This window comes from Phyllobates terribilis, unplaced genomic scaffold (assembly GCF_046119375.1).
Source record: "Phyllobates terribilis strain yellow unplaced genomic scaffold, ASM4611937v1 Scaffold_11__3_contigs__length_659146591, whole genome shotgun sequence".
Taxonomy (NCBI): Eukaryota; Metazoa; Chordata; class Amphibia; order Anura; family Dendrobatidae; genus Phyllobates; species Phyllobates terribilis.
In genome coordinates, this window is record NW_027362771.1 from 253,513,230 (window position 1) to 253,657,408 (window position 144,179).

The 144,179-nt window shown below is 43.3% G+C and overlaps 1 protein-coding gene across 1 annotated transcript; it reads right to left on the bottom strand.

The window, feature by feature from the left end:
- Nucleotides 1-27,268: 27,268 nt before the first annotated feature.
- ABCD2 (ATP binding cassette subfamily D member 2) lies at nucleotides 27,269-81,566 on the bottom strand. Its single transcript, XM_073652170.1, has 10 exons — nucleotides 80,393-81,566; nucleotides 64,770-64,950; nucleotides 62,540-62,661; nucleotides 60,916-61,072; nucleotides 59,715-59,809; nucleotides 54,300-54,445; nucleotides 41,178-41,323; nucleotides 36,173-36,257; nucleotides 34,559-34,684; nucleotides 27,269-29,382 (listed from the first exon to the last, which is right to left on the bottom strand). Exons 1-10 carry the CDS (start codon nucleotides 81,299-81,301, stop codon nucleotides 29,184-29,186), a joined length of 2,166 nt encoding a protein of 721 aa, XP_073508271.1. The 5' UTR covers nucleotides 81,302-81,566; the 3' UTR covers nucleotides 27,269-29,183.
- Nucleotides 81,567-144,179: the final 62,613 nt, after the last annotated feature.

Below are 144,179 nucleotides of genomic sequence, written 5' to 3' on the forward strand. Positions count from 1 at the left end.
GGCTGAGATCTAGGCAGAATGAGGTAAAAACTCCTGTAATGCCAGGTCCTAGTCCCCAGAAAATCTGCTCAGACGGCGGAGAACCGATGGAGGTTGGAGCGATGTCGCTCCGCTCTCAGGAAAGAGACCGGAGGTTCGCCGAGGGATTGTGTCTTTATTGTGGTAAAGCTGACTATTTGATTAAGTATTGTGAGCTTCGTGTAAGTAAAGAAAAAAAAGGTCAGGTATGCCCGTATAGCTTGTTTACGCTCTGCAGGAGTATTTCTTTCAGGGAGTATTACTTTGCAGGAAAATTTGATTGAATTTCAGGTATTTGTGGATTGTGGTTCAACCCTTAATGTGATTGATAAGGGGTTTTTGGAAAACTTAAATTGAAATCCAAACCTTTGTCATCACCTATTTCTGTGATTACAATTGATAACACTCCCTTGAAATGTATTACTCACAAGGTTGCTGCATTTCCCCTCACTATCAATGGTCTTCACCAAGAAATTTTGGACTTGGTAGTATTAGATAATTTACCCTCTCCGGTTGTTCTAGGATTGCCTTGGTTAAAACTGCACAATCCTTTGCTGGACTGGTGTACTAATATGATTAAGTCTTGGAGTCCGAAATGTTATGATAAATGTTGCAATGGTCGCATTGCGGCTGTGGGAAAAGGGGAATTACCTGTACCTATTCAAGATTTTTGGAGGTTTTTTTCGGAGGAGTTGCAAGTTTTACCTCCTCATAGGGATTATGATTGCGCCATTGAGTTTATTCCGGGAGCTACTCTTCCCAAGAGTCGCTTGTTTAATCTAACTATCCCTGAAAGAAAGGCCTTGGAGGAGTACATACAGACTAGCCTGACTGCTGGTCACATTAGACCTTCTAAGTCGCCTGTGGCAGTTGGATTTTTCTTTGTTAAAAAAAAGGACGGGGGTTTGCGTCCGTGTCTGGATTTTCGTGAAATTAATAAGATTACCATACGCAATTCCTACCCATTGCCGTTAATTCCTGACTTGTTTAACCAGTTAGTGGGGGCCAAGTGGTTCTCTAAGATTGATCTCCGGGGGGCATACAATTTGTTACTTTTACGAGTGAAGGAGGGTGATGAGTGGAAAGCTGCTTTTAACACTCCGGTAGGTCATTTTGAGAATCTGGTGATGCCTTTTGGTCTTACCAATGCACCTGCACTTTTTCAGAACCTTATTAATGACATCTTGAGACCTTTGATTGATAAGAATGTGGTTGTGTACTTGGATGACATTTTGATTTATTCGCCAGATCTGGAGTCCCATTGGCAGAGTGTACATGAAGTTTTGCAGTTATTGAGTGATAATTCACTCTTTGCTAAGTTGGAGAAATGTGAGTTCGCTGTGCAGAAAATTAGTTTTTTGGGCTATATTATCTCCAGCGAGGGCTTTGAGATGGACCCGGTGAAGGTTCAGGCTGTGCAGGAATGACCTAGGCCTATTGGTTTGAAATCTATACAGAGATTTTTGGGTTTTGACAATTATTACAGGAAATTCATTAATATTTTTTCTGAAATTGTTAAGCCTCTAACCGATCTCACCAGGAAAGGTACGAATACGGTCCAATGGACTACTGAGGCCATTGAAGCGTTTAAGTATCTCAAAGAGAGGTTCAGTTCAGCCCCTATCGTTATGCAGCCTGATGAGACCAAGCCTTTTTTGGTCGAGGTCGATGCTTCATCGGTGGGGGTCGGAGCAGTTTTGTCTCAGGAGAACAGGGATGGAGTACATCCTTGTTGCTTCTTTTCGAAAAAATTTTTGGAAACCGAATTGAATTATGATGTTGGAAATCAGGAGTTGCTGGCTATTAAACTCGCGTTTGAACATTGGCGTCATTTTTGGAAGGCGCTAGATTTCCTATTCAGGTTTTCACAGATCATAATAATTTGATCTATCTGGATGCTGCCAAGCGCTTGAATGCCCGTCAAGCTAGGTGGGCACATTTTTTATCTCAGTTTCATTTTTATGTTACCTATATCCCTGGCACTAAGAATGTTAAAGCCGATGCTTTATCTCGCAGCTTCTCTCCTGCGATCAGTACAAAGGAGGAGAAGAATATTTTGCCGAAACGAGTTGTGGTGGCAGCATTGGACTCTGTTTTAGAGAATGGGATTCTAAAAGCTCAAGACGATGCTCCATCTAACACTCCCCATGGGAGGTTGTTCGTGCCTAGAACCTTTAGGAGAGACTTGTTTGTGGAGAGTCATGAGTCTCGGTTGGCAGGTCATCCAGGAATTTCTGAGACTAAGAGACTTATCAGTCGCCGTTTTTGGTGGCCTGGATGGCAGAAAGAAGTCATCAAGTGGGTCCGTCAATGTACGGTGTGTGCTAGGTCAAAGGCTTCACATACTACTGCTGCAGGGTTGCTTTGCCGTCTGGAGGTTCCTAGTGCATTTTGGACGCATCTCACAATGGATTTTATTACTGATCTGCCTGTGTCCGAGGGTTTTACTGTCATCTGAGTGGTCGTGGACCGTTTTACTAAGATGTGTCATTTGGTTCCATTCATTAAGTTGCCCTGCGCCAAGACACTTGCTAAGGCGTTTGTTAAGGAGATTGTCAAGCTTCACTGCGTTCCCACAGATATTGTTTCTGATAGAGGACCTCAGTTTGTGTCTCGCTTTTGGCATGCTTTTTGTGACAGGTTGGAAGTCCATTTGTCATTTTCGTCTGGGTATCATCCTGAGTCTAATGGACAGACTGAAAGAAAGAACCAGGATGTAGAACAGTTTTTGCGATGCTTTGTGGCGGACAATCAAGAGGTGTGGTCTGAGTTTCTGCCTCTCACAGAATTTGCTCTTAACAATCATACATCCTCCTCAGCTGGGTGTTCTCCTTTTTTTTGTTGTACTGGGAGACATCCGTATTTTGTTTCGTTTTCCAAATTGGGGTCAGCGGTGCCGGAGGAGGAGAATTTTTCTGGTGATTTGGAGAGAGTTTGGACTAATGTGCATTGCAACCTTCAAGAGGCTAACAAGAGGTCCAAGAAATATTTTGACAGGAAACGAAAGGAGGTTTTGTTTACTGTGGGTTACATGGTTTGGATGTCCTCAAGGAACCTGTGGTTGAGGATTCCCTCTAAAAAACTGGGTCCTAAGTTTGTGGGTCCCTTTAAAGTGCTTCAGGTTGTTAACCCATCTGCGGTTAGGTTGGAAGTTCCTACTTCCTGGAAGATTAATCCTGTGTTTCATGTTTCCTTGTTGAAAAAGGCGGATGTATCTGATAGGGATGCCATTGTCTCAGTTCCTCCTGTGGTGGAAGACGGCGAATATGAAATTTCACGTATCTTGAATTCTAGATGGTATAGAGGGAGAGTACAGTATCTCATCTCCTGGAAGGGTTTCGGTCCCGAAGATAACTCCTCGGTAAGGGCGGATGATGTCTCTGCTCCTAGGCTTGTTAGAGCTTTCCACAAGAGGTTTCCGGATAGGCCTGGGCCTGGAGGATCTGGAGGATCCTCTTAAAAGAGGGGGTACTGTTAGAACCCTCCTGTTTGTTTTTTCCATCTTGTGTTTTGCGGTCACGTGACCATCTGCCTTTACATTCCAGCTCTGCCTCTTTGGCTGTGCTGAACTTCAGTGTTGTTTGACTGTTTTGCTAGCCAGGTGCCTCGGGGTCTATATCTCTCAGTTCGCTTGGTCCTTTGGGACCTCTAGTGCCTTTTTTGTCAGTTTATCTTTTGTTTTCTCCAACAACTTTCTCTGTTCAGGAGGTGTCCCATTTTTGTTCCAGTCCTTAGTTCTTTTAGGGACCCCTTCCCTTTATTCTATAGGTCTTCATTCAGACTAGCCTAGGACTAAGCCAGGTCTGTTCACTAGGAACAGGCAGCCCGCTACATCGTAGGTTTTCAGCTTAGTCTTACTGTAGGGAAAGCTTTCCCCTTCTTTACTTAGTTCTTGTTTGCAGATCATAACAAATATAAACTCCTTCCGGGCACCTTGTACATTGTATCATGTCCACCACATTGGAGGATGTACATGAAAAGACATCCATGATTTTGTAGTCCTGATTTGTGTTTGGTATGCAGACTGTATTTGATGGTAATATGTGGGTACAAGTTTTCCATTTCTTGTTTTTACATGGGAATGTGCCCGTCACTGATGGTGATGAGAGGACACTTCTGACAAGGAGATTCCTTAAGTTAAGGGGTTGTTTGTAGGAGAAAAGTGGTAGTTCTGGGAATATTTCTTTCAGTTTGTGGTCTCTGTGGACTATGGGTTGGAGATCAGCACCAATTTTCCTTAGGATGTTCATGTGGGGGTTATATGTGACCACAAGAGGTACCTTGTTGTGGTCTTCCCTCTGTCTGTAATCCAGGAGGCTGCTTCTTGGTATCCTTACATACAGTTCATGGAAGTAGCAGTAGTTCATGTCCCATATGGGAGTCATCAATATTATGCTCAATAAGTATTTTCATATCCAGGACTACTAGAATGTGGACATATAGTAGGCTAAATCGTAAGCAGAACATATGTTAGAAACAAGGAAAGGAATAAACGATCAGAAAGCCATAATTATATAAATATATCAAAGATTTATTTAACACATAGTAGCAAAAAGGGGTAAAATACAGATACCATGGACAAAAACCACAATCCACGTGTTGAGTATATCATTATATAGTTACAAAATTGCAAAATAAGTAGTCATACCATAGCCCCATATTCAAGAGTACAATCATTAGGTGTCTATCAGAAAGTCATAATGTGCCCTTAGACATAACATATAGTAATCTCATATACAACCATAAAGGTCTCACTATACGTACCAATGGAAAATAAAGGGAGATCTATGAGCAGACTGTCAGGGCACAGGGGCAGAGGACAAGCTACACACGTGGAGCAGGAGCCCCGACGCGCGTTTCGGATGTCCCTTCGTCAGGGGGCTTGAAGACATGTGTGGAGGATCCACTTTATATCGGCATTTCGCGATGCCGAAAACCGGAAGTGACTGGAAGTGACGCATGCGTCACCATGGAGATCGCGACGCCAAGCGGCGTCCGCGTCACATGACAACCGGCGGCAGGCCACACGTGACCCGACGTCGGAAGGCACCCGAGACGCGGAGAGCCGGTCAGCGTCTAGAGTCCATAGTGCGCATGCGTGCAAGGTCAGTTCGCAGAATACATACAAGAACATAGCAACACATATACACACCATGATTTGGGACAATATGAAAACAAGTATCTATCAGAACATATGAAATACATAAACCCGCACATCCACAGCATGACCATAGAGAGATATACATAATATGGTATGGCAACAGAAAGTCAATGCAGTGGCCCCAAGGATTTAGAACGCAGTATAATATTACCAATTACACATAGAAGGAGGCAATCAACCTAATAAATCTATATCAATTTATATATATATTTTCCTTAGTAATGGCCACATATCATCCATAAATTACAGAGTATTACATACCACAAATATACACCTATATAATGATCATGCAGGATCCATATTTTATATCATGGAATAATACAAGACAAATAGATTTAATTAAAGCAACAAAGTAGACAGTATTATCCCAAGTGAGCGGTCAGCATCACATAGCCGTAGATTTTCCACTCTCTGTATTGTGTAGTTAATTCGGTCCACTGAGACTGTCCCAAATCATAGTGTGAAAAAGCATACAAGGAAAAGCAAAATCCTAAACAACACAAAAAGACATAAATTAAAACCATATAAAAGAATAATAGTAAACAAAGAATATCCATAGAACCTGTATAGACAGTATAATCATAGTCATATGTAACAAAGTAATGTGATAGGCAGGTGCAGAAGGCAGATGATCAGAGAAAAGGTGCATAACTAATACTTTCATTCAGTCCTACTGGGTGGAGGGTATTCAAGGTCCAGATCCAACGAGACTCAAGTTGGGCCAGCTTCTGTCCGATTTTTCCCCCTCGTATATGGGGTATAATTGAGTCAATCCCCCTAATCCTAAAAACCGAGGCGTCACAATTGTGGTAGATTTTAAAATGGCGCGGTATAGTCTTAAGGGTGGATGCATCCGTGTGGTCGGCAGCAGCAATAATCCCCAACACATGTTCGCGAACCCGAATCTTGAATTGCCGGGTAGTCATCCCTACATATAGTAATCCACATGGGCATGTAGCCAAATATATCACATATTTGGTGGTACATGTGATAAATTTCTTGATCTTGTAGGTTTTGGACCCATCTGATCCCAAGAACGTATCGCAACGTACAACGTTTGGGCATGCCACACACCGACCACACGGAGTACACCCAGATCTCCCGGGCTGTCCGTCCAAAAATGTGCCACCCCCAGAGCCCTCATAATGTGACCGTACTAGATAATCACGAAGATTCCTAGACCGTCTAGTGGTGATTGATGGTCTGTCCGAGATAAACCTCGAGATAATCGGATCGGCCTTCAAGATATGCCATGATTTAGATAGTATTCCTCTGAGACGAGGGAATTGGGAGTTAAAGCTCGTGACAAATCTAACTTGCCCAGAGTTACATCTCCTATTTTTATTATCATATAATAAACTATTCCGGGAAGTGTACTTAGCCCTATTATACGCCCTTTTGATCATACGTCGGCTGTATCCTCGAGCAAAAAACCTATCACTCAACTCCAACGCCTGTCTTTCGAAGTCAGCGTCTGTGGAGCAGATCCTCTGGATTCGGAGAAACTGACCCACAGGTACCGACCGAATAACATGTCCAGGGTGTGAGGAAGAGGCATGCAATAGCATATTAGTAGATGTAGGTTTACGATATACAGAAGTTTGTATGCAGTTATTATCATCTCTCTTTAAGGACACATCTAGGAATTCAATCTGATGATAATCAAATTGATATGTTAAATGGATATTACGATTATTATCATTTAGATGTTTCATGAATACATCCAATGAAGCTATACTTCCCTGCCAGATCAAAAGGACATCATCGATGTACCGCGTCCATAAAAGGACGCCGCCCATCGATTCACCATGATCTGACAGGCAGAGGTCCCTTTCCCACAGCCCCAGGAACAGGCAGGCGTAGGCCGGAGCAAAGGCCGCGCCCATGGCTGTCCCCTGGAGCTGCAGAAAGAAGGACCCCTTAAAAACAAAAAAATTATGATGAAGGGCAAATTGAAGAAGTTCGAGGATAAGATCCCTAAGAGGGCTGGGTAAAGTGGATGTACCCAAAAAGAATCTTACGGCTTCAAGTCCGTCCACGTGTCTAATGTTAGTGTACAGTGACTCAACATCCGCAGCCACCAGTACAGTGTCATTCTCAATATGCCGATATAAAGTGGATCCTCCACACATGTCTTCAAGCCCCCTGACGAAGGGACATCCGAAACGCGCGTCGGGGCTCCTGCTCCACGTGTGTAGCTTGTCCTCTGCCCCTGTGCCCTGACAGTCTGCTCATAGATCTCCCTTTATTTTCCATTGGTACGTATAGTGAGACCTTTATGGTTGTATATGAGATTACTATATGTTATGTCTAAGGGCACATTATGACTTTCTGATAGACACCTAATGATTGTACTCTTGAATATGGGGCTATGGTATGACTACTTATTTTGCAATTTTGTAACTATATAATGATATACTCAACACGTGGATTGTGGTTTTTGTCCATGGTATCTGTATTTTACCCCTTTTTGCTACTATGTGTTAAATAAATCTTTGATATATTTATATAATTATGGCTTTCTGATCGTTTATTCCTTTCCTTGTTTCTAACATATGTTCTTGGTATCCTTGTAGCTCTGTGAATCTGTTCATCTATTACCAGTGGATGGTATCCTTGTTGTAGGAATGTATTCCTCAGTGATAGCAGCTGCAGTTTTCTGTCCTTACTGTCTGAACAGATTCGAATGTACCTCAGAGTTTGACTGTAGATTATGGATTTTTTTTGTGTGTCTTGGATGAAAGCTGTTCCATCTAAGATATGCCGGACGTCCTGTGTGCTTATGGTAAATTGAGGTTTGTATGGTGTTGTCTTTGATGTATATGGTCGTGTCCAGAAAATTTGGGATTTTGAGAAGTTGAGGGTTAGCTTGATGGTTGGGTGAAACCTGTTGAAGTTATCGTGGAAGGTCAGCAGATCATCTTTTGAGCCAGTCCAGATTATTAGCAGATCATCAATGTTGCGGAAGTATGCTAGAGGTTTAATAGAGCAAGATGACCAAAACTCCACCTCTAGTTTAGCCATAAATAGGTTAGCATATTATGGGGACATTTTGCTTGCCATGGCGCTGCCCATACATTGTTGGTATAAATTATTCCCAAAGGAGAAATAATTGTGATGGAGCACAAACCTGATGAATTGCAGAGTTGGTTTGAGCCTCTGTGCTCTGAAAGCTTGTAAATATAAATATATATATATATATATATATATATATATATATATATATATATATAATTTTTTTTTTTCTGGTTAGCCAATAAAAGTATCACTCCGAGAATACTTTTGTCATTTTTGGGCATAAAAGTATTTCCATGCCAATAATTTGTCTAAAACCAAGTAGGTTAGAGAGCTCTTGATACTAGAAAAGTATATTGTTTAAATAAAGAAATTAATAATACTTGTTCTTCAAGTGGCACTGATGCCAGCGGCCTTTAAGAAACAAGTTAGGAAGACTGCAGTGAGCTTAAAGGTGAGTTATATATAGCAGTGAGCAGGCAATGCATTTAGAAACAGAGCGGTAATTGATATGATCACTCTGTACTTAGGGCAAATGTAACCCAAGTTATCACAAGTTATGTTCCTCTTAAGAAATAGGATAAACGCTGTACAGTCAGAAGAACACATCTGTGTAATAACAAAGAGATTACTTGATTTATCTCTTCACTTACTACTAACAGGGGGTGCAGACATTGCAGTTCTGGTGTATACGAGGAACTAGCAGAGCTAGATAGAGCTTACAACTGATAACCCTAATACGGAAAAATACTATTCTGCCTAGCAAATAAGAAGCTGAAACAATACAAACACTAATCAAGTTTGTATAATATATGTGAACCTATAGTTAAGAAAATATAAATATATGTAAGTAATATGTAGCTAAAGATTTGCTTTTACACTAAAGGGGCAGCACAAAAGATATGCCAGTACTGAATATTAACCTAGGAAGTAGAATTCATTCATCTATCCTTCATAGTGCCTCAGTGTTTAGCACTGTAACCTTGCAGCGCTGGGGTCCTGGGTTCAAACTACCAAGGACAACATCTGCAAGGAGTTTATATGTTCTTCCTGTGTTTGTGTGGGTTTTCACCAGGTACTCTTGTTTCCACCCACACTGCAAGACATAATGATAGGGAATCTAGATTTTGAGCTTCAATGGGGACAGCGATGATGTCTGTAAAGCGCTATATACAGTTGGGTCCAGAAATATCTGGACAGTGACACAAGTTTTGGTATTTTAGCTGTTTACTAAAAACATATTCAAGATTTAGTTATATGATCAATATGGGCTTAGAGTGCAGACTCTCAACTTTAGGTCACGGCCCCACTATCAGTATCTGGTCAGTTTTCGGTCAGTATTTTTTCTCAGGAGTGGAAGCCAAAACCAGGTGAGGAACAATCAGATAAAAGGCATAATAGAAACAAGTGCACCAATTCTGCATTTATCACCCACTCCTGGTTTTGGCTCTGACTCCTGAGAAAAAATACTGACCGAATACTGACCAAATACTGATAGTGGTGCCGTGTCCTTAATTTGAGGGTAAATGTTTAGGAATTACAGCTTTAATATGTAACTGACTCTACATGAAGGGATCAAAAGTAATTGGACAATTATTTCAAAAGCTCTTTAATGAGCTGCATGGGATATTTCTTAATTAATCCATCATCAATTAAGCAGGTAAAAGGTTTGGAGCTGATTCCAAGTATAGCATTTGCATTTGGAGCCTGTTGATGTCAACCCACAACATGGGGTCAAAGGGTTCACCACAAGGTGCAAACCATTAATCAGCCTTAAAAATATAAAGGCAAGATTACACTTTGCCCAAAAAAAACACATCTAGAAGCCAGCCCAGTTCTGGAAAAGCATTCTTATGAGAGATGAAACTGAGATCAACCTGTACCAGAATAATGGGGAGAAGAAAGCATGAAGAAGGATTGGAACAGCTAATGATCCAAAGCACACCACATCCTCTGTAAAACATGGTGGAGGCAGTGTGATGGCATGGGCATGCATGGCTTCCAATGGCGCTGAGTCACTAGTATTAATTGATGATGTGACTATACTTTCTTCTCAGATTCAACCAAATTTAGCAAGGTTGATTGGGCAGCACTTCACAGTAAAGATGCTCAATGACCCAAAACATACTGCAAAACCAACCCAGGCATTTTTAAAGGCAAAGTGGAATATTCTGCAGTGGCTGAGTCAATCACCAGACCTCAACCCCATCTAGCAGCATTTCACATGCTTAAGACAAAACTTAAGGCAGAAAGACCCACAAACAAGCAACAACTGAAGTCAGCGCAGTAAAGACTTGGCAAAGAATCACAAAGGAGGAAACCCAGCGTTTGGTGATGTCCATGGCTTCCAGACTTCAGGCAGTCATTCACTGCAAAGGATTCTCTACAAAGTATTAAAAATGAACATTTTATTGATGGTGAAGTTAATTTGTCCATTTACTTTTGAGCCCCTAAAATGAGGAGGCTTTGTAGAAAAATGACTACAGTCCCTAAACATTTCACAGGATATTTTTGTTCAACCCCTTTAATTAAACCTGAAAGTCTGCACTTCATTTGCATCTCAGTTTAATTTAAAACAAAAAATACTGTCATGCAGAGCCCAAATCACAAATATTCGATCACTGTCCAAATATTTCTGGACCTTACTGTACTACAGGAGGCTGCACATCGTGATGAAATCATACAGAATTTACTTATGGAGTTTATTAAAGAATTGCTACAAATTGCTACAACAGGTAAATTGTGCTTAGTATTAATTTTTCTCCTAGGCTACAGCTTAATAAAGTCACAACAGTGTCTGTGAGTCATATAAAAGTCATTATAGCAGTGTCACAGGTTTACTGCGACAGATAGGGGCCAGAAGATCGCAGCGTCTGATTTCATACTCCTGCACTGATCATAAGCATTTCTCCTTCACATTCATATTCTGTTAGCAGTGCAGGGATTAAACTGTTCAGTTTATAGTCTCTAAAGCTTTGCTGCTTGGATGATCTCAGCTGTTCAGTATTGGCCACTCCTCTCTCCTATATATACTCTCCTCTGGCAATCTGGATTGCCAGTGTTAGTTTTTCATACTGCTTGGTGTGGAGTGGAGGTGTCAGTTGTTGGTAGAGGCATTTGGAGTGTTGATCGGGTGACTGTTGCTTATGTTTGCTGATGCAAATCCTTATCCTCTCCAATGTTTCCTTCTTTTTCTCCATGGTGTTCCTCTCTATTGTCTGTGAGTGCATATTTGTATGATTGGTATTTTCAGTTATACCTTGTGACAGAGTCACTGGTGATATACAGTACAGACCAAAAGTTTGGACACACCTTCTCATTTAAAGATTTTTCTGTATTTTCATGACTATGAAAATTGTACATTCACACTGAAGGCATCAAAACTATCAATTAACACATGTGGAATTATATACTTAACAAAAAAGTGTGAAACAACTGAAAATATGTCTTATATTCTAGGTTCTTCAAAGTAGCCACCTTTTGCTTTGATGACTGCTTTGCACACTCTTGGCATTCTCTTGACGAGCTTCAAGAGGTAGTCACCGGAAATGGTTTTCAATTCAAAGGTGTGCCCTGTCAGGTTTAATAAGTGGGATTTCTTGCCTTATAAATGGGGTTGGGACCATCAGTTGTGTTGTGCAGAAGTCTGGTGGATACACAGCTGATAGTCCTACAGAATAGACTGTTAGAATTTGTATTATGGCAAGAAAAAAGCAGCTAAGTAAAGAAAAACGAGTGGCCATCACTACTTTAAGAAATGAAGGTCAGTCAGTGCGAAAAATTGGGAAAACTTTGAAAGTGTCCCCAAGTGCGGTTGCAAAAACCATGAAGCGCTACAAAGAAACTGGCTCACATGAGGACTGTCCCAGGAAAGGAAGACCAAGAGTCACCTCTGCTTCTGAGGATAAGTTTATCCGAGTCAACAGCCTCAGAAATCGCAGGTTAACAGCAGCTCAGATTAGAGACCAGGTCAAAGCCACACAGAGTTTTAGCAGCAGACACATCTCTTCAACAACTGTTAAGAGGAGACTTTGTGCAGCAGGCCTTCATGGTAAAATAGCTGCTAGGAAACCACTGCTAAGGACAGGTAACAAGCAGAAGAGACTTGTTTTGGCTAAAGAACACAAGGAATGGACATTAGACCAGTGGAAATCTGTGCTTTGGTCTGATGAGTCCAAATTTGAGATCTTTGGTTCCAACCACTGTGTCTTTGTGCGACGCAGAAAAGGTAAACGGATGGACTCTACATGTCTGGTTCCCACCGTGAAGCATGGAGGAGGAGGTGTGATGGTGTGGGGGTGCTTTGCTGGTGACACTCTTGGGGATTTATTCAAAATTTAAGGCATACTGAACCAGCATGGCTACCACAGCATCTTGCAGCGGCATGCTATTCCATCCGGTTTGCGTTTAGTTGGACCATCATTTATTTTTCAACAGGACAATGACCCCAAACACACCTCCAGGCTGTGTAAGGGCTATTTAACCAAGAAGGAGAGTGATGGGGTGCTACGCCAGATGACCTGGCCTCCACAGTCACCAGATCTGAACCCAATCGAGATGGTTTGGGGTGAGCTGGACCGCAGAGTGAAGGCAAAAGGGCCAACAAGTGCTAAGCATCTCTGGGAACTCCTTCAATATTGTTGGAAGACCATTTCCGGTGACTACCTCTTGAAGCTCATCAAGAGAATGCCAAGAGTGTGCAAAGCAGTCATCAAAGCAAAAGGTGGTTACTTTGCAGAACCTAGAATATTAGACATATTTTCCATTGTTTCACACTTTTTTGTTAAGTATATAATTCCACATGTGTTAATTCATAGTTTTGATGCCTTCAGTGTGAATGTACAATTTTCATCGTCATGAAAATACAGAAAAATCTTTAAATGAGAAGGTGTGTCCAAACTTTTGGTCTGTACTGTATGTGAGGGGAGATATGTTTCACTGCAACTACGAGCACAGTGAACTAAACCTATCAATTTCCTATGTGTTGGGGGGTTAAACCACTATTGTCAAAGAGAGTGTTTTTTTGTGAATGACCATTGTGAAGGGCAGGAGGTCATTCCACATATCTCCACCTCAGGGTGTGGCTGAGCAAGGTTAAATGCTCAGTCACTGTTTTTTTCTTGCCACTCTCTGAGTTTGGAGTGGCAAGTCTCCAGACTGTGGCACTGCAGCTCAGGAGGAGCTGGAGTGTGCTGCAACTGGTGCGGGTGAACCCCGCACACATATGGACTGTACTATCAGTTATCTTTTGTTTTCCTGTTATGCCAGCAAGGCTGTGTTTATTTTGCTAAACCTGCAGTGTTTTATGCCGTTTTAATAAACCTGCAGATGAAACGGTTCCTAAATCTACTTCTGAAAGCAGCCGAGTGAGTTGACCTGCCACACCCTGTACGTCCTCCCTTGTTAGTCTGGTTTGTGCATATTCATACACTATTTCTTCCCACTTCCCTGGGTGGTGGAGGGGGACAGATATAGGGCTGATTCAGGAGTTCAGAAAGGTACGTGGCCCCAGCGTCTCCACCATCAGAAGTAATCTGGGGAGAAGGGATAGCAAGGGCACCCCTAGCGTTAGGGACAGGGAAGGTGCCCCTTGCTGCGGGAGATCAGAGAACAGAGTTGTGACATTAACACTGGTCCATACTATTTTTTGATCCATCATGGATCCTATTATGGCTCTGCCTGGGCAACTGCAGAAACTCAGCCTTGAGGTGGCAGATCTTCGCTCTGTTGTTTTACAACACCCAAACATGACTGGTTTGGGGACCGCTACTCCCAGGCAACCCCAGGTGGAGATGAAGATCGCTATGTCAGACAGGTTCTCTGGGAGGCGAGACAAGTTTGTTGTGTTCAGGGAGGGCTGAAAGCTATACTTTAAGTTACGTCCTCACTCCTCTGGAACCAAGGAGCAATGGGTGGGGATCGTGATTTCGCTCTTCAAGGGTGACCCTTAAACCCGGGCATTTTCTCTTCCGGCCGACTCTCAGTTGCTTCGGATGGTTGAGGAATTTTTTCAGGCACTGGGTCGTATAGACAACCCTGACCGTGTCTCCCTGGCTGAGTCTATGCTACGTCAGTGTCACAGGTTTACCGCAACAGAGAGGAGCCAGAAGACTGCAGCATCTGATTCCTCCTACTCCTGCACTCATTAGAAGTCTTTCCCCTTCATATTAAACAGTGCAGGTTTCTATTAGCAGTGCAGGGGTTAATTTGCTTAGTTGTGAGCTCCTGCCTTGAAGCTCACAGCAGTTCACTGTTAGCCACTCCCTTCTATATATTCTGGGCTCTGGCAAGCAGTCATTGCCACAGGTAGCTTCATTGCATGGTTAGGAGTTTGGTGGTTTGGTGTTGTTTGAGAAGGCGTTTGGTGGATTTAGCTATGACTGTTGTGTGGTTTTGGTTGTTTGTTTATCCCCTTCTTCTCCTAGTTTTTATCCATCCTCCACTTCTCGGTGTTATCCTCTGTTGTTTGTGTGCATATGTCATAGAAAATATTAAGAATCTCTCTCTTCCTCCAAATCACTCATCCCCCCTCCCCTATACTATTTGTCAAAGGAGCAAGAGCTAACAATCTAACCAGTTGCTTCTATGCAAATAGCAGGAGCCAAGTGCCCATTCTAATTAACATATGAATTTAGCTTGTAGTAGCTTAGACCTGTGATAAATAGAAATCTCAGCATATGGGCCAGAGATTAAAAAAAAGAGGAAACGGCTCATTAAGCTGCAAAGAAATTCTATCAGACTCCGTACAATAGCCGGGTCATCGACATTTGCAAACTCCTTTGGCTCACCAGTCTTGCAGGCACCGACACGAAATATGGAATATCGGAAGTTCTATAATTCCGATAATGATGGGACCCACATTTTTAGCGGCAGGGTGAGCTAAGGAACGATACGCATATTTTTCCTTACCTGAGAGCCCTACAGGTGAGCGGTAACACCAAAGGGCAGATATAACCAACAGCAGTTAAGTCATGTCTAGTCTCTAAAGAAAGGTAAATTCGTAATAAAAAAATATGGCGTCACTTGCAAACTTCTTCGATCAACCAGCGAGAAGTTGGGGATTTTGATAAAAACATTAAGGGTGGATCCCACCCCATGTGAGGTCATCACAGGGGAGAGTTTGGGCAGGTCCCCCCTTCGGCATAAAAGATCCAGCTGAAGATGGGTCCATTCTCATGCCGAGAGGTACATATTCTATAAGCAAGGCTAGCACTGCAGCCTTGCAGCGCTGGGGTCCTGGGTTCAAATCCCACCAAGGACAACATCTGCAAGGAGTTTGTATGTTCTCCTCATGTTAGCGTGGGTTTTCTCCAGGTTCTCCGGTTTCCACCCACACTCCAAAGACATACTGATAGAGAATCTAGATTGTGAGTCCCATTGGGGACTGTGGCGATAATGTCTGTAAAGCGCTGTGGAATAAATAGCGCTATATAAGTGAGTAAAATAAATAAGCAGGGGTCACGTTCGATAACGGCCAAATCAATTGGAGCGCCTCCCCTCCAGCTAAACAGAATCATCTCTGCAATCTGTATAGTAAGTCTTTTATTAATCCCTTTTATTTTGTGCAACTGTATACTCTGTATTGTATTGTCCCCCTTTGTAAAACCTTTTGTATATTTTTTCATAAAAACTGCCTCCCTTTAGGATTAAATATAAAATTTAATAGTTCTGTTTCTTCTGTTTTGTAATCGTTTCCCCCCCGAAGCCATATACACTACCAGAAAGCAGGCATCCTATCAGGACTGCATTATATTTTAAAACTGATCGGTGGTGACAGTGAATAATCTTAATTGGGCTATCATGAAGCTGGCAGTGATCGTACGGGGGATATACACATATTCCATCCACTGGAATTCGGAGGTGTGTACGCCATATGCTCACTGCTCGCTTGCCGATAGCTACATAGTGAGTAATCGGGATCATGTGTGTGCGAAACCCTGACAAAGTGACGGCAGCATTGGGATATTGTATGGTCCCCCGATGTCGTTCCTGACAGCATATATTTGTATGGTTGGTATTTTCCTTTATTCCTGTTGATATTACCTTGTTAGTCTAGTTAGTGTATTGCCATACACTACTTCTCTGCTCTTCCCTGGGTGGGGGGAGGAAACAGACTGAGGGCGGATTCAAGGGCTCAGACAAGGTACGTGACCCCGGCGTCTTCACCTTCAGAAGTAATCCGGGGAACAGGGCCCCTAGCGTTAGGGACAGGGAAGGAGCCCCTGGTCCCAGGATACCCGACAACAGAGTCATGACATTATTCCCTGAGTGTGGTGAGGGAACCCTACCGATATTGTTTCGGATCGGGGGGTGCATTTTATTTCCAAATTTTGGAGGGCGTTTTGCACTCGTCTGGAGAACCATCTGTCGTTCTCTTCAGCATTTTACCCACAATCTAATGGGCAAACTGAACGTGTTAACCAGAATCTTGAGACTTATTTTAGGTATTTTATGTCTGAGAAACAGGAGGATTGGGTTACTTACTTACCTCTAGTTGAATTTGCGGTGAATAATCGTCATGAATCTACTGGTAAGTCCCCATTCTTCGGGGCATATGGGTTTCATTCTCAGTTCAACTCATTTAATAGAAACTGTTTTTCAGGAATACCTGAAGAATGGTTTTCCTCTTCAATTACATCTGTGTGGCAAGGGGTGCTTGATAGCTTGAGGAAGATAGGGTCCAAATATAAGAGTGTGGCTGATTGGAGACATGTAGTGGGTCTGGACCTGTGTGTTGATGATTTGGTGTGGTAATCCTCAAGGAACATTAAGTTGAAGGTTCCCTACTGGAAACTGGGTCTCAGGTTCATCGGTCCTTATAAGATTGTGGCCATAGTCAATCCTATAGCATTTTACCTTGCTTTGCCACCCACCTTTAGGATTCATGTGTTTCATCGGTCTCTACTCAAAAAATATGTTGTGTCCTCTGTACCATCACTGCTACCGCCATCTCCAGTCATTATGGATGGAAATTTGGAATTCCAAATAGCTATGATCATTGATTCTCGCTTAGTTCGTTGATCGCTTCAATATCTGATACACTGGAAGGGTTACAGTCCTGAGGAGAGGATCTGGGTGCCAGCATCTGACGTCCATGCAGCCAGGTTGATCCGGTCTTTTTACGCGGCACACCCTGATAAACCCGGTTCTGAAGTTTCGGAGGTCCCTTGGAGAAGGGGGGGTACTGTCATGGGTTTTGCCATGACAGAGAGGAGCCAAGAGACCACAGCATCTGATTACTCCTACTCCTGCACTGATTAGAAGCCTTTCACCTTCATATCACATGGTGCAGGTTTCTTTTAGCAATGCAGGTGTTAATCTGCTTAGCTGTGAGATCCTGCCTTGACTCTCACCGCTGTTCACTGTTAGCCACTCCCCTCTCCTATACTTTCTGGGCTCTGGCAAACAGTCATTGCCATAGCTAGCTTCATTGCTGCATGGTTAGGCGTTTGGAAGTTTGTTATTTGAGTAGGTGTTTGGTGGATTTAGATAAGACTGTTGCGTGGTTTTGGTTGTGAGTTTATCCCCTTCTTCTCCTACTTTGGTTTTTCCCCATCCTCCACTCCCCGGTGTTATCCTCTGTTATTTGTGTGCATATATTTGTATGAGTGGTATTTTCCTTTATCCCTGTTCTTATTACCTTGTTAGTCTGGTTAGTGTATTGCTATACACTACTACTCCTCTCTTTCCTGGGTGGGGTGAGGGAACAGACTGAGGGTGGATTCAGAAGCTCAGACAAGGTACGTGGGCCCGGCGTCTTCACCTTCCGAAGTAATCAGGGGAACAGGGCCAGCTAGGGCGCCCCTAGTGTTAGAGACTGGGAAGGAGTCCTTGGTCCCGGGACACCTGACTACAGAGTTGTGACAGTCAGCTTCGGCAGGGAGACCGGCTGGCAGAGGAATATTGTTCCAAGTTTTGGAGGTGATCCACCGATACTAAGTGGAATGACCCCACACTACGTAGCCAGTTCTATCAAAGGTTATCTGTAAGGTTAAAGGATGTCCTTTCCCAGCATGAGGCTTCAGTCTCCGTTGAGCTTGCCATATCTCTGGCCATCCGTGTGGACCGCCGTCTTCGTCAGAGACATAAGGAGACACTCCAATTTGCGGGAGTCCTGGAGTTAAGCGAACCTGGGTCTGAGTCAACCAAGGAACCCAAGCAGTTGGTGGGGCGGCACGTTCTGTTGTTCCAACGGTTGTTCGGCGTAAGGTGGGAGTGATTTTTCTGTGGTGGAGAGGGGCATTTCGTGGGTGCTTGTCCTTCTATATCCCACCGTAAACAGCCGCCAGAAAACTGAGGTTGCAGGGAGGAAACCTGGGTGTACTTATTTCCTCCGTTGGTAGATCTCAATTTTTTCTACCAGCCGAGATCCATCTTGGCAAAGATAAGATAGTCATTTCTGCCTTTCTGAACAGTGGGACAGGGTTTAATTTGATTGACGCTAGGTTCATCAAGGCTCATGGCCTCAAAACACAAAAATTATCTAGATCAATACCCATTATCGCTATAGATTCTGCACCCTTGAGCCTGGGGTATTTTACTCAGGTCGTTTGTATGTTGCATTTACAGGTAGGGGCCTTGCACTCTGAATTGATAATCTGTATGTGCTTGTACTCTGAATTTATAGACTGTTATGTGCTAGAGGGCTTGCCCGCTCCTGTGGTTCTTGGACTACCTGGGCTTACATTGCACAACCCTGTGGTAAACTGGCAGACTTGCGAGGTGGTAAAATGGAGCAAGTATTGCCAAGAACATTGTTTGTGCACCCAGCTAGCCAGGGTGGGTACCCAATCTTTGCCTGAATATCTGTCTGACTTTGGAGATTTGTTTTCGGAGCAGGGGTCTCAAGAACTTCGTCCACATCGTCCTTATGATTGTGCAGTTATTCTTATTCCTGGGGCCAACTTGCCCAACAGCAGGTTATACAATATCTCAGGTCCAAAGAGGCAGGCCATGAAGGACTATATCGCTGAAAGTCTGCAAAGGGCCATATCAGACCTTCTTCATCTCCCGTTGCTCCAGGGTTTTCCTTTGTTATGAAAAAAGAAGGGGGGTTACGCCCTTGCCTAGACGGTCGCAAACTCAATCGGATAACTGTCCGGGTTCCATACCCGCTCCCTCTAATCCTGGACCACTTTAATCCGATCGTGGGAGCTAAATGGTTTTCTAAACTGTATCTCAGGGGGGCTTATAATCTCATTCACATTAAAAGGGGGGATGAGTGGAAGACAGCCTTCAATACGCCTGAGGGACACTATGAAAACCTTGTGATGCCATTTGGGTTGACTAATGCTCCTGCCATTTTTCAAACACTTTTGTTAATTACATTTTTAGTCACCTGGCAGGTAGGTTTGTTGTGATCTACCTTGATGACATTTTGATTTATTCGCCTAACCTCGAGTCACATCAGGTACATGTCAGGCAGGTCTTACAAATACTCAGAGACAATAAATTATTTGTCAAACCAGAAAAATGCATGTTCTTGGTTCAGGAGATCCCTTTTCTGGGTTATTTTTTATTGTCCACCGGTTTTCGCATGGATCCGGTGAAAGTCCGGGTGGTACATGATTGGATTCGTCCTGAGGACCTAAAGGCTTTACAAAGGTTTTCGGGTTTCGCCAACTACTGCTGTAAGGTTTTTTCAAAAACTTTTCGGTAGTGGCCCAACCTCTGACGCATATGACCAGGAAAGGGACGGACTTTTTTTAAATGGGCCAGTCTGGCCCGGGAGGCTTTTGATACCTTGAAAAAATGTTTTGCAACTGTGCCAATCCTTATACAGCCTGACGTCATTCAGCCATTTATTGTAGAAGTTGATGTGTCCGAAGTGGGGGTGTGGGGCTGTATTATCGCAGGGTGCATCTCGTGGTAAATGGCATCCGTGTGCATATTTTTCTAAGAAACTATCGTCCGCTAAGAAAAATTATGACATTGGTAACAGGGAACTCTTGGCTATTAAGTGAGCTTTTGAAGAGTGGCATCATTTTCTGGAAGGGGCAGTGTAGTGCTGGCATCTCTGCCTCCTGCCTCCCATCCCTAGCAGAGACGCCGACTCACTCACCGCCGTGGCCCCCGTCCTGCTTGTTCCTCTACTCCATCCTCTTCCTGCTCCACAGCTGCCCAGAGTGCGTGCAGATCCCCTGACACCGTGCATGCGCAGTCCAGTCCTCTTAAAGGGACATTGCGCACCGTCCTAAAATGTCAACAGCCAATGGCTGGGAGACACTTATTATTTAAGGCACCTCCACCTGAGTGGAGGTGCCTGTGCAGTGTTGTTAGTCTGGTTTCTCTAACACACTTGCTAGTTCTCAGGTCCCAGTGCTTGCATCCCATATACCTGCCTGTCCATCTGCCTGTCAACTGTGCCAGCCTGCTTGCCCATCTGTCGTGCCAGCCTGCCTGTCTATCAGCCGTGCCTGCCTATCATCTGTGCCAGCCTGCCTGTCCATCTGCCGTGCCCCCTGACTGTCAGTTATGCCTGCCAGCATACCAGCCGTGCCCGCCTGTTTGCCTGTATACCAGCCGTGCCAGCCTGCCTTATCTGCCATGCCCGCCTGCACCAGCCTGTCTGTGTCATGCCATACTACCATACCTGGCCGTGCCTGCCATCCACCCGAGTAGCACCTAGTCCGCCTCCCTCGTCTCTCCTCGGATCACGGAATTGTCAAGCTGCTGTACATCCGAGGTCGGACTTGATGAGGTCCCTAGTCACGCCGCTCCTGGCTCTCCACCGTCCTTGGCACAGTGGTTCAACCACCCAGCCCGTAACAGGCAGTTCATCCGGTCATGGTAATCGCTGATCATAAAAATATTTTATATTTAGAATCTGCTAAGCGTCTGATGCCTATACAGGCAAAGTGGTCATTGTTCTTCACCAGATTCAATTTTTTTGTGACGTACAGGCTGGGGAATAAGAATGTCATGCCAACACAGAGTCATTCACTTCATTAAGATCAATGCGAAGCGGAGACGGCAAAAAAAGCTTGCCAGGCGGCAGGCCCTCTGGTGCACCAACTTGAGCTTCCACAATGCGCTGTCTAAGATCAATCCCCAGAGCACCCACCACTACCCCTTCACTAAGAATTTTGGCTAGATGTTCGTCCCTCAACTCTGTAACAAAACTACGTCATAAAGCATCAGCCTTAACATTCTTAGCACCAGGGAGATATGTCACAGAGAAATCAAACAGAGCCTGTCTAGTATTCAAGCGGCGTCAAACTACAGTAAATTTTTGTGATCAGCAAAGACCATTACCCTATGTCTAGCCCCCACCAACGAATGCCTCCGTTCCTGGAAAGCTCGCTTAACAGCCAAGAGTTCCCGATCGCCTACATCATAGTTGGAATCTGCTTGTGAAAATTTCTGCGAAAAAAAAAGCATAAGTATGAAAGTAACCATCCTTCTTCTAAGAAGAAACAGCACCCATCCCCACATAAGATGCGTCCACCTCAACTACAAAAGGCAAATCAACATTGGGTTGACTGAGGACAAGAGCTTTAGAAAAGGTTGTCTTGAGAACAGCATAAGCATCAACAGCCTCAGTAGACCAAGAGGAAAAGTCAGTACCCTTTTTGGTCATATCAGTAAGAGGTTTGACTATGACTGAGAAGCTCTTAATGAACTTACAATAATAAGTTGTAGTTGTGGGCAGCACGGTGGCTCAGTGGTTAGCACTGCAGCCTGGGGTCCTGGGTTCAAATCCCACCAAAGACAACATCCACAAGGAGTTTGTATGTTCTCCCTGTATTTGGTGGGTTTCCTCCGGGATCTCCGGTTTCCTCCCACACTCCAAAGACATACTGATAGGGAATCTAGATTGTGAGCCCCAATGGGGACAGTGCCCCAAATGTCTGTAAAGCGCTGTGGAATTAATGGTGCTATATAAGTGAGTAAAATAAATAAATAATTAGAAAACCTAAGAATCTCTGCTTTAAGATTAGTAAAGTGTAAGCAAACAACCTAGCACAGCCTGACATGGGACACATCGTTTAATTCTGTGTTTTAACTCTTACCTCATACTGTCCTAAAACTACATAGCAAAAATCTGCTAACAGATTCCCTTTAACTTTGGGCTTAGTAAGTGTTTTGTAACTTTGGTTAAGGCAGTTTCAGTGAATTGTTGTGGACGGTTGCTGGATTGTAGTTTGTCGAAGAGTGTGTTGCATGAAAGGTTTCAGGAAAGTTCAATGTAGATATGCTGTTCAAGGAGCTTGGAGGTAAACGGGATTAGTATGGGGATGGGAGACACTAAATGTGAGGTATGAGGATATCCAGGAGAGGGCAAGATCTTTGTTGCCAAGAGAAAAGAAGATCTGTAGTAGGAGGAAAAGATCAACTGTGTCGATGGCAGAGAACAGGTTAAGGAGGAGAAATATAAAATATTATGTTGCTTTTGACAGTTAGTAGGTCATTTGTAATTTTGGTTAGGGCAGTGGGGACTGAAGCTGGATTGTAGGTTGTCGAAGAGTGCGTTGAATGAAAGGAGGGAGGAAAGTTCAATGTAACCATGCCGTTCAATGAGCTTGGAGGAAAACGGCAGTAGTAATATGGGGCGATAGCATGATGTGGATGTTATGTCAAGGGATGGCTTCTTCAGGATAAGCGTGATTATTGCATGTTTGAAAGCAGAAGAGAAGACACCAGAGGTTAACGATAATTAGGAGAGATGGGTTAGCACTAGGATAAGCATGGCGGTAAGGTTGATTAGGAGATGGAATGTGATAGGGTCAAACACACAAGTGGCGAGGTGTAACTTGGAGAGAAAATGAGCAAAATTTCATTCATTGATGGTGAGAAAGAAGGTTATGGAGTAAACCTGCAGGCTAATAGCATTATGAAGGTGTCAATTTCAGAACAGCGGCTTCAAGTTAATAGCATTATTGTATATGACAGGTTCTCTTTCAGGACCACATGGGAAAAAAATCACACCATGCACTAGACTAGACTGTTTTAGAATAATGTATGTATTAGTAGGTAGTTCCTGTACCCATCCACCATGCGGATGAATGTACACAGCTGCCCAAAGAGTCAGTCAAGTCCTCAACTTGCCTACCTGACTGCTCCGCTAATTTTACTACTTCAGTGACTTTAAATTTAGGAAATGTAGATAACTATGGAACATCTTCATAATAGGTATTAAAAATGCACGATCCTGCTGAGAACCCGCATCACTTGGGTTATTGGGAGGAAGCCCTTTAAAAAAAATTTTCTTCTTTGGAGCTATAAGAGGACATGAGCTTGTTATTCAGATGATTGTTTTGATGCATAATCTATCTGTTTGAGGTTAATATCCTAAAATGATAACTGGACATTATCTTTTAGGATGTCCTGTTGGAGAGCAGATTATCATGGTTCTGTAAATTCCTTGCACAAAGTTACTACAACTTGTTGGCAGGTTGTTCTTATGCTGTATTAGAATATATTTACAGTATATCTATATTCTCTGTGTGTACAAGATAATCTATGCAACATTTATCTGTTTACATATACATTTATGTTTTTTGCTGAATTTTAGTAATTTGACAACAGTATTCTGAATAAAATAGAATCAGACAAAATATATATATATTTTTTCTGTAATAAAATATTTATTTTATTTGTTTGTCATTCATAGCATTTTTTTATTAGACTAAGTACAATTTTAGTGGCTTATTAGGCAGTTGATATTAACAATTTTAACTTAACTTCTTAATTAGTCATGCCTTTATTGCCATCACATTCGCAAATCATGTTACATAATTTCTAGCGTGTTACATTGAATTTTCAGCTTTTCACATGCTACAATTCTATATATTCTGCTCTCCAATACCATTCTTTTTGTCCCCCATGATTCATGGTTAAATATTAGGTTGTTCTAAAGGTGATTCTTTTGCAATTAGCAATCTCCTTCTTGAATACTTTTAAATTGATTGCAATATGAACAGAATAGTACATAGGGACAGGTTTGTGTAGTTAATTTACTATGATTTACTGTACCTAACAATGAACTATAGGGCTAGGGCTATAGATTGGTAATAAAACTGCATTTATGACCAGATAATGCTACCAAATTTCTGTAATTGTATTTTCTTGCTTTTTAAGATGGACATTATGGTCAATGTGTCTTGCAGCCCCACTGTCAATACCTTCTAGGGTGTGACCCTTATCTTCTTTTTATACCCCATCCAAAAAACAACAGATACTTTATGTATCTGAATTCTGTATGTTATAAATAACCACATAATTATTTGATACATCCAACTCAGTTGCTTACCTTTTTACTGTAAAAACATAATATAGAGGTTTTCCAAGAGTTTCATATTGATAACCATAGTAATTAGATCGGTAGGGTCCAACTGATGGCACCCCCACTATCAGTGGATTGAAAGGGGTTGCAGTACCTCGGCATGAGCGCTGAGGGCAGTGAATGGCTTTAAGTGGTCAAATGTTGTAGATGGGACAGCACAACTGCAGTCCTGTAAACCAACACGGCATTGAGGAGAGGTGATGTGGCATTTTGCGTAGGTATCAAATGGCAGTAGAAGGGTATAATAGACAAGTGTATGCCCTTACCTTAATTAAAAAAATGTGGGATATATTGATTAATGCAGAAATGTTAGTAATATGCTGTGTTCTCAACAGATGTGTGCCAGACTGAGTGATAATAGCTCATAAAAGAGCATTACTGTGCAGTATTACCAATGTTTAGCCTAAATTTCATCTCACTTTTGAAATATTACCCAAACAGTGATATTTGCCATTTTAATATTGCTATTATTCACGTAGTTTGCTATTAGTATTTTTACACAAAATATACTGTACGTTTATATGTATCAAATCTATATAAGGCACATACCATTGTCTTCCATAGCTTTACATATATAATGCGCAGGAGAACAGAATTGGAATGTGAACTAATCAAACACTTCAATTCTTGTGCTATATTGATAAAGGGGTTTTCGAGGCCAGGGCAGTGGTTTGACAATATACATACTGGTATCATTTGGCTCTGCTTGCAACTTTCGTCATGTGACCACAAGTATGCCAATCTGTATATTACACACTGTTAGGATTTTGAATGCTGCATCGCTTGCCAAAAATTGCCCTGGTACAGAAAACCCACTTAAAAAATGTATCCTAAAATGAATGCATAACTAATCTTTTTATTTTATTATGCTTCTGGCATTGCAGTTATTTTTTCAATATACTTCATTACCTTATTTTGTTTCCTGCTCTCCCAAACACTATGCTGCAGTGGTGTTCCAATGGCCAGTTTACACTTCTTTAGAAGCTCCTTTCAAGTGCTGCTCGCCAGTATCAACTATAATATGTCTGTATGCAGGACTTTTCTTGTCTGTTTCCAATCTCAGTGCTCATACAATGGAATTCCCATACACAAATATATATATATATATATATATATATATATATATATATATATATACAGTACAGACCAAAAGTTTGGACACACCTTCATTTAAAGATTTTTCTGTATTTTCATGACTATGAAAATTTTACATTCACACTGAAGGTATCAAAACTATCAATTAACACATGTGAAATTATATACTTAACAAAAAAGTGTGAAACAACTGAAAATATGTCTTATATTCTAGGTTCTTCAAAGTAGCCACCTTTTGCTTTGATGACTGCTTTGCACACTCTTGGCATTCTCTTGATGAACTTCAAGAGGTAGTCACCGGAAATGGTTTTCACTTCACAGGTGTGCCCTGTCAGGTTTAATAAGTGGGATTTCTTGCCTTATAAATGGGATTGGGACCATCAGTTGTGTTGTGCAGAAGTCTGGTGGATACACATCTGATAGTCCTACTGAATAGACTGTTAGCTGCTTTTTTCTTGCCATAATACAAATCCTAAGTAAAGAAAAATGAGTGGCCATCATTACTTTAAGAAATGAAGGTCAGTCAGTCCGAAAAATTGGGAAAACTTTGAAAGTGTCCCCAAGTGCAGTTGCAAAAACCATCAAGCGCTACAAAGAAACTGGCTCACATGAGGACCGCCCCAGGAAAGGAAGACCAAGAGTCACCTCTGCTTCTGAGGATAAGTTTATCCGAGTCACCAGCCTCAGAAATCGCAGGTTAACAGCAGCTCAGATTAGAGACCAGGTAAATGCCACACAGAGTTCGAGCAGCAGACACATCTCTTCAACAACTGTTAAGAAAAGACTTTGTGCAGCAGGCCTTCATGGTAAAATAGCTGCTAGGAAACCACTGCTAAGGACAGGCAACAAGCAGAAGAGACTTGTTTGGGCTAAAGAACACAAGGAATGGACATTAGACCAGTGGAAATCTGTGCTTTGCCCTGATGAGTCCAAATTTGAGATCTTTGGTTCCAACAACCGGGTCTTTTTGTGACGCAGAAAATATAAACGGATGGACTCTACATGCCTGGTTCCGACCTGAAGCATGGAGGAGGAGGTGTGATGGCGTGGGGGTGCTTTGCTGGTGACACTGTTGGGGATTTATTCAAAATTTAAGGCATACTGAACCAGTATGGCTACCACAGCCTCTTGCAGCGGCATGCTATTCCATCCGGTTTGCGTTTAGTTGGACCATCATTTATTTTTCAACAGGACAATGACCCCAAACACACCTCCAGGCTGTGTAAGGGCTATTTGACCAAGAAGGAGAGTGATGGGGTGCTACGCCAGATGAGCTGGCCTCCACAGTCACCAGACCTGAACCCAATCGAGATGGTTTGGGGTGAGCTGGACCGCCGAGTGAAGGCAAAAGGGCCAACAAGTGCTAAGTATCTCTGGTAACTCCTTCAAGATTGTTGGAAGACCATTTCCGGTGACTACCTCTTGAAGCTCATCAAGAGAATGCCAAGAGTGTGCAAAGCAGTCATCAAAGCGAACCTAGAATATAAGACATATTTTCAGTTGTTTCACACTTTTTGTTAAGTATATAATTCCACATGTGTTAATTCATAGTTTTGATGCCTTCAGTGTGAATGTACAATTTTCAAAGTCATGAAAATAAAGAAAAATCTTTAAATGAGAAAGTGTGTCCAAACTTTTGGTCTGTACTGTATATATATATATATATATATATATATATATATATATATATATATATATATATATATATATACACACACACATACACAGACACGGATATTGCCGAGCAGCAGCTGAAAGAAGATTTTAAAGGAACATAAGCTGGGCATTTGAACAGCACAGCAGCAAGAAGGAAGCAAATTAAGTAATGAATGGATGCCTGGATAATGACTAAGTGAAAAAAAAGGGGCTCTTTAATAATAAAAAATATAACAGTTTAAAGAGGACTTGTCAATTCTGCTACCATGTTTATTTCATAAAATAATTGCATTTCCCATAAAATAATAACTCTGAAGCATTTTCTTAGAACAGTGAATTGTGCTGTTCCGCTGTTATTCATGGTAGAAATGTCTTGGTAAGTTGATAACTGAGCATTATCAACTGGGTGAGTGTCTACACAGTCTGATACTGTCCAATCAGTGCTAACAGCGCTAGACTGCGTAAGGGAATAGGAACAATATGCCAATATTTTCATACGTTTCTAGCAGGAATAACAGAAGAATAGCCTATAGCTGAGTTATAAGAAAAGATGCTCAGAATTATTTTATGGGAAATGTAGATATTTACTAAAATAGACATATTATAAGTCCACTTTAGCATTTTGCTGATCCATACAATGGACCAATTAAAAGAACACTACAGCAAAAGTGATGTTATGGCTAGTTCACAGCTGATGGTGCTTGATTAAAGGGGTTGACCACTCCTGGACAGCTCCTTCTGAATAGCTTCACTGCATATAAAATAAAAACATGAAATACTTACATCGTGGACTGATGCCATTCCAGTGGTGTTAGAGCTGTTTTCCCCGGTTGTTATGTCATGTGACCAGTGCAGCCAATCAGTGGCCACTGCTTATCTTTGGTCTTTAGTATTCCACCAGAGAAGACTTCTGCTCTGACAGAATATTGAAAGGCTGCAGCTGGTCAACAGGCGCTGAATGACTACAGCGATCATGTGACATAACGTCATGTGACCACCAGGGAAAGCCGTGCTGACACCACAGGAACGACAACAGTCAAGGAGGTAAGTATGACATGTTTTTATTTTATGATGGGCAGTGAAGCCAGTAGTGAACAACCCCATTAATGTCTTTGGTGTTCCATGAATCCCTGTATAATGCACTTTTTGGAGGGGTAATCTTTCATCTTGGAAGAGAATTATCCATAAATTATCTTTACATATGGTATATACCATGAATTAATAACCAAGCAACTGTAGCTTTTCTGTTTCTAGGAAATAACTATTGTTCATACTGCATAAAGGGCAATAGCTAGAGCAACCAGAGTTGTCACCTGGAGAGTTAATGGGCTGCAGGTATTTATTACTCAATAGAAAATGAAGTACAGGTGGGAAATAACACTAGAACATATATGGACGATGACAATTCATTGAAGTATGTGACCAATTATGCTAAATCACAGGGAGAACCCAACCTGCGTGACTTCTATAATAATACTGTCCCTATATGTTAGCTTTCCTTGCTGGCGTTTGCTGCAAATGGTGGATTCCAGCAGGAGAAGTACAATGTCAATGCTTGGTCACAGGGAAAATACAGAATTACAGGGTGCCACTCAAACAGAGGCATATGTTGGGACTAACCTCTACTTTAGCTAAACATGCCCTAAATCACATTACAAGAAGGAGTTATCTATTGAATCTGACCAATTTCAAAAGCGCAAAGGGTTCATAATATAGAGTCTGGATTCTGTCAATCTGAAATATTGTCACATCTAATTTTTAAGTATATTAATTAAGTATATTCTTTAAATATTTGTTCTTTTATTCATTCATCCTTTCAATTCAAGTTCCAGTTCCTCATCCCATGCACAGTACATTCATTACAAAATACATTATAGTCTTTATCTGTGTAAACTCTTGCAAAAAAATAAACAGAGTCGACATTGACACCTGAAATACTGAAGCTACTCGTCTTCACACAGTCTTGAGCACTGAGTCCTCCCCTAGAATCTTACACAGTTCGTTCAATCTCTGCTGCATTTTAGGTATTCCAGCAAGCTGAGACTCAAGTCTCTGTTTTTCTTCACTTAGTGATAACCGCGTGGCAGTATCCAGTTGTTCAAATCGCCATCCACCTTCTCCATCAAACTGCAACAGATGAGTGTGGTATTTCCTGTGCAAATATAAAAAAATTCCCACAATTTGAGAAAAAATCCAAATATTATTACTCAAACATAATTTTATTGATCATAATGAGTTATTGGACTGATAAGGACAGCATGCTCAAATATTTAACGCACCACTTAGAAATGGTTTCCAACATGATGAGTGAGTATAAGATCACTCTCTACATTAATCTGTTTCTGTATTAAAAATGTCACAGTGCCAAATAAACAAAATCCAGGTATCAAGAATTAGAAAAATGTAAATGTAACGACATGCATATATAACAGATGAGGGCACGTTCGGGGGCAGTTTGTTTCCCTGCTCATTGCAGGCTGCAGAATGAGACTAACTAGGAATCTATCAGTAAGCTCTTTCTGATGTGGAGTTGTAACACTTTATCTGTATTTTACTGGACTCCTTTCTGGTCACTTTCTGGTGATTTATATTCACAAAACACATGAAAGGGAGCTGAACCTTCATGTGGCTATATTCAGCTGAGAGAATCACAGAAAAAGCCAGATAAAGGAGTTACCAACTCTCCCATCAGAATTCAGAACAAGGAGACTGACAGATTCTTAGTTAAAGGAAATCTGTCAGGTGATTTTTGTGTAGTATCCTAATAGTGACCTGAAATAGGTTTTGGGCAGCCTTTTCAGGATATGCAACTTTTATTTCTCTACATGGCCCTATTGTGTTCCTCTAAACCTTAGACAAATTTACTGTCGCACGCCGGCAAGTCAAGTATATTATAAATTGCAAATGAATCTTATATTCACCACTTCCCCCGCCCATAATCCCGCCGACACCTCTGGACTGGCATCACTGATTCACAGACTGCCATATGACTGAGGATTGTATCGTATTCTTCTGACTGGCCATCTGCTCTCCTGACCTGGGCGTCACAGCTGCATAGAAATACATGATGTCACGCTCATGTCAGGAGAGCCGACGGCCAGTCCGAGGATTGTGATGCAGTCATCGGGCGAGTAACTCAGCGATCTGACTTCATCCAGTCAGTGACGCCGACTGGGATGGGGTGAACATTCATTTCGCATTAATATATGCGTCTCAAATGAGGTTCTTGATTCCATTACATAACAGGCACACAATTCCATGGCCACATGGCCATACCAAAGCAATCTGTCAGTTCTCCTGTGCTGCTTTTTCTAAGAGTTGATTCAGTATTTTTTGTAAAAAAAAGCTGCCTATATATCCTGCTCAACGCCCACACAAAAAGTGATTGACAGCTCAATCTGTATGCATGCAGAAAGCTGTTAATCACTATGTGTTGGTGGAGGATGCTGGACTCAAACTTGTGAAATGAACATACTAAATCAACGCACAGAAAAATATATATGCCTAAATTAAGCATCTCCCTTCAAAAGGAAAAAAAATTCTAAACGCACAAGATGTACATATTAGACATTAGCCTGCCGATATCAAAGGGATTGGACAACAGTCTATTGTGAATGGGGACCTCTCGACTCTTCCCTGACAGATGACGTTGGGGGAGAGAAGGACCATATCCGATTACAAAGTGCCAATCCATTTGTTCTCTCTGAGACAAGTCTCTGCCAGAACAGTCTGGTAGTGGCTCTCTCAGACAGCACAGGAGCGCTCACCTGAGCAAAGGGCATCTGTGTTTGAGGGTGTCATGAGAGATTGCTATCGGACACCCAGACATAGTCTACAACATCTGAGTGTCTGCCTCCCTTAGGAGAATATGCCCAAAAATGATGCAAGTCAGAAGACAATTTCGCTCGGCCTGCACCATTATTGTCTATGGTCCAATCATTGCAATCTCAGTGTCACACAATGCATGTCATCATTTAGCCCTAAACTAATCCTGGAAATGGCAGTTGCACCCAAGATGCCACACAGCAATTTCATTTACTATGCCAGCTTGATATTACTGTATTAGCATTGGATAACTAGTAACACTTGCCTTTAAGGATTCTAGGAAAGCTGGGTAGATTGTCATGTAACAGAAGGAAAATTCAGTGTCTTCTCATCGCTAGAAATGTTTTTCAGATCCTATATATGTATTGCTTGTACATACAATGGCATATAAAAGTTTGGCCACCCCTGGTCAACATACTGTTATTGCGAACGTTTAAGCAAGTTGAAGATGAAATGATCTCTAGATCTCTAAAAGGCCTAAAGTTAAAGATGTCACATTTCCTTTGTAAAAGATGAATATATGTATACGTATACTGTAAATATATATATTTTTTTGCCTAAAATACATATTAAAAATTAAAAAGAGGAAAATGGGCCAATGCAAAAGTTTGCCCACCCTTGGAGATTTGTGTGTTCAGATAACTTTGGCTAACTCCTTCACGCCGCTGCCCTTTTCCGTTTTTGCGCTTTTGTTTTTTGCTCCACTTCTTCCCAGACCCATAACTTTTTTATTTTTCGGTCAATATGGCCGTGTAAGGGCTTGTTTTTTGCGGGACGAGTTGTACTTTTGAACAACAACATTGGTTTTACCATATCGTGTACTGGAAAACGAGAAAAAAATTCCAAGTGCAGTGAAATTGCAACAAAAAGTCCAATTTAATAATTGTTGTTTTTTTTTTTCTTTTTTACCACGTTCACTATATGGTAAAACTGATCTCCCATTATAATTCTCCAGGTCATTACAAGTTCGTAAATACCAAACATGTATAGGTTCTTTTTTATTTAAGTGGCAAGAAAAAAATCCAAAGGTTGTTAAAAAAAAGTCGCCATTTTACGAGACCCGTAGCGTCTTCATTTTTCGGCATCTGGGGTCGGGTGAGGGCTTTATTTTTGTGCACCGAGCTGAAGTTTTTATTGATACCATTTTGGGGTAGTTATGATGTTTTTATCGCCCGTTATTGCAGTTTATTGCAATGTTACGGTGTTTACCGATCGGATTAATCCTTTTTTTATATTGATAGATCGGGAGATTCTGAACGCGGCAGTACCAAATATGTGTATATTTTATTTTTATTGTTTTATTTTGAATGGGGTGAAAGGAAGGTGATTTAAATTTTATAATTTTTTAAAAAAATGTTAATATTTGTAAAACCATTTTTTTTTACTTTTTACATGCTTCAATGGTCTCCATGGGAGACTAGAAACTGCGATCATCAGATCGCCTGTGTGTAGCAGAAATGCTCACTCGCTACGAGCGCCAACCGCTCATAGCATCCCAGCTATGACAACCGCAGGGGTCTTTTGCAGACCCTGGGTTGTCATGCCAACCCATCGGTGACCCGTGGTCATGTGCAGTACTGGAGAAAGTGAACAAGTTCTGTAGAGGCTGCTAGGGTAGACGTGGATTGCCAAAGAATCCCTTCACAAGAGTCCCCTTAGCCGGCCTGGGAAATCCGAGAAAGTTGTCGAGGGCCTGGGGGCACATTCTGTCTGCAAGGCTGCAGAAGAAGTCAGGACTCAAGCTCTAGGAGGTGGAGTGAATTGGGAAACAGATATACAGTCATCAGTGAGGAAGAGTCTCCAGGGCTAGAGAAGAAAGCAACAGAGATGCTTCACCTAGATCATGAGCCAGGGCTGAAGTTGTATCCGGTACCTGTGGGAAAGATGACAACGCATTGGGCCTTATCTTTTATACCTGCCTGTAAATACTGCCAGTTACCAAGTAAAGTTCTGGTTGTTTTTATGAACTCAGTGTCCTCTGAATTGATTGCTGCCCTGGCTCCAGAAGAGGAATTCCTGGAGTCATAAGAGGCTGTCTGGTCAGAAGTAATTTGGAAACACGACATATACTGCAGCACACCAGAGCAAGGACACACTTTGTCTGTAGGGTGCCAAAGTGAGCATGGGCTACAGCTCGCCCACGACTACCTCGTTTTGGCACCTTACACATGTACGGTACATGTCGTGAAGGGGTTAATTAGCCTGTAAGTGCTATGGCTTGTTCACTACCATCATTAGAAAAACTCAGGTGATGCAAATCTCCCAGCTTTATAAAAACCCAGGCTCCTCTAACCTGGTGCCATAAAGCAGCAGCCATAAGTTCTACTAAGCAGCCATACAGTCGCCCTGCAGTTGGTTGCAGAAAATCTCTTTGTTTGGCATTACAGACACCTTCTTAGCTGTTTCACTCTAGGACCCAGCGGCTACCTCCTTCCTGCTAATTGACACCCTGGCCTGGGTGTTTAAATAGTTTCACTTTGCAGTAGGAAGAGGCCAGGGATACTCACATGTTTCCTTGTGAATGCTTGGAGCTTTCAGAATGCTATCTTCAACTGTGGTGCTAGGAGGACACTTAGAGTTATCTCTCTGAAGTCGGCTAAAGCTAAGCTACTTTTCCCCGTGTTTGTCTCCCTTGTTGTCTTTAGTCGTTAGTGGGGATCGACTAGTGTTCACCCCACTTCCCTATCCACAGCCAAGTGCTAGGGAAATACAGGGTTTAGGTTCGCGTGTGGCGATTGGTGAGGAACCAATATAGGGACATTAGTGGAGACAGGGTAATATCAGATCAGCCTAGGAGGTCTCCACTCCCCCCTTTCCCTAGAGTCTGGGCTCCCTTTCCCCCTTCCCTTTTGTGTTGCACTTAGTCTTTCACACACTTGCGTGACACTAGAAATCTGAAAATTAAAATGGTGGCGGCCCACAAAGCAGCAGAAGAACATCAATATCCACAATAGACCTCAAAAGGCAAAAGCTGAAGTCACCTGATCTGAACATCATTGAAAATCTGTGGCTAGACCTCAAAATAGCAGTGCATGCAAGATGACCCAGGAATCTCACAGAACTGGAAGAATTTTCTCAAACAAGAATTGAAAGATTCTTGTCTGGCTACAAAAAGCATTTATAAGCGGTGATACTTTCAAAAGGGGGTGCTACTAGGTACTAACCATTCAGGGTGCCCAAACTTTTGCATCGGTCCATTTTCCTTTTTGAAAATTTTAAAATGTAAAAGATTTAAAAACTTTTTTTTTGCCTAAAATACAGAGGAAATGTGTCATCTTTAACTTTAGTCCTTTTAAGGATCATTTCATCTTCAACTTGCTTAACTGTTCACAAAAACTGTAATTTTGACAAGGGGTGCCCAAACTTTTACGTGTCACTGTACGTCTGTTTTTAGAAGAAATGAGGCATCTCCTGTGTATTTGAGACTGCCCAGCAGATTCGATAATGTGTTTAGTAGTGGCTCAATCACTGGATTTGTATTTTGTTTGAAAAGTATTACTTACCAAAGAGATGGACGATGAGTTATGGAAAGGAGGCTTATCCCAGCATCCTTTGCAGCTTGAAAAATCTTTCCTTCCACATCTATGCTCACAGCACTCGTGCATTCATCTAGCAATGCATATTGTGGCCTATTGAGAAGAAATATGAAACATTTAGAAAGGTTTTGTTTGCAAACGTGAAATTCTGAAATATCTCATTGCATCATTAGATATTACAATATAATATTGGAGTTTATTGTACAACTCAATACTTCAATATTGCAGTCTATTGTAAAATTAGCTATCTCCTATAAAGATCTGCCTGAGGGAGGTCTCCATAGGAGTTCCAACATGGCAGACATGGGCCTTCAGGAGGCCATGACTGCCATGATAATCAGGGCTGTAGAGTCGGAGTCGGTGACCATTTTGGTGGAGTCGGGTCAGAATAAAATGTACTAACTCTGACTCCTAAAATCTACTATATAATCGGCTTATCCTGTCTGTCTGTCCATCCAGGAAATCCCGTGTTGCTGATTGGTCCGGCCGCGGCCAATCAGCGACGTGGGATTTCAGAACAAGATGGCGGCCGTTAGTGGCTCATCTGCCGCACGGAGGTCAGCGGCGATGCAGCCGGGAGATGACCGGCGCTAGCCGGTCATCTCCCGGCTGCTCGCAGCAGAAGTACCCCGACCGGCGGCCTAGGCAGCGCCGCTCCCTGGTCCTCCCTTCACACTTGCCGTCGGGAGATCAGCGGCCCTAGCCGCTGATCTCCCAACAGTAGCCGCATGGAGGTCAGCGGCGATGCATCCGGGAGATGACCGTCTCGCAGCGGAAGTACCCGGGTCTGGAGAAGAGGAGACTAGAACCACTGACGTCGGTGGTCTCGTGACCTGTCACATGACTAAATGACGTCATGGCAGGTCCTTTCACACCACCGCGAGCCATACAACAGACCGGACGTAGCGGAGAAAACACCGGGGGCCATCGGAAGGTAAGTATAATCTTTATTTTTTATTTTTTACCATTCTTATTTTTTTTTTTTTACTTTTAACTTGGTCACACTATATAAATCCATGCCGGTTGCATAGATTTATATAGTGTGACCAAGTTGTCAAGCACTTTTCCAAGTGATGCTAAAATCGCTTGGAAAAGCGCTTGATAACCTGCATGCAGAAATGCATGCAAAGACGCTTGACAAATGCTTCTACCTGGCAGGAAAAACGCATGTAAAATCCACATGCGTTTTTCCTGCCAGGGAGAAGTGGAAAAAATATGCAGCATTTCTGCATCGTGGGCACATAGCCTTAGCCTCAAACGCTGCGCTTTATTACAGAATAAACTAACGATCCCTTTATTTTTTGCAGCCATATTTGCATTATCTATTTTTACTGCATACCTGACTGAATTATATACTGTGCATTCTTTCATCCATCTAATTAATTAATGTGTTATTCATTTATTTAATGTATATGATTATGATTGATTCACTTTTAAAGCCTCTTATGATTCTGCTTTACTTCTCAGCTGCTGAGTACTTAAAGCTTCAAAGATAGAAAATCCATTTATCAAAGATGAAAACATCAAACAAAATGTGTTCTGCTTGCAATTAATTTGCTAAAAGCCTCATATTATTCTTACTTGTGGTAGAACATTCGTGCCATACCCATCCTTTGCTTCTCGCCTCCTGACAAAACGTCTTTCCAGTCTGAGACAGCATCCCAGCCTGTAGATATACATAAAAATTAGAAGCAATCCGATATGTTTATTTGGTTTAAAAGGGAATCAAAATGACAGCAGGGGGCGCTATAAAAAAGCTTCAATAAGTTACATGACGCTTATAGATAATACATCAAGGGCCCCTTCAAATACTGTTTCCAGATTAGGGAAAAGAGTATTCATTGGAAAGAGTTTGTTTGGTATGCCCTCCCCTCCATTGTGAGGTTCCCTTTGTCTGTCTGTATTGTATGTTTTTTAATTGTACTAATGAAAATATATTTTTTTAAATTGATGCCTTAGCTAGAGTCTCTTTTGCCCTAATCTGGAAACAGTATTTGAAGGGGGCCTTGATGTATTATCGAATCTTGAAGTGTCTAGCACTCTTTATTTTTTTGGGACGTTATCAGACTAAATGATGCTTGCTTATAGATGTATAGAAAACCATGTCACAAAAATCCATGTCCGTAATATCAGCAAAGCAGATCTCCCATATAAAACAATGGGATTGTGTCAGTATGCCTATCCATATTGTACTAACATCAATGTGAAAGAAAAGTAAAGGGAAGAGCATGTTTATGTTCAAAAACATATTTACAATCAATTTTGTGGTGTCAAAAAGTCAAATTTGCTAAAGTTGTTAAAAAAAAAACACAAAATATTGCTGCTTTTGCCCTAGCCAACGCTTTTCTAAAAGTGGTTAGGGCTTCGTAGTGGGGAGAAAACAGGCGTATGCTGTAGTTGAAATCTATGCCAGCTCAAGGCTCACGGACAACACAAATGATGCACCTAAATTAGTGTATGGAGCTCCGGCAATTGGAGAGGGAGCGACGCACGCGGGAAGCGCGAAGTGAGCGCCTGGAGGCGCGTGATAAGGCCGCCAAGGCACAAGTACGCCAGGCGGAGACAGTCCACCCCAGCCCCCGTGAAGAGGGCCTCATCGTAAAATTCAATTTAAAGGCTGGGTGGGGCTTTATCCGCAGCCCCGAATTCAACAGGGACATCTTTGTCAACCGGCGGGATGTGGAGCCTGAGCTGGAGGAAGGCCATCCCGACTGGAACCTGTATCCGGGAGACCGTGTTACGTTCACCCGGCATCATGGTGAGCGTGGCTGGTATGCCCTGCAATTGTACCATGCCAACAAGGAAGCACTAAACAACCAACAGGAGATTAGACCCCTAAAATATAACTTTTATTCGAATATGCTAAAAAGGACTCAGTAGTCACCATAACAACAAACACAAAAACAAGACAAAATGCCAGGGAACAGGGATAAGTCACACATCAGTCAGGAAGGATTACGGGCTCTATCTGTCCCTATTTTGTCCCTAAATTCTCTCCCTTCCTGACAGCGGAGGTTGGCACCCTAATTTTTGCTCCGTGGCGCCCCCGCTCAACGTCGGTGTCCCTAATATCCCTGGTAAATATCTATCTATCGTGAATAAAAGATAGAGAAAAGTGAACGTACAGATTAAGAAGCCGACAATTCATCATAGATATGCATTTAAGGAGACCCAAGTCTATATATTGCGACAATAATAATAGCCCTGGGAATTTTTAGAAGGTAAGATTTGTCTCAAGATAGCTGGTTTATTACATTCATACACAAACCAGCATATACTAAATAACCAAAGCTAATAAAGCTGGTTCTGTTATATATGAGACTAATCCCCAGAAGTAATGCCCACAGACCGGTATCACATATGCATCCCGCTCTATGTCGTTCTACGTTGTCAGAGCCAGAATGTGATAGAGACTGTAACACATACAAGCAAAACAAATGACCAATTCTAAATGCATTAAAACAATCTCAATATCATTTAGTAAGGAATAGCATTTATCATTGGTAATGCATTATGTCACATCTCATAGATATCAAAGAAATAACACAAATCATTAGTGATTCCTAATATCCTATCTCAGAAAGACATATCATATAAATAGATAGGGAGCAACACTTATCATTGATGATCCCTCATAGGGACGAGATATGAGGGATCATCAATGATAAGTGTTGCTCCCTGTCTATTTATATGATATCAGACTGTCTTTGCATTTGGGACATGATATGAGGGACTATCTATGATAAGTGCTAAATCCCTGTATTTTCTGAGATAGGATATTAGGAATCACTAATGATTTGTGTTATTTCTTTGATATCTATGAGATGTGACATAATGCATTACCAATGATAAATGCTATTCCTTACTAAATGATATTGAGATTGTTTTAATGCATTTAGAATTGGTCATTTGTTTTGCTTGTATGTGTTACAGTCTCTATCACATTCTGGCTCTGACAACTTAGAACGACATAGAGCGGGATGCATATGTGATACTGGTCTGTGGGCATTACTTCTGGGGATTAGTCTCATATATAACAGAACCAGCTTTATTAGCTTTGGTTATTTAGTATATGCTGGTTTGTGTATGAATGTAATAAACCAGCTATCTTGAGACAAATCTTACCTTCTAAAAATTCCCAGGGCTATTATTATTGTCGCAATATACAGACTTGGGTCTCCTTAAATGCATATCTATGATGAATTGTCGGCTTCTTAATCTGTACGTTCACTTTTCTCTATCTTTTATTCACGATAGATAGATATTTACCAGGGATATTAGGGACACCGACGTTGAGCGGGGGCGCCACGGAGCAAAAATTAGGGTGCCAACCTCCGCTGTTAGGAAGGGAGAGAATTTAGGGACAAAATAGGGACAGATAGAGCCCGTAATCCTTCCTGACTGATGTGTGACTTATCCTTGTTCCCTGGCATTTTGTCTTATTTTTGTGTTTGTTGTTATGGTGACTACTGAGTCCTTTTTAGCATATTCGAATAAAAGTTATATTTTAGGGGTCTAATCTCCTGTTGGTTGTCTAGTTTTGCAATTGGGCCCTGCTTATACATTCCTTGTTCAGGTGTTTCAACAAGGAAGCACGGCTGCAGGAAGTCCCTCTTGACCCGGCTGGGTCAGGGAAGAATGAGGAGTACCCCAGGAGGGGTCCCCAGTACTAGGCGTAGTACAGGGACTGAACATAACTGTATATAGTCACCCGTCCGGGTGCTGTGTTTGCCGTTTTTGGTTAATAGTGTGTTTATCTAAGTACCCGTCAGGGTAAAAAGACATTAGGGACGAGGACAGTGATCTCCATAAAAACTTTCCACTATAAATAGTTTAGCACTTAGTAAAGTGCACCCTATTGGTTTTATAAGTACAATCATTACCTCAGAACAAAAACCCGTTTGGCGTGGCGGAAGACGAGGTCCAGTGTCTGGATCGTCTATGCCCTGCAGCCACGCCCAGGGCCTACGTTGAGGGTTTGTAGACGGGTCTCTCATTCTGCTGCTGTTGCACCCTGGTGCAGAAACGCTCTTGAAAATGTTTTGTATGAAAACAGTTTTATAGGAATAAGTGCTCTTATGATATTTCATAATGTAACGTTTAAAAGTGATGTGCCTCCCATAAAGGGAAGAATGTTTTTATAGTCTTATATGCGAATGCATTCAAAAATTTTGCATGTCATTTATTCCATGTTTTTGCTTTGTTCCAGCCCGCGGACGTGCTGTATTTTACCGGGGGGGAATGTGGCGCCCCTGAGGGTTCGGTTGCCACAGAGGTACGCACCTCACCCAGAGGTGTGGTGTCTCCCTTTCTCTCAGGTAAGGAGGGAGTGCTGCACAGAACCCCAACACCTACATCCAACACTACACTACCCCAGGCCAGCAGGAGGGGCAAGACGCAATGTAGTTTTCTGATGAGCCCTGACCCTGGCTGGGGTGGGGGGAACCCAAAGGTAGGGGGGAAACCAGAAGTGGGTGTGGGTGGAGGAAGTAGTTAATGGGAGCACTCACACAGTAGATATATAAAAGGTAGATATCTTAACAGAAAAAGGGAGTTGGAGTAGGGACAGTTCAGAGGAACAGTCTGGGAGCAGAGTCTCTTTAGGAGCTCTGCTCCACTACAAGGGCCCAGGACTGAGGCCCAGGAGGGGAGCAGGGAGTAGGCTCCGTTCTGTGAAAGGGATCCTAGGGGAGTACGGCGAGTGCAGGCGGCACTCGTACACCCCGAACCTGCCAAGTGTCAGGAGGATCTAGGCCCCAAGAAGGGGACCGGCCCCTGGCCCAGTCGTGCAGCTTCAAGCCTCGGCTGGAAAAACGGGAGGCTTCTGACTTCTATAGCCAGGAGCCAAACTCCCACTTCAATCCAAGTAAGGTCAAGCAGGTCTGTGCAACTCCAACGGACAGGGGGGACCTCGCAGCACCCGAACAGGATTCACAGTGGGAAGCGCAGGGCAGGAGGGAGTAAAGACCCAGTGTGAAGTCGGTCTAGAGAGGTACATAACAAAGTGGGGTTCCGCCAGGTACACCCGAACTGGCTGAGGAAGGACTGGACCCCTGCCCGGTGAACGCAGTGCGAAGCGGGAGGCTTGCACCAGTACAGTGCACCTGTGGACTGTCTAAGAACTGTGAGTAAATCTTGGATAACTGCACTGAACTGCCTCCGCTCCTTTATTTCGCCGGTGCCATTTCCCTCCCTGCACTACAACGCCCAGCGCACCTCTATTTATTCTACACTGCCCTGAGGCCTGCTCCACCTGTGGGGAGCTGTTGCATCACAAGCTGCCCTACCATTAGCCTCAGAGGACTGTTGCAGCGCTGGTGATCCTCACCAGACACCACAGGTGGCGTCACGAAAAATCCCAAAAACCCCATACAATAGAAGTTCCCCTTTTCACTGACCGCCCTGGGTCACGGACCGCGCCAGCCACTGTGATCTCCCCCAAAAGCAGCCATAAGGCCCGGCTGCCGAGTACCCCACGGCCCCAGGGGCGCGTCACTGTCCTGTAGTGGAAATTTACATAGTAATACAATCATATTGTACAGACACAGTAAGCATTCTGAAGAGCCCTTGGGAAAAAAATATGTACCTCCTTCCCGTTGCACAATATGATTTAGATGTACAATGTCAAGAATACGCTCAAGATCTTCGTCTTCATATCCTTTTTCATGCATGTCATCCACTAAATCAGGATAGATTACTTGATCCCTCAATGTTCCAATTGACATATATGGCCTGATAAAAACAATGGATTATATAGAGTGCACACTGTTCAGTATATAATTAGCTTTTTGATAGAAAGGTTTATTCCCACACACTAATGCAAAAATTTTAAACTGCAATGTTCTACTACTAAGGGTGAGACTACACGTGCAACTGGCCTGGTGACTAGCCGCACTGTCAAACCTCCTCCTGCCAATCGTGGGCATTGGCCACACAATTTCGTTTCACAATCATATGGCTATTGCCTGTGGCTGGTGGATGGGGTATTGTCTAATCGGCCAGCCACACTATGTGTTCTCACCCTTAAAGGGAATATGTCACGTCCCCAAATGCTATTAACCTGCATATATATGGTCAATCGGTGTTTCAGTCGCAGAGGGGTGTTGGTGTGGCATCAGCCCCCACACAGTATACAGTGAGCGTTGGCTGTAAGCATACCCCCGGCACTGACTGACAGCTAGCTCAGCAGCGTATCAGTGCAGAGACGGTTGTCAGTCAATGTGCCAGGGCATACTTACAGCCGCTGGTCACTATGTACTGAGTAGTGACTGAAGCCACGCCGCAATGTCTCTATGACTGAAAGACAAATAGTCCCAGGAGGAAAAAAGTTAATTTCCTCTTGGTAGCCGGGCTTTAAGTGAGGCAGCAGGAAACTTTAGAACACTATTAACCTGTAGATTAACCCTATATCTGCAGGTTAATTTGGGGACATGACAGTTTCCTTCTAATGGTGTTATCCACATTTGAGGACATTTTTTATTCACTTAAATGAATTTTTTGGGGGGCTAAAAATAATTTATGCAACTGGGTTTAATTAAAAATTTTGCACCATTGAACTGAAAAGCCAATTTGTTTCCTGACACATTCAACTTTGATGTGGTCAGTGATCATAAATCAGATAAGAGTAGCTCAGAAAAAGACAGATGAAAGATGCAATCTCTCCTGTTTGGAGTACACTTATGGATTCTCAGTAAACTAATACTGCAGCCAGCAATACACACAGATTGTGGTGCAAAATCTTGAATGAAACTTAGTTACAAACATAATTTTATGCCAAAATTACATGAAGTTAATAAAATAAAACTGTCCTTGAACGTGGACCAAACATGTCAGAGTAGTCCGGATGGAAATCAGTAAGAACTCTGAATCAAGTATTATCAATAACGATGACGAAGTTTTCTTTTTTGCAAAAAAAGAAAAGTTTAAGAATTTACATGCCAGCTAAAACTTGACTGTCTCAATGGAATATGAGTACCTCTAATTTTTCAGTACACTCTTTTTTACACAATGCGAGGCTTTGAGTGTAGGCTGATTTATGAGACATAAGGACAACAATGATGGCAATTATTTCTACCTTCTTTAATATACAAATACGTGGATTTATCAGAAGTTGTAAGGACGTGTGTAATGCACACGCCCGGGCTGAGCGGCGTGTGCGTGTGATTCCACTGGACCGTGCCGGAGAGTGAATGCCTGGAGGGGCGTAACTAGGTATTCACCCGATCCGACCAGGGTCGCACGATGGCATACGACGCCAGTGCACCAAGGAGGAACCGAGCAGAGGGACCAGGTGCTACTCCAGGACAGACCCCGGACACGGCTGTTGACCCACACAGGGGAATACAGGAACAGACTGGTTAGGCTGGCACACAGACTGGTGGGAATAGGCAGGCACGACTGGTATGCAGGCAGGTGGGTATGCAGGCAGGGGGGTACAGGCAAGCACAGCTAGAGTGCAGACAGGAAGGCACTAGCAGGTAGGAACACAGGCGGGATAGGACCCAGTACACACTGGGACTCTGGAACAGAACCACAGATGTGGCGGACAAACACAGCAGAGTGAGGCCGCCCAGAGAGGTGAGCGAGAGCAGGGCAGGACGAGACCGCCCGGAGCGGTGAGCGAGAGCAGAGCAGGACAAGACCGCCCGGAGCGGTGAGCGAGAGCAGAGCAGGACGAGACCGCCCGGAGCGGTGAGCGAGAGCAGAGCAGGACGAGACCGCCCGGAGCGGTGAGCGAGAGCAGAGCAGGACGAGACCGCCCGGAGCGGTGAGCGAGAGCAGAGCAGGACGAGACCGCCCGGAGCGGTGAGCGAGAGCAGAGCAGGACGAGACCGCCCGGAGCGGTGAGCGAGAGCAGAGCAGGACGAGACCGCCCGGAGCGGTGAGCGAGAGCAGAGCAGGACGAGACCACCCGGAGCGGTGAGCGAGAGCAGAGCAGGACGAGACCGCCCGGAGTGGTGAGCGAGAGCAGAGCAGGACGAGACCGCCCGGAGCGGTGAGCAAAAGCAGAGCAGGACGAGACCGCCCGGAGCGGTGAGCGAGAGCAGAGCAGGACGAGGCCGCCCGGAGCAGTGAGCAAGAGCAGAGCAGGACGAGACCGCCCGGAGCGGTGAGCAAGAGCAGAGCAGGACGAGACCGCCCGGAGCGGTGAGCAAGAGCAGAGCAGGACGAGACCGCCTGGAGCGGTGAGCAAGAGCAGAGCAGGACGAGACCGCCAGGAGCGGTGAGCAAGAGCAGAGCAGGACGAGACCGCCAGGAGCGGTGAGCAAGAGCAGAGCAGGACGAGACCGCCAGAAGCGGTGAGCAAGAGCAGAGCAGGACGAGGCCGCCTGGAGCGGTGAGCAAGAGCAGAGCAGGACGAGACCGCCTGGAGTGGTGAGCAAAAGGTCAGAGCTGAGCGAGACTGCCGGAGCAGTGAGCAAGGAGTCAGAGCGGAGCAAGGCTGCCGGAGCAGCGAGCAAAAGGGTCAGAGCGGAGCAAGGCTGCCGGAGCAGCGAGCAAAAGGGTCAGAGCGGAGCAAGGCTGCCGGAGCAGCGAGCAAAAGAGTCAGAGCGGAGCAAGGCTGCCGGAGCAGTGAGCAAAAGGGTCAGAGCGGAGCAAGGCTGCCGGAGCAGTGAGCAAGGCAGAGCAGGCTAGAACCGCCAGAGCGGTGAGCAAGGCAGAGCAGGGGGGACAGGGCTCAGTTCACACGGAACAGACAGGAAGGGAAAGGCAGAGCCAGATACCCACAGGGTACTTGCAGTGAAGTAGCGAGTGGACCACAAACTCACAAACGGGAGTACAGAGACAACAAGCAGGAGTTAGGTACGAGTTCAGACTCTGCAGAAAAAGGAAAGGAACGGACATACAGAAAAAACAGGTAAAAGATAGGAGAGAGTTCAGACTGGAACTGAGTGTACGGAGGAGACCGACACTGCAGCGGGATACAGGAGCGGGTCTGGGAATACGGCCCCCAGAGAGGCGGAACGAACAGGCAAGGAGCGTGTTCAGACAGGACAGACCAGATACAGGAGCGGGTCTAGGTAATCGGCCCCTAGAAGGCGGGAGGAACAGGCTAGGAGCGTGTTCAGACAGGACAGACAAGAGAACACAGAACGGGACCTGGCACCTTCAGAGTGAAAGCACACACTGAATGAAACACAATGCTCAGGCATGGGTTAATTGGAGCAGCTGGTTTAAATACCAGGAGACAGACAGCAATAGGCTGAGGACGCACAAGGGGTGTGCCCACAGCAGGTACAAGAAACAGGAAGTGATCGGGCGCCGCCCTTAAGCAGCAGAAACAGACACAAACAGACAGCATGGAGGGAAGCCAGAGAGACATTCTGGACTGGAGATCAAGTGCGCGCTCTTGCACAGTGGGAGATGGACCACTATGCAAGGACGCCGCCAGGTATGTTACAGTACCTCCCCCCTTACGCCCCCTCTTCTTCAGGCCTGCCAGAATCTTCCGCAGGGAATTCGAGGGCCAATCCTTCACTTCAAGGAGATCACTTCCACTGTCCACAAGAAAAACTGGTCTCATCTGGTTAGCTAGGATGCTACCTCCTATCCAGCCATCCTCAGCAACAGACGAAACGGGTGGAGTACCAGGAACAGCACACAAGGAAGTCTCTCTCCACATATCTTCAGGTGGCACCCCAGAGGGTACAGGAGACAACTGGAAGCCCTCCCCCGGGTTGGAGGGGAGCAGAGACTTGGGGGTAATCTCTGTTTCGAGGTACATCTTGTCAAACTCGCAGGAAGAAATAGACGGGTTATCAGGTACAGGATGAGGAAAAGTCACTGTCTCTTTGTTATCTGGTGGTACCCCGGAGGATTCAGGAAACAACTGGAGGTCCTCCGCCGGGTCAGAAGAGTGCAGAGGCTCGGAGAAAACATCTGCTTCAGAGTACACTAGGTCAGACTCACTGGACGAAGCAGGCGAGGTATCGGGTACTGAGTATAGGAGAGTCTCTGTCCTTTCGCTACCAGGTAGCACCCCGAAGGGTTCTGGGGACAACTGGAGGTCCTCCGCCTGGTCGGAGGGGTGTAGAGACTCGGGGGTAACTACCACTTTGGGGTACCCATTGTCAGGCTCACAAGACGGAGCGGACAAAGTATCGAGTACCGGGTGTAGAGAAGTCTCTCTCCATTTGTCATCGAGTGGTATCCCGGAGGATTTCAGGAGGCAACAGGGGGTCCTCCGCCAAGTAGTAGAGATGCACAGACTCGGAGGTAATCACAGCTTCGGAGCATCCTTGGACATGCACACTGGTTAAAGTGGGTGAAGCACCTGATGCCGGGTGCAGGAAGTTCTCCTGTGTGGAGTCTGGATGGGCAGTAGTCTCTTCGGGCAGGAGAACTGGTGCACTACCCACGCACATTACCCGTTGGGGCGTCTCCGGGATACAGGGAGATGAAGCTTCAGTAGGGACTTCAAGGTTGGGGTCAGGAGGTCTCAGGGAGGACAGACCCTGGCGTGACGGCTTGTCTCTACGTCTAGCACGTCTGTACTGCCTCTTGAGGTTGTGAGAAGTATTCCAGAGAGCGTAGTCATCCTGTGTGGAGTCTGGATGGGCAGTAGTCTCTTCGGGCAGGAGGACAAGTGCGCTACCCACACACATTACCCGTCGGGGCTGCTCCGGGATATTGGGAAGCGAAGCTTCAGCAGGGGCTTCAGGGTTAGGGTCCTCGAAGACCATATGAAAGGCCACCAGGAAGGCCTGCAGGTCAAGGACGACAGGATCCCATGCTTCCCATAGGGGAGTGACCCATTTCAAGGCATCACCCGCTAGGTAGTCAATCATAAAGGCCACTTTAGCCCAATCGGAAGGAAAATAGAGAGGGTAGGCCTTGAAGTGTAGCATGCATTGCTCCACAAATGCACGACTTTGTTTTGGATCCCCAAAGTACCGTGGCGGATCCGCAGGAACGAGTGCAGAAAGATCCATCTGGACGGGTGCGTACTTCGCCTGGAACTCAGCTAAAGAAAAAAATTTTTTTAGTTATTTTTAATGCACGTATTCACTGAAAACGTCTCTGAGAGCGAAGGCCGTGGGGCTCAACGGGAACCATGGCCTGAGCATGCTGTAATGCACACGCCCGGGCTGAGCGGCGTGTGCGTGTGATTCCACTGGACCGTGCCGGAGAGTGAATGCCTGGAGGGGCGTAACTAGGTATTCACCCGATCCGACCAGGGTCGCACGACGGCATACGACGCCAGTGCACCAAGGAGGAACCGAGCAGAGGGACCAGGTGCTACTCCAGGACAGACCCCGGACACGGCTGTTGACCCACACAGGGGAATACAGGAACAGACTGGTTAGGCTGGCACACAGACTGGTGGGAATAGGCAGGCACGACTGCTATGCAGGCAGGCGGGTATGCAGGCAGGGGGGTAAAGGCAAGCACGGCTAGAGTGCAGACAGGAAGGCACTAGCAGGTAGGAACACAGGCGGGATAGGACCCAGTACACACTGGGACTCTGGAACAGAACCACAGATGTGGCGGACAAACACAGCAGAGTGAGGCCGCCCAGAGAGGTGAGCGAGAGCAGGGCAGGACGAGACCGCCCGGAGCGGTGAGCGAGAGCAGAACAGGACGAGACCGCCCGGAGCGGTGAGCGAGAGCAGAGCAGGACGAGACCGCCCGGAGCGGTGAGCAAGAGCAGAGCAGGACGAGACCGCCCGGAGCGGTGAGCGAGAGCAGAGCAGGACGAGACCGCCCGGAGCGGTGAGCGAGAGCAGAGCAGGACGAGACCGCCCGGAGCGGTGAGCGAGAGCAGAGCAGGACGAGACCGCCCGGAGCGGTGAGCGAGAGCAGAGCAGGACGAGACCGCCAGGAGCGGTGAGCAAGAGCAGAGCAGGACGAGACCGCCCGGAGCGGTGAGCAAGAGCAGAGCAGGACGAGACCGCCCGGAGCGGTGAGCAAGAGCAGAGCAGGACGAGACCGCCCGGAGCGGTGAGCAAGAGCAGAGCAGGAGGAGACCGCCCGGAGCGGTGAGCAAGAGCAGAGCAGGACGAGACCGCCCGGAGCGGTGAGCGAGAGCAGAGCAGGACGAGACCGCCCGGAGCGGTGAGCGAGAGCAGAGCAGGACGAGACCGCCCGGAGCGGTGAGCGAGAGCAGAGCAGGACGAGACCGCCCGGAGCGGTGAGCGAGAGCAGGGCAGGACGAGACCGCCCGGAGCGGTGAGCGAGAGCAGAGCAGGACGAGACCGCCCGGAGCGGTGAGCGAGAGCAGAGCAGGACGAGACCGCCCGGAGCGGTGAGCGAGAGCAGAGCAGGACGAGACCGCCCGGAGCGGTGAGCGAGAGCAGAGCAGGACGAGACCGCCTGGAGCGGTGAGCGAGAGCAGAGCAGGACGAGACCGCCCGGAGCGGTGAGCGAGAGCAGAGCAGGACGAGACCGCCCGGAGCGGTGAGCGAGAGCAGAGCAGGACGAGACCGCCCGGAGCGGTGAGCGAGAGCAGAGCAGGACGAGACCGCCCGGAGCGGTGAGCGAGAGCAGAGCAGGACGAGACCGCCCGGAGCGGTGAGCGAGAGCAGAGCAGGACGAGACCGCCCGGAGCGGTGAGCGAGAGCAGAGCAGGACGAGACCGCCCGGAGCGGTGAGCGAGAGCAGAGCAGGACGAGACCGCCCGGAGCGGTGAGCGAGAGCAGAGCAGGACGAGACCGCCCGGAGCGGTGAGCGAGAGCAGAGCAGGACGAGACCGCCCGGAGCGGTGAGCGAGAGCAGAGCAGGACGAGACCGCCCGGAGCGGTGAGCGAGAGCAGAGCAGGACGAGACCGCCCGGAGCGGTGAGCAAGAGCAGAGCAGGAGGAGACCGCCCGGAGCGGTGAGCAAGAGCAGAGCAGGACGAGACCGCCCGGAGCGGTGAGCAAGAGCAAAGCAGGACGAGACCGCCCGGAGCGGTGAGCAGGAGCAGAACAGGACGAGACCGCCCGGAGCGGTGAGCAAGAGCAGAGCAGGACGAGACCGCCCGGAGCGGTGAGCAAGAGCAGAGCAGGACGAGACCGCCCGGAGCGGTGAGCAAGAGCAGAGCAGGACGAGACCGCCCGGAGCGGTGAGCAAGAGCAGAGCAGGACGAGACCGCCCGGAGCGGTGAGCAAGAGCAGAGCAGGATGAGACCGCCCGGAGCGGTGAGCAAGAGCAGAGCAGGACGAGACCGCCCGGAGCGGTGAGCAAGAGCAGAGCAGGACGAGACCGCCCGGAGCGGTGAGCAAGAGCAGAGCAGGACGAGACCGCCCGGAGCGGTGAGCAAGAGCAGAGCAGGACGAGACCGCCCGGAGCGGTGAGCAAGAGCAGAGCAGGACGAGACCGCCCGGAGCGGTGAGCAAGAGCAGAGCAGGACGAGACCGCCCGGAGCGGTGAGCAAGAGCAGAGCAGGACGAGACCACCAGGTGCGGTGAGCAAGAGCAGAGCAGGACGAGGCCGCCTGGAGCGGTGAGCAAGAGCAGAGCAGGACGAGACCGCCAGGAGCGGTGAGCAAGAGCAGAGCAGGGCGAGACCGCCAGGAGCGGTGAGCAAGAGCAGAGCAGAACGAGACCGCCAGAAGCGGTGAGCAAGAGCAGAGCAGGACGAGGCCGCCTGGAGCGGTGAGCAAAAGGGTCAGAGCGGAGCAAGGCTGCCGGAGCAGTGAGCAAGGCAGAGCAGGCTAGAACCGCCAGAGCGGTGAGCAAGGCAGAGCAGGGGGGACAGGGTTCAGTTCACACGGAACAGACAGGAAGGGAAAGGCAGAGCCAGATACCCACAGGGTACTTGCAGTGAAGTAGCGAGTGGACCACAAACTCACAAACGGGAGTACAGAGACAACAAGCAGGAGTTAGGTACGAGTTCAGACTCTGCAGAAAAAGGAAAGGAACGGACATACAGAAAAAACAGGTAAAAGATAGGAGAGAGTTCAGACTGGAACTGAGTGTACGGAGGAGACCGACACTGCAGCGGGATACAGGAGCGGGTCTGGGAATACGGCCCCCAGAGAGGCGGAATGAACAGGCAAGGAGCGTGTTCAGACAGGACAGACAAGATACAGGAGCGGGTCTAGGTAATCGGCCCCTAGAAGGCGGGAGGAACAGGCTAGGAGCGTGTTCAGACAGGACAGACAAGAGAACACAGAACGGGACCTGGCACCTTCGGAGTGAAAGCACACACTGAATGAAACACAATGCTCAGGCATGGGTTAATTGGAGCAGCTGGTTTAAATACCAGGAGACAGACAGCAATAGGCTGAGGACGCACAAGGGGTGTGCCCACAGCAGGTACAAGAAACAGGAAGTGATCGGGCGCCGCCCTTAAGCAGCAGAAACAGACACAAACAGACAGCATGGAGGGAAGCCAGAGAGACATTCTGGACTGGAGATCAAGTGCGCGCTCTTGCACAGTGGGAGATGGACCACTATGCAAGGACGCCGCCAGGTATGTTACAACGTGTTATACTTATTTCTGCAACATGTTCATCAGTTTTTAAAGGGAATCTGTCACCCTCTGGCACTTACCTGACCTCTAATATCAGCATACAGGTGATAGAAATGTAAATCCATACCTACTTGTATGCCTCATATAAGAGGTCTGGTTGCTGTAAAATGTCTTTTTGTTCAGTCAAGTTTCTGATACTGTGGAGCCGGGGCCTGGAAGAAATCCCCACCTCCTGTGTGAATTAGCATGTTTCCCCCCTCCCCTGCATGTCACAGTGTCCTGTGATGTGCAGTTGCAGCAGCCAAATCCAGACACTGTGACATGCAGGGGAGGGGGGAAGCATTGTAATTCACACAGGAGGCCGGGACTGGAACACATCAGAAACTTGTAGGAATAAAAAGACATTTCACAGCAACCAGACCTCTAATATGAGGCATACAGGTAGGAATAGATTTACATTTCTATCACCTGTATGCCCATATTAGAGGTCAGATAAGTGCTAGGGGGTGACAGATTCCCTTTAAAATCTCTCTTTAGATGAATGGGGCTGTTATTTTTTATCACTTAGCTCATAGATAAAATGGAACATGATATCTACTAGCAGGTGAAACTAAATGCACAACAAGGCACACTAAATGATGAATTTAACCACACATTTAAAGGGAACCTGTTAGCAGGATTTGCTTATATAAGTGTATAACAGTGCTGCATCCACTTCCTGTCATTCCCACTTTTAATCTAAAATTCCCTGCATTTTCGCAAAAATCACTATCTAATAACATGGAACCACAAAATAAAATTACCAGGACTATTCCAAAAGGTGTGCGCCCAGCATTTTACCATCTAGTCCTTTCTTGCCGATATCATGCCCAGAGAGGCGTTATTGAATACCAAGAAGGCCCACTCTACTTATGTCATGAGTCACAATCCTATGAATTGTCCCTTACTTTGGACGTTTGATACAGCAATTTCCTGCATGCTCAGTGCATGCATGCTGCTGTGCCAAAGGAAAGGAAGGATGCGGAGAGGGCCTCGCTGGGACATCAATCACGTGTCTGTGGATGAGATATTGGCAGAATGTGCTAGACCAGACCAGCTTTGGATAAATGTTATAAAATTCAGTTAATTATATGATTTTGATTAGCTGTTATAAGTAAGAATATATGTTACAATAAGCCCTACTGTAACATGTATTAGCAGTAGCAGCTAGTCAACATTCTGCTTAGTATTAACTGATACAAAGTAATATAAAGTGATAATAAAACAATACTAATAATATTAATAATAAGCAAAATTAGGTTTCTCTTGGTGGTCAGGCCCCCCACAATAGCCACGGTCTTTCATGTGGTCCCTTGAGAAAATGAATTCTCCTCCTCTGTGCTAGACTTTAAACAGCTGAAAGCATGCGGTGTCAATGCAGTTTATTAGCTTATAGGGGTAAATGGCAGGGGTTTATGAGCACTACACAACAATGTATAGTGCTAACCCTGAATTATCCAGTTAGAGGCCACATAATAATATTTTTTATTTCTTTACCACCAACATACTCCACAGCATTTATATTTTAGAATGGACTTGAGCAGACAATAAATACAGAATAACACATAACACAGATACCAAAAAGAGTGAGGGCCCTGCTCGCAAGCTTACAACCTATGAGGAAATAGGGAGACACGAAAGGTAAATGGTAAAAACAAAAATCGTCGTGTATGGCCCAGCCGTCAATATAATAAACAAGGTATTCACATAACGCTGCATGAACCGGTCATCAGCCAGTATGTGTACAGAATTCTAGTAGTCACTCTTGCTCTTTATTCTGCTGATCTTTGGGGGCTTTAGTTCTCTAAATATATACTGTCACACCCATTTGTAAAATAACCCTACTACTAGAATGTAAGAAATATATCTATAGTATAACATAAATCCACATACCTGTTTAGCACTGTCGCTTCCTACATTTCGAACGGGACAGACACAATAACAGATGGACTAATTCTGAAGTCTTATTGCTAGAAAAAAGATTTATAATGCAACACACATTGATCCAAATGAGGAAATGAAAGAAGCCTATGTCAATCTAAGCAGCAGTAAGAAGGATTATATTGTATCTGGGTAAGCCTGTTCAAACTGAATTGGTCCAATCTGTTATTCTCACCAAGCCAAACCCAAGATGAAAGCACATATGGAAAAATATTTTGAAAAACCTGGAAAAATGTTATTTTCAAATTATATGTTACATAGTATTTACAGCAAGAAAGGTTAAGAGGACTTTCCAGGACACACTATTGTTATAAAAGCCGCCCTCTCTGCACTGCCCTGTGTGAGTCCTGGACATTGTACAAACTGTGAGGGGCGCACGTGCGGGATTGATTCCGGCTGCAATTCCTACATGCAATGTTCAATAAGGGCAGCTATGTAGAAGGTCAACACAATGACCTTATACTTCTAATTTATTCCAAAATATTCCCCAAATGAAACCTATGACTAGAAAAATAATATTATTCTACAAAGACATATTTGTACAGTACATAGCATTATCAAATATCATCGTATCATCATTAAAGGATATATGTCATCAGATCTTACAATATAAACTGCATGCATAAAGAAAATAATCTCTTAGATCTGATAAGTATAGTGTCAGAATGGCCATATAATCCATTGGGAAAGTTTCCCTGCCTAATATTAAAATGAGATGGACTCTTAAAATACCAATCTTAATATTAGGATTATATACTTTAGCCACTCTGACATAGATTTTAAAAGTATGTACACCAGCCTCATCAGCTCTAACAGATCTATTTAATAATATACGAACTTTATATAGTAAAATCTTGGATATTGTAAAATTATATAGCACGGTTCACTTGAAATGCTCTTCCTACCACCAAATGTAATATTTATCACCTATCCACATGAGTCGTCCCACCAATAGGATTTTTGTTCTAGTGACTGGTGAGATCTCTATGGTCTGACTCCGTCAATCTAATTTTATTACCTGGGTTATGCATGTAATTAGTTATTCTGGACTATCAGACAGTCACATACTGTATAAGGTATATAAAGCTTCATTTTAAAAGGCAAAAAAGACAAAATAGAAAAAAGCCCAAAATAACTGATAGCTAAATATCTTTCACTATTAGGCCGGGGTCACACGAGCGTAGGTTTTCTCAGAGTGTGAGCCGAGTGTCAGTGCTCTGTGTTCCTATCCTCTTGCATGAGAGAATCACAGCACAGATGCAGAGGAGACGGAGAAAGTAATATTTCCATCTCATCCATTGTCAGCGTCCGTGGGAATTGAACTGCACGCGGATGACATCTGAGTGCAGTCCGATATTTTACATGCAACCATAGACTTATATGGGTGCGTGCAATCAGATTCTCACAGCCATTAGCAACATGATGTGATTGTTTTTTCATGCCAAATCGGCATGAGAAAATAATCACTGATCTGCACTGTGCCATAGTATAACACTGGTCTGAATACAATCAGATTTTTAATCAGATTGCACTCGTCCGATTTAGACATTTGTGTGAGTTAATTAGAAGACTTTCCTAACTTTCTTTGCTTCTGGTCTTGTAAAATCTAATATTATACTGCAATCCAGTGCATGGTTTCCTGATGTTCTAGGTTATCAGTAGCTAGCTTTAATAGGATAATAGTATAACAGGTCATCACCTATCCATAGGGAAGAAAGTAACTGTTATATAGGTGGTGGTCCAACCGCTTGACCGCAATTGACCACCAGGACATGTGACATGTTCAGTGCTGCTCCATTCTAAGTCTGTGGGACTGATGGAGATAATACTAGGTTATCTCCCTCGGTGACCTTGTCACAACTGGAATAGCCCTTTAAGGAATAGCAGGAATTGCATTATTGCACCTAAAGATGGGACAATAGATTCACAGGACTCCGGTCCATCGGCCAGGTCATTAATCTGTGACTGCTGGACATGAGGCTTGTGAATCTCCTTACCCCCTAGTCCCAGCACCCCCAGCTCCTCTTTTGATTAGCAGGGCTGGTGTGACATTGTGTGTTTTTCACACAGTACTGATGGCATCACACCAGTCCGGCTAATGAAAAGAGGGACTGGGGATGCTGGGACTAGGGGGTAAGGAGATTCACAAGCCTCATGTCCAGCAGTCACAGATGACTGACCTTGGCTGATGGATCGGAGTCCTGCATATTGATTCTCCCATCTCTTCATTGCAATGCATGTTCTCACATTTTTAATGAAACATTACATCTTTCTCAGTCACAACTAAACAAAAAATACTCAATGAAAATAGTATAATAAAAACAATACACACCTTTGTGGGATATAAAACATCTTCTCTGGTGGAGGTTTGTATAGAACACCTTCATAAACTGGCCACAAGCCCCCTAGAATTCTGAATAGGGAACTTTTCCCACAGCCATTGGGGCCAGTAATGAGGAGATGCATTCCTTCCTTTACCTAAAGAGATAAGTCAAATACTTACTTGTCTAGGGAGCTAAGGAACAATTCTGTAGATAAGAGTAATATAATACAAATTATATACATTTACAATCTATGTAGTAGTAGACATGACAACTTTCATTTGGGACTGGATATTTTTAATATATGGGAATTTTAGGCCTATCCTTTTGGTAATAAGTAGGGTCTCCTGTTTATTAATTCCCCACCGGTAGCAAAAGGTGCACAATCACTATAAAATACATTCTTAGGCCACGTTCACACATTCAGTATTTTACATCAGTATGTGTAAGCCAAAACCAGGAGTGGGTGATAAATACAGAAGTGGTGACGTGTTTCTATTATACTTTTCCTCTGATTGTTCCTCTCCTGGTTTTGGCTTACAGATACTGAGGTAAAATAATGACCAAATACTGAAAGTGAGAATGTGGCCTCAAACTGAGGATCAGTTTTTTTAAATTACTTATAGCAATTAAAAAATGTATGTCTTTTTTAAATTTGACTAAATTCTAAATACTGTATATCTGAGAACCAATGTGATATTGTTACTCGACTCTTAAATTCCTGCAATGTCACACTATGTACTATTTGGGTAGCACTGCAAATTAAATAGTAATTAGCGCATTGATCAGAAACAGTTATCTAAATGTAAATTAACAGGAAAGTACTGTAATTGTGTCTAATTGCACGTGGTTACTATGTAATTATTACACCCACTGACTTTGGAGATAGAATGTCCCAGACATTTGTTACATGTACACTTGCCTGAGCGCTCTTATGTGAACTGGTATGCTAGCAATTAAGTTATCTTTCATAAATTGACATACGTGATTGTATAAGATTTAGTCCCTTGTACATGTCATCCAAATACACTCTTGTAAATAACACTGTCAATTAATTACACTTTTAAATGAATCCGGGAACAGAGACCCTGATTCCAGCGATGTATCACTTACTGGGCTGCGTGTTGTACATTTTATAAAATCCCTGTTTTATATTCTGCAGATCTACCAGTTCTCTGAATGCTGAGCTCTGTATAACCCAGTCCACACACTCCAATGATTGGCAGCTTTCTGTGTACACTGTGCATAGGCAGAATGCCGCCAATCAGTGGTGGGGTGGGGTTATACAGAGCTCATGAATATGAAGGACTACATGGCAGCAGATTTACTAGTCCTCTAGTGATAATCATCTGCTAAAAAAGCAATGATTTTATCAAAACTACAGCAAGCAGCCCAGTAAGTGACAAATCGCTGGAATGAGGGTCTCTGTTTCTATATTATGCTGCTATTAGATTAGATGAAAAAAACCTGATGATGAATTCACTCTCAAGTTTTTCTAAATAGAATTGAATAGAATAATATCATGTACACATGATAGGCACTACCATGGTATCATCATATATCAAATCCAAGCAACACTACTCTATCCTCCTCCTCCTGGACCTGTCATCTGCCTTCGACACAGTGGACCATTCCCTCTTACTACAGACTCTCTCATCTCTTGGCATCACAGACTTTGCCCTATCTTGGATCTCCTCATACCTAACAGTCCAGACATTCAGTATCTCCCACTCACACACAACCCCCTCATCTCAACCCCTATCTGTTGGTGTCCCTCAAGGTTCAGTTCTCAGACCCCTGCTCTTCTCCATCTACACCTTCAGCCTGGGACAGCTCATAGAGTCCCATGGCTTTCAGTATCACCTCTATGCTGATGACACACAGATCTACCTCTCTGGACCTGATATCACCTCTTTACTAACCAGAATCCCACATTGTGTGTCTGCTATTTCATCCTTTTCACTGATAGATCTCTAAAACTTAACATGGACAAAACAGAATTCATTATCTTTCCACTATCTCACTCAACCCCCCCATCTGACCTATCCATCAAAGTCAATGGCTGCCCACTCTCTCCAGTCCCACAAGCTCACTGCCTCGGGGTAACCCTGGACTCTGATCTCTCCTTCAAACCTCATATCCAAGCCCTTTCCACTTCCTGTCGACTCCAACTCAAAAATATTTCCCAGATCCGCACATTCCTCAACCAAGAATCTGCAAAAACACTAGTGCATGCCCTCATTATCTCTCACCTCGACTACTGCAACCTCCTGCTCTGTGGCCTCCCTTCTACCACTCTCGCACCCCTCCTCCAATCTATCCTAAACTCTGCTGCCCGTCTAATCCACCTGTTTCCCCGCTATTACCCGGCCTCTCCCCTCTGTCAATCCCTTCACTGGCTGCCCAGAGACTCTAGTTCAAAACCCTATCCTTGGCATACAAAGCCATCCACAACCTGTCTCTTCCATACATCTGCGACCTAGTCTCCCGGTACTTACCTACACGCAACCTCCGATCCTCACAAGATCTCCTTCTCTACTCCCCTCTTATCTCCTCTTCCCACAATCGCATACAAGATTTCTCCCGTGCATCCCGCCTACTCTGGAACTGTCTACCCCAACACATCAGACTCTCGCCTACAGTGGAAACCTTCAAAAGGAACCTAAAGACCTACCTCTTTCAACAAGCCTACAACCTGCAGTAACCACCACTCCATCATACCATCTGCATGGCCAGCACTACCCTCACCAAAGTATCCTCACCCATCACTTGTAGATTGTTTGTGAGCCCTCACGAGCAGTTGACGTCACGTTTTTCATCAAGATTATTGTAATTGTTTTTGCTACATATACCCCCTTTTTCACATGTAAAGCGCCATGGAATAAATGGCGCTATAATAATAAATAATTATAATATCTATGTAGTCTTACAGAACAATTTTAGAAAAAAAATATTGAACAAACTTCACATTCAAAATGAACAAAAGGAAACAATGTAGGTCTGCAGAATTTGTGAAGGGTAACTAGGCTTCCTGGAGAGGGGGAGTCAGTTTACACTGAGCTAGCCCCTGGATGCAGTGTCTAGGGACTGAATCTATTTCTGCAGATTCTACTGTATTTCATTACTGCTGAATACATTTTAAATTACTTAGTGAACATGTTTATCTTACATTAATTTTCCCATGCCTTAAACCTTTAACTTTTGGATGATATTGTCAAAAGACAAATAACTTTGCCAATACAGAGTTCAGTTTAATAGATCTAAAAAATTAAGTGATAATAGCTATCCAAACAAATGGAGTTCCGATTAACTCATGGCATGCCATCACTTTCTGGGATGTATGTGTGCAGTACATTCATTCATTCTGTTTATTCAACTTGCAGAAAGTAAATAAATAAATGGGAAAATTGACTTCAATATGACAACCTTCACAGCATTAGGCATCTTTCAGAAGTCCGGATATTTCTGGTACTGGAAAAACCAGTACCGGAGATGTCCATGTGTGTGATACGTGTGATACACGTGTGGCAACCATGTGCCGCCTGTGTACCGCATCAATATCACACGTACCTACGACTGGGAATCAGCGGTACTGTTCCCAAGCGCCGGGTGCTGTACGCTGCCCTCATCATTTTCCCCTGCCGGCGCTGCGATCAGCGCTAGCAAGGGACAATGTAGAGAGTAGTATTCTGCTCCCGCTGTGTCCTGGTGTGAAAATAACAAAGAAATAAAAAAATCCTTACACTCACCTGTCCGAAGGTGTCCCCCGCTGTAACACACCTGACCGCTCACGCCGAGGAGCCAGGGAGAATGACTCGTGCAGTGTCATGCGACTCAGTGAGCTCAGCGCAGCTCCGGGACCAGTCGCTGCACTGCAGTGAGTCATTCTCCCCGACTCCTCGGTGTGAGCAGTCAGATGGATTACAGCAGGGGACATCTTCGGACAGGTGAGTATAAGGATTTTTTTATTTTATTCTTAGGCTTAGTGCCCACGATGCAGAAATGCGTTTTGATCATGCGATTTCGCATGCGGGTTGTAAAGCACTTTTCAAGCGATTTTAGCATCACTTGGAAAGTGCTTGACAACTTGGCCACACTATATAAATCCATGCAACCGGCATGGATTTTATATAGTGTGACCAAGTTAGTTAAAAAAAAGAATAAATATGGTAAAAAAAAAACAAAAAAAAAACATATACTCACCTCCTTAGCCAATGCATCCGGTCTTCCCGATGTCTCGCGGTTGTGTAAAAGACCTTCCATGACGTGATTTAGTCATGTGCAGCTGATGTCGGCGGTCGCGTGACCCGTCACATGACTAAATGACGACATGGCAGGTCTTTTTAGACCATCGCGTGCTGCCGGGGAGCCAGGACGCATCGCTATGGAGACCATGGGCCATCAGAAGGTGAGTATAATGTATATTTTTTATTTTCATTCTTTTTTTTACAGGTACTATGGTACCCGGGTCTGGAGGAGAGTCTCCTCCAGACCCGGGTACCATCCGCACATTGAATCGCTTAATATCCACATGTACACATGTAGTCATGCGGATATTAAGCGATTCAATGCAAGTCAATGGCGTCAAAAAGCCGCGATTACGCAAAATAATTGGTAGTGCTGCAGATTTTTCCGCAATGATAATCTGCAGCGGAAATTTCCGCAGCATGTGCACAGCACATGCGGATTATCATTGGGGAACATTGCAGACCTTCTACCAAGCGTTTTTTAAGCGTTTCTGCAGCGGAATTGCCGCTGCGGAAACGCTTAAAAAACGCATAGTGGGCATACAGCCTTACTTTTACACCAGGACACAGCGGGAGCAGAATACTACTCTCATCATTGTCCCTTACTGGTGCTGATTGCAGCACAAGCAGGGAACAATGATGACAGATGCCTACAGCACTTGGGAACAGCGCTAACTGTACCTCTGATTCCCAGGCACCGGTACGTGTCATACGGATGATACACGGATGTCATCTGTGTGTTATCAGTGTACATATGTGCAGGACGTTTTGCGGCCCATGCTGCGAGAAAAAAACTGATGTGTTTTGCCCACAGACACACGGTCCGTGGAAACGCATTGACACGTACACAGATCCATTCATTTGAATGGGTCTACGTGTGTCAGTGTCTCCAGTAATTGTGGAAATGAACACCACATGTACCGGAGACACCGATGTCTGAAAGGTGCCTTAAAGTGTATGTTAATCTATTATGCGCAAAAGTATCTACTGATATGTCACAGAGACACAACAAAAGGTAGTATTTGTAGAGATGTGTTTGTCGAGACCACACTGATCTCTAGAAGAAAGAATCTGGTGCTGAAATGTTTGGAACACAAGTAAGAGGATACACATTAAATGCACTAAATCCAACATATGATTTATGTTATTATACATACGATGCTGGGTAGCTTTACTTACTTGTATATTTAACTTAGAAACCACAATATCTCCATTTGGGGTAATGATTGGGACATTTTCACATATGATACCATGATCTACATCTATTACTTTGCCTGTTACAAAACAATTTAGAGAAAAATATTAAAATATTTTTGTACTTATTTGGGCCAGCAGTCTATTACTATAGTGAGTCACATATTTTGATCTTCTCAGGAGTGTGGAAATGTGCTCATGTCATATACCAAACAAGAGACAACATATATTAGGCTGATGCTTAGCAAATAACAGGGCAAAAAAAAGAGTGCAATGAACCAAAATTCCTAATGAATTATTACCATTTGTTTATGGCTGTATTTTGATTTAAAGGCTTTTTTCCCTTTCAATAAATGAATATCCCCACCTGCAAGGTATTATAAAGAAGCAAACTGCGCTGTATTTACCTTCCCAGGGTTCACCAGCGAGTGTCCGCTGATGCTCCGTGGGTGGGGCATTGGCTGCGGCGCTGGCGTCACATCCACAGCGTGGCAACCTATCAGTGAGCTCAGCGGCTCTACCAGTATAGACGGAAAGTGCAGTTCAGAGCCGCTTACTGAGTCTGACATCTGGAGCAGCAGCGCAGACTCATCGGTGGAAGTTGGAACGGTAAGTACAGTGTGGTTTATTTCATTATAATAACCTGTAGCCAGGAATATTAATTTACCGAAAAGGGAACAAACCCTTTAAAGAATTTCTAACAGTCATATTGCAGCAGAGTTCAACCCCGACCTAATAAGAATCAGCCCAGACTGGCTGGACATTTAGTCAGCATTGGCAATATCAACATATTATTTCAAGAAATATAGGCAATAGTTTAATGGTTTTAGGACATTTGATCTAATCTAGTGAGAAAAATGCATCATGATTTACAAAATACTCATTATGGAAAAAAACATTTCATTCAGGTCAAAGATGAGAGTAAAAACAACAAAGATAAATTAAAAAAGAAAATACGTTGCCTGTTGGTGACACAGCACGCTGCTTCAGTGGTGTTTCCTTACAATACATGTCAAGAATGTGTGTTCTGTGGGTCATTCTCCATTAATGTAACTGGGAGAAAATCATTCTCAGGATCACTGAGGTCACAGATGTTGGACTTGCCCTAATATCCTTTTACTGTACATGTGGTTTGTGGCAAAAAAAGTGTTTCCCGGGAAAACTCCTCCTTAAAAAGTACAAATACCTTTAATTTCCAAGGGTCCATCTATGTGAAGTCCAGTCTTTTTTATTTGGTTCTGTGTTTCTTGAATTGATGATCTTTTATAAATTCCTTTTTTAACTTCATTGAAGACAGAAAACATATTATACACCCTGGCAGTATAACCTGCGAGTTCTGTAACCTGTAAAATAAAATAAATACTGTTTTATTCTTTATAAATGCTACTAAACATTTGCTAAGGGCACCTTCAGCGTTTTTCCTGCTTGGAGTTTAATTAAAAGTGATAGGTTGGCTGAGTTTCCTGCTATCAGTGGGCACTATTGTCAAAGCAATTTTATGATACCCGAAGCTTTGGAGCTTTGCAATGAGGCTTGGGGATTTGTACATTTGCCAGCGGGGTCTCCTGTTAACAGAGTTAAACTTCTGGTGTGAGATGAGAATGACAGAAACATTGGAGGTTCCCTTTAGGATGAGTGTACAGTAGCCAGAAGTTTCAGGCAGGTCTATGTTTTATTTTTTCTTACAGAGTTTTAAATAGGTTATCCAGGACTATTTTATATTTTTTTACTATGGGCCTAAAAACTAAAAGGTTTCTAACTACCTGCCTGTTCTGCCCACTGCTAACTGAGAGTGATTACTGACCGCTCCTGCCAGCGATACTGCTGCTTCACGTCAGCAGAGCCGCTCTTCCTCTTTCGGGCAGCTATGTCGACGTTACTGCCGACATCATGCTGATTGACAGCCAGCTCAGTTAGGCAGCAAGAAGCCGGCTGTCAATCAGCATGACATCAGCAGTCACGCCCCATCAAGAGCAGAGCAGAAAAGAAACTGCTGGTCTGTCAAGGTGACCTCAGCGGAAGCCGTAGAATCACCGGCAAGAGCGGTCAGTGATCACCGCCGGGCACAACAGACAGGTAGGTAGCAACTTCCTGCCTGTTAGTTCTTAGAACCATTGTAAAAAATGAATACATTCCTAGGTAACCCCTATAAATTAAGTACTGTATAACGGTATATGCTTTATGTTATATGACAGATGTAGCTAAATAGCCACTTATTACATGTAATGTCCAGGACAAAAGTGTTTTACAATTTGAGGGAACACCTAAGGGAAGGAAACCCTACAACATCACAAGCACGCTGAGTGTCATTACATTGTGCTGAAAGAGCAGCTATAGCTTTATGGGCTCTATCATAAAAAAATAATTGATTTCCTATCCACAGGATGGTTGATCCACTAGGACCCCCACAGACTGAGGAGAATAAGAGTCCTCTTTTGAATAGAATGGTAGTCACCCATATAACTGATGATGATCGCCATGTACAGCTCTTGGCAGTCCCATATACTCTGAATAGAACAGTAACATACGTGTGTGACCACTGCCTTATACAAATAAGATCTGATTAATAAACCCTCGGGACAGATACAATAGCTTTTTAATAGCATCTCTTTCAGTTTTCTTTATAACAAATAATTACAAATTTTTATAAGGGGAATAAAGGTTATATTTTAATAGAAGTAGAGAAAACTTTTCAGTGCCTTTTGGCAGCTAAAAATACCATTGTCCTCGTTATCGCATAGGTGATAAATAATTTTCTTGAGCTACAAAAAGGAACAAAAGAAAGGTTGTTGTTCTACCGGTAAAGTTACCTCTTTATATGAAGACATAATTCTTTCAATGGCATCAGCTCCAGATGCAAGTAGATTTCTGGCTGTTGTAAAGGCTTCGGTACGTTCACTCACCATTGTGTGTTTCTGCCCATCTTCTGAATCTAAGCAATAAAAAAAAACACAATATTTCAATATCTATTTGTTTCTCAAGGCTTTGCTTTCTTACAAGTAACGTTCAGGACATTGTTTAGGTGTTAGGTTTGCAGATTCATATAATGTGTACAATTGCTGGCTACATTGTGTCCCCATCATACTGACAGATATTATATCTTTGTAATAAACAAAACATAAGTTTATCATCCTGCAATTTATGTTGCAAAGAATAGATTTGGGTGTTTATTCCACTGGAACAGGCCGCATTACTCCCAAATTCATTAGAGAATTAATAGTGTATAAAGGAATAGCAAACCAAATATAGGTACAAAAAGGAATATTTTTTTAATGCTTTTTATTATTTTTCTTCCTTCGTAAACCAAAAAAAAGTTATTACACTGCAAGATGAAGTATAACAACGTTTTGGGTACTGTACCCTTCTTCAGGCAGGTATAAGCAGAGATCTTAATAAATATATATTTTTTGGTTGGTCGTCTACGGAGTTATTGTAAAATACAGTCATAATAGTTCTATAAAGATGTTGATACCTATGAGTGGGATGTGTGTGGAATGTCCTTCTTGGACGAAAAAAGGAAAAATCCACATGTACTAGTATATGAAGGGATGGAATCGCTGGGCTGTTTAGGGATCCAGAGAGATAGAGTGCGGAAATTACTATTGCCTATGGGAGAAGCTACCGAGTGGTACAAAAAGCAGTGGATATAGAGGAATGTGGTGTGACGATTAAATCTTTGTATGGATAACACTCTTACATAATGGTGCTAGTTGCAGTGTCCTCATAGTAATGCTCTGCCCCATAACTCCTGCAGCTAACTCCATCTTTTGGTGCAAACAACAGTGATCCATAACACTACCATCTACAGTTCCATTATAACAGGATAGTCACTGAACACTTATCACATTAAATCCACAGTGCCCCATTCGTTATCTGCATAAGACCCCCATATTGTGCTAGCAAACAGTCCTCATACAGTGCAAAAGTCTCCATATGGTGCTAGTAACTGATTCCCCCATACATTTGCAGCCACACTTTGTGTGATTTTTTCTTTCTTCACAGATTGTCCATTTTTTTAGCTCTTTTCTGCTTTCAATTTTAGCAATAAGAAGTTAATTTCAAAGGGCCCTGTTCACCTGTCATTCATTTACCCCTAAGGCTGCCCTTGTGACCTCCACAATGAAGCCATGGCAGATGGGAATGCCATGATCTGTAGATTACAAGTGATGTGCCTTAGGAGAAGCATGTGGGTGGAGATGGATGCATCTTGTTGGTTTGTGAGCTTAATCTGAGCCAGACTACACAATGAAGACTATGGCTCTGATTCAGCAGATCAGAGATGTTCACGCTAGTCACCATGAGGGAGAGGGATGGAGAGCAAGGTGCATTAAGAGGCGCATGCATGCATCTCATTGAATCAAGCGTGGCGTGAAATAGCATGGGCCTCCATACGCCTTGCCACAAATGCTAAATCATGAATTTGATGAGCGGGGTTGCCACGCCCTGTCCCAGCACTGCCCACTGGGTGAAAAAGTAGATTTTTGTGTATCCTTGAGTGGCGCAAACATTTTGCAACTTTTCAAATCTTTTTACGCCAGTTTTCTGAGGGAAATGATTTGATTAGTGAGGAGCGAGTGTGCTCGTTTAACCCTTTCACCAAGCATGCTCGGGTGCTTTCCGAGTATCTTCGGTGTGCTCATATATTATGTTCTAGTCACTGCATCTGCATGATTTATGGCTTTTAGACAGCTTCAACACATGCAGGGATTGCCTATTTGTTAAGGAATCCTCACGTGTTGAAGCTGTCTAACAGCCATAAATCAACATAATATACGAGCATGCCGAAGATACTCGGAAAGCACAAGAGCGTGCTCGGTGAAAGGGTTAAACAAGCACGCTCACTCATCACTAGATTTGATGAATCAAAGTTTTATTTTTCCTTTCTGGGCCCTTGCTATTAACCTCTGGAAACAAGTTCAAGACAATAAAAGTTAAAAAATTAGAATAATAAGATGGTTTCAGGGCATTAAAACAGTAATTAAAAGTTTAAATTTTAAATCTGACCATCAATTTCACAATTATCATGGCAGTAATTCTTACCTCCATCGGCAAACCCGGTTGCAGTGATGATGGGCACAGCCACCATAACAAGGCCGCTTCCACTCCATACATACTTCATCAGGAACTGCTCTATCATAACATACCACAGACGTTTAGACAGAATAAGATTCATTTGATCTGCTAATGCCACATAACTCTTCTGAAGTTTTGTCATTTCTACCTAAAAAACAAAACATTTTCAATACACATATAATTTAGCAAAAATACAACTTAATAAACATAGTAATGATTTTTCAAAATGTGTAAAATAATGATTATTTTTTATACTTGGCTGTCTGTAGGGGATGCCTCCAGAAAAGATTTATTTTACTTACAAGTGCAAATAGCCTTATAAAGAGAAGAGGAGTTGATCTCTAGCGCCACCTATTAGATGTAGCAATCCTAAAAGTCAATATCGACCTTTTTAGCGAGCCTTGTCACATGACAAAGATATTGACCTGTTCTGTTTCCCTGCAGTAGCCGGTAATACATTTGACGACATGAAGTGTAGCCATATTGCATTTCAGTTTTTCAAAAACTGATAATAAATCTTTGCTTTGCTATATTAGTATTAGATTACAAAAAAACCTACACAAAGACAAGTCCTTTTCAGTAAAGAAAAAAAAAATTCTATATGCTCGTTCAGATGGCCATCAAAGAAGATTGTCCCTAATTCCAAAAATTACATAAACGCCCAGCCTGATGGAGGGGAAATAAATGTCGGCCTGCATATTCCCTATTCCCTTATAGCAACTTATCTCCCTGTGTTTCTGAAGCCATTGTGGTGGCATTGAGCTGATCTCCAGAAAGGCTTTACTTTACAAAGGGATTGTCTTCTTCAGAAAACCAGTTCAAATAGGTCTTCATTGGGATTTAGAGGAAATTAAAGTGCCACTATTGCTTTACACCTAAAAAAAGATGATGTTTTTGACCCTTCCACTGACCAGACAAATCATCCAAAAGGATGTGTAACTGTCAAAAAGTCATTACTAGGAGAGGACTATGGACAAATAAAAATACTTACAGGAGATCACTGACACTGACATGTGATGTACGGAGTAAGGTCTTCTGGTCAATATCAGTGATGAGAGAGCGTGCTCGTTTAACCCTTTCACCGAACACGCTCGGGTGCTTCCTGAGTATCTTCGGTGTGCTCGTATATTATGTTTGAGTCCCTGCGTCTGCATGATTTATGGCTGTTACACATCCTAAACACATTCCGGGATTGCCTGTTTGCTAGGGAATCCTTATGTGTTTAGGCTGTGTAACAGCCATAAATCATGCACACGCAGGGACTAAAACGTAATATACGAGCACACCGAAGATACTGGGGAAGCACCCGAGCATGCTCGATGAAAAGGTTAAACGAGAACGCTCGCTCACCACTAGTCAGTATGTAGACCAAAGCAATGGGAATCTTCATGTCTTCTCTACAAACAGTTAAAAAAGACCTATCATCAGGAATACCCAATTTGTATTACAAGGTATTCCTGGTGATAGACCCTCTAAAATTATTGTGACAACAACAATTCCTGATCACGGCGGTTCATAACCCCCGAGATTCGCCCTTATTGCCAGGGAAGCTGCAGCCATACATTTCCCCTGCAGGAAAATGCAGTATAAGAGGCCCATTTAAATGAATGTAATATAAGGACAGCTATTTTGCAACAAATTTGTTCTAAGGCTCATACTGAGAGGTTCCAAGTGGGAGGCCCACTACTCAATGTTTAAATGTACATTTGGGGATGTATACAAATATACCTATTGGCAATTTGTTTTTTAGGTACAAAAAAATGGAATTTGACAGATGAAAAGGTTAAAACACCAAATTCTAGTTTAATTTAAAATATGAGTTTACCTGTTTCCTGACATTCCTGAAACAATAATGGATATTGATGGCCATTTTAAGTAGAAATTACATATGACAAGTACAGCAAAATATCTTTAGAATTTGTTTAATTTTCTTAGGAATCAAAGTAGAAAAGTCAGCACTACTGTATTTGTGCATTAAGCAAGAAGGGAACTAAGTGGATGGTTTTTGATAGCATTGACGAGCGGTAGATCACATTTCTATAAGTTGACAACAATTTCACCATCACTATTTCTAACACATTATGTACCACATCAACCTACTGTCCTAATTCAACATCCAACACCAGTTTAATAGAGAGCATCACTGTCCAAAACATTGCTGATATTTGCATTGGTGTACTTAGAGCGCTAATCAATTTTGCAGTAATTCACATCATCTGAACTTTGTGCTGTCCTATTGTTTTTATTGCATTTTTGGATTTGGCTTTGACCCAGGAGAAACGCCACTAGTAGGATGTGCACCTACAGCATATACATTTAACACAGGACTTGTGTTAAATGCACAAGTTTAGTATTGCTCCCATTGTTATACATTTCTAGCTTATCAAGCATATTACAAGGCTGATACTTCAATAGCAATTTGACCGATATCTATTCCATTCAACCTTCCTATACACATGCATGCATACTCTATAACGAATATGAATAAATATTTCCACACATCTCACTCTTCCAAGAACAAAAAGGCTCAGGCACTGAAATTCAACATTTCCAACCTTTCTCTTCGCAGATATGATCTCTTGCAGGGATGTCAAACTCAAATACACAGAGGGACAAATTTAAAAATTTGGGCAAAGTTGCGGGCCAACCTTGTAATTTATAAAAAAATGTCAACAACAGAGGAAGTTTTTCCTTATCATTATTTACAGAATAATGGGTCCCACATTACAGCTGATCCCCCTGAAATTCATATGGGCACGTTTATGTTACTAGAGCAGTGGGATTAACAGCAGCCAAACATGTCATCTAATGAGTTTTCTAGTAAAAGATTTCTATTCCTTAAAAGGGTAACTATACTTTCAAGTAACTTTTGAACTTATGCTGTGTGTACATGAGGAATAACACTATTTCTTGTCATTATATGTTTTGCATTTTACTTTTTCAACAGTTTTCCATTTTCTGCTGCCTCCATCTCATAATTTGCAATTGCCTCTCAGCTGGTGGGAGGAGGCTAGTGACGCGCCCCCTGGGCCATGTTGTGCTGCGTTTCGCATGCGGGGGATACCCGGAGCCGGATCCGATAGGGGTAGTAGTCCTCGTGGCGGTGACCCGGTCCGTGCCCAGGGTGGTCAAACTAAGTGGCGGTTATTGGTATGATGGTATTAGTGTCCGACTACGCCACCCATTGAATGCGGCTATGAAGCCGCCGCTGCAGGGCAGTCCGCTGAGGCCGGTAGTACGGATGTGCAGCGTGGATGGTATAACCCCCAACGGGAGGGGTATAGCCTCAGGGCAGCTGGTTAAGCAGGAAAAGATGATAGTGGTAGTGGTGGTCTGACAAGGAAGCTCAGAGACGTGCAATTGCAGTTTTCACAGCTTTACTCACAGTTCTTTACCAGGTCGCCCGTGCACAGTAGGACCACCCGAGTCGTGCTGCGTCCACCAGGTCAGGGACTCGGCCAACTCCCAGGCAGTTCCAGAGCGTGGTCCTGAGCTCCCCTCTCTTCCTTCCTACTGGCCGTCCCCACCAGGGATCCACCTTTGTCCAGCTCCCTCGGGCCTTCTGGTGGTGAAACCTTTCCCGGCTTCCCTGACCCTATACGTGGTATGCCTTCCTGGTGGATATGGCGAGGGGTCGCGCCAAAACTTGTCCACGACCTCCGGTTCCTGGCTAAGGATAATTGGCCTCCACCAGTTTGGGATCCGGTACCCTGCTCTGCCAACCCTTCACCCGTTTCCGTTCTCTCGTGGGATCTCAGGGTTCCCTCTATGCTTTCGTCTCTGGGCCTTTCCTTGCGTCTCTCTTCTTCCTCCTTTTTCCTTCTCTCTCTCTCTCTCTGCTTCAGGCCTGGCTCTGGAGCTGGGCCCAGACGGAGCCACAGCTCCCTGTCAGCCCTCTCTGGCTGAGCTCCTCTCTGCACAGACTCTCCTCTGAACAGGACCCTGTCCTAAGATGGTGCCCACCTTATATACTCCCTTCTGACACCCGAGCCCAGGTGACCAGCACCCAATGGGCTCCTACCTATGCCCAGAGTCCCTCCCCTCTCTGCTCCTACACCACTAGGATGTTCCTCCCCCCTCCCCACTCCAGCCAGGGACAGAAGCTGTCGTACCTGCACATCTATCTGGTGGGAGTACCGTTGATCTGTCCCCCGGAAATGGGGTGAGTGTGGTGCATGCAGCTATCTGAGCCCAGTTCCACACTCCATCCTTACCCGGGAGTGGAATACCACACCTCTGGTCTGAGGTGCAATACCCCTGTAGCAGCCGAGTCCTCGGGGTGCTACATTCCCCCCTGGTAAATCACAGCACGTCCTCGGGCTGGAATAGAGCAAAAGCAAATTACAACATACAAAATTTTTAAAGTGCACTCACATATAAGACGTTAACCAACAACTCATCCCTTTATGGGAGGTACTCTTTTCTTCTTTCTCTTAACGTTACAGGTATAAAACATTATATAAAACTTTTGGCATTCTTATCTTAGCAGCATTTTAAACTTTCCATATTAAGACATTTTCACACAAACATTTTCAAAACATATTCTTGATCTTCTGGCCACGGTGCAACTTGTGACCAGGTAAAGTGCAACAGTCACTAGTTCCAAAGTAGAAACGCAGTTCTTCTATAAAACCAATAGGGGGCGCTTTAAGAAGCGCAACTATTTACAGGGTGGCCGCTCTCAGTCCTCGGCCAGTGGGAATAGGGAAATGGCTGCTCACAGTCCTCAGCCTGGTAATGGATAGGGGCACACAGGAAACAGTTCACACAAACACCAATTTTACGACAGTTCTTGTACCCCGACGGGTAACTATATACAGTCCTTCTTTACCACTCTCTAATAATGGTGTCCTCTTCGTGCTCCTTCCTGAGGGTAGTCTTCAGACCCGTCCGGGTCCTCTTGGCTTTCCTCGTACTGCCACTCTTCCTCAGTCAGCCGGTGTACATGAAGGGCGTACGGTCCTTTAGCACACTGATGCCGGGTGAAGGCCACCTCATCACCCGGGTAGAGGTCACGTCCGCGATGTCCCTCCGGCAGGTGGCTCTCGACATCCCTGCGGGTGACAAAGACGTCGCCGGGGGTTCGGTGATCCCGGATAAAGCCCCAGCCATGCTCCAGCTGGAACTTTATTACGGTCCCGGTGGCGCGGGGACCGTGGGCCGCACGGGGGTTTCGTCGGGCTCGGCGTTTCTGCTCCACGCTCCGGACCTGCAGCTGTTCTTCGCGGATCCGCCTCTCTCGTCGTTCTCTCCCGAAGACCTCTAACTGCTGACGGCAGCACTCCTCACGCCGGGCTGCGTCCGCCCGGGTCTCCTGGGTGAACCCCATGAGGTTTTCACCGGTGGGGTCCCATGCAAATTGGGCCTCCTCCAGCGGGAGCGGAACAATTTTGGCGGGTGCCGGAGCCGGGATCAGAGGCTCACACAGAGGCCATTCCTTCTGGAGTCGGGGGTTGACGTACTCCTGTGGCCAAACGAAAGGCAGCCTGTCCGGGCTAGTATGCTGCGCAAACAGATCTTCACCCAGGGGCAGCACTGTGGAAGTTGAGGGCACTGGAGGGGCAGCGGCGCCCGGAGGTACTCGGCCTTGCGTCCAGGCCGTAGGCATCCTGTCTGGGTTCAAGTATGGCACTTTTGGGAAAGAGGGCGCTGGAGGGGCAGCGGCGCCCGGATCCACTAGGCCTCGCGACCAGGCCGGTGGCGCTGTGGAGGTAGAGGGCGCTGTGGAGACTGCGGCGCCCGGGGGTACTCGGCCCTGCGACCAGGCCGGGGGCACTTCCTCTTTTGCCGCGCTAAGGGTCAAGGGGCGTGGCGTAACAGAGGGCGCGACCGCGGCTCCTGCCGCTTGAGGCCTAGTCGGGAGCAGCGGCGGTGCAGCAACGGGCGCGGTGAGTGGAACTTCGGGCTCTGCGACGGGGAGCTGGGGCAGGCTTGCGGCTACTGGGCACGGGGTGATGACGTCCCCATTACCTGCTTCCATCTCTGCGGCTCCCTCCGCGGCGTCGTCTCCGGCCTCCGTTCCTCCTGCACCATCCTCAGGGGCAGACACGCTCCACGTTGCGGGTGGCATCCTCTGCTGGCGGGTTCCAGCCTGCTGGGCCATCTCCCTTCCCCATTCGGCCAGTGCTTCCTGCTGTACTCGGGCCATCTTCCGGGCCAAGGCTTCCAGCGCGGTCTGTGCACGCTCCCGATCTCTGGGGAGCTGTGCCAGGATCTCCACCAGGCCTTCTGGGGTGGCAGCCTGCAACAGGTTCCGGACCACAGGGTCAGTGCTGCTCGACTCTTCCTCCATCTCCGGGTGCGATGTGTCCAGACTCCTCCAGGCCGCACCCATCCTCTCTGTTTTGTTCTCTATCCGCCCCCCTTGGGAGTGGTCCCGGGGCAACTTAGTGACAGTCAGTTTCAGGGGCAGACCCCCCACTTTGATGGACATTTCCATGGTGGTAGTCTCGGCTGGTGGGGGCGGTCTCCGCTTTTGGCGCTCTTCTGGGACCGCGCCCACGATGGGAGGTGGTCTCTTGCCACCCTCTGGCACGCCCACAATGGCGTCCGCTCTGCCAGGGCGGGAAACTGTCCAAGATGGCGGGAATCGTCTCCTTATGGCGGGAAACTCCGTGGATGGCGGGCAAAGACTGCAGATGGCGGGCAAACGGCGGGAAACGACCCCAGATGGCGTCCGATGGCGGGAACCCTCTGGAATTGGCGGGAGACTTCTTTTTGAGGTATATATGAACTTTTCTTCAGGCACGCAGTACCCGGTGGTTGCGGGCACGAAATCCTGCCGACTACGCCAAAGTTGACGCGCCCCCTGGGCCATGTTGTGCTGCGTTGCGCATGCGGGGGATACCCGGAGCCGGATCCGATAGGGGTAGTAGTCCTCGTGGCGGTGACCCGGTCCGTGCCCAGGGTGGTCAAACTAAGTGGCGGTTATTGGTATGATGGTATTAGTGTCCGACTACGCCACCCGTTGAATGCGGCTATGAAGCCCGCCGCTGCAGGGCAGTCCGCTGAGGCCGGTGGTACGGATGTGCAGTGTGGATGGTATAACCCCCAACGGGAGGGGTATAGCCTCAGGGCAGCTGGTTAAGCAGGAAAAGATGATAGTGGTAGTGGTGGTGTGACAAGGAAGCTCAGAGACGTGCAATTGCAGTTTTCACAGCTTTACTCACAGTTCTTTACCAGGTCGCCCGTGCACAGTAGGACCACCCGAGTCGTGCTGCGTCCACCAGGTCAGGGACTCGGCCAACTCCCAGGCAGTTCCAGAGCGTGGTCCTGAGCTCCCCTCTCTTCCTTCCTACTGGCCGTCCCCACCAGGGATCCACCTTTGTCCAGCTCCCTCGGGCCTTCTGGTGGTGAAACCTTTCCCGGCTTCCCTGACCCTATACGTGGTATGCCTTCCTGGTGGATATGGCGAGGGGTCGCGCCAAAACTTGTCCACGACCTCCGGTTCCTGGCTAAGGATAATTGGCCTCCACCAGTTTGGGATCCGGTACCCTGCTCTGCCAACCCTTCACCCGTTTCCGTTCTCTCGTGGGATCTCAGGGTTCCCTCTATGCTTTCGTCTCTGGGCCTTTCCTTGCGTCTCTCTTCTTCCTCCTTTTTCCTTCTCTCTCTCTCTCTCTCTGCTTCAGGCCTGGCTCTGGAGCTGGGCCCAGACGGAGCCACAGCTCCCTGTCAGCTCTCTCTGGCTGAGCTCCTCTCTGCACAGACTCTCCTCTGAACAGGACCCTGTCCTAAGATGGTGCCCACCTTATATACTCCCTTCTGACACCCGAGCCCAGGTGACCAGCACCCAATGGGCTCCTACCTATGCCCAGAGTCCCTCCCCTCTCTGCTCCTACACCACTAGGATGTTCCTCCCCCCTCCCCACTCCAGCCAGGGACAGAAGCTGTCGTACCTGCACATCTATCTGGTGGGAGTATCGCTGATCTGTCCCCCGGAAATGGGGTGAGTGTGGTGCATGCAGCTATCTGAACCCAGTTCCACACTCCATCCTTACCCGGGAGTGGAATACCACACCTCTGGTCTGAGGTGCAATACCCCTGTAGCAGCCGAGTCCTCGGGGTGCTACACTAGCGTCTATGATTTCTTCCATACACATCACAGCACACAGAGAGGTATTCCTGCTCTTTGTCCCTTAGAATGAAGACAAGGACAGAAGCAGTAGCAAATGGAGGAAACTACACAGAAACGATACAGCAGGACTGTGCAGTGTAGGTGTGAATCCAGCTCTAGGGTTAGGTAAAAGGCTTGTTAGAAAGCTCAGCACCATCTGTTTCTCTGTCACTGTCTGTTTTCTTACTCTGCTCTTCTCTCCTCATCCCCCCTCCATAGAGTTGAATTGCTTGTGTAACCTGGCACCTCACTGTGGATAGTGAGTTCATACGGGGACAAAAGTGGCTCATAAGAGCAGAAAGAAGCATATTTCTGATAAGGTATATTACAAAGTTTCTTATATTCAATTGTACTATTGATTTAAAAATAGTTTTTTGAAATGACAGTTCCCATCTCATTAAATGTACAGCAAAATTTATGATGTAAGCAGATGATCTGAATGTTCAGCTTTCTCTGAATGTTATACCAGCTTGGAGCACAAGAACAAGCTTTTAGAAGTTGCTTATGGCAGGCATCCATTTTACTGCCTGATATCCAGATATATATCTGAAATAACACTACACATATTCTCTAAGGATCACAGACCACAAAACAGAAATATATTTATATAACTGTACAATTTGATTAAGCTTTAATGATTTTGATATTATCTAAAGGAAATACTTTCTAGTATTTTACGCTACAGTCATTCCTATATTACATTACTTGTTATTAATTATTAATGTCATGGATTACATAGAAGGGTCACAGAAATGGCAACATCCAACACCATTCTTCATTTCACGTATAGTAAAAATTTGTGTGAAGATCATATAATGCTAAATATAAACAAAGATTGACCACTATTAGATTGACCAAACACCAGTTAGTCATTTGGGCTAAGGGACAAATAGTAACTCCTCTAAATCAGTAACAACACTGAGTTACACTCCAGAATAATATATAATCTATAGATACAGTTGAAACCAGAAGTTTACATGCACTATATAAAAAGACACATATGCATGTTTTCTCAATATCTGACATCAAATCAGAATAAACCTTTCCCATTTTAGGTCAATTAGGATTACCGTAATTTTTAATATTTGCCAAATGCCAGAATAATGAAAGAGAGAGAATGTTTTAAGGTATTTTTATTACTTACTGCAAAGTCAAAAGTTTACATACATTTCATTAGTATTTGGTACCATTGCCCTTACACTGAATGACTTGGTTCAAACGTTTGGGATATCCTTCCACAAGCTTCTCACAATAGTTGGTCGGAATTTGGGCCCATTCTTCCTGACAAAACTGGTGTAACTGATACAGGTTTGTAGGTCGCCTTGCTCACACCTGCCTTTTCAGCTTTGCCCATAAATTTTCAATAGGATTGAGATCAGGGCTTTGTGATGGCCACTCCAAAACATTGACTTTATTATCCTTAAGCCACTTTGTTACGATTTTCGCAGTATGCTTCGGGTCATTGTCCATTTGAAAGTCCCATTTCCGCCCAAGCTTTAACTTACTGGCTGATGTCTTGAGATGTTGCCACATAATCTTCTTTGCTCATGATGCCATCCATTTTGTGAAGTACACCAGTCCCTCCTGCAGAAAAACAACCCCACAACATGATGCTGCCACCCCCAAGTTTCACAGTTGGGATGGTGTTCTTAGGCTTCCAAGCTTCTCCCTTTTACCTCCAAACGTAAAGATGGTCATTATGCCCAAAAAGTTCAGTTTTAGTTTCATCAGATCACAGGACATGTCTCCAAAAATTCAGGTCTTTGTTCCTGTGTGCATTTGCAAACATTAATCTGGCTTTTTTATGTTTCTTTTAGAGTAATGGCTTCTTCCTGGCAGAGTGGCCTTTCAGCCCATATTGATAAATTACTGGTTTCACTGTGGATATTGACACAATCTTACCAGCTTCCGCCATCATCTTCACAAGGTCTTTTGCTTTTGTCTTTGGGTTAATATGCACATGTCGGACCAAAGCACGTTCATCTCTGGGACACAGAACCTGTCTCCTTCCTGAGCGGTATGAAGGCTGGACATTCCCATCTTATTTGTACTTGCGTATAATTGTTTGTACAGATGAACGAGACACCATCATGTATCCTGAAATTGTACCCAAGAATGAGACAGACTTGTGTAAGTCCACAATTCTCTTCCTGATATCTTGACTGATTTCTTTAGACTTTCCCATGATGCTACACAAAGAAGCAGTGTGTTTCAGGTGTGCATTAAAATACATCCACAGGTGTGTCTCTAATTAACTCATATGTTGCCAAAAAACATATCAGAAGCTTCCAGACACATGACATCATCATATGGGCAGTCCAGAATTGTTTAAAGGCATAGTAATCTTAGTGTACACAAATTTTTGACTTTGCAGTAAGTAATAAAAATGCCTTAAACCATTCTCTCTCTCCCTCATTATTCTGGCATTTGGCAAATATTAAAAATTATGGTAATCCTAATTGACCTAAAATGGGAAAGATTTATTCTGATTTCATGTCAGATATTGAGGAAAAACATGCATATGTGTCTTTTTATATAGTGTATGTAAACTTTTGGTTTCAACTGTATATATAGTCAGAGACATCAAAGATATACCAAAAATAGACAACATTTACATTAAAAAGATTTTTTATATGTATATATATAAATTAGGTCCAGGGTGAAGACTACAAGCACAGATACAGTGCCTATAAGTAGTATTCAACCCCCTGCAGATTTAGCTGGTTTGAAAAGATGCAAATAAGTTAGAGCCTTCAAACTGCAAACGAGAGTAGGTTTTATGAACAGAAGCATAAATCTTACAAACCAAAAAGTTATGTTGCTCAGTTGAATTTTATTAAATTTTAAACATAAAAGTGTGGGTCAATTATTATACAACCCCTATGTTTAATATTTTGTGGAATAACCCTTGTTTGCAATTACAGCTAATAATCGTCTTTTATAAGACCTGATCAGGCCGGCACAGGTCTGTGGAGTTATCTTGGTCCACTCCTCCATGCAGATCTTCTCCAAGTTATCTAGGTTCTTTGGGTGTCTCATGTGAACTTTATTCTTGAGCTCCTTCCACAAGTTTTCAATTGGGTTAAGGTCAGGAGACTGACTAGGCCACTCCAACACCTTGACTTTTTCCCTATTGAACCAGGCCTTGGCTTTCTTGGCTGTGTGCTTTGGGTTGTTGTCTAGTTGGAAGATGAAATTACGACCCATCTTAAGATCCTTGATGGAGGAGCTGAGGTTCTTGGCCAAAATCTCCAGGTAGGTCGTGCTATCCATCTTCCCATGGATGCGGACCAGATGGCCAGGCCCCTTGGCAGAGAAACAGCCCCACAGCATGATGCTGCCACCACCATGCTTGACTGTAGGGATGGTATTCTTGGGGTCATATGCAGTGCCATCCAGTCTCCAAACGTCACGTGTGTGGTTGGCACCAAAGATCTCGATCTTGGTCTCATCAGACCATAGAACCTTGAACCAGTCTGTCTCAGAGTCCTCCAAGTGATCATGAGCTAACTGTAGACGAGCCTTGACATGCCGCTTTGAAAGTAAAGGTACCTTACGGGCTCGTCTGGAACGGAGACCATTGCGGTGGAGTACGTTACTTATGGTATTGACTGAAACCAATGTCCCCACTGCCATGAGATCTTCCCGGAGCTCCTTCCTTGTTGTCCTTGGGTTAGCCTTGACTCTTCAGACAAGCCTGGCCTCGGCACGGGAGGACACTTTCAAAGGCTGTCCTGGCCGTGGAAGGCTAACAGTAGTTCCATAAGCCTTCCACTTACGGATGATGCTCCCAACAGTGGAGACAGGTAGGCCCAACTCCTTGGAAAGGGTTTTGTACCCCTTGCCAGCCTTGTGACCCTCCACGATCTTGTCTCTGATGGCCTTGGAATGCTCCTTTGTCTTTCCCATGTTGACCATGTCTGAGTGCTGTTCACAAGTTTGGGGAGGGTCTTAAATAGTCAGAAAAGGCTGGCAAAAAAGATCTTTAATCCACACATGTGAAGCTCATTATTCTTGGTGCCTGAACTACTTCTTAATACTTTAGGGGGACCAAACAGAATTCTTGTGGTTTGAGGGGTTGAATAATAAATGACACTCTGAATTAACTTTTTACGTTTTTTAAAAAAAAAAAAAAAAAAAAATTTGCTGCAGTGCATTTCCCACTTCCAGGCTGATCTATGATCTACAGTACAAATGTCACAATGCCAAGTTAATTCCGCATGTGTCAACCAGCTAAATCTGCAGGGGGTTGAATACTACTTGTAGGCACTGTAAGTATATGCAATTACAAATGTCCATCATATAGATGGTGAATATCATGATTCCAGGAGGTATAATCATTAAGAAGTAAATCCATTGATAGTAAACATTCTGAACAATAAGGGTTATAATTCTCACTCATCCTAAGCCATTGTTAGTACTGGATAAACTCCACGGATATTCTATACATCTAGCTCAGAAAATACATTTTTTTTAGAATGGCAGAAAGTACCGTAGTAATAAAGTGCTTACCCATAAGTGTTATGTCACTGTGCAGTACTTCCAACCCCAACACGTGTTTCGCCTTCTAGATTACCTGGGAATAACAAGGTATTGTGTAATGTCCCTTTATATACCATTAACGGCACATGGTCTGAGGCGTCTATTCATGGAGTGGATGACAATGATCATGCACTTTAGTACAATGTGTCTTGCATACGGCAAAAGGAAAACTTCCTTTGATATCATTGACCCATGTGCGTCTCGTGAGGATGCCATCAGCAATGCAGGTAGCGCAGGGCTCCACCAGGCATTTGCACAATGAGCGCCATATTGTTGAAAACGATGTGAGTAGTTATATTTAAATGTTACAAGAAAATAACAAGGATTGGAACAATTGGAATGCTCTTGGATTGTGACATTGGGCATTATGGCACTCAACCAACTCAATGAAAAACTTAGCTTTGCTCCCTGTTTGGAAAATAGTTCACTTCTGTGATTGGATTTTAATTTTGTGTTGTTTTTGTCTCTAGGTTTATTATCCTCTAATTGAAGAGGAAGCAACTTTCCTTTAATTTGACTGGTCTGTGTGGCAAATTATGGATTATGGATGAATGGATGAAGACTATGAATTGATATTATTGTTTGTTTTTTCTGCACTTTAATCAAGTGACTTATTTGGCTCCATTTTAATGTACCATATATTGAATCATGTGGTGTTATTTTCGTGATGTGTATTTATTTTAATCCAGGCTTTTTTCTTGGACCACTTAAATATGCCCACTCACACAGTCTTCAACAATATAGCGCCCGTTGTTCACATGCCTGGTGAACCCAACGCTAAATGCATTGCCAATGGCATACTCATGGGATGTGCGGGTCGATGATTTCAGAGGAAGTTTTCCCTTGACCCATGCATGCCACTGGAATGGCCGTGCCCAAGATTCACTAATCATTGGCATGGATGACACTACGTATGCACCTCATAACGGACAACTCATACCACTTTCTGATAATGGTACATAAAAGGAACATTACTCTTTTATCCCCTGAGAAAGCTGTTAACGTGAAACGTGTTGGGAGCACTTCATACCACTAATGGGTAAGCATTTTACCATTCCATATGATAGTTGATGAACATATGTAATATTGCATATCTTTTTCTATGCGTTCCCTCCCCATTTGCAGTCTTCACACTGGACCTCATTTTTATATACGGTTTATCTTTTTATGTAAATAAAGTTTTGCATTTGTGGTCTCTAGGACTATAGGTTCTATATAAACCAAGGCTGCTGTTTGCTTGTTTTTTTATTTTTATTTTAAACTGTATATATCTGTAAACTATATTCTATTCTGTGTCAAAATAATAATAATATAATAATCTGTTTTGGTGGAAATATATGTGCTGAGAATTTGGCTAATATTAGACATATGACTTAAAAACCTCTTAAAAAATTCTCAGTCTCTATGAACCATACCTACAGCTATAGGGTTTAAAAGAGACCTATTTATGAAATGTGCTGAGGAGCAACAGATGCCACTTTCTCTAGTGATGCCATTATTTCAAGTGAATGGCACATTGAAAAATGTCCACAACATAGCAGAGATCAGGATATTTAGTGTTCTTCTTTGGTCAAGGCTTACGTTACTTAGCAACAAGGCTAAACAATTATTCGTTGGGGGTCTTGAAAGCCTCTCTAATGAATTAAAATAAGTAACTACAGTATTTTCCATTGACATTTCTTAATAAGACAATCTAAGAATTGACCATAAGATCATCTTTGTTTCCATAATGAAGTTGATTTATTCACTACTAAATATCATTGCATATATAACACCAATATTCTAATATTCAATAAATGGCATATCAACAGTCTGATGCAGAGAAAAGTTTCCATCTGTTCACACCTTTATTATGGGGGGTTGACTTCTACTCTACCAGTGTTGGGCAAGGTTCATTTTATAATTTTTCATGCAATGGTGGAACGGTAGGAGTATAAATGTCTATCTTTACAAGGGTTGTCCTTGAAGACAATTTATCACCTATCCATAGGATAAGTGATAACTTGTTGATCGGTGGTGGACCTGCACTGATCGGCAGAACAGGGAGCTTATATCCCGGGTAGACTGGAGCGCATGCTTGGTCGCTGTTCCTACCATTCCCTATGTGACAGCCAAGCGCTGTGCTCAGCTCTTGCAGACAGCCCCATAGAGAATGAATAGAGCAGTAGTCAGGTGTCCAACCTGCTGCACCATTTCGTAACATGGAAAAAAGGTTCCCCATTGGCAGAATGAGTATGTTTTATCCCCAATCAGCGGGAATCCCAGCAATCACCACCCACCGATCAGCAAGTTATCACCTATCCTGTAGTTATGTGATAACTTGTTTTCACTGGACAACTCCTTTAAGGAACTTTATAATAAAAAGGTATATGAGCGTCTAAGCTAAAACAGAATTTCCATTATGGAGGTTGTAACCAAACTAAGTGGCTGATCTGCCTCGCTTTGTGGTGATGCACATGACACTCCTTTATCACACCTTTGTAAACAAGCTGTCTAATACTTTGGTAACAAAAACAGCAAAAAAGGGGGTAAAAAGTTTGAAATCAACAAAATCTGCAGTATGTAGTTACTGCAATCTGTAGCAATAGGAGGGCTCATGGGAATGTGTTCACAGCTGAAGCTTAGTTCTGTACAAATGTTACCATTTTATGTTAGAAATGCAAAATACACAGCACTGCACCCATCTATCCATAATGTAGCCCTGATGTATGGTCAGATGGCATGTCCACATCCACAGCTGCCATGCCTAGGCTGAGCTGCCCACATGCCATGCCCTGTACCAGCAGGAACACTGGTTCCTAGACAGTTTTAAATTTCGTGAGGAAACTGAAGCACATAATGAGGTGGGGGAAGGGCAGATCAGCATGACAATAGCAGCATCTTCTTCCCAGGGCCTCTCACATTTCCCTCATTGATCACCATGCTGCCTTACCTTATGGCCTCTGTAGAAGGCGATCTCCTCCACATTAGCTATGATCCTGGAGTGCACATAGCGCAGGTAACCTTTCCTGTGGGCTTCTTCTGCCACCAGTTTGCCAAATTTGGGGGAGCAAGCCTTGAGCACCTTGGCAGTGGCATAGACCACCAGGCCGGCCAGCAGGGTAGGCCCCAGGGGATTAGCTCCTCTTGATCTGGCAGTCTGGATGAGGGTGTAGGATGTCAGCACCACGTCCAGGATGGGCTTAGTCAGGTTGGAATACAAGTGTGCTATAGACTGGGAGAACATCATAATGTCCTCGGTGAGGGACTGGTCGGGGTTGGCCAGCCTGCTGTCCATGTTGATGATCTTGTAGTAGGTCTGGTCGGTGAAGTAGGTCTGGTAGGCATGGTCCACCAGCCGGGTGCGCAGCGCCAGCGCCAGCTTACATTCCAGGTAGCGGATTGCACTGTTCACAAAGGTGGCCGGGATGGCGATCAGGAGCCATTTGATGAGCTGCAGCAGGAAGCTCCGGGGCTTCTTCTCCACGATGCTCTTCACGATCTTCCCGTCCAGCCCGGCCACATACACCGACAGGAACGTCCTGGAGATGAGAGCCAGCGAGTGCACGGACAGCAGCCCCAGCTCCTTACTCACCAGCCGTGGGAACAGCACCTTCCTGAGCTCCAGCAGCTGCCGGTAGAATTCCGCATTGACCGCCGGGGAGGAGTGAGCCTGCCCGCTGCTCCGGTCCTGGGAGCTGTGCTTGCAAGGACTGCGCTCCGTCCTCCGGAGCTGCCTGCTGATGATGGGGTACAAGGTCTTCAGCCCGTAGGCAGCTGCCAACAAGAAGGCGGCCCTCTTTAAGGCGATCTCCTTGCTCCCCCATTTCAAGCGCTCTGTGGCATGCAGCATATGTGACATGTCTTCCCTGCACTTGGAGGATACGATCACGTCCAGAAATGTCCCCTGTGGCAGGCTTATGTCTCCGATCTACACGGCAGCCGCATCATGTGGGCAGATGCAGACTAATGACAGCTCCTCCACGGATGGGCTCGGCACCCGTCCACAGACCACTGATCAGCCCCTGGCCCCGCCCCTTCTGATTCCTCGCTGGCTGCAGGGGGATAAGCCTCGTCCTGCTGCCACTGACAGGCGGTGCTCAGGGTCAGGTGCCGGGATGCTGCAGTGTCGGCTCCACAACACGGACTGATGGGAATTACTACACAGGATTAATGCTACATGTGCTGCCCTGCCTGCCCACATGATCCCCTGGCACAGGGGTATGCAGGAGAGGGAGCTCTGAGTGCAGATCCAGTACCCCTCATCAGTGCCAGGCACATTGGCAATAGTGCCCACCACAAGTAGTCATAACACTGATTAGGCCGATGTCCCCATAGGACTGCCAGCGATCACCATAACAGGGCCACGCTGCCTGCACCCATAAGGACTAGTTCACATGAGCATATTATGTGTACATGTGCCCTCAGTGTTAAAATATAAGGCTGTGTGCCTACTATGTGTTTTTTAAGCGTTTACGCAGAGGCAATTTCGCCGCAGAAACGCTTAAAAACGCTTGTTAGTAGGTCTGCCATGTTCCCCAATGATATAATCCGCATGTGCTGTGCACATGCTGCGGAAATTTCCGCTACGGCTTATCATTGCGGAAAAATCCGCAGCACTACCAATTATTTTGCGTATGCCCGGCGTTTTCGCCACCATTGACCGGGGGCCATCGGAAGGTGAGTATAATGTTTTTTTTTTATTTTTTACCATTTTTATTATTTTTTTTTAACTTTGTCACACTATATGAAATCCATGCCTGTTGCATGGATTTATATAGTGTGACCAAGTTGTCAAGCACTTTCCAAGTGATGCTAAAATCGCTTGGAAAGCGCTTGACAACCCGCATGCGAAAACGCATGTGCAAAACACGTGACAAATGCTTGTCCCTGGCAGAAAAACGCATGTAAAATACACATGCGTTTTTTCTGCTAGGGAGATGCAGAAACGCTCAGGAAAAATTTGGAGCATTTCTGCATCGTGGGCACATAGCCTAACAGTACATGTACCCAAATTCTCAGCACATATGAGCTGAACTTAAAACAATACGGCTCTTTTATTAAGACTTACGGCAACCAATGACAGAACAGCTTCCATTTCTGAAAGGGTTATTTTAAGCTCAACCCTTTAGGCTATGTGCCCACGATGCAGAAATGAAGCAGAAAATTTCTGCAGCATTTCTGCATCTCCCTGGCAGAAAAAACGCATGCAGATTGTGCATGCGTTTTTCCTGCAGAATACATGTGGATTCACATGCGTTTCCGCATGCAGATTGACAAGCGCTTTCCAGGCGATAGCATCACTTGGAAAGTGCTTGACAACTAGGTCACACTATATAAATCCATGCAAACAGCATGGATTTATACAGTGTGAACCGTAAAAATTAAACCAAATAAAGCTATACTCACCCCCGATGCCCGGCGTGGCTGCAGCGCTGCTTCCTGGCTGGTTCCTGGATGCTGGCATATCGCGAGACAGAGCGGTGAAGGGCCTGCGGTCACATGACTGTGACGTCACCGCAGGTCCTCAAGCGATGCCGGCATTCAGAGAGAAGCCTTCGGAAAGTTGAATATAAACTTTATTTGTTATTTTATTCTTTTTTTACAGGTACAATGGTACCCAGGTCTGGATGAGAGTCTCCTCTCCTCCAGAACTGGGTACCATCCGCACATAGAGACGCATAGAAGCCGCTTGTACAAATGTACAGTCGCGGTTTCTATGCGTCTCAATGCAAGTCAATGGCGGGAGTTCCGCTGCGCTTCCGCAAAATTAAATGACATGCTGCGGATTTTTGTACGCAGCATAAACGCTGCGGAAAAATCCGCAGCATGTGCATAGAACATGCGGAATCCCCTTGGGGACTATGGGGTGCGGATTACCTAGCGTTTCACAAGCGTTTATGCTGCGGAAATTCCGCAGCATAAACGCTTGAAAAACGCTACGTGGGCACCCAGCCTTAGGGACTCATTCAGATGTCCATTTTTCACAGATAGATATGACCGTTTTTGATCCAAGTCCCTGACCAAAATCACCCATACAAGTCTATAGTTTTGTGAAAACAATCTGAAGGAGGCTTCATCAGAGAAAATAACTGCATCCCAGTCCTCCGCAGTCCAATCCTTGTACTTCCTGCAAAGTTATTTTCGCTGATGAATTCCCCTTAAGGCTATGTTCACACGTTGCATTTTTGTTGCGTTTTTTAAATGCAAATTTTAAGCTGCGTTTTACAGTATCAGAAAAAGCTAAGAGATTTCAGAAATCTCATGCACACACATTGTTTTTTTTTCTGACTAATTTAGAAAACAGCTGCATGTCACTTCTTTCAGCATTTTTTCACCCATAGAAAGCAATGGGTAAGTGCAAAAATGCAGCAAAAATGCAGGTATCAGGTTTTGCTGCGTTTTTGGAGCAGAAACCTAAGGAAATTGCATCATACTTTATCAGCATGCACAAGAGACAATAAAAATGCAGCAAAAAAAAACCCATAGCAAATACACAGCAAAACCTCACTAGATGAGTAGGATGAGGAATAGAGGAATGTGGGACCTTCTTCGCTGCCTGAATCTGTGTCTGAGGCAAGGAAAGCGTATGCCTCCTGTGCTGAATAACGTCTTCTTGACAAATGGGCCATTTTTATTTTATTCTTCAAAACACTGGGGATGTGTGTGTAAGTGGTGTTTTTACACGTGCATTCTGTGGGGCATGTGTAAAGGGTACTATTCTTAAAAAAAAGGTAGAGGAAAAATTCAGAAGAAACACTTAGAAGAAAAAAATGGGAAAAAAAATCAGTATACGTAAAAAAAAGTTTGTATAAAAAAAATTATAGTGATGTTCACAACACTAATGCCCTACCTATAAAGTAACTCAGAGCTAACTATTCTTTTTTTTTGCACTGCGACATCCGGTACACTACATATAGCTAAAAAAAAAGTCCCGTGGCACAGACTCTGATCAGCAGCGATACTGATCAGAGCACTGTGGCCACGGTAAGAGTACAAATGCTCAGCGCAGAATACTGAGTGCATGGAAAAGGTGCAAAAAGTGTGCCAAAAATACAATTGGGAGTGGAGGAGAGCTGGAACAGGGATTTAGGAACTGCTGCTGTGATCACAGATCGGTCACACAGACAGCAAGCATCGCAGGAGACAAGGAGGATCACAGGAGACAGGGTGGATTGCAGGAGGTAAGGAGTATAGCAGGAGACAAGGAGGATAGCAGGAGACAAGGAGGATAGCAGGAGACAAGGAAGATCGCACGAGACAAAGAGGATCGCAGGAGACAAAGAGGATCGTAGGAGACAAGGAGGATCGCAGGAGACAAGGAGGATCGCAGGATACAAGGAGTATCGCAGGAGACAAGGAGGATCACAGGAGACAAGGAGGATCACAGGAGACAAGGAGGATCACAGGAGACAAGGAGGATCGCACTTGGCACCGATGTAAATTATTTTTCTCGACTAACAGGATCTACACAACCGCTCTGCACTCCAGTTCTGAGGAAAAGTGGCATGCAGAGCAGTGATTGCCATTTTAAATGTACCCTTTTGCTTCAATTGGCTGAACAATGGTTACTGACCAATCAGCCCCAAAGGGGTTAATTAGCCGAGGTTATGTCGCGATCGCCTCATCCATTGTGACTGCTGTGATCACAACATGTCACATTGAAAAAAAAAATCAACTTTGTCACATCACTGTGATTGGCTGGTCAGAATTAATTGGCCAATCACAGTGATTGCTGACGTGAGGGGGATGGGGGGTGGGTGTGCAGTACAGCTCCCCAGAGCGAGTTGCAGGCATGGTCTGCTGTCTGAGGCAGCAGCCATCTTAACTCGGTCACCGCACTGTGCAGCACACTTTCCGTAGCATCGTACAATACGGCTCATATCGTGAAGGGTTAATATACAAGATTGCTTTTCATCCAAGGGTACACTCACAGTTTTGCCTAAGAACACTACCATAAATAAATTTTGGAATCTAAACATCTTCCAAGAGAAACTTCTCCCAGTGACCCAGGAGCAATTTGGTGATGAGCAATTATTTTTCCAACATGATGAAGAACACATGTCACAAGGCAAAAGTGATAACTAAGTGGCTTGGTGCACAAAACAGTGATATTTTATGTCAATCCCAGATCTCAAAAATTGCATGGACAAACAACAATACAGAAATGGTGATGAACTTCAAACACTGATTAGACAAGAAGGAGTTGCCATCAGTCAGGATTTTGCCCAGAAACTGCTATCCAGCATACCAGTGCGAGTTGCAGAAATCTTGAAAATAAGGGACAACACTGTAAATATTGAGTCTTTGCCTAAACTTGATATATTTGTCAATAAATGTGTAAAAACTTGACTGAAATGCTTATAATTGTACTTCAGTAATCATAGAAACATCTGATAAAAAAATAATCTAAAAACACAAAAGCAGCAAACTTTGTGGAAGACAAAATTTGTGCCAGTGACAAAACTTCTGGCTACAATTATACATAAAAAGTAGTCAGAAATGAGAACAGTGTCTTTTCGAAATTAGCCATTATTTAGTCATATTCTTTCTTCCAAAAAAAACAAAATAACCATAAGAACACCTGAAAATTTAAATCCATTATATTGTAGTTTTAATTAACCTCTAAGTAGCACTTCCAGGATATTTTACAATCCTTTCTAAATAAGTATGTAATGTAGTGTAAGTGTATTAAAATACTTACCAATCGCCATCTTCTCTTGTTTCCAGTGTGGCTCCGATCCTCTTCTGGCTCACATGACCACTCTTTAGCTTGGCCGGCTCACACAGCGTCTACTGTGTGGGGCGGTGCTACTTTCCTAATGTAGGTCTATGAGACTTAGAACGAAGCAACATGTACCTACAGTATATTGAAAAAGCAACTTCCAATCCAGCACTGGAAACCAGGGAAGATGGCCATCGATAAGTATTTTAATCTATTTATACTACATTACATACTGTCAGGGAGGCACCGTAGAGATCATGCAGAATCCCACCACTGTCACCAATTTGTCAGGGATTTAGATGCCAATTATCACAGAGACCACCCACTGTGATCTTTGGAGCAAACAGCTCTCTGCTGCCCCCTATCGTCCGGACAATTACAACCTTAGCTGACGATCAACCGAGGAGGCTGCAGGTTGTTCTCACTAATTAGTTCTTGGAAAACTAACAGTGAGCGTATGACATATACACCTCCAGATTTCAACACATGGAATATGTGTATATACCGCCGTACGATCACTGCTAACTCCACAATAACCCCAGAAAGATTATTAATTCTCACCACCAATACATTTTTAAATACAGGCTGATTGGACGCCTTATAGGTAGCGTATGGCTTCGGGGTGAGGCACAATTACGGAACAAAAGAAAAAGAACTATTACATTTTATATTTAATCCAAAGGGAGGAAGTGTTTATGAAAAAATATACAAAAGATTTTACAAAGGGGACAAAACAATACAGCCTATACAGTCACAGAAAATAAAAGGGATTAACAGAAGAACTTACTATACCGATCACAGAGACAATTCAGTTTAGCTGAAGGAGAGCTCTTCGATTGGCCGTTTCATGAACGGTGTCCCTACATACATGAAAAATGTATCTCTCAGAACAAACCCAGATCATAATTCGGCTTGATCTTTTATCAGCCCCTGAGTCCCTCCCACACACTCCCCTGTGATGACCTCATATGGGCCGGGTTGTGGGCTGGTCTCAGCCCTTCATTATTTTATGAAATCCCCAATTTATGCAATTACTCCTCGCCGGATGATAGCAGAGTTTGGAGATTGACGCCATATTTTCCGGATTTTATCTTTACTTGAAGACCAAGCATGGCATAGCTGTTGTCAGTTATATTTTCACTGTTGATTTACGGCTCATCGGCAGGTGTCAAAAATATGAAAAAATATGCATATTGTTCAGCAATTAGCCCTGCCACTAAAAATATATGTCTCATCACAATCGGATTCATAGAAATTCCCCTATTCTATATTTTCTTTCGGTGCCTCAGCGCCCAGCAAATATGTGTGGATGAAAGGAATGTGCACCCGTGAAGGATAATGCTATTATAAAGAGTATGATATATTCCTTTTGATCCTTAACAATCTATTTCCTAACTATTCAACCTTTGTCTATACGCAATACACATTCAGTCCCTGGCCCATGTTAAACTGTGTCTATGCATCAACACATGTTTCTATGGTTGTCCAACTCTCTGAAATCTCAATTACCTGTCAATTGTATAGCTCTTTCATGTTAATTAACCTGGTTAATTAACTTCCTACCTGTATCAGTCCATTGTACAATCCTACATCTAAGGCCACGACCCCACTGTCTGTATTTCATCAGTATTCAGTCAGTATTTTTTCTCAGGAGTGGGAGCCAAAACCAGGAGTGGGTGATAAATGCAGAATTGGTGCACTAGTTTCTATTATATCTTTTCTCTAATTGTTCCTCACCTTGTTTTGGCTCCCACTCCTGAGAAAAAATACTGACCGAATACTGACCAAATACTGAGAGTGGGGCCGTGGCCTTTGTGTCAGCTCAGATTGCCAATGACAAATGGAAAAGGAGGTAGGGGGGGGTGAGTGACTTCAGAGATTTTTAATATTTTCTATGACAAATACATATTTTGAAATGATTAGTGTCATAGATATAATTGTAAAATCTATAAAGGTTTCATGTTGACATTGAAGCATGGATTAAATGGAGAAAATCTAGGAATATGACCTCCAAGTGACCCTTATCTTTGGCTGAGACGCCCCCTCCTGCAAACAGGTAATTAAAGTTAGTCATCTGATAGATCACAGACATGAATTCCATCCCCTGCTTGCAGAGGAATGGGGCAGGTGACAGATTAGCCTAAGCTCCAAGCTCCATTGCAAGTTATGAATATTGGGTTTTTATGAATGCCGTAGATGTGACAGATATGGGAGACATATTTTCAATGTTGTGACGAACTGGCAAACAACGTATTGTCTTACATCGCTGGGCGGTTGTGGCAGCGCCTCCAAGTTAAGATCGGTCAGATGGAGGACCATATCTATGCCATGTTTCCTTTCTATAGAAAAGGTAAAATTGTAATAGGAAATATGACACTAATGTCTCCCTCCTGGGACCTCCAGGGGCGAAGATATAGTGAAATTTGGGAATCCCATAATTTTCTAAAGACTGTGCCACATTCCATGACCAGCCCAGTTATGTCACCGGAGGGAAGGTATATGGGCGTGACTGTGTTAATAAAAGCAAATTCTTTACTATAATCATTGTAAGTTCTGGAAGACACTACGCTGTGGTTCTGTTCATTTCCCCAAAAAAGGAGTGCTTTCATTCACTACAATCTGCATACATAAATTCAGGGGAATTGGATGTTTCGCCCCCAGCAATTCGCCCCCGGGTACATTTCGCCCCTGCACATTTCGTCCCCAACATTTGGCCCCCAGGATGTTTTGCCCCGCACATTTCACCCCCGCACATATCGCCCCCAGTTCGCCCCGGTCCGGGGGCGAAACGTGCGGGGGTGAATCTTCCTGGGGGCGAAATGATAGGGGCGAAATGTGCGGGGGGCGAAATGTACCTGGAGGCGAACTGATGGGGGCGAACTGCTGGGGGCAAATTGCTGGGGGCGAACTGCTGGGGGCGAAACTTCCTACAACCGAGTTCTCCAATAATTGGCGTAGTAGTGGAAACAGCCGCGGTCTCATCCATCACTCGTCAGTCAATTGCGTAATTGTCTTGACAATTTGAGGCAGCGGAGTGTTGTTCCTTGACAAATTGGTGGCTGATCTGCGTGATCTCCCAGCTGTCATCTTTCACAATTAGAGAAAAAAAATGCAAGTACAGCTTCTTTATGGATTATGGTACAATTTGGCAATCAATGATGTATTAGACATTATGGAGGAAATTTACTAAGACTGGCATTTCCTACAACCGTACAAAGAAAACTGTGGCAAAAGGCAACATAAAGGCATAAGCTTCTTAATAGATTTGTCATATCTTTTGTCTGTCTATGTGACAGAAAGACGAATACAGTAAATGGGCTGGTGTAGATTTGCATTATGTCACTTTCTAGCCTAAATTACAATAAACCGATCAGGGGGAGAGGGGGTAGTCCACCTGCTAAACCCCTCACACTTTTAAATTAAATAGTGAGACCAGTGTAAAAATTTAATTTGCTACTTTAATTTTAAGCCAATATTCTGCAGTTGAGTTAGCAATTAATCTCCCGTATAACTTCACAAGAGTTCTGGTGAGTGAGGCCCATTGTAATGTGCATTAGTTGTACCATCTGTTCTTATGGCTAATGGCTAAAATGTTGGTATCACTAGCCACTGCTGGCATATAGGATGAGAACAATAGCCTATCCTGCTGTGCTATTCTTCGGTGTAAATAGGTTACTGTTCAAGCACACAGAAACATTCAGTGCAATTCAATAAAAGTGTGCATCTGATGACTTGTGCAAACACAAAAGAAAGACCAGCATTTTCCATCTGGCTCTGTATATTTATGTTGTGAAATATGGCTACTAGTATAGAAGACTCCTGAATGTAAATATGGTGTCGCATTCTGTTATCCATCTTATTAATATGTGTCCTTTCATGTACAGTTCATGAGGCCAAGGATCGATCTGGAATCAATACTGATACATTAAGAAAGCCTAAGAGCTTTCCCAATGTTAAGGCCCTCATACACATTAGGGTGCTTTCACATTGTGTTCAGGCACCCGTTCAGTGCACCCCATGATTGTGGAGCCTACTGAACCAGACCAAGGGACCTTTTTAAATGCTTAGGAAGCCTTTGCAGGTTTTTTCTGTTACTTATTTTAATTTACTGAGATAATGACTTTTGTGTTTTCATTGGCTGTAAGCCATAATCATCAACATTAACAGAAATAAACACTTGAAATAGATCACTCTGTTTGTAATGATTCTATATAATTTATGAGTTTCACTTTTTGTATTGAAGAACTGAAATAAATTAACTTTTTGATGATATTCTAATTTAGTGAGATGCACCTGTACTTATGGGAGTGCCAGTTAACTGATTTTCAGGATAGATGTTGATTGCGCATGTCCAGGGATGGACTGGGAATAAAATTCAGCCCTGGCATTTAAAAGCATAGAGGCCCGCCTGTGCTGCCTCCCCCCATTTTCCAGCTTGGACTATAGTTCTAAAAATTCAGCTGTATAAAAGATACTGCAATAATAATCTTACAATCAATAGCAAAAGTTCTAGATGGGATCTACCCCTCTCCCCAAAAAACTATTTGACTAAGTAAGAGGGGTTTTAGCTCCCAACTTTTATGAACAGTGAGAGGGACATTTATACCCCACCTTGTGTTCTCACTGTGAGAAGCTGCCCACTTACTGAAGACCATAAGACTTTTTCCAGCACGGAGCACCCATTTTCCTCGATCTTTATTGTTGTGTTTTGTTCGAATTTGCTTGCTGTGTTTTATTAGTGATTGTATCAATTCCATTCAGTGACCATATCTCAGGAGCCTCTAGCCATTGTTCAAACAGAGACTAGGCCCATTGTGTGAGTGTTGAAAGTAAATCTGGCAGAAGCCATCACCACAGGGAGTCTCACATGCTGACCCAGGTGAAGAGTTCGACCTGAGAAAAATACCTCCACTAATACACACTTAGCTTTGGGGGGGGAGGGTGAGAGGGGAGGGTGAGAGCAGCTGATCTCGGTGAAGGAGAAAAGAAGCCACTTGTTTAGTGGGGAGTTGGTGAAATTACATTGAAGGAATAGGATCGAGTGTGAGGACCTGGAAGGATAGTTGGATGCATGGCATATGGAGTGTTAGAGATAAGTTACCGACTGGACTGGATAAACATGCTACCATTGTGGAATCTGTCGTTTTAATTTAAACTTTCTTAAAGGATTGTTGCTGCTGGATACCGGTGCTTCTATAGTTTTACCTGTCGTCTGGAGGATCAGGGACTGTGACTACAGACTATACTGGCACAAAGGCAGTGGAATTACCATCCCGGGAAAGGGATCTTGTGGACTGAGACAATTGTATTTTGGACATTTACCTGGAATTACTGTAGTACCATGGATATGAGGAATAAAATATTGTTGCATGGTTAACCTGCCTAGGTGATTATTAAAACCCACAATCTCAGATCTTCACACTCACCTTCCATAACTCTTTTGGCCATTATAGAGTACTATGCTCCCAAAAATGCCCCCACCGGGTATGATATCCCCACAGTATACCCTTTCCCCACACATGCAGTATAATACCCCCACAGCATGATGCTCCTATAGTGCTCATTCCCTCGTAGTATTATGGCCACAAGTACTGACATTTAAAAACAAACACTATAATATCTATACTTGTTATCCCAGCCTGCTGCTTGGGTCTGTGCAGTGTAAAGACCACACAGAGGGGTGCGATCAAGTGACATCATCTTGCTTGCATCGTGCCAAGTCTCACACGCACAGGGGCAGGCTGAATGATGGATCACAGAGACTTTGACTTCCTGATTCATCATTCTATTCAACTGTACATACTGCTGAAATTATGAGAACGGGTGGAGAGAGGGTCGTGCTTGGTCTGCAGCTAAGAACTGAAAACCCCTGTTGGTGGGGGTCCATCCGCTGGGTTCCACATGATCAGCATAATGAAACACTTTTATCTACGTTAGAATAGGATAGTATTGCGCATGCTCGACCTCCGCTTCATTCATTCTTTATGGGGCTGTGGAGTGCTGCATTCTGTCGATCGGTGCTGGTCCCAGCAGTCGGACCTCCTCCAATCAGTAAGTTATCACCCATCCTGTTTTAAGCTATAATTATCTGGAAAAGACCTAGAGCCCTTTATGAAAACAGACTTCTTCAGCAAGACGCAAACAATACAAGACCTTTACCTAGGTACAGGCCAGTGTTCACACTTAGGCTGGATATGATGGCGAAATAGTCCTAATAAGCACATCACTGTTTAACAGAGGGTTGTTCTTTCCAGCAGAGCTCACCTTCTCCTCTGTATTACACAGGCATTTCCCCCCTTTAATCACCTCTAGAGCCGCACCTGGAGCCTTAGCTCAGCAGGTCTAGAGCCTGGAGTGGAGTACAGCAGGGACCATCCCACCTCCACAGTTACTCCTAAATCCTGGACCCTAGAATCCACCTAAATAACTGACTTTGCAAATAAATGTTCCTCAGTGCGCAAATCCTCAACAACCTCATGGACACATACCTCCTATCCAGCAATCTACCTGACAGCTGGTGACCATAACTGAGCAGAGGCCTTTAAAGAGTAATCGTTGCTTTAATTCTTATTTAAAAAATCAATAGTATATTTGAAAATAAGCAACTTTGTAATATATCTCATCATAGAAATTATCTGATGTCGTCTACGGAATTGATTTTTCATTCTCATTTCATGGGTAACATCTGTAAAATCTGTATTCGGTTAAAGTCAGATTTTCCCATTACTGAGATAGCAGATGACAGTTGGTGCTTATAAAGTTCTATGGAGGGAGGATCTAGAGTCAGACATTTTGCTGCAAGTGGTCTTAAAACAACAGAGTTCTCCATAGAATTTTATGAGCACCAACTACTGTCTCCTATTTCAGTAAATGGAAAATCTGTATTTACTGAAGACAAATTTTTCCCGTAAAGTTAGAATTTTGAGAATCAATGTCCAGTCCGTGAGAAAGAAGCATATTTCTATGATAAGATGTATTATAAATTTGCTTATTTTCATGTGTACTATGAATGTGTGTGTGTGGGGGGTGAGGGGGATTAAAATAATGATTTCTCTTTAAGAACCCTTGGATTCAGCTCATCTGTTCCCACGGCCTTGTTTACATTGATTTTATGTACCTTCGTTTTGACAACTGAGTGTATTAGATGATGTATTAATAGCGCTGGGATCGACTACATCCGCACTGCTCTCTTCTTTGGTATGTTCAGGGCTGAAGACACTATTTAGCAATTCTGCATTCTCTTGAGCCTCGCTGATCAACTCCATGCTTTCCCATCTTGTCTTAGGCTATGTGCCCACGTTGCGGACCTGAAGCATATTTTTTACGCTTCTCCCTGGCGGGAAAATCGCATGCGGATATTACATGCGGTTTTCCCGCCAGGTAGAAGCGTTTGTGAGGCGTCTTTGCATGCATTTCCGCATGCGGGTTATCAAGCACTTCTCCAAGCATCACTTGGAAAAGTGCTTGACAACTTGTTCAGAAAGGTAAAAAATAAAAAAATAAACTTTATACTCACCTTCTGATGCATTCTCTGCCCCGTCCGGAGGCTTGAGCGGCTCACGCTGTTGTGTGCAGGACCTGCGGTGACGTCATTGAGTCATGTGGTGGGTCACATGACTCAATGACGTGGCAGGTCCTTCAGACAACAGCGCGACGGAGGGAAAACATCAGAAGATAAGTATAAACTTTATTTTATTCTTTTTTTTACAGGTTCTTTGGTACCCAGGTCTGGATGAGAGTCTCCTCTCATCCAGACTTGGGTACCATCCGCACATTGATTCCGCTGCGCTTCCGCAAAATTAATGAACATGCTGCGGATTTTTGACCGCAGCATATACGCTGCAGAAAAATCCGCAGCATGGGCATTGACATTGCGGAATGCCATTGGGGACCATGGGGTGCGGATATACATGCGTTTTTCAAGCGTTTACGCTGCGGAAATTCCGCAGCATATACGCTTGAAAAATGCTACGTGGGCACACAGCCTTATACTCCAGTCACTTATTCCACATCATGAAAGGCAAAACGTTTCAGCCCCTCCCGGGCTTTTGTCAATTGTCAAAAGCCCGGGAGGGGCTGAAAAGTTTTGCCTTTCATAATGTGGAATAAATGAATCAACTTTTAAACACGTGAGGGCCAAGACCTGCTTTTTCTCAGGAATACTTATTCTTCCACGTGCACCACCATTTATAACACGGAGTGCCGACTATTACTTTTTCTTATACTCCAGTCATATCTGGAGCAGCAGTCACTGTTCTGCTGTTGCATCATATCTTATACTACAGTCACATCCGGAACAGCAGTCACTGTTCTGCTGTTACATCATAGCTTATCGGAATAAGGTTTGATTGCCAAAAAGGGGAATAGCGTACGTGTGTAAATATAAACCCTTTTAAAAGAATACAATTTTTATTTAAATATATTAAAAAGCACCAACACATCCCATGTGTACAGTGAGAAAAAAGGTTACAATAAAAAAAGACTGATCTAATGCTCAGAGCCAAAAAATGGTGTAATCAGAGCACATAGAAATAGCATAAACAGGGAAGTATAGGGATCCTTCCAATGGGAATTCTCCATGCATCAGCCAGTTATTGTGGTTAGAAGAATAATAGAGCCACACTTGGAGTGTCTAACCAAATGCTCAAGGCCTGAAAAGTGTAATGATCAAAATACTTATATATAGCACGGACACGGAAGATATATAAATCCTAACAATGGGTATTGTCCCTGGATCAGCCAATAATTGTGGTTAAATATATCATACAGACCACAATATAAATGTCTGGACAAATGCTCAAAGCCAAGGAATAATATGATCAGAACACATATATATAGCATAGACAGGGAAGCATATAAAGATCCAACAGTGGGCAATATCCCTGAAAAGGCCAATTATTATTACCCTAGTAAAACGGGATTTGGTGCCCCTCAATGGCAGCTCACCCTCGCTTGCCCTAGTCGTCCCTGCTAGATACAACAATATAATGCTAGTCTAGACAACATAGTTCCTATGCTAGGATTTTTTGGTAGACAGCAGAATTCATGGTTCCATTTACCACAGCAAGTCGTACAGGTCCTGAAGCAGCAAAACATTTCCAGATCATCACACTACCACCATAATATTTTACTGTTGGCATGATGTTCCTTTTCTGAAATGCTGTGTTACTTCTATGCCACATGTAATGGGACATACACCTTCCAAAAAGTTCAACTTTTATTTCATCAGTTACAGAGTATTCTCCCAAAAGTCTTGGCGATCATCAAGATGTTTTCTGGCAAAACTGAGACAAGCTTTTATGTTCTTTTTGCTAAGCAGTAGTTTTCATCTTGGAACTCTGCCATGCATGCCATTTTTGTCCAGTTTCTCTCTAATTATGGAGTCATGAACACCTTAAGTGAGGCCTGCTGTTGTGTGGATGTTGTTGTGGGGTCTTTTGTGACCTCTTGGATGAGTTGTTGCTGTTCTCTTGAGGTAATTTTGGTTGTCTGGCCACTCCTGGGAAGGTTCACCACTGTTCCATGTTTTCGCCATTAGTGGATAATGGCTCTCACTGTAATTCGCTGGAGTCCCAAAGCTTTAGAAATGGCTTTATAACCTTTTCCAGACTGACAGATCTCAATTAGTTTGTTTTTCATTTGTTCCTGAATTTCTTTGGATCACAGCATGATGTATAGCTTTTGAGGATCTTTTGGTTTATTTTACTTTATCAGGCAGATCCTATTTAAGTGATTTCTTGATTGAGAAGAGGTGTGGCGGTAATCAGGCCTGTATGTGGCTAGGGAAATTTAATTCAGATTCCCAAAGATGTGATAAACCACAGTTAATTTATGTTTTAAGAGGGGGGTGGGGAATAACTTTTTCACACAGGACCCAGTAGGTTTGGATTTCTTTTTCCCTTAATAATAAAGACCTTCATTTAAAAGCTGAATTTTGTGTTTACTTGTGTTATCCTTGTCTTATATTTAAATTTGTTTTGTGATCTGAAACATTTAACTATGACAAACATGAAAAAGATAAGAAATCAGAAATGGCAAAACACTTTTTCACACCACTGTATATAGGAAGCTACGTGTAGCCTCACACTGTGTGAGGCTCACACTGTATGTATGGAGGCTATGTGGAGCTCACACAGTAGATATGAAGGCTATGTGGGGCTCACATTTTATATAGGAGGCTATGTGGGGCTCACAATGTATACAGGAAGCTATGTGGGTCTCTCAATGTATATATGAAGCCACGTGGGGCTCACATTGTATATAGGAAGCTATGTGGGGCTCACACTGTATATATGGAGGCTATGTGGGGCTCACAATGTATATATGAAGGCTATGTGGGGCTTGCACTGTATATATGGAGGCTATGTGGGGCTCATACTGTATATTGGAAGCAATGTAGGGGGCTCATACTGTATACTGGAGGCTATGTGGGGTCTCATATTGTATATAGAGAGGCTATGTGGGGGCTCATGCTTTATTTAGGAGGCTATGTGGGGCTCACACTGTGTATATATGGAGGCTATGTGGGTCTCACACTGTATGTATGGAGGCTATGTGGGGCTCACACTGTATATATGGAGACTATGTGGGGGTCACACTATATATATAGAAGCTATGTGGTGCTCACTGTATATTGGAGACTATGTGGGAGGCTCTTACTGTATATAGGAAGCTATGTGGGGGTCTCACACTGTATATAATATAGAAGGCTATGTGGGGGCTCACACTATATACAGGAGGCTATGTGGGGCTCACGCTGTAAATCAGAGGCTATGTGGGGCACATGCTGTATATAAGAGGCTATGTGGGGAACATGCTATATATAAGAAGCTATGTGGGGCTCATGCTGTATATCAGAGGCTATGTGGGACATATGCTGTATATAAGAGTCTATGTGGGGCACATGTATATCAGAGACTATGTGGGGACATGCTGTATATAAGAGTCTATTTCGGTCTCATGCTGGACATGGGAGGCTATGTGGGGGTTCACGCTGAATATGAACAAACAAAAGAAAAAAGAAAGGATCACCATATAATTGGCTCACACTGTATATAGTGAGACTATTTGGGGGCTCACACTGTATATAGGGAGGTTATGGGGGGCTCACGCTGTATATAGGGAAGCTATGTGGGGTCTCATGCTGTATATAGGGAGGATATGTGGGGCTCATTGTATATATGAGGCTATGTGGGGCTCATACTGTATATAGGAGGCTATGTGGCGCTCACACTATATATAGGAGGCTATGTGGGACTCACACTATATGCACTGTATATAGGAGGCTATCTAGGGGCTCATGCTGCATATAGGAGGCTATATGGGTGTTCAAGCTGCATATATTAGGCTATGTGGGGGCTCACGCTGCATATAGGAGGTTATGTGGGGGCTCATACTGTATATAGGAGTCTATGTAGGAGTTCATACTGTATATAGGAGGCTATGTGGGGGCTCATACTGTATATATGAGGCTACGTGGGGGCTCATATTGTATATAGGTGCTATGTGGGGGCTCATATTGTATATAGCTGCTATGTTGGGGCTCATATTGTGTATAGGAGGCTATGTGGGCAGCATGGTGGCTCAGCATTTAGCACTGCAGCCTTCCAGAACTGAGGTCCTGGGTTCAAATCCCACCAAGGACCACATCTGCAAGGAGTTTGTATGTTCTCCCCATGTTTGCATGGGTTTCCTCTGGGCTCTCTGTTTTCCTCCCACACTCCAAAAACATACTGATAGGGAATGTAGATTCTGAGCCCCAATGGGGACAGTGCCCATAATGTCTGTAAAGCGCTGTGGAATTAATGGCGCTATATAAGTGAATAAAATAAATAAATGTGGGGCTCATAATGTATATACGGGGCTGTGTGTGGGCTCTTATAGTATATAGGGGGCTGTATGCCCGCTCATATGGTATATTGTCAGCATGCTTAATTCTGCTCAATTTTAAATGATACAATTAACATAAATAATTAATATTAATATGTTAATATTAATATTGAGCAGAATTAATTTCAGCCTATTGGTTCGGCCCTCCACAACAGTCACAGTCTCTCATGTGGCTCCTTGGGAAAATTAATTGCCCCCTCCCCCCCTCCCCCACTGGTCTATGCGGTTGTTCACATGTCCCTTTTTTTGTGAACCAAGTGGTCCGCACCAAAGCAAGGAAACATATTTGATTTTGATCTGAGTCACGGGTCAAACTAACCCATGCAAGTCTATGTGTCCATGAAAAAATTGAACAGTGCTCAGATGTCAAAAAATAAATATAAAATAATGCCCGCACACCTTTAATATTAAATTAATGCATAGGTGCACAAATACATTATGTGGCCAATATACAAACATATACATACACGATGCGTCAGCACATTGCGATTAATCAATACATGAACTCCAATATTGCTGTAAACATTAAAAACGTAAGGTACTTAGCGTTTTGCACTCTTGGATCAAAAAACGTTAAGTTCCTTATGTAGCACAGTTCATGAATTCATTAATTGCAGTGTGCTGACATAGTGTAAGCACCAATTTGCCATCCTTATGCTGTCCGATTTTCATGTTTGTTTGATAGAAGTTTGAAAAACCTTGTACGCAAAAAAAACTGTTGAAACTCTGATGCTAAACACTGATGAAAATCGGTCCGTTTTTGGGTACGAGAAAAAACACTGATGTCTGAATGAGGCCTTAAAGAGGTTGTCAGGTTAAAACAAGCTATTACCTATCCATGGGATAAGTGATAACAGCTGATCGTTGGGGGGTCCGATCGCTGGGACATGCACCAATCGGGCAGAATAGAGAACTTTCACCTCCATTATAAAGGAGCAGCAGTGGGAAATGCAGACCTGCGCCTCTCCTTTCATTTCTATGGGGTTGCCGAGCGCTACTTTTTCTAGTACCTCCATAGACAATAAATGGAGCAGTGGTCTGGTGTCCAGCCAGTGACGCCATCTGGCAAAGGGGTTAAAAGTACCCCATTCTGCCAGTTAGTGTAGATCCCAGCAGTGGGACACCAACTGGTGAGACACCAACTAATTAGCAAACTAGCACCTTTCCTGCGGATAGTTGATAACTTTTTTTAACTGACAATCCCTTATAGGCTGTGTGCCCACGATGCGTTTTTTAAGCGTTTCTGCAGCGGCAAAAACGCTGCAGAAACGCTTAAAAAACGCATGGTAGAAGGCCTGCCATGTTCCCCAATGATAATCCGCATGTGCTGTGCACATGCTGCGGATTATCATTGCGGAAAAAAACGCAGCACTACCAATTATTTTGCGGAAGTGCTGCGTTTTCGCCGCCATTGACTTGCATTAGATCACATGGATTACGCATCACTGCATATATAGATGCACATTCCATGCGTTCTAATGTGCGGATGGTACCCAGGTCTAGAGGAGACTCTCCTCCGGACCCGGATACCATAGAAACTGTGAAAAAAAAGAATAAAATAAAAAATAAATATATACTTACCTTCTGGTGGCCCCCGCTGCACTTCTCCTCGCATGCCGGCAGTTCGCGATGGACTGAAGGACCTGCGCTGATGTCATAGTCATGTGACGGTTCACGCGACACTGACGTCGGCAGGTCCTTCAGTGTACCGCTGCCGGCAAGGGAGAACGGAGGGAAGCAAGACACTAGGGGCCATCAGAGGGTAAGTATATATTTATTTTTTTATTTTTTGACATTCTCTCGGGTCACACTATATAAATCCATGCCGTTTGCATGGATTTATATAGTGTGACCAAGTTGACAAGCACTTTCCAAGTGATGCTAAAATCGCTTGGAAAGCGCTTGTCAACCCGCATGCAGAAATGCATGTGAAGAACGCTTCACATCCGCATGTCCCTGGCAGGAAAAGGCATGTACAATCTGCATGCGTTTTTTTCTGCCAGGGAGATGCAGAAACGCTCAGGAAAAATCCGGAGCATTTCTGCATCGTGAGCACATAGCTTTAAGCAAACCTGTCACCATAAAAAAACACTATTAACCTCTAAATATGGGGTTAATCTACAGATTAAGGCCACGGCCCCACTATCAGTATTTGGTCAGTATTTTTTCTCAGGAGTGGGAGCCAAAACCAGGTGAGGAACAATCAGAGAAAAGGTATAATAGAAACAAGTCACCAATTCTATATTTATCACCCACTCCTGGTTTTGGCTCCCACTCCTGAGAAAAAATACTGACCGAATACTGACCAAATACTGATAGTGGGGCCATGGCCACATAGCGTTTAAATGCTGGCCGGCGCCTGCACTTAGCCGAATGCTGCGGGGAGAAAATTAACTTTTTTCTCCCCAACAGCATTTGGGTTTCAATAACAGGGGCGGCGCTGGTTCAGTAATTGCTCTGAGGATACAGAGCGGCCACTGTAACCGCGTCCCCAGCCCTGCCTGACACTGGGGCCGGCTGTCAGTCAAGGCCGGGGGCTCGGTTACAGCGCCTGCTCTGTATACTCAGATCGATCACTGAACTGGCGCCGCTCCCATGACTGAAACTGAATGCTGGCGGGAAGAATAAAGTTAATTTTCTCCTCACAGCGTTTGACTACGTGCAGGTGCTGGGCAGCATTATAATGATATTAACCTACAGATTAACCCCATATCTGCAGGTTAATAGCGTTTTTTCTGGTGAGGGGTTCCCTGTAATCAGTGAAATGCCCAAGTGGAGTGCATTTGGGCGTATGTACTGTTATATTTCCATCCTGGAAAGTCAAGCAGACAGCCTGGTAATTTAAAGACAGTCTGTTTTTTCTTTAATTCTACATGGGAGCCTGTGGGTAATGGAGACAGGGCATATTGTGCACTTGTGTATGTCAGAGGCTTACATGTAAATGTAAACCAGAATAGTTATGTGAGTACAGTGCGACCATGACAGGAATGCGGCGCTTATTACAGGCCCCTCTCTACCCAGACTAGAGGATTGCTGTGTGCACTCTGTTGGGGAGCCGCCCAGTCTGGTCACATGACATGAAGAGCCAACGATACTCGGCAAAGCGGAGGTCGCTTTTCCCGCCTTTTTTTGTGGACGTCGCTTTTCGCAGGTCTTTCACCAGCACGATGAACTGGGTCGGTGGCTCTCGGTAGGTGGTTACAGCTTGTACGGTAGATCACTGGTGTATCTGCTTGGTGATATCGGTAGGGACGGTGAAGAAAATCGAAAGCCTAGTGGACATTTTACAAGGAGCGCCCTCCATTCCTCTGTCATCTAGATCCCAATGATAACGTACAGCTGTTAGTTCATGTTACAGGCGACTTACTATAAAATGACATGTGCATTTAGTTGTTTCTTCAATTACTGCTGTGTCCATTATTAATCTCAGTCTTGTCAGAAATTATGAGGGGAAATGTGTAGAAAATGATATTTACCTCACATTATTGATATCTGGGATACAAAGGGGAAATAAATTACCTCATAACTTTATATCTTGGGAAGTTCGCTGTGGCTTTGTTATTTCATATCCTGAACTGACGATTTAGGTTCGACGAAAGTATAAGGTCGAGTTCACACCTTGTTTTTTGTGGTGAACTTGACACGAGTTTGTACTGTAAAAAAAAGTAATCAAACAAATACAAATGTACATAGAATATAATGGGGGAAATATATGGGTATCCGTTTGATATATATTTGTGCACATATCCATTTCAATCCCACAAATTGCAAAACAAACACAGTCCGCTGCATTTTTTTATTTTTTTTAACCAGTTCAAGACCAGGCACATTTTCATTTTATTTTTAACATGAGATTTAAACAGTTGTAAACATTTTACTCTTTCAAATATTCTGGTAAATATTTTAAACTTTTTTCTTCATGATACATGGCGCTTAATTTTTGTCATTTTCATACTGATATATATATATAAATATATAACTGCTGGGCACCGCACACACTTGCCCCCTATTGATTTGAATAGGGGATGAATGTGCAGTACACGTCCACTATGCAGTTGATGGAGCTGTGCTGTGCTGCTGAGCACATCTCTCCAACACTGAGAACAGGTGATCGGTGGGGTTTCCAGGTGATCAGATTTAAGGTTAGGCCACCAATATAACAATATAAAAGTCCTGTACAACCCTTTTAAATACACAATTATACAGTATATATATATATTTATTATCTATTTTACCTTTATTTTTTGTATTCATTAAATGTATGTGCATGTAATGTATTGTGAGTATATTAATAGCTCTGGGATCCAGTGCTGTTTTTCTCCTCATCTGAATGACGTCACCACAATTGCGATTAGCCGGCTCACTTTATGCTCTATGCATGAGCCGGAAGTCTCTTTTACAATGTATGCCTATGGAGCTATATTCTGACGTTAATATTGAGCAGAATTAAGTATGCTGACATCTCCCTGTATACCGTATGAGTCGACACTCAGCCCCCTATGTACTGTAAGAGCCCACACACAGCTCCCTTCATACAGTATGACCACCCACATGGCCCCAATATACAGTATGAGCACCCATATAGCCCCTCTATATACAGTAGGAGCCCCTACATAGCCCCCTGTATACAGTGTGAGCACCCACATTGCCTCTCTATATAGAGTATGAGACCCCACATAACCCCCTTATAAACAGTGTGAGCCCCACATAGCTTCTCTATATACAATATAAGCCCTCACATAACCCCCTGTATACAGTATGACCCCCAACATAGCCCCCTATATACAGTATGAGCCCCCACATAACCTCTCTATATACAATATATACCCCACATAGCCTCTCTATATACATTATGAGCACTCACATTGCCCTCTATATACAGCATAAGCCCTCACATAGTTCCCTGTACAGTAGAGTGTAAAAGTTTGGACTCCCCTGGTCTAAATTACTGTTATTGTGAACAGTTATTCAAATTGAAGATGAAATAATCTTTAAAAGGCCTAAAGTTAAAGATGACACATTTTAAAAATTACAAAAACGAAAATGGGCCTATGCAAAAGTTTGGGCACCCTTGGAGATTTGTGTGCTCAGATAACTTTGACCATTGTTTCAGACATTAATTAGCCTGTTAGGGTTATGCAGGGCCGGACTGGGACAAAAATCAGCCCTGCCACATAAACCTCACCAGCCCGCATACTATACCACTCATTATCCCCGATCAGTGAATTTTGCTTTACTTTGTCATGTCCCTCCTAAAAGGAATTATTTGAAGAGCCACATGTGAATTGCGCCACATTGCTTATGATCGACCACAGCAGCATTTACATGGTGCTCTACAGAGCTCCGATTCTCGGGATCATGGGGGTCCCAGCAGTCGGATCTCCAGCAATTGGACAGTTATCTCCTATCCAGAGGAGAGGGGATGACTTAGGATAATCCATTTAAACAGGTTTTCCAATATTTATTCTCATTTGGCCATAGTAATATTGAAAATACTAAACCAATATTAACGCCTCTCCGACAATAGAATAGGAGGAGTGGTGCAGTGTATATATTATATATTTAGCAGACTTTGGAGTTGTGGTACATTGTTCTACTGTTCAGAGATGCCTGCATAGATATGGCCATTATAGAAGAGTCATCAGAAGAAAACCTCTCCTCCGTCCTCACCATAAAATTCAGCTTCAAAAGTATGCAAAAGAGCATCTAAACAAGCCTGATGCATTTGGGAAACAAGTACTATAGACCGATGAGGTTAAAATAGAACTCTTCGGCCACAATGATCAAAGTTACATGTGGAGAAAAAAGGGCACAGAATTTCAGGAAAAGAACATCTCGCCAACCATTAAGCATATAAGGGTGGAGCGTTTCTACCAAAAACGCTGCAAAAAACAATAGCAGCGTTTTTGCACACTTTGATCTCTATGGGTGAAAAAATGCTGCAACAAAGCTGAAAGAATTGACATGCTGCAGTTTTCCAATCCAGTCAGGAAAAAAAATGAAGCTTGTGCATGAGATTTCCAGTGCTGGTATTGTAAAAAGCAGCTTTTAATTTGCATGAGAAAAAAAAACGCAGCAAAAAACGCAACGTGTGAGCATAGTCTTTCATCATTTTTTTCACCTGGATAAATAATAACTAAATAAATTATAAAGCTTCTCTTATCTTTTGCAATGTTAACACTTTCGTCTTCGTGATCAGGCCAATTTTTACAATTCTGACCAGTGTCATTTTATATGGTAGTAACGCTTTAACGGATCCGAGTGATTCTGAGATTCTGTTTTTCAGTGACATACTGTACTTCATGATAGTGGTAAAATTTGTTCGATATAACTTGCGTTTATTTCTGAAAATATTGGAAATTTGGCTAAAATTTAGAAAATTTAGCAATTTTCAAACTTTCCATTTTTATGCCCTTAAACCGGAGAGTTATGTCAGACAAAATAGTTAATAAGTAACATTTCCAATATGTCTACTTTAGATCAGCATAATTTTTGAAACATAATTTTTTGTTAGGAAGTTAGAAGAGTTAAAAGTTGATCAGCAAATTCTCATTTTTCCAACATTTACAAAACCAATTTTTTTAGGGACCACATCATTTGTAGTGGTTTTGAGGGGCCTATGTGACAGAAAATATTCAAAAGTGACACCATTCCAAAAATTGTAACCCTCAAACTGCTCAAAACCACATGCAAGAAGTTTATTAACCCTTCAGGTGCTTTACAGGAGCTAAAGCAATGTGGAAGGAAAAAAATAGTTTTACTTTTTCCCACAGAAATTTTAATTTAGCACCAAATTTTGCATTCTGTTACAAGGGCAACAGAAGAAAATGCACCACAAAATTCGTTGTGCAATTTCTCGTGAGTACGCCGACACCCCACATGTAGTGGAAAACTACTGTTTGGGTGCATGGCAGGGCTCGGAAGGGAAGGAGCACCGTTTGACTTTTAGAATGCAAAATTGGCTGGAATTGGCTGGAACGCCAAGTCACCTTTGGAGAGACCCTGATGTGCCTAAACATTGGAAACACCCCACAAGTGACCACATTTTGGACCCCTCAAGGAATTTATCTAGATGTGTGGTGAGCACTTTGGACCCCCAGGCGCTTTACAGAATTTTAAAATGTTGAGCCGTGAAAATTAAAAAACACATTTTTCCCACCAAAATGTTATTTTAGCCCCAAATTTTGCATTTTTCATAAGGGTAACAGGAGAAATTGCACCATACCATTTGTTGTGCAATTTCTCCTGAGTAAGCCGATACCGCATATGTGGGGGAAAACCATTGTTTGGGCGCAGAGCAGGGCTCGGAAGGGAAGGAGAGTAGTGTTGAGCGAGTATGTTCTATTAACCCTTTCGCCGAGTATGCTGGGGCCGAGCTCCGAGTATTTATAGCTGCTCGGTGATAAGGTTAAATCGCTCCCGTGTGCATGATTTGCGACTGTTTGACAGTTTTACTACATGTGAGGAATGTCTATTTCTTACACATTCCTCACATGTAATAAAGCTGTCAAACAGTTGCACATCATGCACATGGGAGCGATTTAACCTTATCACCGAGCAGCTGTAAATACTCGGAGCTCGGTCCGAGCATACTCGGACAGAACATACTCGCTCAACCCAAAAGGAGAGCCATTTGACTTTTTGAATGTAAAATTTGTTTGAATAATTAGTGGGCGCCATGTCGCGTTTAGAGAGCCCCTGATGCGCCTTTTTTAGCCCCAGTTTTTTTTATTTTCAAAGGGGTAACAGGAGAAAATGGACCACAAAATTTGTTCTGCAATTTCTCCTGAGCACGCAGATACCTCATATGTGGGGGAAAACTATTGTTTGGGTACATGGCAGGGCTCAGAAAGGAAGGAGTATCATTTTGGAACTCAGACTTTGATGGAATGGTCTGCGGGAGTCATATCACGTTTGGTGAGCCCCTGACGTACCTAAGCAGTGGAAAACCCCCACAAGTGACCCCATATTTGAAAGTAGACCGCTCAAGGAATTTATTTAGATGTTTGGTGAGCACCTTGAACCCACAGGTGCTTTACAGAATTTTACAAAGTGGATCTGTAAAAATGAAAAAAAAAAAAAAAATTTCCACAAAAATGTTTTAGCCTCAATTTTTTTCATTTCCACAAGGATAGCAGGAGAAAAAATTAACCCCCAAAATTTGTTGTGCAATTTTTCCTATGTACGCCAATACCCCATATGTGGTCGAAAACTACTTTTGATGCACAGTGCAAAAGTCAGAAGGGAAGATTTTTCTAGAATATTATGCAGACTCCATCTACAGAGCCCTTAAATGCCAGAAGAACAGAATACCCCCTCAAGTGACCCCATTTTGGAAATTATACCCCTTTGGGAATTTATCTACAGATGTAGTGATGATTTTGACTCCATGCGTCTTTTCCAGAAGCAAGCAGCAGTGGATGTTGCTGAGTGAAACTTGCAAACTGCCGTTGTAGTGACCAGTACGTTGTGCCCAGCTCATACTTCTGGAGACACGCACCTGTAAATTAGGCAGGCTCTCATTGCTACAGAAATGCCAAACATGTGGATGCTAACTGCGGTTAAGGTACACACTACAGCTCAGTACGCATTTGGATTTGGGAGTGCAGAATTTGCTCAATTTCTATTAGGTGGCGATGAGCCATGGCGCTTTTCCAGAGCCTTTGTGCTACTAGTAATGTGGAAGCCCTTATATTTCCAATAACTGATGAATGACCTGAGTGGGGGCTTGCTTTTTTTTGTGAATTGAGTTGAAGCTTTTGTTGGCAACATTTTACATAACATTTTGGGCCACATCCTGTGCCTTATGCTGAGCACTTATATCGGGGTTTCCATCTAAATCTCTGAGTGACTTGATTCAGATGAACCCCGAAGGGATCCATTCACTATGAGGCAACAGAGTTACTCTGGACTCTGTCTGGCCTCTGTTCAGCATTATCCTTTTTTTCAGAAGTGCACAAAATTGTGGGCGATGGCACTTTTATGCATGCCTAATAAAAAGACAGACGCAGACAGGTCATAGGCCAGACGGTGCCTCCATCTGCCTCATCATAGGGACTCTTGCGCCGGGGGTTCTGTCTGAGTCACATATTTCAGGGATTTACACGGAAACTCCGGTGCAAGCGCTCAGCGCAGAATAAATGTGAGCCAAGCCATACTGCTATCTTTGGGAGGCAGAATGAATAAATCAACAGCAGGTGAAGAATTGGTTTTATTTATTTTTTACGCCATTCCTCATGTGGTATAAGTGATTAGACAACTTTATTCTTTGGGTCGGTGCGATTACAGCGATAACAGATTTATATCCGGTTTTTATGTTTGGCTGCTGTCACACACTAAAAGATGCTTTTTATTGCAAAAACTAGTTTTTGCATCGCCATATTTTGACAGCTATAATTTTTCCACATTTCGGACGATAGAGTCATGTGTCGGCTTGTTTTCAGCCAACAACTTGACGTTTTTATTGGTACCATTTTCAGGCATGTGACATTTTTTGATCGCCTTCTATTCTGATTTTTGGGAGACAGAATGAACAAAAACCAACAATTCAGGATTTGTTTTTTGAGATTTTTTTTAACACCTTTCCACGTGTGGTATAATTGATAAGGCATCTTTATTCTGCGGGTCAGTACGATTACAGCGGTATCACATTTATAGTGTTTTTTATGTTTTGGTGCTTTTACACAATAAATACTGTTTTATAGAAAAATAATTATTTTTGTATCGCTTTATTCTAAGAGCTATAACTTTTTTATTTTTCCACTGATGGAGCTGTATGGCGGCTGGCTTTTTGCAGTACAACATGATGTTTTCAGCGCTAACATTTTTATTTACATTTGTCTTTTTGATCGCGTTTTATTCCACTTTTTGTTCAGCAGTATGATGATAAAGCATTGGGGGTTTTTTTGCCTTGTTTTTTATTTTATTTATTTTACAGTGTTCACTGAAGGGGTTAACTAGCGAGACTGTTTTATAGGTCAGGTTGTTCCAATTGTGGCGATACCAAATATGTGTACTAAAAATATTTATTTATGGGTACAATATATTTTTATTTTTTATTATTATTTTGTGATTTAAAAATATATATATTTTTACATTTATTTTTTTATATATACAGTACAGACCAAAAGTTTGAACACACCTTCTCATTTAAAGATTTTTCTGTATTTTCATGACTATGAAAATTGTACATTCACACTGAAGGCATCAAAACGATGAATTAACACATGTGGAATTATATACTTAACAAAAAAGTGTGAAACAACTGAAAATATGTCTTATATTCTAGGATCTTCAAAGTAGCCACCTATTGCTTTGATGACTGCTTTGCACACTCTTGGCATTCTCTTGATGAGCTTCAAGAGGTAGTCACCGGAAATGGTCTTCCAACAATCTTGAAGGAGTTCCCAGAGACGCTTACCACTTGTTGGCCCTTTTGCCTTCACTCTGCGGTCCAGCTCACCCCAAACCATCTCGATTGGGTTCAGGTCTGGAGACTGTGGAGGCCAGGTCATCTGGCGTAGCACCCCATCACTCACCTTCTTGGTGAAATAGTCCTTACACAGCCTGGAGGTGTGTTTGGGGTCATTGTCCTGTTGAAAAATAAATGATGGTCCAACTAAACGCAAACCGGATGGAATAGCATGCCGCTGCATGATGCTGTGGTAGCCATGCTGGTTCAGTATGCCTTCAATTTTGAATAAATCCCCAACAGTGTCACAAACAAAGCACCCCCACACCATCACACCTTCTCCATGCTTCACGGTGGGAACCAGGCATGTAGAGTCCATCCGTTCACCTTTTCTGCGTCGCACAAAGACACGGTGGTTGGAACCAAAGATCTCAAATTTGGACTCATCAGACTCGAGCACAGATTTCCACTGGTCTAATGTCCATTCCTTGTGTTCTTTAGCCCAAACAAGTCTCTTCTGCTTGTTGCCTGTCCTTAGCAGTGGTTTCCTAGCAACTATTTTACCATGAAGGCCTGCTGCACAAAGTCTCCTCTTAACAGTTGTTGAAGAGATGTGTCTGCTGCTAGAACTCTGTGTGGCATTGACCTGGTCTCTAATCTGAGCTGCTGTTAACCTGCGATTTCTGAGGCTGGTGACTCGGATAAACTTATCCTCAGAAGCAGAGGTGACTCTTGGTCTTCCTTTCCTTGGGCGGTCCTCATGTGAGCCAGTTTCTTTGTAGCGCTTGATGGTTTTTGCAACTGCACTTGGGGACACTTTCAAAGTTTTCTCAATTTTTCGCACTGAGTGACCTTCATTTCTTAAAGTAATGTTGGCCACTTGTTTTTCTTTACTTAGCTGCTTTTTTCTTGCCATAATACAAATTCTAACAGTCTATTCAGTAGGACTATCAGCTGTGTTTCCACCAGACTTCTGCACAACACAACTGATGGTCCCAACCCCATTCACAAGGCAAGAAATCCCACTTATTAAACCTGACAGGGCACACCTGTGAAGTGAAAACCATTTCCGGTGACTACCTCTTGAAGCTCATCAAGAGAATGCCAAGAGTGTGCAAAGCAGTCATCAAAGCAAAAGGTGGCTACTTTGAAGAACCTAGAATATAAGACATATTTTCAGTTGTTTCACACTTTTTTGTTAAGTATATAATTCCACATGTGTTAATTCATAGTTTTGATGCCTTCAGTGTGAATGTACAATTTTCATAGTCATGAAAATACAGAAAAATATTTAAATGAGAAGGTGTGTCCAAACTTTTGGTCTGTACTGTATATATATATATATATATATATATATATATATATATATATATATATATATATTTTTTGTCCTTTTTTTTTCACTTTTTCTTATTTTTACACTTTGTCCCACTATGGGACTTTCACTAATTGCAGGCTGATCGCTTTCCTATACTATACAAACAGTCAGTGCTGCACTGAGAGGCAAACTTGTTAGATCATGCACTGCACAAGATCTATCAAGTTTCCTAGCTCTGGTGACCCGGATGTCGTCATGACGATATCAGGTCACCATAGCAACGATCGGGACCCTGCATTGACGTCGCGGGGTCTCTTATCCAAGAACAGAGGGGCTTCTGTCCCTCTGCTCGCTCGCTAAATGCTGCGACCGCAGCATTTAGGGGGTTAAAGTGCCTGAAGCGGTGCAGGCACCGCTCCTGACACTGAGTGCCGGGTGTCAGCTGTCAGAATCAGCTGACACTAGGTGGCGATCGCGCAGACAGCCACTGTGCACGCAAAATCTGCGAGACATATCCATACATCACTGGTCAATAAGTACTAGGCCACAGGGAGGTCGTGTGTAAAGCGGGCTCCAGCGCGGAGCCTCTACACAGGGCAAATGCTGGCCGTGTTACATAGATGGCATCTGCTGCTAATAGACTTAAAGCTCTTAAATGCCGCTGTCAATTACTGACATCATCATTTACGGGCACCTGTCTCTACCATGTCTGGTTTCCCGTGAAGTCCAGCCACAGGCTGTGCTTCGCAGAGACCATGATTTTTACTAAATACTGCAATAGTGCTGTATTGAAGTGAAAACCGTAAAAAATGAAAAGAAATATTTTAAAATAGAAAAAAAATTCTAATCACCCTCTCCCTTTTCCCATTTATAAACTAAGAAATGTAAAAAATAAAACATAAATATTTGAAATTACCACTTCTGTAATGGTTTATCATAATGTAAAATTGTTAAACCCATATGGGAAATGTCATAGAGAAAAGAAAATCAAATGTCAAAACTTAAATTTTATGCCGCTGCACCTTCCCCAAAGAATGCAATAAACAGTGATCAAAAAGTAGTATGTACCCCAAAATAGTATCATTAAACAACATAAGCTCTTCACTCAAAAACAAGCCCTCATACAGCTCCATTAACAGAAAAATAAAAAAGTTATGGATCTTCGAAAATGGCAACACCAACCAAATTATTATTTTTTGTTTTTTTGCAAACTTCAGAAGTTTTAAAACCTATACATTATCATAATCATATTGAAATGAAGAATCATGTTCCTGAGTAATTTTTTATTGCAGAATCGACGGCATAGATTTTTTTTTTTCATATACACAGTCGCATACCTTACTTCCTCTTGATTACTTATATGTTCGAAGGTGGGGACTGTGATGCCAGCGGTGATTGGGCACCAAGCTCATTTGTCATAACAACCTTATGGGAGCCTAGGAAACGCCAGTGGTGACACCGCTGGAACGGCGCCGTCATGGGAGGTGAGTATAAGTGGTTTTATTTTATCAGGACCAAACATGGGGAACGATAAAGGGTTGTCCTAGTAGTGGACAACACCTTTGAAGGACCAACCAGGGACAATAGCCGTTGACTTCACAAGGCCAGCTCTGCCCCTGGCCTGCTTTTCCCAGCAAGGCTGCATGTGATTGACAGGTCTCTCCTATAGTAAGAGATCTGTCAGTCACCTAGAACGGAGCTGGGAAAAGAGGACCATGGGCTGAACCAAATCTTTAAAGTTGCATGAATCAGTTAACAGGTTACCTTTAATTCCAAAAGATGGTTTAACCCAACAAACAAGCATTCTGCATTTAGACTGCGTGAAAATCTGGAAATTCTCCTTTTTTGAAGAATTTTTTTTATTAAAGGGTTATTAAATTATCTCTTGAGCAGCACAACATTCCAGTCTTTTTCACTTCCTGGTTTGTGACAGGACAGGCTCTCTTTCTTGAGTGACAGTTCTGGTGAGTAGTAGAACTGTAGTGTAAATAGAACTATAAAGTTCAGAACAAGTTCTACTGTAACACATTCACCTATCAGTGGTATATTCTGGAGTTTGCAGTGCTATCACTATATTTGCACATAGAAATAACAGGGCATTTAAGCAAGCACATATTTCCAGACAATGAGAGCCATGATTAGGAGATATGATCTGAAAGAAGTCAATGCTGGAGCTGGCAATTTTTCATGATTTATAACAACTCATCAGGAGCTGAAAGGGAGAGAAAGGGAGGTGAGCAGCTGCATTGTATAGAAATAGATGGGCTGCAGAGAGGTGGCTGGGATATTAGGATTTAACCCCTTTCCTGGAATGTAACTACTGTGCACACTCAGCAAGGGTCTGGGCAGACACTTGTGGCAGAGCTCCATGGAAACCAGCTGTACACTATGAAAGATAAAAAAAACTCTCACAGTAGGAGAATGACAGCAGATAGAAAAAAATCTAGTCAATTGCAAACTTGCTTATTTTCATGCTGTCTAACTGAAGCAATTTAATAGCTTGAGAATATGTCCTTAGGGCTACGTTCCCATGATGAGCTTTAGGTGAGTTTTTGACGCTGGTGAATTTCTGCACCTATTATTTAAATTAAGTTACTTATGGTTTTTCATTACGTTTTTGAGTGCGTTTTTTTATCATGCATTTTTATTGCGTTTTTGCCGCTGCATTTTTTCTCTCTTTTTGGTGCGTCTTGTGTGACACCTCTCGCCCTCCCTGGGAAATGGGGGTTACTCGGAGCCGGGTCGGTGTAGGTGTTACGGGGTATGCAGTCGTGGCCTGGACCCGTTCCGTACCCAGGGCAGTCACATAAAAGATGTAATGGGCTTTCAAGTAAGAGTGGTATTTTTCGACTACGCCACCTGCGGTTTCCGGTGATGGGCACCGGCGCTGCTTCAGTCCACTGCGGCCGGTGTTACGGGCAGCTAAGATGGGACGGCTCCCCACAGGCAAAGCAGGCTTCAGGGCAGTGTGAGCAAGGAATGGTGGGTGCAGTGCCGTGCAGGAAATAACAGACTGAGGCGATGTGTGAAGTCATCCAAGGTTTTTACTCACATTCAGATGAACTCTAGCCGCAAAGCTTCTCTCTGCTACTCGCGGTGTACTGCGGCCACCAGGAAGGGGGTTCAGCACTTTCCAGGTAGATCAGGAGCACCTGTCGAGACCCCGCTGGTGTGTGTTCCTCTCCTTGGTAGGTTGTTCTCCCACTAAGTCTTCTCCTGACTGTGTGTGGTATGAATGTGGTGTAAGGCCGGGCCCCACTGGATAAACGCAGTGTAAGAGATACAGGTCGCGTAGGCCGCTCTGTCCGTATCCCCCTGGGATCCACTAAGCCTCCGGGCTTTTCTGACTGAGACGTGAAGTAACAAAGTCAGATGTCGGGGGCCGGTCACCCCTCTTGCAGCAGGAATCCCTCTGTCTAGGCCAGAATATGGGATACAGGTGGCGTAGGCCGCTCCGTCCGCATCCCCTGGGATCCTTTTGCCTGTGGAGCCTATCTCCTCCGCTCCCCTCCAAGGCCTTCTTAGGTCAGGACCTTGACCGGGTAGAGACAGTGGTTAACTCTGACCCGCTCCTCATCTCAAGGCCAGAGTACGAGGACCGTGTATCTTCAGTCGGCTGCGGCCTTATGCTGAACTCTGGCTGGTGACCACAATCAGAGACGAAGACCACAATCACAGACGAAGATCACAATCAAAGACCTTGAACTTAAGATGGCCGTAGATTCCCCCTATCTTTGGTCCCCCCCTCATCTCCTCTATCCCGGGCCGGGGCAGCACCCTGGTGCATTTAAGCCCCCCTTCAGGACAGGAGTGGTGTAGTGTTGAATGGTGAAGTGGTGTCCTGAGAGATGCTCCATCCTAACCTGGAAGAGGAGATACCACACCTCAATCTGAGGTGCAGTACCCCTGTGGCGACTAAACCCTCAGGGGCGCCACACTTGCTTTAAATAATGCTGCATTGTTTTTGATAGTTCCTGGTATTTGGCTTTGACAAAACTTTATTGATATACTTAGGTGCAGATTTCATTTTTGATATGTTTCCGCAGAGGAAACACACTAAAAACGCATGTGCATTTTTTATCTGGGGATTTTCCACATCTAATTAAAGTCTATTGGGAAAATCAGCACAGACAACTTAGCATACCCACAAGAGAATGCAGATTTTAAACACGCACCGCAGGTCAGTTTACGCTGAGTAAAATAAAATCACAGTGGGCATGAGATTTCTATAAATCCCTTCCACTTTGCTGGAACTGTAAGACACTACGTTTTTGATGCAGTAAAAAATTGCAATGACAAAAACTTACCAAAAGCTCAACGTGGGAATGTAGCCTACCATATTTTTCGGACTATAAGAAGCACCTAGGTTTTAGAGGAGGAAAAAAAAATTTAAGCAAAAAATGTGGTCATGATGCATTGCTATGGGGGAGGGGGTCTGCTGCTAACACTGTTATAGGGGTAATGTCCCCCAATTCTGTACTAATATCCCTCATCCTGGTATATATGGCCCCCTCTTCCTGCTATACGTGGCCCCCATCCCCATCCTAGTATGCATGGCACCCCAATCCCTGTCCTGGCATGAATGGCACCCCTCATCCCCATTCTGGTATGCATGCCACCCCTCATCCCCATCCTGGTATGCATGGTACCCCAATCCCCTATCCTGGTATGCATGGCACCCCAATCCCTGTCCTGGCATGCATGGCACCCCTCATCCCCATTCTGGTATGCATGCCACCCCTCATCCCCATCCTGGTATGCTTGGTACCCCAATCCCCTATCCTGGTATGCATGGCACCCCTCATCCTGGTGTGCATGGTGCCCCTCATTCTGGTATGTATGGCACCCCTCATCCCTCATCCTGGTATGCATGGCACCCCTATGGCTCTTTAATAGTGTGCACATGTGACCGCCGAGATGCTGCAGGAGCCGCGGCTGTGGCTACAGTGTGCGCCTGCTATTAAGGAGAGTGAATATTCAGTGCTCCATGTGCCCATGGGCGTGGGAAGCAGTGAATATTCATTTTCTTTAGCAGTGGGCACAATGTTGGCTGCAGCAGGCTGCCTCCTGTGCCCCGCTCCTCCGCCGCTGCCCCCCCACCACCCACAGCAACAGTACAATATATAGTAGATTCTGACTATAAGACGCACCCCCCACTTTCCTCCAAAATTTTGGAGGAAAAAAGTGCGTCTCATAGTCCGAAAAATACGGTAAGAATTTTTTTGCAGCATTTTGAATGGCCAGTGCTATTTTGGAGCAGATTGCATCAGGAATCGTACAAATGCACTTTATTTTTCCAACTGGGTGTTTTTCAAGATCTGAAGAAAGAATTCTCAAAAGGCTGAACATATGAACAAGTCATTTTACAATAGATGTAAATAGGTAGATTTTTCCAAGCGATTTTTGAGGCATTTTTCAGAGTGGACTTGCTCTAGAACTCCTCCGAAACTCACTGTGCACATATTTTAAAGGGGTTTTCCCATGAACAAAGTACATTTTAATCAATAGATCTTGGAAAAAATAAGTTCCGCAATTGTTTATGTAATTTTTTTTTTCATGTGTTGAGATTATGTTATAAATGTGCCCCTATTGTGTACTGTGTCATGGCTGTGTCTTATCTTACAGGAATATGGTCTGATCATACCACAGCTCATGGGCAGGGGAGGATGCGAAAGAGAGTATAAGGTCATTCCATGTGAAGCGATCCAAATCTGAATTTTTTTTTTACTCGATGTCCTCTGATTTTTTTTTCTTTTTTCTAAAGTGCTACTTTAGTGAATTACAAAAAAAAGTTTTGAATTTTTATCTTAGTTATTTTTTTATAGATTTCTAAACTTTTGAAAGTCTGAATTTCGGGCTTGTATGATGTTACATTTTTTAGCACATCTCAGGTTAGAAATAAGATAAAGAGATGGGAGAGGCAATGTTTTGTTTAAAGCGGTACAAGCTTTAATTTGATATGTCACAAGATTATGTTTGTTGATATTTTGTTTTTGAGGAGTCAAATTCAAAATTTTGATGTGCAATTTTGTAAAAACAACATGTTATACATTTTTCAAAAAGGCATATGTGTTTCTTGAGTTCTTGGTTACATTTGCACAAGGATTCAAGTTGGACTCTCCTTGGGATCATATTTTTAAGTGTGTTTTCTAAATACACTCTCATCCTAATCATATATTTATAACTAAAGTAAAAGAAGCAATATTAAATATACGTGTATTCTTATTCTTACGACACTGGACATGTCCTTTTTCAAGTTTTTAAACAGAGTATTCTAGTTAAATCATCAAGCTTTAAAATAATACTTCACTTCTGTCAGTATTAACCCCTTAGTTTGTCCCTTCAGACATTTGTTCCTTTTTTACTTTAATTATTACTATATTTCATACCCCTTAAGGGGTGTGCTTGTGGGACTCGCCTTTCTAGAATCTGCTCAGGTTGTCTCTGTTACTGGGCAGATTTGGGAGATGTGACGGGATTGGTGGAGAGCAGTTTGAGCGGGAACATTTGAGTGTTTATAAAGCTCATCTCATGGTCCACTCAGCTGTTCGTCGTGTGAAGAAGCAGCCGAAGCATCCTTCCCACCCTCCCAATATCTAAAAAAATCATGATTTTTTTTAATTGGAAAACATAGACCCTACACTTTTAGACCACAGGCTGATCAGATCTGAATTCAAGATTTTCGAATTGACACTGTTTACATAGGGGTTTTTGTTATTTTTTATAAATATGATCCCATTGAAAGCCCAACTTGAATTTTGGTACAGATGTGGCTAGGAGCATAGGAGGCACATGTGAATTTTTTGCAAATTTAATATCATATTGATTTTTCGCAAATGTGTTTTGAAATTTTGCGTTTGATTACGCATGGGTAATATATTAACAAAGATACTGTTGTGACACATCTGTCACAAAAGACGTTTTGGAAAGATCTGTACTCTAAATACTTATAACGCACAGAGAGAAATGTTTAAAGTAAATCCAGAGAAGACAAAAAAATTCAAGCAGCAGGAGATTCCAATAAAATCCAATGATTTATTAGAAATGTATACAAAAATAAATTGCAACCAAAACCACCACCACTTAAAAACAGGCAAACGCATTTCGGACGCATGTCCTTAATCACAAATGCAATGATTAAGGACATGCGTCAAAAACGTGTTTGCCTGACTTTAATTTTTGAAGTGGTGGTGATTTTGGTTGCAATTCATTTTTGTATACATTTCTAATAAATCATTGGATTTTATCGGAATTGTTCTGCTGTTGGAATTTTTTGTCTTCTCTAAACACTTATAGTTACTATTCAAGTTTACACAACCGTATTTTCTATATAAATAACTGACTGCACTTGGACCAATGTTACCTGTTCAAATGACATTGTTTTTACCAGGGCTGTGGAGTCGGAGTGGGTGTCCATTTTGGTTGAGTCGGTATAAAATGGACTCTGAATCCTAAAATATATAATAAATTGGGTACAGTAGTTCAGTGTAGGATGTGCTGTAAATTTCTTCATAAGAATTTGGGAAAGTTATGAAATGTCCTATAAATGTCTGTTCTATTCCTGATCTAAGGATCTAGACTTTTACTTGAGATTAATCTGTGCTGCACTTTATGTACATGATCAGTAGTGAGGCAGTGCTGTAGAGTCGGAGTCATGGAGTCGGAGTTGGAGTCGGGAGTCAGGGAAATTGAGGAGTCGGAGGTTTGGCTTACCGACTCCAAAGCCCTTCTTTTTATGCAGACCGTATGTCTACATTAACAAAAAATGCAGCATGCACTTGTCTCTTCTGTATTTCGGATGAGACTCACTCATTAAGTTTATAGGTGCACAAAAAAAACGGATCCCATATCGGTAACCGCACAGCATGCAATTTTTTACAGCTACATTGCAATTTTTTAACACAACAAACTGTGTTTGGTCCTGTGAATTTTAATAACTGTTGATGTATAAAAACAGATGCTGTCTAGTTCACCCGCTGTATGTGTGATAATACAGGTTATTTTTTTTTTCTACTTGTGAACTTAAACAAATAGTGGGAAAAATACATATTTATACACAAGTTGCAGAAGATTTTATAAAAATGATTTCTGCACACAATTATTAAGTATTGCTTATATTTCTAGCTGTAATCCAAACATATAGCTGATAATTATGGTAATATTTTACAGTAAATTTCTAGTTGCAGAAAAATAAAATTTATTTTTCCCATAGGAGCAGAATGATGTTTAAACACGAAAGACAGAAACAAAGAGTATGTATTAATGTGATTGATACAATATTACTTTTGACTGGAGTGACACTACCATTTGTTATGATACGGCTTTACCAAGAACATTTAAAATTATTTGATTACTATTGTTTGAATAAGACTTACATAAATCCATAATAGAAATATAAGAAACTTGTTGTACATTTCGTCAGAGAAGTTTATTTCTCCACTTATGAGTCACGTCCTTCCGAACCCCTTTTAAACCCAATCACTCTGAAAAATAGTTAAAATTCATCTCAGTCAAGACAAGGCAGACTGCTAGAACAATGATATATCACATTACTGCTGCCTATTTTAGTCTATCAAGAGGGAGGAGATGAGTGAGAAGTATAGTGAAATGGACACAGACACAAAACCGTTACTCCTTTCCATTGTTTCCCTCACTCAGCTGGATTCACAACTACACTGCTCATTATTATTGTTTGATGTCCTCCATGCTGCTGCTTCTGAATATATATTGTGTGAAAACAGGTACAGGATTCCCTCTTGTCTGCATGTGTGGTGCATGGGAGATATCATAGCAACTTGTTTCCCATTAGCTCAGAGTAAAGTGAAAATTGGAGAGATGGGAAACTGGTGATGAATGGGTTCAAGTCATTTAAAGGAGAAATTGTGTTATTTTGTTATATTCACACACAAGATACAAGTGCTGTCTGGGTTGAACCCTTGATCGGTCTCTCTGTACGCTGAGCCGAAGCAGATTCACCTTTTCTCCGGGTGTTTATTGTCTGTTATCCTGCTATAGTCTTTTTAGGTTAACAGGTGTTTCATTTATTCATTTGTCTGCCCAATCACCTCTCGGGTGCGGCTATATATACTTTCCCCCAGCTAGTATTTCCTGTTGGTAATATTCTCATCTGTATGTCCAGCCATAGTGCTGCTGTTTATTCCAGTCAGTGGAAGTCCAGCTAGGGTTAATTCAGGGATGTCAAACTCATGCAGACGCTCGTGCAACATGGTTTGAGCATGTACTGCAATGCACAGACTGTAAGAGAGATGTCTCTGGGTAGTAGGGGTATAACACAGCTGTCCGTTGGTAGTAGGGCTATAAGGCAGCTATTCCTGGGCAGTAGGGCAATGTGACAGCTATCCCTGGGCAGTAGGGCAATATGACAGATATCCCTGGGTAATAGAGCTAAGAGCACTGTCCCTGGGTAGTAGGGCTAAGAGAGCTGTCCCTGGGTAGTTGGGCTAAGAGAGCTGTGCCATGCCTCAGTCCAACATGGACTGCTCCCTATGCTAAGTACTGGCTGCATCTGCTGTCTGACTGTGTGAAGTAACATAACATTTCAGAAAAGGAACATTATACCAACAGTAAAATATGGTGGTGGTGGTAGTGTGATGGTCTGGCGCTGTTATGCTGCTTCAGGACCTGGAAGACTTGCTGTGGTAAATGGAACCATGAATTCTGCTGTCTACCAAAAAATCCTGAAGGAGAATGTCCGGCCATCTGTTCATGACCTCAAGCTGAAGTGTACTTGGGTTATGCAGCAGGATAATGATCCACAACACACCAGCAAGTCCACCTCTGAATGGCTTAAGAAAAACAAAATTAAGAGTTTGGAGTGGCCTAGTCAAAGTCTCGACCTTAATCCGATTGAGATGCTGTGGCATGACCTTAAAAAGGCGGTTCATGCTCGGAAACCCTCCAATGTGGCTGATTTACAATTTACAACAGTGTTGTAAAAGACTCATTGCCAGTTATCGCAAACATTTGGTTGCAGTTGTTGCTGCTAAGGGTGGCTCAACCAGTTATTAGGTTTAAGGGCCAATCACTTTTTCACACAGGGCCATGTAGGTTTGGATTACTTTTTCCCTTAATAATAAAGACCTTAATTTAAAAACTGGATTTTTTGTTTACTTGTGTTATCTGTGTCTTATATTTAAATTAGTTTTGTGATCTGAAATATTTAAGTGTGACAAACATACAAAAGAATAAAAGAATCAGGAAGGGGGCAAACACTTTTTCACACCACTGTATATATACACCAGACTCACTGTTTCCTTTGTAATATATGCATCAGCGTCACTGTCTTCTATGTGGTGTACAGTGGTGGCCAAAAGTATTGGCACCCCTGCAATTCTGTCAGATAATACTCAGCTTCTTCCTGAAAATGATTGCAATCACAAATTCTTTGGTATTATTATCTTCATTTAATTTGTCTTCAATGAAGAAACACAAAAAGAATTGTCCTAAAGCCAAATTGGATACAATTTCCACACAAAACCTAAAAAAGGGGGTGGACAAATGTATTGGCACTGTTAGAAAAATCATGTGATGCTTCTCTAATTTGTGTAATTAACAGCACCTGTAACTTACCTGTGGCACCTAACAGGTGTTGGCAATAACTAAATCACACTTGCAGCCAGTTAACATGGATTAAAGTTGACTCAACCTCTGTCCTGTGTCCTTGTGTGTACCACATTGAGCATGGAGAAAAGAAAGAAGACCAAAGAACTGTCTGAGGACTTGAGAAACCAAATTGTGAGGAAGCATGAGCAATCTCAAGGCTACAAGTCCATCTCCAAAGACCTGAATGTTCCTGTGTCTTCCGTGTGCAGTGTCATCAAGAAGTTAAAAGCCCATGGCACTGTGGCTAACCTCCCTAGATGTGGACGGAAAAGAAAAATTGACGAGAGATTTCAACGCAAGATTGTGTGGGTGGTGGATAAAGAACCTCGACTAACATCCAAACAAGTTTAAGCTGCCCTGCAGTCCGAGGGTACAACAATGTCAACCCGTACTATCCGTCGGCGTCTGAATGAAAAGGGACTGTATGGTAGGATACCCAGGAAGACCCCACTTCTTACCCCGAGACATAAAAAAGCCAGGCTGGAGTTTGCCAAAACTTACCTGAGAAAGCCTAAAATGTTTTGGAAGAATGTTCTCTGGTCAGATGAGACAAAAGTAGAGCTTTTTGGCAAAAAGCATCAACATAGAGTGTACAGGAAAAAAAAAGAGGCATTCAAAGAAAAGAACACGGTCCCTACAGTCAAACATGGCGGAGGTTCCCTGATGTTTTGGGGTTGCTTTGCTGCCTCTGGCACTGGACTGCTTGACCGTGTGCATGGCATTATGAAGTCTGAAGACTACCAACAAATTTTGCAGCATAATGTAGGGCCCAGTGTGAGAAAGCTGGGTCTCCCTCAGATGTCATGGGTCTTCCAGCAGGACAATGACCCAAAACACACTTCCAAAAGCACTATAAAATGGTTTTAGAGAAAGCACTGGAGACTTCTAAGGTGGCCAGCAATGAGTCCAGACCTGAATCCCATAGAACACCTGTGGAGAGATCTCAAAATGGCAGTTTGGAGAAGGCACCCTTCAAATATCAGGGACCTGGAGCAGTTTGCCAAAGAAGAATGGTCTACAATTCCAGCAGAGCATTGTAAGAAACTCATTGATGGTTACCGGAAGCGGTTGTTCGCAGTTATTTTGGCTAAAGGTTGTGCAACCAAGTATTAGGCTGAGGGTGCCAATACTTTTGTCTGGCCCATTTTTGGAGTTTTGTGTGAAATGATCAATGATTTGATTTTTGCTTCATTCTCTTTTGTGTTTTTTCCTTGCAAGCAAATTAAATGAAGATAATAATACCAAAGAATTTGTGATTGCAATCATTTTCAGGAAGAAACTGAGTATTATCTGACAGAATTGCAGGGGTGCCAATACTTTTGGCCACCACTGTATGTATTAGCCTAATTTTCTCCTATGTTGTGTATATATACACAAGCACCACTTTTTCCTATGTAATGTATGCATCAGCCTCACTGTCTCAACTAAATGAAAATGGCTAAATTGTGCACAAAGTGTCAATGTTTTGTTGATGTTTTGCTTTGTTGATAATGGTGGCCACACAAAATATTGATACTTTGCACACAATTTAACCATTTTCACTTAGGGGTGTACTCCCTTTTGCTGCCAGCGGTTTAGACATTAATGTCTATTTATTGAGTTACTTAGAGGGCACACCTAATTTACACTGTTATACAAGCTGAACACTGACTACTTTACATTGCATCAAAGTCTCATATCTTCAGTTTTGTCCCATGAAAAGATATAATAAAATATTTGCAAAAATTAGAGAGGTGTACTCACTTTTGTGATATACAGTATGTATACCAGCCCCACTGTCTCCTATAGTTAGGTCCATATATATTTGGACAGAGACAACATTTTTCTAATTTTGGTTCTAGACATTACCACAATGAATTTTAAACAAAACAATTCAGATGCAGTTGAAGTTCAGACTTTCAGCTTTCATTTGAGGGTATCCACATTAAAATTGGAAGAAGGGTTTAGGAGTTTCAGCTCCTTAACATGTGCCACCCTGTTTTTAAAGGGACGAAAAGTAATTGGACAAACTAAATAATTGTAAATAAAATGCTAATTTCTAGTACTTGGTTGAAAACCCTTTGTTGGCAATGACTGCCTGAAGTCTTGAACCCATGGACATCACCAGACGCTGTGTTTCCTCCTTTTTAATGCTCTGCCAGGCCTTCACTGCGGTGGTTTTCTGTTGCTGTTTGTTTGTGGGCCTTTCTGTCTGAAGTTTAGTCTTTAACAAGTGAAATGCATGCTCAATTGGGTTGAGATTAGGTGACTGACTTGGCCATTCAAGAATATTCCGCTTCTTTGCTTTAATAAACTCCTGGGTTGCTTTGGCTTTATGTTTTGGGTCATTGTCCATCTATAGTATGAAACGACGACCAATCAGTTTGGCTGCATTTGGCTGGATCTGAGCACACAGTATGGCTCTGAATACATCAGAATTCATTCGGCTGCTTCTGTCCTGTGTCACATCATCAATAAACACTAGTGACCCAGTGCCACTGGCAGCCATGCATGCCCAAGCCATCACTCTGCCTCCGCCGTGTTTTACAGATGATGTGGTATGCTTTGGATCATGAGCTGTACCACGCCTTCGCCATACTTTTCTCTTTCCATCATTCAGGTAGAGGTTGATCTTGGTTTCATCTGTCCAAAGAATGTTCTTCCAGAACTGTGCTGCCTTTTTTAGATGTTTTTTAGCAAAGTCCAGTCTAGCCTTTTTATTCTTGATGCTTATGAGTGGCTTGCACCGTGCAGTGAACCCTCTGTATTTACTTTCATGCAGTCTTCTCTTTATGGTAGATTTGGATATTGATACGCCTACCTCCTGGAGAGTGTTGTTCACTTGGTTGGCTGTTGTGAAGGGGTTTCTCTTTACCATGGAGATTATTCTGCGATCATCCACCACTGTTGTCTTCCGTGGACGCCTAGGTCTTTTTGCATTGATGAGTTCACCAGTGCTTTCTTTCTTTCTCAGGATGTACCAAACTGTAGATTTTGCCAGTCCTAATATTGTAGCAATTTCTCAGATAGGTTTTTTCTGTTTTTGCAGCTTAAGGATGGCTTGTTTTACCTGCATGGAGAGCTCCTTTGACCGCATGTTTACGTCACAGCAAAACCTTCCAAATGCAAGCACCACACCTCAAATCAACTCCAAGCCTTTTATCTGCTTAATTGAGAATGACATAACGAAGGGATTGCCCACACCTCTCCATGAAATAGCCTTGGAGTCAATTCATAGAATGGTAGAGTTGGAAGGGACCTCCTGGGTCATCTGGTCCAACCCCCTGCTCAAAGCAGGATTCACTAAATCATCTCAGACAGATGTCTGTCCAGCCTCTGTTTGAAGACGTCCATTGAAGGGGAACTCACCACCTCTCGTGGCAGCCTGTTCCACTCATTAATCACCCTAACTGTCAAAAAGTTTTTTCTAATATCTAATCTGTGTCTCCTCCCATTTAGTTTCATCCCGTTGCTTCTAGTCTTTCCCTGTGCAAATGAGAATAAAGATGATCCTTCTACAATGTGACAGCCCTTGACATATTTGTAGACAGCTATTAAGTCTCCTCTCAGTCTTCTTTTTTGCAAGCTAAACATTCCCAAATCCTGCAACCGTTCCTCATAGGACATGGTTTGCAGACCAGTCACCATTCTGGTCGCTCTTCTCTGAACTTGTTCCAGTTTGTCTATGTCTTTTTTAAAATGTGGTGCCCAAAACTGTACACAGTATTCCAGATGAGGTCTGACCAAAGAGGAGTAAAGACCGATAATGACTTCACGTGATCTAGACTGTATGCTTCTGTTAATACATCCCAGAATTGTATTTGCCTTTTTTGCTGCTGCATCACACTGTTGACTCATGTTCAGTCTATGATCTATTAGTATACCTAAGTCTTTTTCACATGTACTGTTGCTTAGCTCTATTCCTCCCATTCTGTATATGCTTTTTTCATTTTTATTGCCCAGATGTAGTACTTTGCATTTTTCCCTGTTAAAAACCATTCTGTTGGTTGCTGCCCACTGCTCCAGTTTATTTAGGTCTTTTTGAATCCTCTCTCTCTCTTCTCTAGTATTAGCTATCCCTCCTAGCTTTGTGTCATCAGCAAATTTAATCAGTTTACCCTCAATTCCTTCATCTAAATCATTGATGAAGATGTTGAACAATACAGGTCCCAGGACAGAGCCCTGTGGTATCCCACTTGAGACATTCATCCAGCTGGATGTGAAGCCATTTACAACCACCCTTTGAGTCCGATCACTAAGCCAGTTATGAATCCACCTAACAGTTGCCTGGTCCATTGCATACTTGGTCATTTTTTCAATAAGGATGGTGTGAGATACTTTGTCAAATGCTTTGCTGAAGTCAAGATATACTATATCTACAGCATTTCCCTGATCCACCCAGTCAGTGATTCTGTCATAGAAGGAAATTAAGTTAGTCTGACATGACTTGTTAGTTACAAACCCATGCTGACTCTGGTTAATCACTTCATTCTTATCCAGGTACTTACATACATGATGTTTAATAATTTGTTCAAAGATCTTTCCTGGTATAGAAGTCAGACTCACCGGCCTATAGTTCCCTGGGTCCACCTTCTTCCCCTTTTTGAAGATAGGAACAACATTTGCTCTTCTCCAGTCTTCTGGGACTTCTCCTGTTCTCCAAGAATTTTCAAAGATTATGGAGAGTGGTTCTAAAATTTCTTCTACGATCTCCTTCAGTACTCTGGGGTGTAATTCATCTGGACCTGGAGACTTGAACTCATTTATGTTAGCTAAATATTCCCTCACAATCTTTCTGTTTACAGATAACTTGGATTCTTCTATTCCTTTAAAAGGACAGTGAAAATCAGTTGATGTTACATTTTCTTTCTGAGAGAAAACAGATGCAAAATAGGAATTAAAAAGTTCGGCCTTCTCAACATCCTCTTTTACCATTTCTCCATTTTCATCCTGTAAAAATCCTATAGCATCTTTGACTTTTCTTTTACTTTTGACATACCCCCAAAATCCTTTTTTATTGCTTTTGACATCTCTTGCAAGCCTTAATTCATTGTCAGCTTTAGCTAACCTGATACGTGCCCTGCAGGATCTGCATACTGCATTATAATCTTCTTTAGATATGCCTCCCTCTTTCCATTTAATAAACATTTCTTTCTTTCTTTTTAGCATGTGTTTAAGTTCTGTGTTCATCCATCCTGGTTTCCTTAAATGCTTCCCATTCTTCCTACTTTTCGGGATTGTTAACGATTGTCCAATTACTTTTGGTCCCTTTAAAAACAGGGTGGCACATGTTAAGGAGCTGAAACTCCAAAACCCTCCATCCAATTTTAATGTGGATACCCTCAAATGAAAGCTGAAAGTCTGAACTTCAACTGCATCTGAATTGTTTTGTTTAAAATTCATTGTGGTAATGTCTAGAACCAAAATTAGAAAAATGTTGTCTCTGTCCAAATATATATGGACCTAACTGTATATACACCAGCCACACCGCCTTCTATGCGATGTATATACAACACCAGCTACACCGTCTCCTATGTAATGTATGCATCAGCCTCTCTGTCTCAACTAAATGAAAATGATGAAATTGTGCACAAATTGTCAATATTTTGATTCGTTGATAATGGTGGCCTCACAAAATATTGACACTTTGCGCACAATTTCACCATTTTCACTTAGGGGTGTATTCCCTTTTGCTGACATCGGTTTAGACATTAATGGCTGTGTATTGAGTTATTTAGAGGGCACACCAAATTTACACTGTTATACAAGCTACTACTTTACATAGTATCTAAGTCTCATATCTTCAGTATTGTCCCATGAAAATATATAATAAAATATTTGCATATTTGCAAAAATTTGAGGGGTGTACTGACTTTTGTGATATACTGTATATACACCAGCCCCACTGTCTCCTTGAGTTCTATAAATGTAACATGAGCAGTGATGAATTTCTCACTTTGAGGAGACATGCAGTGTAACATACATTTGTGTTTGGAACAACTTGCTGCGATCAGTTCATTAAAAAACTTATTGCAAAGAGTCAACTGACACAGACCTGGAAAAGCAGTTGCAAGTCACAACATCATCATTACCACCTAACATCACATGCCTTACAATAGAGAAGCAGGTCTAGCCAGCAAATTAGGGGTGAGTTAAATTAATTGTTTGACCAAATATAGTAGGATCATTTTCAAACTGATTATTTTGTATTGTCCGCAAATGTTGGTGCAAATATCGAAATGGTCTTTGGCAGAAAAAAGTTTATCCATCCCTGCGCTAGAGAATAAATTGAGCAGCAGTCCAGCATGTGCACTGCTGCTACATTCTAACTGGATAAAAGTGCCCTGTTCTAGCAATCAGTGGGAGTCCCATCATGACAATGCCAGTTTATCAATGGTATCTTAGATTGTGAGTGGTTAGGAAATGTTATGTCCTTGTCATCTTATAGGCACAAAAGGTTGCAGTGGATAGATTTTTTTCAACCTAGGAATATATAGTAGCTTACTTCTCATTTATCACCAGTCCCTGTTAGGCCTTATGAATGTTGTTAGGGTGGGTCCTTCACTTTTGTTTCCCTATGTGAGACATTAAGCTCTAGCTAGCGGACATTTATGTAAATGGAAACAATTTAATACATTTGCTATGCAGCAGTTACTGTAGGGACTATTTTTGGTTGTCTCTAGTGTTGAGCGATACCTTCCGATATCAGGAAATATCGTATCGGATTGGATCGGACCGATACTCAAAAAGTATCGGATATCGCCGATTCCGATACCGGAAACCAATGCAAGTCAATGGGACAGAAATATCGGAATGAAAATAAACCCTTTCTTTCCTTGTAGGTTAATTCTACATGAAGTAAAACAACTAAGAATAATGTAGAATGTATTATGCGAAAAGCCGGCAATTCATCAGCGCATACACCGGTACCCGACAATTTACAACAGAAAGAATAGAGCTTCACACATAGATTAGATAGATAGAAACATGTCAGTCACATATATATGAAGTACAGTGACAGTGTTGCTTAATGTACTTGTCATTTAGTGCAAAGGATTTATTTAAAAAAATATTAGTGTTTTCATGCACCGTCTCTTTAAAAAAGCCGGCCGGCAATTCAGCAGCGGTACCCGACAATTTATAACAGACAGAATAGAGCTTCACACATAGATTAGATAGATAGAAACATGTCAGTCACATATATATGAAGTACAGTGACAGTGTTGCTTAATGTACTTGTCATTTAGTGCAAAGGATTTATTAAAAAAAATATTAGTGTTTTCATGCACCGTCTCTTTAAAAAAGCCGGCCGGCAATTCAGCAGCGGTACCCGACAATTTATAACAGAAAGAATAGAGCTTCACACATAGATTAGATAGATAGAAACATGTCAGTCACATATATAATAAGTACAGTGACAGTGTTGCTTACCGTACTTGTCATTTAGTGTTAAAATAAATGATTTATTTAAAAAAAAATGGGCGTGGGGTTCCCCTTAATTTTAGTCTCTAGCGGAGGTTAAGCAGACATCTGGGGCAGATGTTTGAAGCCTGGGAAGGGGGTAATACCCACGGAGCTTCCCAGGCTGCTAATATCAGCCCCCAGCGGAATACTTAGCCTTTACTAGCTATTAAAATGGGGGACCCCCCCAAAAAAATGACGTGGGGTTCCCCCTAATTTAATAGCTAGCAAAGGCTAGGCAGACAGCTGGGGGCTGATATTAATAGCCCAGGAAGGGTGCCATGAATATTGGCCCCCTCCCAGGCTAGAAACACCAGCCGTCAGCAGCCCCAGAAATGGCGCATCCACAGGATGCGCCAATTCTGGCACTTAGCCTCGCTCTTCCCACTGCCCTGTAGCGGTGGCAGTGGGGTAATAGGGTTGGGGTTGATGTCAGCTTATAATACCAGCTGACATCAAGCCCAGGTTAGTAATGGAGAGGTGTCTATAAGACACCCCCATTACTAACCCCATAGTCAAAGTTAAAAAAAAAAACACAAACACCCAGAATAAACTCCTTTAATTGAAATAAACACACAATTCTTTATTGTTCTAAATTAAACCATACTTACCATTACGCCCATTCCAGCTGAAGCCAACGATCTCCTGCAATAAAAGAAAAATAATAAAGCAACATCATCCTTACCTTTCCATGGTTCCCACGATGGCTCCAGCTCTGCTACATCGAGATGACAGGCTGGACCGCAGGAGAAAGCTGCCATCCAGCCTGTCATCCCGCAGACACTGAGAAGCGCAGGCATGCTTGGACATGACCTCACCTCATGCACGTCACTGACAGCGTGGGAAAATTCTCCTGCACTCAGCGCTTCAGCGTGAGAATTTTCCCACGCTGTCAGTGACGTGCATGAGGTGAGCTGAGTTCATTGGACATGAACTCGGCTCATCTGGATGACGTCACAGAGAGACACTGAGGGATGACAGGCTGGATGGCAGCGTTCTGCTGCGGTCCAGCCTGTCATCTCGATGTAGCAGAGCTGAAGCTGTCGTGGGATCCATGGGAAGGTAAGGATGAGGTTGGTTTATTATTTTTCTTTTATTGCAGGAGATCGTTGGCTTCAGCTGGAATGGGCGTGATGGTAGGTATGGTTTAATTTTGAACAATAAAGAATTGTGTGTTTATTTCAATTAAAGGACTTTATTCTGGGTGTTGTGTTTTTTTAAATACTTTACTAGAAATTCATGGTGGTCATGTCTAATATTGGCGTGACCCCATGAATTTCGGGCTTAGGGCCAGCTGATAATGCCAAGCTGGCCTTAACCCCTTTATTACCCAGTGAGCCACAGCACCAGGGCCCTGGATGAGTTGGGTACAGCGCCAGAAGATGGCGCTTCTATGAACGCGCCATTTTACGGGGCGGCTGCGGACTGCAATTTGCAGCAGGTGGGGCCCAGAAAGCTTGGGCCTCCCTGCGCTGCGGATTCCAGCTCCCAGCTGTCTAGTTGTACCTGGCTGGACACAAAAATAGGGCGAAGCTCCACGTATTTTTTTTTTAAATTATTTCATGAAATTCATGAAATAATTAAGAAAAAAAGGGCTTCCCTATATTGTTGTGTCCGGCCAGGTACAAACAGGCAGCTGGTGGTTGGGGGCAGTCCGTTCCTGCCTGCTGTACCTGGCTGGACACAAATATAGTGCGAAGCCCCACGTCAATTTTTTTTTAATTATTTCATGAATTTCCTGAAATAATTAAAAAAAAATTGACGTGGGGCTTCGCACTATATTTGTGTCCAGCCAGGTACAGCAGGCAGGAACGGGCTGCCCCCAACCACCAGCTGCCTATTTGTACCTGGCCGGACACAACAATATCGGGAAGCCCTTTTTTAAAAAAAATATTTCATGAAATAATAAAAAAAAAATAAGTGGGGCTTCTCCCTATTTTTGTGTCCTGCCAGGTACAACTAGGCAGCTGGGGGATGGAATCTGCAGCGCAGGGAGACCCAAGCTTTCTGGGCCTCCCCCCCCACTGCAAATGGCAGTCCGCAGCCACCCCAGAAAATGGCGCGTTCATAGAAGCTGGATGCTGTACCTGGCTGGCATACAAAAATATGGCAAAGCCCACGTCAAAATTTTTGGGAAAAATTAATTAAAAAATAAATAATAATTTAGGGACTGCATCTTTATTAACTCCTCAAATGTCATTTAGTGTTAAAATAAAGGATTTATTTAAAAAAAAAATTGGCGTGGGATCCCCCATAATTTTAGTCTCTAGCGGAGGTTAAGCAGACGGCTGGGGCAGATGTTTGAAGCCTGGGAAGGGGGTAATACCCACGGAGCTTCCCAGACTACTAATATCAGCCCCCAGCTGAATACCTAGCCTTTACTAGCTATTAAAATGGGGGACCCCCCCAAAAAAATGACGTGGGGTCCGCCCTATTTTAATAGCTAGCAAAGGCTAGGCAGACAGCTGGGGGCTGATATTAATAGCCCAGGAAGGGTGCCATGAATATTGGCCCCCTCCCAGGCTAGAAACACCAGCCGTCAGCCGCCCCAGAAATGGCGCATCCATAGGATGCGCCAATTCTGGCACTTAGCCTCGCTCTTCCACGCTGCTCTGGTGCGGTGGCAGGGGGTAATGGGGCTGGGGTTCATGTCAGCGCCAGCTGCCATGAAGCCCAGGTTAGTAATGATGGGCGTCTATAAGACACCCCCATTACTAACCTACAAAGTGTTAAAAAGAAAACACACACTACACCCAGAAAAAAATAATTTATTTGAAATAAAACACACCATTTTATTTAATTCTTAGTTTACTAAAAAAAAATAGTTACCTGTCCACGTTCCTGCGCTGATCTCCCATGCACAGCTGTCACATCTGGAGATGGTGACAGCTGTGCATGGCTGCTGTAAGCTCACACTGCCGGGAACACGTCCGCTCCCGGCAGCGGGAGCCACTGACTGAGGTCACCGGAGTGCATTCAGGCAGCGCAGCTCCGGAGACCTCCTTTACGGCACTGCTGTACCGTGGGAATTTCTCACGATACAGCAGGGCCGTAAAGGAGCTGACCGGAGCAGCGCTGCCTGAACTCCGGCGAACCTGCTTATGCAATGACGGGGCTGCTTTACGGCCCCGTCATTCTAGCGGCGGCTGCGGTTCAGAGCGGTCACATTCTATGTGGCTGCTCTGAACTGGAGATCATCGTGGGACACTCGTGGACTACTACGGAGGGGTAAGGATAAGGTTGTGGTTTATTATTTTATATTTTATTACAGGAGATCGATGGCTTCGGGGAATTAGGTGTCTAGGTGAGTATAGGTGTAGTTTTTTATTTTTTACTTTATTTTAGGTGGCGATCGGCGGGGACAGGTAATGTATGAACTAATTTATTGTAGGTAACCACTGGCCACCAATGACATGTATTTAAAATTTATTGGGGACACAGTAGGGCAATTTAAATAGCAGGATCAGGCTGATGGGAACTACTGCTCCCATCGAGCTGATCCTGCTGGCACGAGTGGACGGGGGACAGACATAGGCCGATGGGAGTAGTAGTGTCACATCGGCCTATGTCTGCCTGCATGCACACCCCCCAGACATCGCACAGACACCGCACACACCCGCAGACATCGCACAGACACCGCACACACTCGCAGACATCGCACAGACACCGCACACACCCGCAGACACCACACACACCCGCAGACACCGCACAGACACCCCACACACCGCGCACACCCGCACAGACACCCACACACACCAATCATGACCGGTCTGGGAGGTGAGGCTGACCTGTGCGGCCGTGGGAAAGTTCATGTGAGTTCATGCAATGCAGTGAAGCATGAACTCACATGAACCCTCTGAGGGCACTGCGGCGACTTCAAATGAACAGCTGATCGGCATCACCTGATACCTCAGCTGTTCATTTGAAATAACCGGCGGGAAAGCGCAGCACAGAATGGGAAAGCCGGCGGTGAAGTCTTTTCACTGCCGGCTTCCCCGCCCGGGTTCTTCGCTCCCCGCTCCTTGGTGCTGCGCTCCCCGCCCGGTCCTAACTTACGATCGGGATGGGAGGTGGCGAGGGGAGCGGAGCATCGGGGTGGGAGGCTGCGGGGAAGCAGTATGGGGCTGTGTGATTGTTTAAAAGCCGGCGTCTTTTTACCGCGCGCCGGCTTTTAAACAATCAGGAGAATTCTCCCACGCTGGGATGGCATTCTGATGACAGGCTGGATCTCAGCTGAGTGCTGCCATCCAGCTTGTCATCCTTCAGAGACACTGCAGAGCGCAGGCATTATGGGAACTTCCGATTCCGGTATTCGATATTGTAAAAGTATCGGAATTAAGTATCGGAATTCCGATACCGCGAATATCGGCCGATACCCGATATTTCAGTATCGGAATGCTCAACACTAGTTGTCTCTGGTGATAACAGCTGATTTCCAAGCAGGATTTATTTTAAAACGACATTGTCTTAATGTAATCAAGAAAATAGGCATTATGACCATTTTATTCTTCCAGGAATTTTTTGAAAAGAAGAAGATGAAATCCAAATTGAAGCTCTTAGAGTCATCATATCCAACAAAAGCATCACTTAGTTTAGATCTACTTAACCTACATGTCGTAAATCAAATATCCAAAAAGAAAGAAAAAAGTAAGTTATTAGGTACACAAAACTGTTTAATGTGTTTTAGGTGTACGATAACATCTCCCATCTTTCCATTATTCCATATAATTGTGTTCAAGACTATAAAGTTTTGTACTTACAATGGGGAAAATAAGTATTTGATACACGGCCGATTTTACAAGTTTTCCCACCTATAAAGAATGGAGAGGTCTGTAATTTTTATCATAGGTACTAGTGATGAGCGAGTATGTTCTGTTAACCCTTACGCTGAGTATACTCGGACGAGCACCGAGTATTTACAGCATGCTCAGGGGTTAAGTTTTCGTCGCTCCGTGAACATGATTTGCGACTGTTTGACAGCTTTAATACATGTGAGGAATGTCTGCTTCTTACACATTCCTCACATGTATAAAGCTGTCAAACCGTTGCAAATCATGCACAGCCCTCCATGTGCTCGTCAGAGGTAGCCTGACTGCCATTAGGTACCGAGATGAGATCCTCAGACCCCTTGTGAGACCATATGCTGGTGCGGTTGGCCCTGGGTTCCTCCTAATGCAGGACAATGCCAGACCTCATGTGGCTGGAGGGTGTCAGCAGTTTCTGCAAGATGAAGGCATTGAAGCTATGGACTGGCCCGCCCGTTCCCCAGACCTGAATCCGATTGAGCACATCTGGGACATCATGTCTCGCTCCATCCACCAACGTCACGTTGCACCACAGACTGTCCATGAGTTGGCAAATGCTTTAATCCAGGTCTGGGAGGAGGTCCCACAGGAGACCATCCGCAACCTCATCAGGAGCATGCCCAGGCGTTGTAGCGAGGTCATACAGGCACGTGGAAGCCACACACAATACTGAGCCTCATTTTGAATTGTTTTAAGGACATTACATCAAAGTTGGATCAGCCTGTAGTGTGTTTTTCCACTTTAATTTTGGGGGTGACTCCAAATCCAGGCCTCCATTGGTTAATAAATTTGATTTCCATTGATGATTTTTGTGTGATTTTGTTGTCAGCACATTCAACTTTGTACAGAACAAAATATTCAATGAGAATATTTCATTCATTCAGATCTAGGATGTGTTATTTGAGTGTTCCCTTTATTTTTTTCAGCAGTGTATATATATATATATATATATATGTATATATATATATATATATATATATACAGTACAGACCAAAAGTTTGGACACACCTTCTCATTTAAAGATTTTTCTGTATTTTCATATTTTCTGTATTTTCATAACTATGAAAATTGTACATTCACACTAAAGGCATCAAAACTATGAATTAACACATGTGGAATTATGTACTTAACAAAAAAGTGTGAAACAACTGAAAATATGTCTTATATTCTATGTTCTTCAAAGTAGCCACCTTTTGCTTTCATGACTGCTTTGCACACTCTTGGCATTCTCTTGATAAGCTTCAAGAGGTAGTCACTGGAAATGGTTTTCACTTCACAGGTGTGCCCTGTCAGGTTTAATAAGTGGGATTTCTTGCCTTATAAATGGGGTTGGGACCATCAGTTGTGTTGTGCAGAAGTCTGGTAGATACACAGCTAATAGTCCTACTGAATAGACTGTTAGAATTTGTATTATGGCAAGAAAAAAGCAGCTAAGTAAAGAAAAACGAGTGGCCATCATTACTTTAAGAAATGAAGGTCAGTCAGTCCGACAAATTGGGAAAACTTTGAAAGTGTCCCCAAGTGCAGTTGCAAAAACCATCAAGCGCTACAAAGAAACTGGCTCACATGGGGACCGCCCCAGGAAAGGAAGACCAAGAATCACCTCTGCTTCTGAGGATAAGTTTATCCGAGTCATCAGCCTCAGAAATCGCAGGTTAACAGCAGCTCAGATTAGAGACCAGGTCAATGCCACATAGAGTTCTAGCAGCAGACACATCTCTTCAACAACTGTTAAGAGGAGACTTTGTGCAACAGGCCTTCATGGTAAAATAGCTGCTAGGACACCACTGCTAAGGACAGGCAACAAGCAGAAGAGGCTTGTTTGGGCTAAAGAACACAAGGAATGGACATTAGACCAGTGGAAATCTGTGCTTTGGTCTGATGAGTCCAAATTTGAGATCTTTGGTTTCAACCACCGTGTTTTTGTGCGACGCAGAAAAGGTGAACGGATGGACTCTACATGCCTGGTTCCCACCGTGAAGCATGGAGGAGGAGGTGTGATGGTGTGGGGGTGCTTTGCTGGTGACACTGTTGGGGATTTATTCAAAATTGAAGGCATACTGAACCAGCATGGCTACCACAGCATCTTGCAGTGGCATGCTATTCAAACCGGTTTGCGTTTAGTTGGACCATCATTTATTTTTCAACAGGACAATGACCCCAAACACACCTCCAGGCTGTGTAAGGGCTATTTGACCAAGAAGGAGAGTGATGGGGTGCTACGCCAGATGACCTGGCCTCCACAGTCACCAGACCTGAACCCAATCGAGATGGTTTGGGGTGAGCTGGAACGCAGAGTGAACGCAAAAGGGCCAACAAGTGCTAAGCATCTCTGGGAACTCCTTCAAGATTGTTGGAAGACCATTTCCGGTGACTACCTCTTGAAGCTCATCAAGAGAATGCCAAGAGTGTGCAGAGCAGTCATCAAAGCAAAAGTTGGCTACTTTGAAGAACCTAGAATATAAGACATATTTTCAGTTGTTTCACACTTTTTTGTATATATACACACATTTGTATGAAATGTTCTCATATATATGCCTCCTACTGTATATAGGGGGCTACTCCCCTGTTGAGAAAGCTCTGGCGAAACGGCGTCATCCTGGGGTGGTAGCCCAGGCACACACAGAACTACACCGCAGCTCATATAAGTGCTTTGCCTTATATTGCTCCTATTTTGGGGGGATTGAAGTCTTATTCTGCTTTCAAATGGGATGTCCCATAGTTGTCTGACCTTTGTCTTTAGGCTGTTAAAAATTCTGGATCTGGGTGCTGAGCATTTGCTTTTACCCTTGTTGCACCACAGTATCCTCATGCTTATTAATTCTATCTCTTCCCCCTATTCTCTTCATGCCCAGGATCATGATCAATTTTCAAATGATCATTAAGATCTCATTTGCACTTTCTTAAGCACAAAGCACTTTATATGTTTTGCCCAACAGACACTTTTTGAGCAAAAAAGCACTTTTACAAACAGAGAGTTTATGTGTTCATTTTATTGTATATGTCAATTTTTTTACATATTATATGCATGATGCACTATATAATAATTATTGAATCTGCACACAAATCTCCTCTTGCATCTTCATGTTGACACTTAATAAACTAGCTATAATAGACTGATTTGATCTATGTTTGTCTGCCAGCTACTTTTTTGAGATACCCATATGCTTGAGATTTTATCCGTCGTATCTGTTTTTAATTGAGATATGAAATAAAGAACATTTTTTATTGATATCATTGTTGATACCTTGATATACAGAGACTATTGTCTTTGGAAGTGGTGTTTATTTATTCCATATTACATATAGGATAATAGGGGGATGGAAAAATATCTGATGTCTGTATCACAGTATACAGTGCATTGTGAAAGTATTTGGCCCCCTTGAGCTTTTCTACCTTTTGCCTCATTTCTGGCTTCAAACATAAAGTTATAAAATTCTCATTTTTTTGGGAAGAATCAACAACAAGTGGGACACAATCGTGAAGTGGAACGAAATTTATTGGATATTTTAAACTTTTTAAAAAAAATTAAAAATGAAAAGTGGGGCGTGCAATATTATTCGGCCTCCTTGAGTTAATACTTTGTAGCGCCACCTTTTGCTGCGATTACAGCTACAAGTCGCTTGGGGTATGTCGCTCTCAGTTTTGCACATCGAGAGGCTGAAATTCTTGCCCATTCTTCCTTGCAAAACAGCTCGAGCTTATTGAGGTTGGATGGAGGGCGTTTGTGGACAGCAGTTTTCAGCTCTTTCCACAGATTCTCGATTGGATTCAGGTCTGGACTTTGATTTGGCCTTTCTAACACCTGGATACGTTTATTTTTGAACCATTCCATTGTAGATTTTGCTTTATGTTTGGGATCATTGTCTTGTTGGAAGATAAATCTCCGTCCCAGTCTCAGGTCTTTTGCAGACTCCAACAGGTTTTCCTCCAGAATGGTCCTGTATTTGGCTCCGTCCATCTTCCCATCAATTTTAACCATCTCCCCTGTCCCTGCTGAAGAAAAGCAGGCCCAAACCATGATGCTGCCTCCACCATGTTTGACAGTGGGGATGGTGTTTTGAGGGTGATGAGCTGTGTTGCTTTTACGCCAAACATATCGTTTTGTACTGAGGCCAAAAAGTTTGATTTTGGTTTCATCTGACCAGAGCACCTTATTCCACATGTTTGGTGTGTCTCCCAGGTGGTTTGTGGCAAACTTCAAACGAGACTTTTTATGGATATCTTTGAGAGATGGCTTTCTTCTTGCCACTCTTCCATAAAGGCCAGATTTGTGCAGTGTACGACTGATTGTTGTCCTATGGACAGACTCTCCCACCTCAGCTGTAGATCTCTGCAGTTTATCCAGAGTGATCATGGGCCTTTTGGCTGCATCTCTGATCAGTCTTCTCCTTATTCGAGATGAAAGTTTAGAGGGACAGCCGGGTCTTGGTAGATGCAGTGCTCTGATACTCCTTCCATTTCAATATGATCGCTTGCAAAGTGCTCCTTGAGATGTTTAAAACTTGGGAAAAAATTTTGTATCCAAATCCGGCTTTAAACTTCACCACAACAGTATCTAGGACCTGCCTGGTGTGTTTTCTTGGTCTTCATGATGCTCTCTGCACTTGAAACAGAACACTGAGACTATCACAGAGCAGGTGCATTTATACGGAGACTCGATTACACACAGGTGGAATCTATTTATCATTACCAGTCATTTAGGACAACATTGGATCATTCAGAGATCCTCACTGAACTTCTGGAGTGAGTTTGCTGAACTGAAAGTAAAGGGGCCGAATAATATTGCACGCCCCACTTTTCATTTTTTATTTTTTTAAAAAGTTTAAAATATCCAATACATTTTGTTCCACTTCACGATTGTGTCCCACTTGTTGTTGATTCTTCCCAAAAAAATTAGAATTTTATATCTTTATGTTTGAAGCCAGAAATGTGGCAAAAGGTAGAAAAGTTCAAGGGGGCCAAATACTTTCACAATGCACTGTATATACCAGTCATATATTCTCCTGTATAGGGTATGTGCTCTACTGTGTACACAGGCATGCAATATTATATACAGAATAATATGTGACTGGTGTAACATCTATTGTCTGTAGTCATAGTCTAATAAATTCCAGTCACAGGCTATACTGTATATAATATCTTATGTTCTGTATCACAATATGTATACAGTCACATATCCTGTATTCTGTATGTAATAAACTGTGTGTAAGGACATCCCCTATAATATACAGTATAATATGCGGCTGGTGTAATATCTGATTTCTGTAGTCCTAGTGTAATATATATGATCACATATCCTGCATATCACATCTGTATCACAGTATATATACCAGCCATGCATATCCTGTATACTGTATGTGCTGTACTGTGTGCACAGGCATCCAGTGTTATACACAGGATAATATGTGACTGGTGTAATATCTGATTTCTGCAGTCCTAGTGTAATATGCTAGTCGCATACTATCCTTTATATAATATCTGACAAGTGTAGTCATAATATACCATATACCAGTAGAGATCAGCAAATGTATTCACAGGACACTGGTCAAACGGTCACGTCAGTAGTCCAGGGCCACCAGATCAGAGCCTTACGAGCTTCCTCCTACCTGCCCGCATCTCTGGCTCCTCTTTTGATTTGTAGACATTGTGTGATGTCATCTTTGCGGCTTGACAACTACATGACATTGTATCAGACTGCAAATCAAAGGAAGAAAAAGAGGATGCCGCCAGGTGGGGGGCAGTCACAGGGCTCCAGTCCAGCAGCCACTGAAGATTGATCTGATGCTATACCAGGGTCCTGCAAATTAGATTGCTCATTTCTTTATACAAGTAATGTAGTCTCCTACAGTATATACTGTATGTGGTATACTATGTGCACAGACATCAGATGGGATACTCAGGATAATAACTGACTTGTACATCATATACGAGAACCTTTTTTTTCATTGCTGTGGAGTTGAAGTTTACATTGATGACTTGATCAATCAAGTATGTTTGAAAAAATACACAAAAAAATATTCATACGTTTCTATCTAGCAAACCTGTGCTTATATGTGACCACATTTACTCTGGGGATATGTTTTTTAAGCAGTGTAGAAAAGCACAGCGTACCTTGGTTTACTACATATCTGAAAATATATATCCGGCTTAAAGAAAGTATTACGTAAGCATAAATGTTACTGCACCTGACCAGTACAAACGCTCATATGAACTGGTCAGAGTGCTGTCAGTTCTTTCGACAGGCAGCACTCAGACAAACAGTACGGTCGTATGAATATAGCCTATGAAGCAGCCTGAAGTTAACTTGTTAAAGGGGGTTGTCCGGTCTTAGGCTGTGTGCCCACAATGCGTTTTTAAGCGTTTCTGCACCGGCAAAAACGCTGCAGAAACGCTTAAAAAACGCATGGTATTAGGCCTGCCATGTTCCCCAATGATAACCGCTGCGGGTTATCATTGCGGAAAAAACCGCAGCACTACCAATTATTTTGCGGAAGCGCTGGGTTTTCACCGCCATTGACTTGCATTGAATTGCTTGGATTCTGCATCACTGCATCTGTACATGTGGAATCCAAGCGTTTCAATGTGCGGATGGTACCCGGGTGTGGAGGACAGGAGACTCTCCTCCGGACCCGGGTACCATAGAACCTGTAAAAAAAGAATAAAATAAAAAATGAATATGATATTTACCTTCTGACGGCCCCCGCTGCGCTAGTCCTCCCTTGCCGGCAGATCGCAGTGGACTGAAGGACCTGTGCTGACGTCATAGTCATGTGACGGCACGTCCTTCAGTGGCGTGTACCGCGAGCTGCCGGCAAGCCAGGATGGAGCGAAGCAAGACTCCGGGGGCCATCGGAAGGTAAGTATAGATTTATTTTTTTATTTTTAAACATTCTTTTTGTCACACTATATAAATCCATGCCGGTTGCATGGATTTATATAGTGTGACCAAGTTGTCAAGCACTTTCCAAGTGATGCTAACATCGCTTGGAAAGCGCTTGTCAACCCGCATGCGGAAATGCATGTGAAGAACGCTTCATATCCGCATGTTCCTGGCAGGAAAAACGCATGTACAATCCACATGCGTTTTTTCTGCCAGGGAGATGCAGAAACGCTCAGGAAAAAATCCTGAGCATTTCTGCATCGTGGGCACATAGCCTTAGGCTACAAGTCTAAAGTCACTCTGTGTGACAGCAGACTTGTGAATCATCACATTGTGCATACCAGGGGCTGGCTGGCAAATTTTATCCTGGGTAGCAAGCACACAGAAGTGACCCATGAGTAGCGGCTCATCCTTAAAGGGGTTGTACGGTCTTAAGCTACAAGTCTGCAGTCACTTCAGTTGTGGGCGGTCATGTGACCGCAAGTATGCAATTTCCATACTTCCGGCCACATTCCAACTAGACTGTTTCCGGCCTCGCTCACTACACTTGCATTGAGTGAAGCCATGCAAATATAGTCGGGTCGTGACCGCATGTATGGAGCGCACATACTTGCAGCAACGTGCCCGCTGCTGGCACAAGATAATCCTCACAGCTTGCAGTACAGGTCTTTCAGGTTTCGAGGCTATCGCTGGGCAACATTGAGTTTCAGCTCCCTTCAAAGATTTTCTATTGGGTTCAGGTCTGGAGACTGGCTAGGCCAGTCCTTGAAATGCTTGACATTGACCTTGAAATGCTTCTTGGGGGCCACTCCTTAGTTGTCTGGCTGTGTGTTTCGGGTCATTGTCATGCTGGAAGACCCAGCCACAAACTATCTTCAATGCTCTTACTGAGGGAAGGAGGTTGTTGGCCAAAATCTTGCAATACATGACCCCATCCATCCTCCCTTTAATATGGTGCAGTCGTCCTGTTCCCTTTGCAGAAAAGAATCCCCCAAAGTATGATGTTTCCCCCACCATGCTTCATGGTTGGGACGATATTCTTGGGGTTGTACTCATCCTTCTTCCTCCAAACATGGCAAGTGGAGTTGATACCAAAAAGTTATATTTTGGTCTCATATGACCATATGACCTTCTCCAATGCCTCCTCTGGAACATCCAGATAGTAATTGCCGTACCTTAAATGGGCCTGTACGTGTGCTGGTGTGAGCAGTGTGACCTTGCGTGCCCTTAAACCATGACATCATAGTGTGTTACGGAAATGTTTGAGACTGTGTTTCCAGCTCTCTTTAGATCATTGACCAGGTCATCCCGTGTAGTTCTGGGCTGATTCCTGACCTTCTCGGAATCATCCTTACCCCACGGGGCGAGAGCTTGCATAGAGCCAGACAGAGGAAGATTGACAGTTACCTTGTGTTTCTTCCATTTTCTAATTATTGTGCCAACAGTTGTTGCCTTCTCACCAAGCTGCTTGCCTATTGTCTTGTAGCCCATCCCAGCCTTGTGCAGGTCTATGATTGTCTCTGGTGTCCTTAGACAGCTTTTTGATCTTGGCCATGGTGGAGAGGTTGGAGTGTGATTGATTGAGTGTGTGGACAGGTGTCTTTTATACAGGTAATGAGTTCAAACAAGTGCAATTAGTACAGATAATAAGTGCAGAGTAGAAGGGCTTCTTAAAGAAAAACTCAAACAAGTGCAATTAGTACAGATAATGAGTGCAGAGTAGAAGGGCTTCTTAAAGAAAAACTAACAGGTCTGTGAGAGCCAGAATTCTTGCTGGTTGGTAGGTGATCAAATACTTATTTCATGCAATAAAATGCAACTTAATTATGTAAAAATCATACAATGTGATTTTCTGGTTTTTATTTTTAGATAATGTCTTTCATGGTTGTAGTGTGCCTATGATAAAAATTACAGACCTCTCCATTCTTTGTAGGTGGGAAAGGAAAACTTGCAAAATCGTCAGTGTATCAAATACTTATTTTCCCCACTGTAAATGGTTATTCCCAACATTGAAAGATGTAAGCAATCCACAGAACAAAGTGCTAACTCGTGGATCTGTGGAATTCCTATAGCACCGATATTGCGAAAGAGGCTCTGAAATGCCCTGTCATAATGGAATTGTGACTGCGCTTGCATGCCACTGCTCCATTTATTCTCTATGGGACTCCTGTGGTCTTCCTAATAAGTGATAACTGTAAATATTTGGAATGATTCTTTAATATTATTTGTACATGTGGAAAACATGATTTCCACATGTGTTGGTGGTCAACTTGAGTTAAAAAAAACATAGAACGTAGTTTGAAGCTGTAATAGTCCTTCTTGCTTTCATTTTTTACATATATGTTCTTCAGACACTCCTACAGTAGGTACGGAAAGTATTCAGACCCCTTTAAATTTTTCACTCTTTGTTTCATTGCAGCCATTTGGTAAATTCTAAAAGTTAATTTTTTCTCATTAAAATACACTATGCACCTCATCTTGACTGAAAAAAAACAGAAATGTAGAAATTTTTGCAAATGTATTAAAAAAGAAAAACTGAAATATCACATGGTCATAAATATTCAGACCCTTTGCTCCGACACACATATTTAATTCACATGCTGGCCATTTCCTTATGATCCTTCTTGAGATGGTTCTACTCCTTCATTGGAGTTCAGCTGTGTTTAATTAAACTGATAGGACTTGATTTGGAAAGGCACACACCTGTTTATATAAGACATCACAGCTCACAGTGCATGTCAGACCAAATGAGAATCATGAGCTCAAAGGAACTGCCCAAGGAGCTCAGAGACAGAATTGTGGCAAGGCACAGATCTGGCCAAGGTTACAAAATAATTTCTGCATTACTCAAGGTTCCTACGAGCACAGTGACCTCCATAATCCTTAAATGGAAGAAGTTTGGGACCACCAGAAGTCTTCCTATGCCTGGCCGTCCAGCCAAACTGAGCAATCGTGGGAAAAGAGCCTTGGTGAGAGAGATAAAGAAGAACCCCAAGATTACTGTGGCTGAGCTCCAGAGATGCAGTAGGGAGATAGTTGACTTTGTGGAACTTTCTCCTATCACTGCAGCCCTCCACCAGTTGAGCCTTTATAACACATGAAGGACTCCCAGACTATGAGAAATAAGATTCTCTGGTCTGATGAGACGAAGATAGGACTTTTTGGTGATAATTCGAAGCAGTATGTATGGAGAAAACCAGGCACTGCTCATCACCTGCCCAATACAATCCCAATAGTGAAACATGGTGGTGGAAGCATCATGCTATGGGGGTGTTTTTCAGCTGCAGGGACAGGACAACTTGTTGCAATTGAAGGAAACATGAATGCGGCAAAGTACAGAGATATCCTGGATGAAAACCTCTTCCAGAGTGCTCTGGATCTCAGACTTGGCTGAAGGTTCAACTTCCAACAAGACAATGACCCTAAGCACACAGCTAAAATAACAAAGAAGTGGCTTCAGAACAGCTCTGTGACCATTCTTGACTGGCCCAGCTAGAGCCCTGACCTGAACCCAATTGAGCATCTCTGGAGAGACCCGAAAATGGCCGTCCACCAACATTCACCATCCAACCTGACGGAACTGGAAAGGATGTGCAAGAAAGAATGGCAGAGTATCCTGGTGTGAAAAACTTGTTGCATCATTCCCAAGAAGACTCATGGCTGTACTAGCTCAAAAGGGTGCTTCTACTCAATACTGAGCAAAGGGTCTGAATACTTATGACCATGTGATATTTCATTTTTTCTTTTTTAATAAATTTGCAAAAATTTCTACATTTCTGTTTTTTTTCAGTCAAGATGGGGTGCAGAGTGTACTTTAATGAGAAAAAAAATGAACTTTGAATTTACCAAACGGCTGCAATGAAACAAAGAGTGAAAAATTTAAAGGGGTCTGAATACTTTCCGTACCCACTGTATGTACAATTTAGATCATCTTTTAAATCTCATTGTAATGTACTGTTCCAACATTGTAATGTTTCCTATTCACATAAGGTACTCAACTTGGATTCCTATATTTTTTTTTAATTAGACAAGGAATAATGAATGACTATGATATTACAAATATTTTGTACATACAATCTTTCTGTGCAAAACTGCACAAAAACCTGGTTCAAGTCAAAATATTTTTCTTAATAGGCAAACACCCTCAACATGTGGAAATATGTAAAAGGAAGGACAAATTTTCAGATGTTCGAATGAATGCTCAGCTTCCGATGTCACCCATTACTGTCCCATCCAAAATATGTTTGGATGATTCTGAAATCAGGTAAGTTGTAAGGACACAATTTCTGCCCTTTCTGGTTATTTTTGGGAGACATAAATATAATGTAATAAACATATGAAAACTTTAGTATTTTTAGCGCTGTTGCAATTAAATAGTTTAATATTGTGGCCCTAATATATCAAGACTGCCATTGGGACATTGTTTTTCACGATTGTTTTTTTTACAAAGTTCTGCAATTCTTAAAATGTTGCGGGACTCAGCAATGACAACATGCAAATTTGGTTCCCGTCCATGCCCACGGTATACTTTTTTTCTATGCGCCACTACAACATTGATTTATGCAGTAATATAAGTAGTAGATAATTGTTAGCTTGGTATAGGAATTTTGAAATAATATAGGCACCAAGTACAATGGGAGAGTGTC

Excerpts from the sequence above, each read along its gene's own strand:
- ABCD2 (XM_073652170.1), bottom strand. The coding sequence starts at position 81,301 with ATGTCACATATGCTGCATGCCACAGAGCGCTTGAAATGGGGGAGCAAG. Across the intron at positions 62,662-64,769 it reads AACCGGGTTTGCCGATGGAG|ATTCAGAAGATGGGCAGAAA; the intron begins GTAAGAATTACT and ends TTTATTGCTTAG. Across the intron at positions 29,383-34,558 it reads ACTCATCGTCCATCTCTTTG|GAAATACCACACTCATCTGT; the intron begins GTAAGTAATACT and ends ATATTTGCACAG.